General features: G+C 43.3%; 3 protein-coding genes across 3 annotated transcripts; 2 read left to right on the top strand and 1 right to left on the bottom strand.

Annotated features, from left to right (window-relative positions):
- Nucleotides 1-8,227: 8,227 nt before the first annotated feature.
- CCDC27 (coiled-coil domain containing 27) lies at nt 8,228-42,725 on the top strand. The gene is given in 15 exon segments (XM_043993856.1): nt 8,228-8,407; nt 8,974-9,038; nt 16,029-16,231; nt 19,561-19,683; nt 22,668-22,801; nt 24,928-25,101; nt 25,267-25,341; nt 27,769-28,008; nt 31,895-32,138; nt 33,951-34,081; nt 34,259-34,270; nt 34,272-34,337; nt 34,981-35,193; nt 40,747-40,851; nt 42,600-42,725. Coding segments are annotated over 15 exon segments (2,091 nt in total).
- Nucleotides 42,726-54,350: 11,625 nt separating this feature from the next.
- SMIM1 (small integral membrane protein 1 (Vel blood group)) lies at nt 54,351-71,744 on the top strand. Its single transcript, XM_043995919.1, has 3 exons — nt 54,351-54,689; nt 68,670-68,784; nt 70,232-71,744. The coding sequence occupies exons 2-3, from the start codon at nt 68,681-68,683 to the stop codon at nt 70,356-70,358; spliced, it is 231 nt and encodes a 76-aa protein (XP_043851854.1). The 5' UTR covers nt 54,351-54,689; nt 68,670-68,680; the 3' UTR covers nt 70,359-71,744.
- A 9,897-nt stretch (nt 71,745-81,641) lies between these two features.
- Nucleotides 81,642-97,422, bottom strand: LRRC47 (leucine rich repeat containing 47). Its single transcript, XM_043994396.1, is given in 10 exon segments — nt 81,642-84,419; nt 84,655-84,744; nt 85,108-85,210; nt 87,159-87,274; nt 89,001-89,117; nt 90,098-90,553; nt 96,738-96,965; nt 96,967-96,998; nt 97,001-97,036; nt 97,039-97,422. Coding segments are annotated over 10 exon segments (1,740 nt in total). The 5' UTR covers nt 97,358-97,422; the 3' UTR covers nt 81,642-84,176.
- Between the last annotated feature and the right edge of the window lie 16,683 nt (nt 97,423-114,105).

Here is a 114,105-nt window from a genome sequence, read left to right as displayed (position 1 = left end):
GCCTATAAACTTTTCATCATTCACAGGCTAGTCTAGCCCCCCGTCTAGACAAGGCTCCCTCTTCCACCAGAGCTCACCTCTTAAGGGTCTATGCCTCCTCCCAAAATGCCTCTGTATTTATTCTGAATAGAAGTTTGTACCTGTTGTCTCTTCCTAAAGAATGTAAGCTCTTTAGGGGCAAGAAATGTTTCATTTCCTCTTTGTATTCCCAGGGCCTAGCACAGTACTGAGCACATGATGGTGCCTGTAACTTGTCGGGGTCCTGAAAAGTCTGACAATAAACCAGACTCATCATAAGGACACCTGGGACTTGCCATCCGCCCCACCACTGCACCCACCTCATTAGAATGTGAGCCCTTAATAAAAAATAGAAAAAATAAAGAATTACAGGGGCAGCTAAGTGGCACAGTGGATAGAGCACTGGCCCTGGAGTCAGGAGGACCTGAGTTCAAATCCAGCCCCAGACACTTGACATTTACTAGCTGTGTGACCCTGGGCAAGTCACTTAACCCCAATTGCCTCACCAAAAATAAATAAATAAATAAAAATAAAGAATGTGAGCCCTTGAAGACAGAGACTGTCTCATGTTTCTATACGTATCCCAAAATGTTGAGCACACAGTAAGTGCTTAATAAATGCCTTTTCATTCCCAAATGTTTGGGCATCACGGAAGTAGAAAGGTAGGACACCATCCTTGCCCCTAGCCAACTCTGAGCCTGACTGGTAGCACAAGTCTAACATATATGAAATAGTTCTATATTTTCTTGTACTGTTTCCTCTTAATGTGTCGTAATGATCCATGATTTAGTTAAGCATCTGGATTGGGGATCTAGTCTCATAGCTTACTCCCTACTCCAGCCAGTCCAATAAAATATCTACTGAGTACCCACTGCATGCAGAATGCTATGAGAGGCACTGGGAGCAGGGGAGGTGGGAGAGAGCTGATTATCCCTGCCTTTTGCCAGGGCCCAGAACTTTGCATCTGGCGAAACAATCTGCAAACCATGGGGATGGACTAGAACAGATGCCAACCAGGGTACTTGTAAAGAATCACCCCATGCCTACAATCCCTGGGAGGCCTCCAGTACATGTGACTGGCCCCCAAACACCAGCCCAACCTCTCTGTCTCAGTGAGACCCACCAGAGACTGAGGGACAAAAGGAAGAATGGTTTTATGGACTGGTTTGTGAAGTGTTCCACTCTGGAAACCCACCAGGCTTTAGGAGGAAGGACATTAAAACTGGGCACAACCTGTAGTCAGACAACCTGGACTCAAGTCCAGGCTTTGTCTCTTGCTAGCTGGGTGACCTGGACAGGTCAGACATTTCATCTCTATGGACCTCAGTTTCCTCCACTGTGAAATGAGGGGGTTGGGCTGGGTGACTGCCTAAGGTCTCTTCCAGTTGGTCAACTTTATGCAAACAATTTCATGTCGGCTTCTTTGGTTTGAATGACTGTGACTTTGCCTCCCTGAAGGCAAGCATTGTCTGGATCTTGTACCCCAGCCAGGCTCAAAAGATGCTTTTCCATCTATTCAGTGCAACCCTGTGCTTTTCAGAAACTCCAGCCAATGGCAAGACAAGCCCTGCCTCTTACCTGAGCAGAAGGCATGTCTGAGGAAAAGACTGTACCTGGGAGGCTTTCTCCCAACAAGACTGACACTGTCCAGTTCATATGCAAGAGCATGATCAAAGATCCCACCTGGAAACAAAGAAAGTCACTACTGAGAGTTCCAGGAAATCTGGAAGCCCTGGAAGATTGTCCCTGCTCACATCTGCCTCCTGGGCTTCCTTGAAGATTTCTCTGCAACTCCCCAGCTGCTAGTATTCCCTCCATCCCTCCCATCATCTCTGTAGCCATCTTGCACATACCTCATTTGTCTCATGTTTGTGACCCCCACAACCCCCAAAACCCCCTTAGATCATGGGCTCCGGGAGAAGAAGGGACTGTTTTTGTCCTGTATCAGCATCACTTAGTACCTTGGCTGCTCCATAAGTAAATGCTTGTGAACTGAGAGATATCCAGAAAACAGCTGCATCTGTGATTGAGACTGCTCACGTCCGTGTAGCTCTTTGTTTTGCAGAGCTCTTTACATTCACAATCTCATGGGATTCTCATGACAACCCTGTAAAGCTGTTTCCACTGTACAGAGGAAGCTAGCAAACGTCTAAGGTGGGACTCAAACCTTCCTGGCACCAAACCCAATGCTCTCTCTACCAGGAATGAATCGTTAGCCTCATTTGAAAGGTGGAACGCTAATACATTATTGGTGGAGTTGTGAATAGATCCAACCATTCTGGAGAGCAATTTGGAACAATGCCCAAAGGGCTATGGGATTGTTCATAACCTTTGATCCAGCAATACTACTGCTGGGTTTATATCCCAAAGTGATCCCCAGAAAGAGAAAAAGACCTACTTGTACAAAAATATTGATAGTAGCTTTTTGTGGTGGCTGAGAATTGGAAATCAAAGGAATGCCCATCCATTGGGGAATGGCTAAACCAGCTGTGGTATATGATGATGATGGAATATTATTGTGCTATAAGAAATGATAAGCAGGATGATTTCAGAAAATCCTAGAAAGTATGAACTGATATATATTGAAGTGAGCAGAACCAGAACATTGTACACAGTGACAGCAATATTGTTCAATGAAGAACTGTGAATGACTCGACTATTCTCAGCAATACAATGATCCAATACAATCCCAAAGGAGCACTGATGAAGCATACTATCCACCTCCAAAGAAAGAACTGATATTGATGGAACACAGACTGAAGCAGGCTATTTCTCACTTTCTTTCATTTTTTTTAATTCAAGTTTTCTTGTACAAAATGACTAATATGGCAGTGTTTTACATAATTGCATATGTATAACCCATATCTCACTGGTTACTGCCTGGGGGGAGGAGGGAAGGAAGGAGGGATAAAATTTGGAACTCAAAACTATAAGTAAAAATGTTTATTATTATTATTATTTTTGCGGGGCAATGAGGGTTAAGTGACTTGCCCAGGGTCACACAGCTAGTGTCAAGTGTCTGAGGCTGGATTTGAACTCAGGTCCTCCTGTATCCAGGGCAGGTGCTTTATTCACTGTACTACCTAGCTGCCCCCTCATTCCATATTTTTTGAATTCTTCATATTCATCCTTTTTTATACTGCAATAATGTTCTATCACACTCATATAACACAATTTATTCAACCATTCTTCACTTGCTGGGCACATCATTTGTTTCCAGGTGTGTGTGTGTCTGTGTGTTAGACTGGAACAAACACTGCTTCTAAGACTATTTTTGTCCAGCAAAAATAGTTTTTCTTCCCTGTCAATAATTTACCACAGGCATAAACAAAGATGTAAGCTCTCTGGCTTAAATGGTAAAAGGATTTTAAAAGATAAATTATATTGCATAGTACCATGTTGCTTTCCAAAAAGAGAGAATCAACTTATAGATCCAACAACACTCTATTAGTGTGCCTCTTTTGCCACAGTCATGCCAGCAATGCATTTCACCTCTTATTATTGTGCTTTTAAAAAAATTTAATTGCTATTGCTACAGCTATAGACAACAGTTTTGGGTAAGCATACATTAATTTATTAATATTGTGCCAGTAAAGGATTGACCATGTTTATCTCCCTAACTTCTCGTGGTCTCAGGCCACATGGTGGAGAAAACAGGGAGAGAGCTTCAGCATGCCAGTTGGCATAAGCAGAAGAAAAGTCCCCAAAGACCCATGCTGTCTCACAGAAAGACAACATGTGGACTCAAGGAGACCCAAAAAAAGAGCTCAGAAGACCTAGAATACCCAGAAGACACCACCCCTCCAGCCATTATATATTAATCAGAGCTAATTGGTTATCATCATTCAACTCCATTGGTTGACATGACTTGAAGGTGGTCTACATTAAAATGAATTCTAGAGATGACATCAGGGAAAAGAATACAGAAGACCCTCATTCAACTTTCTTAAGGCAAAGTCCATTATCTAGGTATGGTTTAATTCTGTCAGTCCTTCATTAAGCTAAGACCAGGGGACTGAGTTAGCTCCAGGACCACCACCCTTCATTCTAGTCTCCCCCACCCCTTTGGAAGATAAGATTAGGTGTGGCTGCTCCCTTTGTGGCTTGAGGGGGAAGAGAGATGGCTTGAGATCCCAAGCTGCCCCTCTCCCAACTTCCCCCAGCCACCACCAGTGGGGGATGGTACTCCCCCAATAAGGGAACTTTCCAGTCAGATGATCACCTCAACCAACCACCATCAGTCCTCTATAAAAGTATGTGTCTGTCTCCTGCTTGAGGAGCTAGGTATCTCAGAAAGCCATGTCTCTGTGCCATGCCTTCTCCCCATGAGAAGTCCAAGGACTTCTCTCTTGGTTTCCTTTCTCTAGCAACTAAATAAACTATCATTTTACTCTAATTGGATTTGTGTGCAAGAGGGTATAATTCTTTAAAGAGGAATTCCTAAGAATCCCTACCCCAAACCCCATCCATTTCCCCCATAACACTCATCATCTTGGGTAAAGATTTACCTCCATGGTAAAGTTATAGGGGAACATTGTTGAGAGTCAATGGGATGGGCTAGGATGGATGGACCATGGTCTACCTCATTGAGGGGATAATTTATCTACATTGATATAAATTATCACAGAACCATTGGAGTATTAGAGATATACCCAGTTTTGCCAATTTTATGGGTATAAGATAATTTAGAGCTGATTTAATTTACTTTGCTCGGATCATTAGTGATTTTGAACCCTTTCAACTGATTGCTTATGGTTTGTTTCTTCCTAAAAGATCAAAGGATTAGGAATACACAGAACCTGGGTTCCTATCCTGCCTCTGAGAGCTTCCTACTCCCTCATCTGTCAAATGGGCATAAAAATACCTGTAGTACCCACCTCATGGAGTTGTTATGGGGCATCAAATGAGATGGCATATGTAAAATGCTTTGCAAACCTAAAAGCACAATAAACGTGTCAACTATTACTATAATTAAAAACTGTCTTATTATATCATTTTCCCCTCCATATTGGAGAATGGATCATTTAATAATCAGAAACAAACTGTGCACCCAACAAGTGGTGAATGGCTAAACAAATGAATGTGATGAGATATACCATAGAGAAAAATTGATATGAAGAATTCAAAGAAATATGAGGGAAATTTTGAAGTGATTCAGAGAGAACAAAGTAGGACCAGAAGAATTGACATAGTCCTACAACTAGGTATATGTGAACAACTTTAAATAGTAACAAAGCTCTCATCAAGAACATGTCCATTGTTGGTGGAGTTGTAAACTGATCCAGCCATTCTGAAGAGCAATTTGTAACTATGCCCAAAGGGCTATAAAACTGTGCATACCCTTTGACCCAGTAATACAGCTACTAGGCCTGTATCCCAAAGAGATTATAAAAAAGGGAAAAGGACCCACACAGGTACAAAAATATTTATAGCAGATCTCCATCAATTGGGGAATGGCTGAAAAAATTTTAGTATATGAATGGAATGGAATACTATTGTGCTATAAGAAATGATGAGCAGTGGAACACAAAGTTTTAAAAAATTGATGTCAAAATTTGTTTTTACATATATTTTGGAAAATAAAATTCTATTCAACCAAGAAAACTTTTTTTAAAAAAATGTATCAAAGAAAGAAAGAAAGAAATGATGAGCAGGCAGATTTCAGAAAAACCTGGAAGACTTAAGTAGACTAATGCTGAGTGAAGTGAGCAGAACCAGGAAAACATCGCACACAGTAACAGAAACATTGTGTTATGATCAACTGTGATAGACTTAACTCTTCTCAGCAATACAATGATCCAAGACAACTCCAAAGGACTCATGATGGAAAATGTTCTCCACATCCAGAAAAAAGAACCGTGGATTCTGAATGCAGATTGAACCATACTGTTTATACTTTTTTTTTTTAAGGTTTTCCCCTTTCATTCTGATTCTTCTTTCACAAGATGACAATTGCAGAAATTAAAAAAAAAAAAAGGAGCATTTCCAATTATTCTGTGACTGTTTCTGGTCCACATTTGAAAACTAGATCTGCAGAAGGAGGCTGACTACTGTATTTTAGAGGTTCCCTTCAGGGTTGGAGGTATTCTGTTACTGTTGTACACAAGCTCCCATTTTTGTGCTCCCCTTTGATTACTAGCCATCCAGAGATGATAAAATTTTAGAAAGGGTTATTTAAAATCATCACCCCAAATGTCTGGGACATGCTCTCCAATAAGTACATACAGACTCCAAAGGAAAGTGGGCTGAAACTTAGAAAATAAAGACCTTTTCACCTCATGAAATCTTTTTGGTACATGAAGGACCTTTCTTGGGACCCTTTGTACAGTAATGAAACTACATTTCTCTCCCTCCCAAAGAGATCATCCCACTTCCTAAAGCTGTTTTTCTTTAGCTGTCTCTTTAGTGACCCCATCAGCTCAAAGCTGGGTGCATTGTTTGTTACTATTCTGTTCTAGCTGATGATATTGTCATTGGTAGGGAGGAGAAATGTGATACTCCCTTCCCCTCCCTCCATTGCTTGAAGCCCTCTGGCTATAAATTTAGGGGTCTGGTTCCTCAAAGTACTCCCAAAGCTTAACTCTCCAAAAAAGATGCCAGAATGTTCCTGCTGGGACCTCCTCTGGTGTGTGAAGAGGTGTGTCCATTTCTTTCAACCATTCCCAATACAATCATACCATCTGATTTTGTCCAGTTCACTCTTTCCCAATTTGATTAAGTTGTTTGAACCTAGTTTTTGCATTTGAATCTGTAACTTGATCAAAGAGGCAGTCCCACTTGATAAAGGTATCCCACAGTGAAACTTCTTGGTTATGTTAATTTGGGTTGTGGAGGATGTAAGCATCTTTCCTAATCTTATCACATTTGCAGGTGAAAGATCTAGATATGACTCCTAATACTTGGAGAGACAGGGTCGGAATCAAAAAACCCCAAAAGACCATAACAATGGGATCAGACTCAAAGAGAAATGGGCAACTAAACTGGTACATAATGATCCCTGTGGGCTGCTGCATATTGACTTAAAAAAACACTTTAACATTGTCTGTGTCTTATTGTATTTGTATTTATTTTGTTAAATATTTCCCAATTACATTTCAATTTGGTTAGGGCCAATATCAGAATGTTGTGGGTCCTAGATGGCCTATAAATCTCATGTTTGACACCTCTGGGCCAGAACTTTAAGGCCAATCTAATTAGAGTAATGTAGCAAGGTTTACCAGCCTCCTTGCCCTAGGCATGAGTTAGAGACACAGACCTGTCCTAGTGAAATTTCTTTTCTTTTCTTTCTGTCTTCCTTTTCCTTTCTTTCTTTGTTTCTTTTTCTTTTTTTTTTTTTTTTGCAGGGCAATGAGGGTTAAGTGACTTGCCCAAGGTCACACAGCTAGTAAGTGTCAAGTGTCTGAGGCCAGGTTTGAACTCAGGACCTCCTAAATCCAGGGCTGGTGCTTTATCCACTGTGCCACCTAGCTGTCCCCCCCCCCCCCCGCCCTCCACCAGTGAAATTTAACAGGGATGAACTTAAAGTTTTATACTTGGACTCAAAAAATCATTTATGCAAATAAAAGATGGGGAAAACATCTGAAAAAGAGATATGATTTAGTGGCCTGCAAGCTTTTCCCCCTCACCACTGTAATTAATCTGCTTTCTCAAAAATTCAAAGGCAGTTATCACTCATTACAGAGTTGCCAAGCCACAGAATATGGAAAGGGGCCTTAGAAATAATCTAATCCAAATTGATTTTAACTTAAGAAAATGAGGCCTAGGGTTATTTGTCTAAAATCATGCAGCTAGTAAACAGCCATGGAGTCAGAAACAGGGTCATCTAGGTCCTGTGTCCTTTCATTGAGTTGTAATTTTTATCCTAAAATGTATAAAATCTTCATAATGGTGAGGTTGCTCATGCTCAGGGTTGCTATGGAAACAACTGTGATGACATCTGTCTAGCTCTTCTCAAAGTCCAACAAAAAAGGCTGCCTCATTGCTTCTGGTTCAACATAAAGAGATCTGGAAGCTGGCCTCCTGACTTAGGACAATTAAAAAACAAACCAAAACCCAGCACTATGCCAGGCCACATGAACATTTAAATCTTGAAGTACCATTTTTTTCCCTGAGAAAGTCCTGTTGTGAAACAGACGAGGCCAAACATTATCTACCCCCTGGGAAAGAGAGTCTCTCGGTGACAAGCTTTGGCTTTTACTCTAGGTTTCTGATGATTCCTGGAAAGGGAAAAGATGGGTCCAAGAAACAGGGAAGGAACTCCAATGCTGTGGCGAAGGGCTTCCATAACCTTTGGGATGTCACCATCCGGAATACAAAGACCTCATCCAGTCTAGCAAGTCCGTCCCTGCTTCCCAAATCCAGTCCTAGTTCCAGCTATTCCAAGAGCAAGGTATTGGGATAAAACTGAATTTTCATAGGTGGAATTTCTAGCCACACATATCCCCTCCACAACTCACTCACTTTTTCATTCATTCATTCACTTACTCATCCATCCATTCATTCATTCACTCATCCATCCATCCATCCATTCACTAACTCATCCATCCATCCACTCACTCATCCATCCATCCATCCATCCATCCATTCACTCATCCATGCATCCATCCATTCATTCATTCACTCATCCATCCATCCGTCCATTCACTAACTCATCCATCCACTCACTCATTCATCCATCCATCCATCCATCCATCCATCCATCCATCCATCCATCCATCCATTCACTCATCCATGCATCCATGCATCCATGCATCCATGCATCCATGCATCCATCCATCCATCCATCCATCCATCCATCCATTCATTCATTCATTCATTCATCCATTCAACAGGCATGTGTTAAGTGCCCATTGTGTACCAGACATTGTATTATATGTTGGAAATGCAAAGGAAAAATAATGAAAACAAACAACCTCCCTCCCCCACAAACCTCTAAAAGTCCCTACTCTCAAAAAGCTTACATTCTGGGTGGTGGGGCAGACGACAGCACTCACCCAGATTAAAGACAAAATATATGCAAAGTACAAAATAAACTTCTAAGGGGAAAAGGCATTAACAACTTGAGGGATCAGGAAAAATCTCAGGTAGATGGGGGGTATGTTAGTTAGACTGGAATTCTAGAAGCTAAAGATAAGTAGGAAGTGTGAAATAATCTTAAGAAATAGCAACTCACTCAGGGCCACAGGGCCTTGAGGAGCACTTATTGAATAAATGCATGAATGTCAGGTTTGGGGAAGCTAGGTGTCAAAGTAAGTAAAGCACTGGCTCTGGTTTCAGGAGGACCTGAGTTCAAATCCAGCCTCAGACACTTGGCATTAGCTGTGTGACCCTGGGCAAGTCACTTAACCCTCTTTGCCCACCCCCCCCAATATTGAGAATGTCAGAAGGTTGAGGGTTTTTTTCCAGTTAGTCAGGGAAAATGTCCAATCCCCTACCCCAGCTCCCCTCTCCAATTGTATTATTTTATAATCATTGATTTAGAGCCAATTTAGTCCAACCCTTCCATTTTACAGATAAGCAAATTAAGGCCCAGAGATGTGTGATTTGCACAAGAAGAAAAAGGTGGCAAAACCAGAGTTTCACTCCAAATCTATCCATTGCACCAGTATAGAGGCTCTTTATGAGAGAGAGAGAGAGAGAGAGAGAGAGAGAGAGAGAGAGAGAGAGAGAGAGAGAGAGAAAAGCCTTGCCTTCCTTTGTGGCTAGCTGGCCAGATGGTAGGGGCTGGAGACTACAGAATGTTGCCCCAGGATGGTGTCACAGTTCTAGAAGTGAAGCACTGTGGAGTGCTCGCTTCCTGACAGGGAGGGTCAATGATGCAACAGTGACCAAAAGCTAATGATCTACTAGGCTGCAGGGAGAATGGCAGACTATGAAGAAGTAGGGAGGGATTAGTCTTGCCATGCCTGAACCAGACCGCATCTGGAGGATAGTATTCAACTCCAGATGCCACATTTTAGGTAGGATGTGGATAAGTAGGAGAATGTCGAGAGAAGGGGGACTAGGATGGTGGAAGATCTTATTGTTAAGTCATTTTTCAGTCACATCTGACCTCTGTGTGACCCTCTTTGGGGTTCTCTTCTCAGAGACATTGGAATGATTTGCCATTTCTTTCTCCAGCTGATTTTACAGATGAAGAAACTAAGGCAAACAGGGTTAAGTGACCTGCCTAGGGTCACATAGCTAGTAAGTGTCTGAGGCCAGATTTGAACTCAGGATGTTGAATCTTCCTGTTTCCAAGCCCAGCACTCTATCCACTGTGCCACCTAGTTGCCCCAAAAGGTATCAGTATAATGCCAAATGAAGATCTGTTGAAAGAACTAGGAAATATGTACCCTAGAGAAGATTTAACATTAGGGTGTGGTGGGTTGAGATGGCTGTGTTCAAGTATTTAAAGAGCTGATAAATGGAAGAACTAATGTTTTCTTCTGCTTGGTCCCAGAGGACAGAAATAAAAACAGTGGAAGGAAACTGCTGCAAAGTTGACTTTGGATTGATACCAGGAAAAACTTTATAATAGTTTGAGAGAACTATCCAGAAGTGAAATGGACTGCCATGGGAAAGTAATGGATTCCCCTTCCCTAGAGGTCTTGTTGTAGAGGACATTTCCATTCCTGCATGGATGGATCTATCTAAAAAATCCTCTCTGGCTCTGAGATTCAGTGATGCTGAAAACTCACTCTAATTTTAAAGATGTGCTATCACAATGCTGTTCCTGCATCCCTGTTTCTACCCTGGCATTCATATAGCACAATTTATTCAGTCTTTCCCCCATTGATGCCCCACCATCCGCTTTTGTTTCCAGTTCTTTGCTGTCACAAAATGTGCTATCCTGAATATATTTTGTTATCTTTTGAATTTTCCCCTCTGCTCTTGACTTCTTTTTTTTTGTTTTTGTTTTTGTTTTTACGGGGCAATGAGGTTAAGTGACTTGCCCAGGGTCACACAGCTAGTAAGTGTCAAGTGTCTGAGGCCGGATTTGAACTCAGGAACTCCTGAATCCAGGGCCGGTGCTTTATCCACTGCACCACCTAGCCGCCCCTTGCTCTTGACTTCTTAGAGATGTATGCCTGGCAGTGGGATCATTTGGTCAGAAGGCCTGAACAGTTCTGTAACTGTTTGCGCATAATTTCAAATTGTTTAACGTGTTTCTTGGACCAACATTACAACTTCAGGAGAGATTTTTTTTTCTTTATTTATCTTTTTTGATTCAATTTCCAAGCAGTTGAGTTTCTTCCTGCAGATTAACAGCAGATGTTCTCAGACTGCTCTGTGCATAGGAGGAGACATTTGAACACAGAATAAGACATAATTCAATTTAGTCCTTTAAAGACGAGAATCACAGGTTCTGTGATATGCCTCAAAGCAACTCCCCTCTCTGCATATTTTCCTGCAGAGAACTAATCAATTGATGAATCAGCAAGCATTTATCAAGAGCTTACTTTGTGGCAAGAACATAGTCCCCTTTTCTCCATCTGATGCTTCTAGTTTTTCAGGACATTTAAAGACCTCCTAGCTGCAGACGAAACCTTTAGCTAGACAGCCTTGTGGCGTCTTGAGATGAAGTCTCCCTGAGAACCATCAACTTTTTCTTTCGTTCTGAGAAATGATAAAAAGTTTATTTACCTAGGCCTATTTAGAAAATCAGGCTGATTCTTTTCAAAGGAATCTATATTCCAGTTTTTTACTGAAAAACCCCATTTGGATGTGTACCTTTGATAGTTGTCTTTGATCATTTGGAGTTCTGCCAAATAGAAGAGAGAGTAACCTTGAATGAATGAATGAATGAAAAATCATTTATTAAGCACTTAATGTATGCCAAGAACTGTGCTATGGACTGAGTATACATATAAAATAAGTGAGACAATCTCAAGGGGCTCACACTTTTAATTGAGGGAGACAGCATATAAAAGAAAGTTTAGATACAGGACAAGAGCAAACAACTAAAGGTATTAAGGGTCTAGGGCATAATGGAAGGGTGAATGGCGAAGCCCAGAGGTCCTTAGGGTCATATCAGGTCATTTAACAGTTCCAGGGAGTCTAGAGGTCAGAGGCAAGTCAGATGGTAAGGCCTGGAGGCTCTTAAGAAGCAGTGACAGGGTAGGTGGTAAGGCCTGGTTCTCAAGAACCCAACCTCAAGCCTGCTGAGTAGCTCAGTAAGTGGACTCATTGTTCTGGATTTAGAAAATCCTATTCTTTGAATTCTCAGATTTGGAAATTGTAGGGCCAGGATTGTTTTTTCTGAATTAGACTCCTCCATTTTACTGGAAAGGATAGAGTTGGTACCTACTATCTTATCAAAAGCCAGTGAGCAATCAAGTAGTACAGATGAGTTTACGAGCCTTAGACAGGAGGAGGGGGCACAAATGGAAGGTAGGAGAGGAAGATCATTCCTACCGTAGTAGCTCTGACATACTCCTGGCTTTGGCCTTTTTTTTTTTTTTTAAACTCCACACAAAATGAGGAGCCATGGGTGAAAAGTTCAAAGAAAGAAATTATCTTGACATCAGGATAACCTTTTTTCCATTTTCTTTTTGTAAAAAAATTTAGAAAAAAATTTTAACATTTATTTTTTTAAATTTTGTCTTCCAAATTCTCTCCTTCCCTCTCTCTCTCTCCCTCTCCCCTCCTTGAAAAGGCATACAGTCTGATATAGAGTATACATGTGAAGTCATGCAAAACATATTCTCATATTAGCCACATTGCAAAAGAAAATACAGACTCCCCCCAGCCCCCCCCAAAAAAACAACCCATCCATAAGAAATAAATATTAGAGAATGCTCTGCATTCAGATTCCATCAGTTCTTTCTCTGGAGGAGGATAACATTTCTCATCATAAGTTCTTCACAATTATCTTGGATCATGGTATTGCTCAGAATAGCAAAGTTGTTCATTGTTGATCATCATACAATATTGCTTTTACTATGTATAATGTTCTGGTTCTACTCACTTCACTTTGCATCAGTTCATGAGTCAGGAAAAAAGCTTTTTTGAATATTTTATTTTTCCCAATTACATGTAAAATAACTTTTAACATTCATTTTGTAAAAACTTGACTTCCAAATTCTCTGTCTCCCTCCTTCTTCTGTTCCCTGGAAAAGTCAGCAATTTGATATAGTTTATATATGGGTAATCATACAAAACATACAGGAAAAATTTCTTAACAATGAGAGTAGTCCAAAAATGGAATGGACTGTTCAAGAAATCTAGTGGGGGACAGCTAGGTGGTGCAGTGGATAGAGCACTGGCCCTGGAGTCAGGAGTACCTGAGTTCAAATCCAGCCTCAGACACTTAACACATACTAGCTGTGTGACCCTGGGCAAGTCACTTAACCCCAATTGCCTCACTAAAAAAAAAAAAGAAGAAGAAGTCTAGTGGGTTTTCCCTCAAATAAAGGCTAGACAACTTGTTGGGAGATGGATTTTTATTCAGGGTCTGAGTTGTACATCATGGCCTCTGAGATTGCTTCCAACCAAGAGATTCTCTGATTCCAAGACTGAATTGTGAGAGATTTTAAGAGTTTTGCCTTCAAGGCTTAAGATCAGCCACAATTTTTGTTGTTCAGATGTTTTAGTCGTGTCTCACTCTTTGTGACCTCGTTTGGGGTTTTTTTGGCAATCATACTAAGGTGGTTTGCCATTTCCTCCTCCAGCTCATTTTACAGATGAGGAAACTGAAGCAAACAGGGTTAAATGACTTGCTCAGGGTCACACAGTTAGGAAATGTCTGAAGCCAGATTTGAACTCAGGGATATGAATCTTCCTGACTCCAGACCCAGTACTCTATTCTACTGTGACACCTGGTTGCCCCAATTTAGCCACAATTTACCATGAGAGATTAAGAAGCCCAACCTCAAGCCTGCTTAGTAACTCAGTAAATAGATTCATTGTTCTGGGTTTAGAAAATCTTAAATCTTCAAATTCCTGGATTGTGAAATGGTAGGGCCAGGACTGTTTTTCTTAATTAGCCCAGAATCATAGAATCTGAAAGTTGAGGGGTGAGTTCAGAAGTCATCTGGTCCTTCCCATGCCTGAGTTGGAATCCCCTTGACAACATCCTTGTCAAGTGGCCATCCAGCCCTGCTTGAAGACCTCTAGAAGCAGCATTACATTATCATAGATTTATAGCTAGAAAGGGATCTCAGACATCAAGGTCATTTACTCATGCCAGAGGAAGATTATTCAATTTGGAAGTAGCTCTAGCTGTTAAGAAGTGTTGCCTTATATTCAATCAGAATCAAAGTCTGCCTTTCCATAGCTTCCATAAGCAGCAAATGGCAGAAATAGCCTGGTGTTAGATTTGGAATCAAGGAAGACCAGAGTTCAACTCTTGCATCAGATATTTCTTGGCTGTGTAAATCTGGGCAAGTCCCATTTGAAATTTATCAAGCTATAGTCTTTCTTCAAGAAACTTGCTTTGGGTGCTTCTGGCTTATATCTTTGAGAAGGAAGATTTTGTTGTTGTTGTTGAGTTCTTTCAGTTACATCTGACTCTTCATGACCACATTTGGGATTTTCTCAGCAAAGATACTGGAGTGGTTTGTCATTTCCTTCTCCAGTTCATCTTTAGTCATATGGGGAAAAATGCTCTAAGTCACTATTGATTAGAGGAATAACTCTGAGGTATCACCTCACACTTATCAGATTGGCTAACATGACAGAAAGGAATATGACAAATGCTGGAGAGGTTGTGGAAAAGCAAAAACATTAATGCATGGTGGAATTGTGAACTGGTCCAACCATTCTGGAGAACAATCTATAATTGTGCATAGCCTTTGACCCAGCAATACTTGTATCAAGTCTGTATCTCAAAGATCAAAAGAGGAAAAGTACCAATATGTACAAAAAAATTGGAGCTGGGGGACATACCTGGGGTCGTACAGTGGCAAGTGGCATCTTAGCCTGCCATATAATTAAGATATGCATAGAGCCCAGGATTGGGGAAATGATACTCCTATTGTACTTTAATCTGGTCTGACAACTTATGGGATATTGCATTGTATTTATATTTAGGAAATTGGGCATTATATTTAGGAAAGATACTGACAAGTGGTTGAGCCAGAGAAGTAAGAGAAGTGCAAACAAGATAGTGACTGGTTTAAGATTACTCAACTCAAGTCAACAAATATGTATCAAGTGTCTCCTTTGTACAAAGCACTATGCTAGATGCCAAGGATACAAAGACAGGAAACAGTCCTTTGTCCTAAAGGAGTTTACATCCCACTGGGGGGAAGGGAGCTCAAGTTATAACATGTAAAGAGGTAAGTCTAAACAAAGTATCTAAACAACAATGCAGAATAATTTCATGAGGGATGGGAGAGATTGTTAATAACCAGGGAAAGTTCTCTCATAGGAACCTCATGCCATAGGAAAATTTACTTAAAGGAAATAAGCACGTTTAGCATGGAGAAGGGCAAGCTTGAGGGAAGATATGATGATTGAATTCAATATTTGAAAGGCTGTGATGGGAAAGATGGAATAGGTTTTTGTTTTGTTTTGTTTTGTTGTTTTTTTTTGCTTGACTACAGAGAACAAAACTAGAATCAATGAGTCAGATGACAGAGAGAGGGGGGCAGCTAGGTGGCACAGTGGATAAAGCACCGGCCCTGGATTCAGGAGGACCTGAGTTCAAATCCGGCTTCAGACACTTGACACTTACTAGCTGTAGGACCCTGGGCAAGTCACTTAACCCTCATTGCCACCACACACACACACACACACACACACACACACACACAAAAGATGATAGAGAGAGGTATATTTAAATTTCATGAAAGAAAAATCTTCACAAACAATTCTAGTTTTCACAAAATGGAATGCACTGCCTTGGGAGGTCATAGTAGGTTCACCATCACTGGGGGTCTTCAAGTGAAGTTGGAAAGTCACCTTACTGAGGAGGTGGCAAGTGGACGGGTAGGACAATATGGCCCTCTGAGGTCCCTGCCAACTCTGAGATTCTGTGGTTTCATCGTTTTGCTTATAGTGACTGTCCTGACTCTTTCATCTTTCAGGAGGATGGTGGCAAAGACAGTATCAACACCCCCTCTTAATACCAGCAGGATCAGTATTGACAAGAACAATGCTCTAGGTGTCAACTCTCTCATCACCTGTGGAACTGGCTATCTTCCACTAATGCAGGAGCTTCAGAGGGCCTTTTTCATGCGTGCTGAATGCCCCAGGTTTAGCAATAGATCAACATCAACATCACAGTGGGGTAAGTGATACAATTAAAAGTGGCTGGGTAGAAACATTCTACCTCGGCCCAACTAGGTAGGCCTTGTTCTCTCTTGAGAGTAGATTTGAGATTAGAGTAAAGTACACTGAATGGTTGTAGGATACCCCTGAGGAAATGCTCAGTATTCAACAGAAACAGAGCTGGGTAAGTACGGGAGGGAGGAAGGAAGGGAGGAAGGGAGAAAGGAAGGAAGGAAGGAAGGAAGGAAGGAAGGAAGGAAGGAAGGAAGGAAGGAAGGAAGGAAGGAAGGAAGGAAGGAAGGAAGGAAGGAAGGAAGGAAGGAAGGAAAGGAGGGAGAGGAAAGAAGGGAGAGAAAACAAACAAAAAGTACAAACTAGTGAGCCAATGCTCCTTTGGAGAAGAAACCATCTTGGACACCAGGGGTATAAAGAGAACACAAATTTTTAAATAAATAAAAACAAGAGTCTCAGCCCTTAGGTAGCTTACTTTCTACTTTCTATACTCAGATCTATAAATACAAAGCATGTACTGAATAATACAAAGTTATTTCAAGTAGAATGAGAATGAGAATGAGAATGAGGGGGATTTTCTCTTTTTGGAATGATAGTCCTGACCTCTGGAGTTATCTCTGCCTCTCAGCTCAGATAGTAGCCACACCTAACTGACTTTCCTGCTATAGAATTTTATCTCCCCTTACTTATTTTTTTTTACAGGGCAATAGGGGTTAAGTGACTTGCCCAAGGTCACACAGCTAGTAAGTATCAAGTGTCTGAAGCCGGATTTAAACTCAGGTACTCCTGAATCCAGGGCCAGTGCTTTATCCACTGCGCCACCTAGCTGCCCTCTCCCCTTACTTCTTAGGTGTGTCAGTCCTGATATCGAATTGGCCAAGCTCAACTTTAATAGTCTCTTGATTCCTTGATATCTCCTAAGCCCCATGTCACTATTAAACTGTAAGATTCTTAAAAATATATGGATCTCTACCTATGGAGACACACATGCAGAAATAAAGAAATACATTCAGTGGTTGTCTCTATAAAAAAAAATCTGTTGCTATCTTGCTCAAAGGAAGGGGGAAAATTAGTTTTGAAATGTTTGTTAAAACTAAGTTTTCAGGAAAGTAACCCAGGAACCAAAGATAAGAAAAAAATGTGTCATTTTGTGACTGATAATAGGTGTCTATAATACCCTGGGTAAAATGCAAAATTAAACTAAATTTCAAACTTGTAATCAACTCTGAGTCCTGATTGACCCTTGTTCAATCTATTAATCTATCAGTAAGCATTTGTTAAGTGCTTTCTAAGTGCCAGGAAATTTGCTAGGAGCGAATTTTACAAAGACCAAAAAAAAAAAAAAAAAGAAATAGTCCTGTCTTCAAGATGTTTACATTTTTTTTTTTTGAGAGACAACAAATACATTTAGCCCAAGTAGTTATCAGGTATCCTTATCTCAGCTCCTACAGCACTGACCAGTTGGGTTCCCAGGGGTATACTGGCTATATCTCTCCCTCAAGGTTCTGGAAATATCCTTGAAGGATTGGAGTTTATTTTCTCTAATACCATTGGCTTGGACCTCCACTGTATACATCCCCTCTCCCCAAGATTACCCCATTTTAGCAAGGGGAATTTATTAAGGTGGTACAATATAAACAGGTGGTACCAAAAATCCTCCCCTAAAAAGTTTGTGCACACTTTTTCATAAATACATGCAGAATACAGGGGGAAGTGGGCTCAAGCTGAGAAAGCATGCTTAGCAAAAGCGTTCAACTCATAGTTTCTAGTTACTTAGAAGTCTTTCTCTCCCATTTGTGAGAACATGTAGTTCCCTTTAGATATGGTGAAGTTATGCCCAACCTCCTAGACTCCTGATGTAGACACTGCTGTCCACTGATCTGGGGACAGCATTAGACACCAACAGGAAAATGGGAGCCAGTGGGAGGGCTAATATCCTTCAAACCCTTTGTAATGGAAAGGAGGGAAAAGGAGACCTGGCTAAGGGCAAGGTTGAGGTTTTCCCCTTCACCCCCACATGGTTCTTTCTTAGAGCGATTCAGCTAGAATTCCACACTCACTAAAAATTTGGGGGTCTTTTCCTTTTTCAACTTGATAATTTATAAATAATCTCTGGAGCCGTGACCAAGTTTGCCAGCCTATTGGAACAGACTTCCAATTTGCAATCATTTTACTTTACCCAATGGCTTTCAAAAATTTGTTTGAACTTAGTCTAAGATCTTTTGATTTATTGACTGATTGAGATTTGTTTTCTTTCTTTCTTTCTTTCTTTTTTTTGGCGAGGCAATTGGGGTTAAGTGACTTGCCCAGGGTCACACAGCTAGTAAGTGTCAAGGGTCTGAGGCCAGATTTGAACTCACGTAGGTCTTCCTGAATCCAGGGCTGGTACTCTATTCACTGAGCCACCTAGCCATGCCCCAAGATTTGTTTTCAATGGGATCTCATTCAATCTTAGGATCATAGATTTAGATCTTGAGAGCACCCCAGAGAGCCTCTAGTCTAATCCTTTCTGAGACCCACAGAGGTCAAGTCAGTTGACCAAAGTCATGTAGGAAACGAGGGGAAAAGCCAGTTCTTAGACCTACATCCCTGATTCTAAATCCAGCCCTCTTTCCACTGAAGCAAGTGAGCTACATATCGGGACTGATATTCAGGTGCTGATAGAATCGGATGAGTTCTGAGTTCCTTTCCATTTATGAGACTTTCATTATATTATTTATGACTCCATGCCTTGGCATTGGTTAACCTCAATGTCTGAAATGCTCTCTTTTCTCCCATTTGCTTTATAAAATCCTTTACTTCCTTCAAGGCTTAGCTCAACCCCTACCTTCAGCACTTAGCCTTTCCTGATCTTCCTAGCTGCCTGTTCCTCCAAACACCTTGTCCTGATTTTGCATTTATTCTGTAAATACTTTTATGTGTATGTGTTGGCCCCTTATCAAAAATAAGTTCCCAAGGGCAAGAACCATCCCATTTTGGTCTTTGTATCTCCAGCACTTAACGCAGTGACTGGCACATATAGGTGCTTAATAAATGCTTGATTGACTATTTGATTGACCAGAAATTATGATCATATCTGAATCTGCTGCAGTGTCCAGTAAAAAGCTGTATATGGGGGACAGCTAGGTGGTGCAGTGGATAAAGCACTGGCCCTGGATGCAGGAGGACCTGAGTTCAAATCTGACCTCAGACACTTGACACTAGCTGTGTGACCCTGGGCGAGTCACTTAACCCTCATTGCCCTGCCCCCCCTCCCCCAAAAAAGTCATATACAGTAGGTAATTAATCAAAGTACATTGAATTGAAATTAATTAGAAAATTTCTATAACTTCCCAGCACCAGGGTTGGTTACTGTGTCTGACCTGCCCAGTGGCACATACTTCAAAAACATCAACTATGAGAACTGGAAAATGACGGATGAGGCATCATTCTCTGACATTTTAAAGGCAACTCAAGCAGGTAAGAGGCTGAATAAGGTCCAGGCATAAAGACAGGGTTTGTCCCTGGTATTTTCCTCCCTCTCTGTATTCCAGAGCCCTCCCTTCCTACAAGTATGCATCCTGAGGTCCCTTTCCCAATTCAATGAGCTTGGCCAAGTTGTTAGCTGATTATGCTTAAGTTTCCCTGCCTGCAAAGGGGAATTTTAACTGGATTTTTTTTCTGTCACCATTGTTCTTCTCCTCTCTCACAGATATGCCTTCATTGATTTACGGTTTTGACCTGTTTGCGTCATTGATAAAACTGTAGTTGAAGATATAGTTTGCTGGTGGAAGCTAATTAGGGTTATCTTTGCATCTTGGGAATTGTACAGCTTTGCTTGTCCAAGAATGATCTGTGAATGTGAGGCATGTTATATCTAGCTACTCTTTTCGGAATGTTCTAGTATGACACCATAGAGAAAAGATTTGCAGAGGATTTGGTTTATGTAGATCCCTGTTTTATGTGTCTCTTAATATGGAGAGCACTTGTTCCAGGGTCTAAAATATGGAAAACAGGCTAACTGGGTGAATCACTTAGAAGCACAGGTCTCTGGACCTACCGGTAGCCTCTGCTGTATCCACAACACAAAAAGAATGACTTTACCTAAAGAAGCTTATTATTTCAGCCGGCAGGTCTCTGAGCACCATAGCTGTGTTTCTCCTTTTGCCCCCTGTCCACTGGATCACTGATAAGTAGAGTAAATTTATGTTGGTATATATATGCACACACATACATATAAATGTGCCTCCCTCTTTTCTTTGCTTGGGAGGACACAGAACCCTCTGTTGCCAATGTCCCTAAGTCTCATGGAAAAATTCCCATTTGATGAAGACTTCACCTTTGCAGATGGAGTCATAGGAACTTTTTTTTTTTCTGGAAAACAAAGACAACATAATCCCAATATCTTTCCATTTTTCTCTGGCTTCTAAGCCAAACTCAGTTGCCAACTGTGCAGATCAGACCCTCTCAGATGCCTGATGACATCTACTACTTCTGCTTCCATTAGATGGAATCTATTGGAACAGAGTGCATTCACTGGGGTCTCTAGCTATTTACCAGTTCAGAGTTACCTTTATACGACATTGATACTCATCATAGAAATTTGGAGATTCTCGATAAGATAAGGGTATTAGAACTATTGAGCCTAGGATTAGATCTGTATGACATGCTAGTTATAACAGTATAACAGTATAAATACAATTCCAAATATAAATAAATTACAATGACAAAGAAACACAAATACAATTCTGCAATATCACATACACACATATAAGACATTGTATATACTCACTCATATGTGATTTATGAAACATTTTTCTTTTTCTTTTTCTTTTTTTTTTTTTGGTGAGGCAATTGGGGTTAAGTGACTTGCCCAGGGTCACACAGCTAGTAAGTGTCAAGGGTCTGAGGCCGGATTTGAACTCAGGTACTCCTGATTCCAGGGCCGGTGCTCTATCCACTGCACCATCTAGCTGTCCCCATTTTTCTTTTTAATGCCATTCACTGTTATTTTTGAAATGTGTGGTTTTTAAAAATTGTTCATAAAATGTTGACATGTATGCTTTTATGTAAGTTCTTCACATAATGATTACATATCCATATGATTACACTGATTATATATATATATATACAAATATATATGTAACCTGTACTATTGATGTATCAGCATATGCATGATTTTATAAATGTCTTTAGACACTTATGATCTGTGTGACCCTGAGCAAGTCACTTAACCTCTTTGAGGGCCAAATTCTCTAATTTTTACCACACCTCAATCTTCCTCAGTTTCCTCAGCTAATGGGGATAATAATAGCACCTACCTCCCAGGGTTGCTGTGAGAATGAAATGATAGCATAATTGTAAACCATTTAGCTCACTACCTGCACGTGGTAAGCATTACATAAATGCTAACTATTATTATTACTATTGGGTCTCTTTAGAGAATAATCTGCAACATATGTTACTGGCTGGGCCAAACCACTTCTCTGCTGGCTAGCCCTTCCAGCTCTCCTACTGGGCAAAACCATTTCTTTGCTACTCTTGGACCACTGAAACAGTCAGAAACTCATCTACTACACAGGCACCCTGATAGGGTGCTGAAAAAAAGTGTTACACTCTTTAAATAACAAGTAGATTTCTTGAGCAAGAGAAATGCCAGTTTCCTCAGATTTGTTCTGGGGTTTCAGGCCTTTCTCTCTTTTAATCTGTAGGTAGTGGCTCAGTGGATAGAGTGCTGGGCCAGGAGTCAGGAAGACCTAAGTTCAAATTTATCCTCAGACACGTACTAGCTGTGTGACCCCAAGCAAGTCACATAACTTTGGTTTGACTCAGTTTCATCAGTTGTAAATTGGGGATAATAATAGCACCTACCTCCCAGGGTTGTCGAGGATCAAATGAGATAATCATTGTAAAGTACTTTGCCTAGTGTCTGGCACATAGTAACTCCTATGTAAATGCGGGTTGTTATCCTCATCATCAATGATAGGGCCTTTCCCCATACAGAACACGTCCTCTCATAACATTCACCTGTGGGGCAGTTTCTCTTATCTTAGAGGATGTTTCTTTTCTAGCTGTGTTTTTTTAAATCAATTTTTCTTATACAGATGTGGATATCCCCCTCCCCCCCTCCCCCCGCTTTTTGTCATTGTTATATATCTTTTTTTTTTTTTGATGAGGCAATTGGGGTTAAGTGACTTGCCCAGGGTCACACAGCTAGTAAATGTTAAGTATCTGAGGCCAGATTTGAACTCAGGTACTCCTGACTCCAGGGCCGGTGCTCTATCCACTGCGCCACCTAGCTGCCCCTATCTTTTGTTCTTAAAAAGGACCAATGACATCAGGAGGGTGAGGTCTTGATTTGCATATTCCCATGCAAAAAGGGGCAGTACTTTACATGATAAGGTATCTTAGAACACATTAAGGTGCTAGAAGAAATGGAGCACTGACTCTCCTTTTCTTTTTAGGGAAGAAACTCACATATAGCAAGAGTGCCTGTGAATTCCAATACTTAAGCCAAGAGGGTCCCAGTTCCGAGACCATAGTCAAGAGGGCCCCAAGCCAGAAGATTCCTTGGTATGCTACTGTGATTCAGGAGAAGGTGAGCCAGTCCAGGGCTCTGATTTCCATGGAGCATTCTGCCTATACACCCCAGGGCCCTTGGAGGAAAGGCCTGTGTAAACTGTAAAGAGCTTTACGTATAGGAGCCATTATAACTACAAACTGTATAGTGCTGTAGATTTAGAGGCCATTTTCAGTGTTAAGCAAAAAGCATTTATTGGGCTGCTGCAATGGGTCAAGCACTGTGCTAGGATCTGGGGAGACAAAGTCAAATATGAAACTATTCCTGCCCTCAAGGAGTTTCCATTCCATCAGAAGAGACAATATCGAAGACATATATGTACTCATTATCTCTCCCCCTAAACCCATCCATCTTTTGAACTTCTCTATTGGGGATACCATGGTCAACTGGGTCTGCAACCTCGATGTCACCCTAAACCCTGTAGACTCCCCTCACCCCACATATCTAATCAGCTTCCAGATCTTATCATTTTTTGGTCAACAATATTGCTTGGACACATCCCTTTCTCTCTAACCACACAGCAAATGCTCCAGTCCAGGTCCTCATTACCTTTTACCTGGACTATTGCAATCACCTTCCAATGGGTCACCCAGCCTCGAGCCTCCTCTTCTTCTAACCCACCCTCCATAGAATTGCCAAAATGATTTTCCCAAAGCACAGGCAAGCCCTTCCCCATTCCCCAATAAACTCCAGTGGTTTCAAGTCACCTTTAAAATCCAATATAAACGTGGGTATTTAAACCTCTTCACAAACTGGCTCCTTCTGATCTTTCCAGTTTTATTACCAATTACCGCCCCCCATCCCCAACTTCATTTCTCTGAGCCTTGGTTTCTTCATCTATAAAATGGTGATAAAGTTTTTATCTAGCACAGAGGCTGACACACAGTAGGGACTCAACGCTTTTTGCTTTTTTTCCTTTTCCTTTATGGAGATTAAGTCCCAGAAACTCTGGGCAGAAACGGGGTGGGGGGTTGGGGGGAAGGATGGTTTTGAAAGGCAAAGGTCAGACTTGAGAAATGATCGGCTATGTGGGGTAAGAGGAAAAGCAGGGGATCAAGGGGTATTCTGAGTTTGGACATCTGGGGTGACTGGAAGGAGAGCTATGCTCTTGACAGAATTCAGGAAGTTTTAAGAGGAACGGTGGGTTTCAGGGTGTGATGTTTAAAATCTAAATGTGTGGTTGCCTTAAATTAGAAGCTTTAGCACCAGTCTTTGGGCATTAAGCATTTATTAAATCTCACTAGGTATTAGAAAAAAAAAGAACATGCAGAGTTAAGAAAAGACCTATCTATCCTAGAGTTCTAGCCTGGTCTGGTTCTTCCTCAAGTCCTCCTCCATGAGCCTGCTTCAACCAGGAACTCCTCTCAAACTGAGTGTGGAAGCCTTTTATAGGTCTGGAGGAGAGGCGGCCCTTACACACTGCTTCAAGCTGATTGGTAGCCATCGTCCAAATCCATTGGTTCACTGGACCTGAGGGTGGTCTCCAAGTAGTGAGTCAAAAGTCCTTAGCCTTCGATAGAGAACAATACCTTCTTAAGGGCCTGCCAGGTGTGGTTACAATCTAATTAACTTGAAGTAGGCTAATCAACAAAGTCAATCCCTCTTACTTAATTCAATCAGTTTAGATTAATCTCCAGGTGAGCCTTTGAGTATCCGCCAAGTCCCATTATTTTCTCACAAGGGGAAGATCATGAGTTTTGATTTGGACTTGTTGGGTTTGAAATGCCTACAGGGCATCTGATTCTAGATACCATAGTGGCAGTTGGCAAAGTAGAACTTGCACTCAGAAGAGACTTGGATTTGTTCTGCTTAACTTTATCCACTGCACCACCTAGCTGCCCCTGTTCTGCTTAGCTTTAGAGAGAGATATGAAGACAGGCAAGTGGAAGGTATAATGGTATCAGGAGTAAATTCCAAACAGTGAGAGCTTTTCCCAAGAGGAAGGGGCTACTAGAGAGATGGTAGATGTCCTCTCCTTGAAGTTCTTAAAGCAGAGGCTAGATGACCCTATGGGGTCAGGTTTGTTGTAGAGATGGTGCCTGCCCTAGTATTGGTGGGGGAGGTGCTCAATGGCCACCGAGGTCCCTTTTGGAGATTCTGTGAAAAGTACCCATTTACTGAGGATGGTCTTGTTCTCTCCCCAGGATCGGCAGTTGCTCATGATGAGAGATGAGATCAGACGGCTTACAGCCTTAGAGGAGGATTGCCTGAAGAAAGATAATGAGCTTGCCCAACTCAAAGAGGAGGTGAAAGAATTGCGCAAACAACTGCAATTCCTAAGTGAAGTCCGAGGAATAGAAATGAGCCCCAAGAGAGAGGTGAGCAAGCTCCAGGAGGGGACGGCCCATGCTGGGAGTGGGCTGCATGGTCAGGCTGAGACTCTTTGTAAATGGGCTCTTCACTGTTTGGCAACTTCATGGGCCAGCTAGCAGGTCCCTCTTGGGTTTCTGGAAGCTGACCTTCTCCCATCTTTATTTGATTAGTTCTCAGACATGAGCAGAGGCAGCAGTGATATCCTGGACAGGAAGCAGATACAGGAGCTAGGTGAAGAGCAGCAGGTACATCTTTCCTTTGATCCTGTTTGTGCAATCTTGGGACTTATCTTACTCATCTAGGACTCTTGAGCAAGTCACTAACCCTCCAAGGATCCCCAGGCAACTCTGAGTTGCTGATCAACCTTGATTGAGAGGGCTTTCTTGCTAAGCCCTCCAAAACAGCTCCTGGCTCTCCCCCACCTCTGATCAATCAATTTATTAAGCACCTACTATGTGCTGGGGATGCAAAAAGAGGCAGAAGACAGTCCTTGTCCTCACAGAGTAATCCTACCCCAATACCTGGGGCTGCTGTGGGGAAAGCCCTTTATGACCTGTTATGAGGACTAATCAGGGATAGCATGGCATGGTGTGGGCGAAATGTAGTACTGAAAGTCAGAATGTTCAGGGTTCAAATCCTGGCCTTCCCATGCACTATGCACTATTCTCTATGACTATGTGGAAAGTCCTCTAACCTCTCTGAACTTCAAGCAATTATCTTGACATTTATCTTTTAAATTCTAAATGGGTGGTAATCTGCCTTGTGTGATTTCCCACAATTGTCCAATTGGAGAACTCACAAATCCTTCTAATGGTGCATGTTATTATATGGGTATTAATATGAATATTAACAGTCATAATTTATAATCTGTGTAATATATTGTAATTTCAGATTTTCTTTAGGATTTTTGTATCCATATTCATAAATTAAATTGGTCTATAATTCTCTTTCTCTGTTTTTATTCTTCCTGGTTTAGGTGTCAGTATCATATTCATTTCATAAAAGAAGTTTGGTAGGACCCTCTCTTTGCCTATTATTCCAAATAATTTATTTAATATTGAAATTAGTTGGTCTTTAAATGTTTAATAGAATTCACTTGTAAATTTATCTGGTCCTGGTGCTTTTTTCTTAGGAAACTCATTTATGGCCTGTTCAATTTCTTTTTTCTAAAATGGGTCTATTTAAATACTCTCTTTCCTCTTCCACTCTTTCCACTTCCACTAATTTAAATAGTCTTCTCATTTCAGCTTAAATTGTTTAAAACTATGGCATATAAGTGGGCAAAAGAACTTATAATTGCTTTGATTTCATCTTTGTTAGTGCTATGTTCACCCTTTTCATGTTTAGTGATTTGGTTTTCTTCACTCTTTTTAAAGATCACCCCCTGCAAAAAAAAATAAATAAAAATAAAAAACAATCACACCAAGCAATGGGCATATGAACAGACAAGGGTGAAATCAGAAGAGGTAGGAGGCAATATGGGAGTCGAAGGCCAGACTCAGGATAGGTAGAATGTAGTGCTGGATGATAAGATTCTGCCTTCTTAAAACAAGGGGATTGAATTCAGTGGGCTCTGAAGTCCCTTTCGCTGTTTAATGCTATTATCCTTTAAGTCAGCTCTCACTCCCCAGTGTACTGGCTGGCAGTACCTTCATCCATCTCCTTTCAGAAATAGAATCAGAATCACAGAAGGTCAAAGACAGAGGAGACCTTAGAGACCAAAGGAGGGCATTGATCCAAAGACCCCTGAGGTACTTTTTAGCTGTTATCTGATGATTTAATCCAATCACTTCATGTTAGAATGGGGGACACTGAGGCCAGACAAGGCTAGCCTTGCCCAGGGCCTCCAAGTCCAGCCCTTTTTACCCTAATGCCTCCGAGGCAAATGACTTGTCAGATAAATTTTTTCTTACAACCTGCTATTTCTTCAACCTGAGCATATTTCTGCTCTGAGTCCATGAGTTTAGCCTTACACTCAGGGCAGACCCCAGGCAAATAGGGAATAGCTCAGAACCATGTTTTCCACCAATCTATGGGGCAGTCAGGAAGCAACACCCGAACCGTGTTTAATTTCCTTGCCCACCATTGGGACACTTAGATAGGTGTGAAATGTCAAGGCATTCTGGGTAATAACATGCAAAAATAAGCAAGTCCAGTGTGGGTCCCTCTTACTTCTCCAAATGAGTGTGCTCATTACCACAGGGCAGCTTGCTGTGAAGGAGCGGAGGAGAGGACACCAGGGGCCAACCCCCATGCTGTGCCTGCCTCATTTGTATGCCATTACTCCAATATGGACTCCTTGACACTTATTTGGAAGTCAGTCATCCTGGGCTGTGAGCTGGGACTAAGAGATGAAAAGTTTGAGGTGTGGATGAAGGCTGACCTCTGTGTGCGTCCCCCTACTCCAAAGATTATTAACCAGGGGTCCACAAATTTAAAATACATATGTATATGTGTATAGATAGATTAGATAGATAGATAATTGATAGATAATTGGATTTCAATACAATTGTAATCCTATGTATTTTATTTTATGCATTAAAAAACATTTCCTGAGAAGGTAGATTGTCAAGGGGGTCCGGGACACAGAAAAAGGTTAAGAACTCTTGCCCTAGAGAAAAATCTCCAAATCCTTACCCACTTTTCACTTTGGGTTCAACTGAATCCCATAGCCAGAAGATACCCAGATCTCAACAGAGACTAAGCCAAGTAAGGAAACGAGCGTTCTTTCCACCTCAACTTATGAGGAGCCCGGAATTCAAGAAGAAAGTGCCATGGCTGAGGCGAAGGATGAAGGTTCCAAAATATGCATAGACATTTATGAGCCCCTCCCACCATATGAGTCAAGAGAAATCAGTGTCTCTGCGAGTATTACAAAAGATGAAGAAGAGCTACGAAAATCTTTAAAAGAGGTAGGATGGGGCAAGAGGGTGGAGATGGGCTTCTGATGGGGAGAGACATTTGTCCCCTCCTATACCTCATGAGCCTAGCCAATGGGGCATTTCTCAGCCCCTTCTCACTCAGCAATGCCCCTCTCCAAAGTGTCATCCTGTTATTGCCAAAGCAAGGCCAAGGACTGGGTAAATGGAGTTTTTTGGTGGGATGCCAAACTCTGAGACAGTTGCTATTTTATCATAGCAAAAAGAGACTCAGTGACTTACCCAGCTAGTAAGTGTTTAAGGCTGGACTTGAACTCAGGTCTTTCTGACTCCAGACCCTGTGCTCTATCCACTGAACAATGCTTCTTCTATATCATCTCTTTGATTTTTCATTGCCAGAGACTGCTTCCTTAACCCTAGCCAGTGGTCATACAGATCTGTGGTATTGGAAGTGTGGATGGGTTCAGTGTAAATCCACCCTGCCAAAGAAAAACATCAACTAGCAAGGCATGCCCTTCTTGGGGTAGGTCTGTAGCACCCTCTTCCAAAAAGAATGTGTGTGTTACCATGCCCATTGGGTGCTGATCCAATACTTTGCTGAGTTGTCCTATGTTGGACAAAGCTTAATGATGAATTGTATAGAGTCAAGAGGACCTGGATTAAAATCTTGCCTCTGATGATTACTAGCTATGTGACCAATGCACTTGACCTCTCTAAGAGGGTTTCTTCTGTAAAATGGGAATAAGCACAGAATTTCAGAGTTGAAGCAAACTTCAGCAGTCAAGTAATCCAACCCCTATCCTACCACTAAAACATCCTTAACCAATGATCAGCTAGCATTTGCTTGAAGTTACTGCCCACTCCACTTTTGGGTAGCTCTGATTGTTAGAAAGTTACTTTTTTTTTTTTAACCTACTGCCAAATATTGTCAAGATGTTCAAGATGTAAGATAATGCCTTAAAAATACTTTGCAATGCCATATAAATGTCAGTTATTGTTGTTATAAAGTAAGATTCTTTTTATTGGGGTGGGGCTTTCCTTGATTTTATTTGTAACATTTTGATTCCTGCAGCAATAAAAATAATTAAGCCTCATAAGGAGCTCTCTAAAGCATTACCTTCTTGGGTTGGATAAATCCACAAGAGATCTTATTAAAAGCCAATCCATTCTGAGTATATGGAGTGATTCTGAGGTTAAGGCCAGATTAAAACCAGCTTCCTTCTTCTAAGGCCTCAGAATAGGGACACAGGAGATTTCCACCTCACTGAACAGACTCCTCATTCAGTTCATCCATCCGACCATCCATTCATCCATCCTCCCAAAAATATTTATCCAGCATTTCTTTCATGCCTAGCACTGCACTTGGTACTATTTGAGATACAGCTTTTATATAAAACATGTTCTCTGCCCCCTCGTGAATCTCATGAACACCAAAAAAGATATGAGATAAAATATCACATAGACATTTTATCTACCTGATAAATGATGCCCCTTATAGAGGCACATCACACGTAGTAGGTGCTAAATTATTGTTGTAGTTTGTCCTTCATTCTTTTTTTTATAAAAGTATTTTATTATTTTCCAGTTACATGTAGAGATAGTTTTCAACATTTGTTTTTATAAGATTTCTACTTTCAAATTTTTCTCCCTCCCTTCCCTCTCTCCCCCCTCCCCAAGACAGCAAGAAATATGATGTAGGTTATATATGTACAATCACATTAAATATATTTCTGCATTAGTCATGCTGTGAAAGAAGAATCAGAGCAAAAAGGAAAAACCTCAAAAAAGAAAAACAACAAAAAAAAAGAAATAGTATTGTTCAATCTGCATTTAGATTCCATAGTTCTTTTTTTCTGGATTTGGAGAGCATTTTCCATCATGAGTCCTTTGGAACTATCTTGGACCATTGTATTGCTGAGAAGAGTCAAGTCTATCACAGTTGATCAACACCCAATGTTGTTGATACTGTGTACAATGTTCTCCTGGTTCTGCTCCTCTCATTCAGCATGAGTTCATGTAAGTCCTTCCAGGTTTTCTCTGAAGTCCACCTGCACATCCGTTTCTTGCAGCATAATAGTATTCCATTACATTCATATACCACAACTTGTTCAGCCATTCCCCAATTGATGGGCATTCCTCAGTTTCTAATTCCTTGCCACCACAAAAAGAGCTGTTATAAATATTTTTGTACATGTGAGTCCTTTTCCCTTTTTTATGATCTCTTTGGGGAAAAGACCTAATAGTGGTATTGCTGGGTCAAAGGGTATGCACAGCTTTATAGCTCTTGGGGCATAATTCCAAATTGCTCTCCAGAATGGTTGGATCAGTTCACAATTCCATGGAATAATGCATTAGTGTTCCAATTTTTCCACAGCTTCTCTAACAGTTATATTTTCCTTTTTTGTCACATTAGCCAATCTGATAAGTGTCAGGTGGTATCTCAGAGTTGGTTTAATTTGCCATTTCTCTAATCAATTAGTAATTTAGAGCATTTTTTTCATATGGCAATAGATAGCTTTGATTTCCTCATCAGAAAATTACCTGTTCATATCCTTTGACCATTTTTCAATTGGTGAATGACTTGGATTCTTATAAATTTGATTAAGTTCCCTATATATTTTAGAAATGAGGCTTTATCAGAATACTGGCCATAAAAATTGTTTCCCAGCTTTCTTTCCTGCCTCTTTCTAATTTTGGATGTATTGCTTTTGTTTATACAAAACCTTTTAAATTAATGTAATCAAAATCATCCATTTTGCATTTCATTAATATTCTCTATCTCTTGTATTGGTCATAACTGTTCTACTTTCCATAAATCTGAGAGGTAGACTATTCCTTTCTCTCCTAATTTACCTATGGTATCACCTTTTATGTCTAAGTCATGTACCCATTTTGACCTTATTTTAGTATAAGGTGTAAGATGTTGGTCTATGCCATACTATCTGCCATAGTTCTTGCCATACTATCTTCCAGTTTTTTCCAGCAGTTTTTGTCAAATACTGATTCCTATCGTAGAAGCTGGAGTCTTTGGGTTTATCCAACAGTACATCACTAAAGTCATTTACAACTATGTCTCCTGGTGCCTAACCTATTCCATTGATCTACACTCTATTTCTTAGCCAGTATTAAATAGTTTTGATTATTGCTGCTTTATAGTATAGTTTCAGATTTGGTATAACTAGCCCACCTTCCTGTGCATTTTTTTTTTCATTAGTTCCCTTGATTTTCTTGACCTTTCATTTTTCTGGATGAATTTTGTTACTATTTTTTCTAGCTCTATAAAATAATTTTTAGGTAGTCTGATTGCTATGGCACTGAATAAGTAAATTAATTCAAGTAGAATTGTCATTTTTATTATATTAGCTCAGCCTATCCATGAGCAATTGATATCTTTCCATTTATTTAGATCTGATTTGATTTGTGTGAAAAGTGTTTTGTAATTGTGTTCCATAGAGTTCCTGGGTTTGTCTTGGCAAGTAGACTCCCAAGTATTTTATGTTGTTTATCGTTACTTTAAACGGAATTTCTCTATCTCTTGCTGCTGGACTTTGTTGGTTATGTATAGAAATGCTTATGATTTATGTGGATTTATTTTATATCCTTCCTAACAATGGAAGACTCTCAAATAGGAGTGGGCTGATTTGGAAGGTAACAGGATCTCCCTTTCACTTGAGGTCTTGAAATAAAGAAAGGATGACTGCTTGTCAGAGATGCCATCAGAAGGGAATTCTTGTACGTGCAATTGATTCTGAAGCCCATTCTGACTTCTGAAATTCTCTGTGATTCTCTATAGCAAAATCACACCCCCTGATGCTCTTTGGCCTCCAAGAGGATGAAAAACAATTAAAAATAATAACAGCTACTGAAGAACTTTGACAAAATTGTTCCCTTTCCTTACCCCCACCCCTTCTCTTCTCAGACTTCTCATTTTTTTGGGAAAATCCGAAAGCCACCCCACCTCCCTGATGAGTGTCACAGTGAAATGGAAACCAAAATCATTGAGGAAGATGAGAAAGTGTCAGAAGAGGATGTTGAAGTAGTCGAGTATTTAGACAGGGAAATTGAGGAAGAGCTTATGGCCAGGATCAATGAGTATGAGCAGGTGAATGAAGAGCTCCAAGCTGAGCTGGAAATCACGAGAAATGAGTATTCAATCATCTCAGGTATGATGCCATGTTGGGTTGCAGAGCCCAAATGGGTAGAAGACTCACTTTGAGTGCTCTGGGAGGTGGGATACAGGGAATGGTCTGGGTGATCCCCTTTTCCTGTCACTTTCTGGACATCGTCCTCTAAATCTTTTTGCTCAAATGGACCAGGAGAATAGAAATGGCTGGAAGTGTTGTTCAGAGAGAGGGGAGGAAGGGCATGCATGATTTTTTTTTCTTTTTTTTGCGGGGCAATGGGGGTTAAGTGACTTGCCCAGAGTCACACAGCTAGCAAGTGTCAAGTGTCTGAGGCCCGGATTTGAACTCGGGAACTCCTGAATCCAAGGGCCGGTGCTTTATCCACTGCGCCACCTAGCTTGCCCCGGGCATGCATGATTGGTGGGCATGTATGATTGGGTTTTAGAATTGGATTAGGACTTTGCAGACTCTTGACCCAAAGGAAGGCAGCAATGGAGAGATAGTATGGGGAGACAATGAAAATGATGTCCCGGGATGGAAGTCAATGGGATCTTGTTGGGCAAGGGGGGACAGTTGGCATGGTATCTAAGAGAGCACATGATGGGCCTTTCTACTCCTTGCCTTTCCTCTTCCTCCTTCTCTTCTTCATCTTCTCTGTGTGTGTCTTATGTTTTTCCTTCACTGTCTTCTCTCCTTCTTTCTCTTGATTTCTCTTCTCTTTTTCTCCCTCTCCTTCTTTATTCCATTCTCTTCTGCTTCTCCTCTTCATTCTCTTTCTCACTACTCTTTTCTCTTTCTTCTCCTTGCCCCCTTCCTTCTCTTCATTCTCTCACTCTTGCTACTCTTATTTCTCTCCCTCCTCTCCCTTCTAACCCTCATTTTCTCTTGTTCCCTCATTTCCTTTTATCTTTCTCACTTTTCTTCTTCCTGTTCTTCTTTCCCTATCCCTTCTCTTTTTTCTCCCTTCCCTTTTCTGTTTCCTCTACCCTCTTCCTCTTTTTCCATCCCTTCATTCTTTTGCTCTTGCTACTTTACTCTTTTTCTTCTTCCTCTTCCCTGTCTTTTTTTCTCCTTCTTCCTATTCTTTCTCTTACTTTGCTTTTTCCTTTGGTACCTCTTCTCTTCTCTATTTTTTTCCTTCCTGTTCTTTTTCCTTCTCTCTTTCCATTCTTCCTAATGCTTTTTTCTCCTCTTTTCTCTTTTTTCCTTTTTTGGCCTTTCCCTCTTCTTCTTTCTTCTTCCCCTCCTTTTTTCTCCCTTTCCTCCTTCACCATATCCCTCTTCTCCTCTCCATTGTCTCCCTCTTGCTCTTTTGTTTTCTTTTTTCCTTTTCTTCCTTTCCCTCTTCTCCATTTCTTTGTTCATGTTCTCCTTTTCCTTTTCCATGTTTTTCTTTTCTTATCCATTTTCTTTTTCTCCCTCTCTTCTTTCTCCATTTCTCCTCTTCTTCTCTTTCTCCATTTCTCCTCTTCTTCATCTTTTCATTCTTTCTTTCCTTGTTTTCTCTTTCTCCTTTTCTCCCTCTCTTTCCTTTTTTATTCTCTTCCTTGTGTTAATGAGTTTTTCTCTCTCTCTTTTCCCTCCTCTCTTCTTCCTCTTTTTCTCCTTTGCTTTCCTTCTTATCCTCTTCTTCTTTGTCTTTCTGTCTCTATTCATTTCTCCCCTCTCCCACTCTCGTTCTTCCTCCTCACCCTCTTCCTGTTTTCCATCTTTCCTTCCTCTTTTGTCCCTTTTCCCTTCTTATCCTCACCCTCCTCTTTACTTTCTTCTCCTTGTTCTCTTCTTGCTCCTCTTTATTTTTTCCTTCTGGATATTCTTTCTTCTCCTTCTCTTTTACCTTTATTCTTTCAGGAACTATTCTGTCTTTACAAAGACAAGTGGATTTCCAGGAATCCCAACTGCAAAAAACCACACTGGAAAAGGAAACCCTGCAGAAGGAACTTCGAGAAAGGAAAGCTCAGCTTCAAGCCATGTCAGACAAGGTTCTAGTCCCCTCGGTCTTCGGGCCCAGGAAGCTGCTTCCTACTCATTCTGTTACCCAATGAGCACATGTCTACTTGGTTCCCATTGGGTTCAGCCCTGGACCAGGCCTGCTCTTGAGTCTTAGGACCCCAGGAAGCAGCTGCCACACTGAGCATCCTCCCTCCTTTGTCTTTTAGTTCGCCAGCCTTCCGAGAAGAACGAAAACATGAAGAAATGATGGGCATCATTGAGAAAGACAATCTTAACCTCAGACAGGTCCGAGTATTGTTAGATTAAAAATAACCATTGTCATTCTTACCACAGGCCAATGCTCTTACAACCAACAGCACTGAAGGATGAAAATCTCTCTGACCAAAAAAAAAATTCCGAAGCACCAATCACTGGTGCACTTATTTTAAGTAATTACAGATGCCATTTCTATGGTGCTTTATATTTTGCAAGATACTTTATATATATTCCCTCATTTGGCCCTCACAAAAGTCTTGGGAATTAGCTACTGCAGGTTTCATTACCCCCACTTTAGAGATGAGAAAACCAAGGCACAGGGAGATTAAATGATTTGTCCAGGATGGTACAGTTTATAAGTATTAGAGGTGAAATTTGAACCCACACTTTTCAGATTCCAAATCCAGGACTCTTATCTATTGGTGATTCATTATCACAACCATAGCACAATTTTTTAAAGAAGAAGAATATGGACAGTCTCTTGGAGTTTATTCTAATAGCCAAAGCAAATGAATGCTAGTGGGGACTGGCCAGCACTGTTGGGGGGGGGGGCATTGAATTTGATCAGTTTTTGAGCTATTTATACTTGACTTGACTCTCCCAGCCTGTCTTAAGCTTGGGGGGGGGGGATGGCTTGTCTGTCCTCCACTAATTTCTTAGTTCTTCCCCTTAGCATGTATCCGAGCTTGAGTTTGAACTAAGGAAGAAGGAAGAGGTCATCATAGAATATGATAACAAGATCAATCAGCTGGAGGCCCAGGTGAACGTAGATCAGAACCACATGCGGCAGCAGGAGCTGAACCAGGAGAACCTCCTGAACCGCTATGAGGAAATGCAGCAATCCGAACAGCAGTACCGTGTGCTTCTGGAGAGTTGCCAAGCCAGGGTAAAAGCTCTTTCCTCCTCCCCAGGACCTCACTTACACATGGGGAGATGGGGCTTCAGGTTCCCTAGAGTGCACTAGATTACAAGTAAAGGCGGATGACTATTAGAATTAGTGAGCCAGTCAATCAAGAATAATTTATTAAACATTTACTATGTGCCGGGCACCGAGCTAAGTGCCAAGAGATACAGAGAAAGGCAAAAGATAGTCTCCCAGCTGTCAAGGGGCTAACAGTTGCTATACACAGACAAAATATACACAGGAGAAATTGGAGCTAATCAACGTGAACAGGAAGGGGGGTTGGAAGAGGCTTCTTGGAGAAGGTGGGCTTTTAGCTGGGTCTTGAGGAAGCCTGGGATGGAGATGAGATAGGAGAGAATTCCAGGCATGGGACAACCAGTGAAAATGCTGAGTCTTGTGAGAAGGTTCAGTATCACTGGAGGGAGTAAGGTGTTAGGATAGAAAATCTTTAAAAACCTGGGAGGGGGGGTAAGGATTTTATATTTGGTCTTGGAGATAATAGGGAGCCACTGGGAGTGACTTGGTCTGGTTTGTGCTTTAGGAAGATCAATTTTGGCAGCTGAGTAGAGGTAAGACAGCAGTAGGGAGAGGCTTGGGGCAAGGAGACTAAATATTAGGAGAGGGAAATATGCTAGGCATGAGGTGAAAAGGAAATGGATTATGGATCTGGTTGTGTCAGAGGAGGAGAGGAAGCACACTGAGATTGTGCAAATAAAGATCAGTAACAGAATTGTAGGGTTTAGAGCTTGAGGGAATGCTGGGGTCTAGTTGGTCCAACTTCATTTTACATTGAAAATTTCCAACTACAGGTCAAACACCTGCTACACACACACACACACACCTCTTCCACTCTCAGATTCTGTGATACTGAACCTCAATGTGCATGAAGTAAACAAGGTGTCCTCCCCAACCTCCATTTACCATTCTCGCTCTCGCTCTCGCTCTCTCCTCCCAGCCTCCCCCAACTCTTCCTTGGTGCTCTCTGGAATGCCTGTTCCATAATTAACACACTTCTCTTCATTTTGGACTTCTTTTTTTTCACGTTCCATCTAATTTCTGACACTCATGGAGACCAGACATACAAGGGAGAGTCAGAATCCCATTTGCTACCCAATGTCACTTTATAACTCTTCCCTTGCCACTATCATCTCTTTCTTCTTTTGGCATTCATTCTATCCAAATTCAGGTTCAGGTGGTGATTATCTGCTGATCCCTTTCCCTTCCATCCTCCAGGTCATTCTCCCTTCTTTCTCAGGAAGTGGTTTGCCACCCAATTAGCAATCTTCCTCCCCATGCTTATGCTATGGAATTTCAACATATGTATTAATTTTTCCTCAAATACCTTGGCCTCCCAGTTCCCCAATCTCCCATGAATGGCTTACTGTTCCACTCTCCTTTAGCCAAACAGAGGGCTGGTCAGACCCCTGCTCTTAGCATCACCCACAAGAGTTTGACTTCCATGATTAAGCACTCTGAAATCCTTTGGGTGATTATAATCTATCACTTCATCCCTTTCTGTGCCTCACTGTCCCTAAATCTATTCTTCATATTCCCTAGATCTTCCAGTCTCCTCTAATCCTCAGTGCTTTCCCAGGTTATGTACTCCCTGCTCTGGCCTTGCTTTCTTCTCTGCCTAATCTTTTTTTCTTTTCTTTCTTTCTTTTTTTGGTGGGGTAATGGGGGTTAAGTGACTTACCCAGGGTCACACAGCTAGTAAGTGTCAAGTGTCTGAGGCCAGATTTGAACTCAGGTCCTCCTGAATCCAGGCCAGTGCTTTAACCACTACACCACCTGGCTGCCCCATTCTCTGCCTAATCTTAACCAGTTCAATATTGCACAGTTCTCTACACTAGAGCCTTTTGACCACTTCTGATATTGCTGCTTATGCCTAGTGTAACCCAGACATGGGTTACTCTCATAGTCCGCTTCCTCTCTTCCCCTTCACAAGCTTCTGAACAAAGCTGGGGGAAGTCATGTAATGGGGTTGCCCAGTTCCATTACAAATTCATGTCATTTCATTTCAACTGTGTCCTCATTACAGCAAAGCAATGCTCTTACACTTCCCTGATTGATTCTTTTTTTGGTGAGGCAATTCGGGTTAAGTGACTTGCCCAGGGTCACACAGCTGGTAAGTGTCAAGTGTCTGAGGCCGGATTTGAACTCGGGTCCTCCTGAATCCAGGGCCGGTGCTCTATCCACTGTGCCACCTAGCTGCCCCCCAACCCCAATTGGTTCTTTATGTCCTTCCCACAGTAGATGTTCCATTTCTCTATTCAAACCTCCCATACAGTCCCTTCTCCCTTTTCCCTGAACTGCTGAAGACTTTACCTCATATTTCCTTTTTTTTTTTTTTTTGGTGAGGCAGTTGGGGTTAAGTGACTTGCCCAGGGTCACACAGCTAGTAAGTGTTAAGTGACTGAAGTTGGATTTAAACTCGGGTACTCCTGAATTCAGTGCCAGTGCTCTATCCACTGTGCCATCTAGCTGCCCCCTACCTCATATTTTCTTGAGAAAATAGAAACCATTTCATATGTTCCTCCTTCTCACCTTCTTTATATCTCAAAAATCTTGGACACCATCCCCTTCTTATTGCTTCCTCTATCCTTGACTTTAATGATCCTTTTCCTCTCTAAGACCAAACCCTTGTACCATGTACCCTTCATCCCACACTCTCCTACCGTCTCCAGAAGATCAGTCCCACTGATCACTAATTACTCTCCAACTTCTCTAATGTTCAATCTTTCCCTACGAGTTCCTTCCCTATTTCCTACAAGGGGCAGCTAAGTGGTACAGTGGATAGAGCACTGCCCCTGGAGTCAGGAGGACCTGAGTTTAAATCTACTTCAGGCACTTACTTTCTATGTAACCTCAATTGCCTTAAAACGCATCCAGGGCCATCTTCAATCATCCTGATCTATATCTTGCCACTGGACCCAGATGGCTCTGGAGGAGAGAGTGAGGCTGCTGACTTTGCACAGCCCTCCCTCACTTCAATCCAATTTACTACAAGTCATGACATCACCCCTATGTCATGGTCCTTTTCGAGAACAAAGGACAAACAGCAACAACAATTTCCTACAAACATGCGGAAGTCTTCTTCAGCCTTAAAAAAAACCTTGGCGGGGGGGAGGGGGGAGGGGGTGCAGCTAGGTGGCACAGTGGATAAAGCACCAGCCCTGGATTCAGGAGGACCTGAATTCAAATTTAGCCTCAGACACTTAATTACTAGCTGTGTGACCCTAGGCAAGTCACTTAACCCCAATTGTCTCACAAAAAAGAAAGAAAGAAAGAAAGAAAGAAAGAAAGAAAGAAAGAAAGAAAGAAAGAAAGAAAGAAAGAAAGAAAGAAAGAAAGAAAGAAAGAAAGAAAGAAAGAAAGAAAGAAAAAACCTTGGGGAGATGTGATAACTGTCTTCAAATATTTACAGGATTGTCATGTGGAAGAAGGATTAGATTTGCTCTATGGGACCCTGCAGGGCAGAACAAGGAGCAATGAATGGGTCCCAAGTCCCAGTAGGACAAATTGAGGCTTGATATCAGGAAAATCTTTCCAATCATTAGAGCCATCTTAAAGTAGAAGGGACTACCTTGGGAGGTAGTGGGCTCACCATCCCTCAAGGTTTTTGAACAAAGGAAGGAAACAAGCATTTTTAAATACCTATTATGTGTCAGGCTCTCTGCTAAGCTCTTTACAAATATTATCTCATTTGAGCCTCACAACAACTCCGGGGAAGTAGGTGTCTCCATTTTACAGTTGGGGATACTGAGGCAGACAGGGATTAAGTGACTTGTTTGTGGTCAAACAGCTAGTTAAGTCTCTGAGTTCACATTTGAATTCCATTGTGCCACCTAGCTACTTCTAGGCTAGACGACCCTCTAAGGTCCCTTCCAGCCCTGAGATTCTGTGCTCTGTAGGTATGGATACACATAAAATAAAATAATCTATTTTATTATAAATGTAATAGCTCAAACAACGCTCTGGTGGCCCTGTGATCTCATCCATGTGGAGCTGCTCTCCAGCAAAGCAGATTGCAGCTCATCCACACTTGTCCCTTTATCTTTCCACACTCATCCTTGACTCCCCATAAGTTTGCAGAAGGTGTCCACCCAAGATGCTGGGCACCTTCCACAAATATAAGAAAACAAATCAACAGCACAGGGAAACAAACTGTGAAATTAGAGGCATCTGCCTTTAGATTTTTAAAAAGAAGGAAAAGAAAATAGGATAAATCAACTTCAGCAACATAACAGCAATAATCATTTTTGTGTCACCGCCTATTTCCCCATGTTATTTATCAAGTTCAATTGATGTTTTTCATCTTTTTTTTTTTTTTTACAAAATAGTAGGTACAGGCGATCCCTCCAATTTGGCCCCTTTTCCTTTGTATCTTTCCCTATTTATTCACATTCTTTAAAATTAAAAAGGCATTTTTTAAAAATCCATTTTGGTCCAAATCTATGATTTTGTCAGTTTAGGGAATTCCATTTTTTTGTTTTGTTTTGTTTTTTTCTTTTTGGGGCAATGAGGGTTAACTGACTTGCCCAGGATCATACAGCCAGTAAGTGTCAAGTGTCTGAGGCCAGGTCTGAACCCAGGTCCTCCTGAATCCAGGGTCAGTGTCCCCATCTACTGTGCCACCTAGTGGCCCCGGGAATTCCATTTTTTAAAAAATAGTATTTCAGTTTATTTTTTCCCCAATTACACATAAAAATAGTTCTCAACACTCATTTTTGTAAGATGTTGAGTTCCAAATTTTTCTCCTTCCCTGCTTCTCCTCCCCCTCCTGAAGCAAGCAAGCAATAGTGTAGGAAATTCCCGGTGGAGAAAGATCCCTCACCAACACAGGTCAGGAATCTAGTGTGATTTGAAGCCTTTGAGTATTGTTTGGGAAACAGAGGTTAAGTAACTCGGCCAGGGTCACACAGCCAGTCTGTGTCAAAAGCAAGATGTGAACATGGATCTTCCTAATTCCAAGGCTAGCCCTTATCTCCCATTTGTCCCATCCTCATAGTCTTTGGTTGGCTTGTTTTCAACAATAGTTTAGCCAAAAGTTAATTCTTTTCAAATTGACTGATTTTAGAATGTGATCATGAGTTGAAACTGAAAGCCAGCCTTGCTTCTTAGGGAGGACAAAGGGTTCCTTGAACTTGGGATTTTAATTCAAGGGGATCCCTTCCTGAGGCTTCTGTTCTGAGCCAAACCAAAGCTCCTCGTATGGTTAACCATTTTCTGGAAAGGCTTTTTTAGGTGTAGTATTGCTATGTGGGGTAACAGGCAGTGTATACTCCTCCATTCACACTTTCTTTCTTTCCTTCTTTCTTTTTCTTTTGTTTTGTTTTTTTGTGGGGCAATGAGAGTTAAGTGACTTGCCCAGGGTCACACAGCTAGTAAGTGTCAAGTGTCTGGGGCCGGATTTGAACTCAGGTCCTCCTGAATCCAGGGCTGGTGCCTTATCCACTGCATCATCTACCTGCCCCCACAAACACTGTCTGCTGCCCTTTAAGCATCTGGTTCTGGTTCCCTTTTTGTCCACAGCTTGAAAGGTTAAGAAGTAAAATCATGCAGGCTGCATTTAGCACAGCTGGAATCAAGTCTCCATCTACAGAAATTGCAGATGCTGACATCCTAGACGCTTTACAGGTATGTTCCTGACTTCTCACCTTGCTTCCTTGCTTATAGGCATAACTTCTCCCCATACTCAGCTTCAGCTGAGGGAGTGAGGTGGGATGGATGGGGAACAGAGACCCTGACTCACTATTGACTTGTAGTAGGGAAGGGAGGGAGGAAATAGGGGAGAAGCTCATCAGTGGTGGCTTCCTATTTTAACTATTCTTGTTAACTAAGCTGCTGTCAGTATAGCTTAAATTCAGTGCCCTAAGGGAAAGCTCTGTCTACCTTACCTTAGTTACAACTCAGGTTTCCTCTCACAAAAAACAGGCCAGACTAATTTGAAGACAGATGCTCCTAAGGGCATTATTGGCTCCAGAGCCACCTCCTTGAGGGACATTGCCTGTTCTAGAGAGGTGCCAAATTTAGCTGAGCAGGCTGCACTAGATGGTAAATACCTCTGGGGCATCAAATAAAAATGAGAAATCCTGTTCATCAAGTTCTTTCTTTGTCATCATCCCTATATAAAAACTATTGTAACCTGTAGGGAAGGAACTGTATGTGGTGATGACTAGATGGGGGAAGATAAATGACTTTCCTGACTGGGGATGAAACCCCTTGTTTGCAATTTTCAGAGAGTGAACAAGGGAAAACAGACTTGCAATGTGATGGAATTGATTTAGTTTTGACTTTAGGACTTCTCAAAGTTGAAGGATCAGGGAAAGGACCTGGAAACAGCTGTAACTAGGGTGGAGTGATCATGACTTTGTACCAGGGCACCAAATTTTAGAGGGTACCAAGAGTGCTTATAGTCCTTCAGCAACATAGTTGCCAACTAGTTAGCAAGAATAGAGTTAAAATGGGAAACTACCAAATGGAAGACTTTCTCCCTTCCTCTGACCCTCTCCCATTATGATTGTACCCCAGTTGGGGCCTTTCCCTTCTGGGTCCTGCCCTGCTCCCCCAAAGCCCAAAGGAAACTTCCCCAGCAATAGCCATGTGGTATCTTCTGTCTCCCTGTAACGAGGGACTCTACCCATCCTTCCTGAAAATGAATTTGTCTTTAAAAAAATCATTAGATGATGCTTGCCCCGATTACTAGTTATAACTTTGACTGGAAAAGAGGAAACTTGGGAGGAATATAGTACCTAATAATTCATCAGTTTTAAGGAACTCCTGGTGGGAAAACTTCCCAAAGGATTTGAAGGGATTCAGACTTGATCTGCTTGGCCCCAGAGGATAGAACTAGGAAGAATGTGAGGGACTTACAGGAAGATAGCTCTCAGATCAATATCAGAAAAAAAGAAAGAAAGAAAAAAAGACTGAGTTATCCCAGGATGGAAGAGGCTGCCTCGGAAAATAGTGTGCTCTTCCTCTTTAGGAAGAAATTGGCTGACCTCTTCTCAGAGACATCATAGAGAGGATCTCTGTTCAGGCAGAGTTTGGTCCAGGCTATGTAGATGTTCTCAGATATCTCTTCCAACTCTGGATCACCAAGGGAGGTGACCACATTCCTTCTCTAGACATTGCAGAGGACAAGGAACTGGGTTCCATCTGGTATCATTTAGGGGAGCCCCATACAAAAGGGGAAGGGAAAAGACAGAGACTGTGAGCTCCTTGAGGGTTTATTTTGCCTTTTTTTTTTTTTTTGCCTTTTTTTGTATCCCTAGCACTTAACACCATGCCTGACATGGATCTTAATCAGTGTTTCTCAATTGATTGATTATTGATTGAGAAGCCTGGAAAAGTCATTTTCCTCTTTGGATGTGTTTCATTTATAGAGAATCATTAATGAACGACTGGACTTTTATCAGCAGCTGAAACAGAAAGGGGTGAAAGTCCCCCCTCTCCACCAGACGGAGTTGGTGTCCACCATTGCCCCCAAGTCCAAGAAGGGTGGAAAGTAACATCCATTCTGGAAAAATCTCTTAGGATTTGTTCAGCCAAGCTAAGACAAAAGCTATTTTCTAGGAGGTCTATCCTTTCCTGGTGTCTTTGTTTTCTAACTTAGATTTCAGAGACCTTGGCTGGCATGGACCCAGAAGTATGCCTGGGATGTTCAAAGACTTCTCCTCATTCCAGCAGCTTCATTAGCCACCCCGCCTCCCCTCCCTCAACTTCTTCCAGGGATCTTCTTGGTGGATAATTGGTCATGTTTCCCTCTCTCCCACCGCATCCCTTGCTTCTCTCTTCCTACCATTCCCCCATGCTAGTCTTTCCATTCCCATTCTTCTCTGTCCCTCTGCTCTTTTCCTTTCTCTTTTCACATTAATGATTACCCAATTCAGTTTGAGCCACCCCCCCCCTTCCCCTCCTTCTATTTCTCTTCTGTCTCTGACCCTAAAGCCACAAAGATCAGGCAGTAAAGACCAAACACTCTGAGACCTTCTTCCTCACTTCTCACCTGAACCCCATCCTCTCTAGATATCACAGTGGATAAAGCACCTGGTCTGGAATCAGGAAGCCCTGAGTTCAAATCTAGCCTCAGACACATCCTAACTGTATGACCTTGGACAAGTCACTTTAACCTCTTTGCCTTGGTTTCCTCATCTATAAAATGAGCTGGAGAAGAAAATGGCAAACCACTCTGGTATATTTACCAAGAAATCCACAAATGGGGTCACAAAGGGTTGGACGTGACAAATGGTTGAACAACAACAAACAAAAATAGTGTCAGGAAGAAATTTTTAACTTTGTTGGTGTCATGGATTCCTTTGGAATTCTGGTGAAGCCATTGGACCTTTTCATAGAATCCTGTTTTTAATGCAGAAAATTAAAAAAAAAACAACTTGGCATTTCAAAAGAAACTAAAAATATTGAAATAGTTACAAAAATATTAAACAAAACAAGTTCACAGACCCCAGGTTAAGAGCCCCTGGTTTAATGAAAATAACACCCACTTGGGAGTCAGGAAGCTTGACTTCTTATTATAGTCCAGAATGGGTTGCATCCAGGTCCCACCTATTAAAGAGAGCCCATTGTTAAATTCTCAGTGTAAGGATTTATACCATGGGAAATCAGCAAATGCTACAAATCAGGGCTGAATTTATTGTTCTTTTGATTTCTACAATTACTTAAGTTTGACTTAAGAAAATGTTAATAATGCAAATTATTAATGCCTACTTAAAAGTTTGTTATAAGGACATTATATACCACCCTGCTTCTCCCCACCACCTTGTTGTTAAATATTTACTAACATATTGTTGTTGTTCAGTCCTATAGGACTCTTCAATGACCCCACTTGATACTGGAGTGGTTTGCCACTCATTTTACAGATGAAGAAATGGAGACAGGATTAAGTGACTTGCCCAGGGTCACAGAGCTAGTAAGTGACTGAAACTGGATTTGAACCCAGGAAGTTGAGTCTTCCTGACTCCAGTTCTAGTGCTCTAACCACTGTGCCACCTAGCTGCCCCATTCACTAGCATCGCACGGCTGAAAGACTTAGCTCTATTACCAAATGTTTGGCTTTGAGGGAGCCCCTCTTTCTCTTTGGGACTCAGCTTCCACTTCTATAAAATGAGGGGCTATGGAAGTGCATGACCACCCTGAGGTCTTTTCCATGTCTAAAATGTCATTAAAATTTGGTTGCCTGGAGGCAGCTAGGTGGCCAGTGTTCAAATCTGGCCTCAGACACTTGACACTTACTAACTGTGTGACCCTGGGCAAGTCACTTAACCCCCATTGCTCAGGTCCTCCTGAATCTAGGGCCAGTGCTTTATCCACTGTACCACCTAGCTGCCCCCTTATTTTGATTATTTACAATTAAAAAGCTTTTGCAAAGACAAAACCAATGCGACCAAAATTATAAGGGAAGCAGAAAAGTGGGAAATAATTTTTGCAACAAGTATCTCTTATAAAAGCCTCATTTCTCAAATATATAGAGAACTGAGTCAAATTTCTAAAAATACAAGTCATTCCCCAATTGATAAATGATCAAAGGATATGAACAGGCAGTTTTCAGACAAAGAAATCAATGCCATCTATAGTCATATGAAAAAAAAATTCTCTGTCACTATTGATCAGAGAAATGCAAATTAAAACAACTCTGAGATACCACCTCACACCTATCAGAGTGGCTATATAACAAAAAAAGGAAAATGTTGGATGTTGGAGGGGATATGGAGGAATTGGGATGCTAATCCACTGTTGGTGGAGTTGCGAACTTATCCAACCATTCTAGAGAACAATTTGGAACTATGCCCAAAGAGCTATCAATATTTTTATCCAGCAATACCACTGCTAGGTTTTTATCCCAAAGATATCCCCAAAAGAGAAAAAGACCTATTTGCACAAAAATATTTATAGCAGCTCTTTTCTTGGTGGCTAAGAATTGAAAAAAAAAAAAAGGAATGCCCATCAATTGGGGAATGGCTAAACAAACTGTGGTATATGATTGTAATGGAATATTATTGTGCTATAAGAAATGACAAGCAGGATGATTTCAGAAAAACCTGGAAAGACTTGTATGAACTGATGTATAGTGAAGTGAACAGAACCAAAAGAATGTTGTGCACAGAAACAGCAATGTTGTTTGATGAAGAACTATGAATGACATTATTCTCAGCAATATAAAGATCCAAGACAATCCCAAAGGACTAATGATGAAGCATACTATCCACTTCCAAAGAAAGAACTAATATTGATTGAATGCAGACTGAAGGATGTTATTTTCACTCATTGTTTCTTTTATAAAAGTTTCCTTATACAAAATTACTAATATGGAAATGTTTTATATGATTGCACATGTATAATCCATATCTGATTGCTTATCACCTTAGGGAGGGGGGAAGGAAGAGAAGGAAGGAAAGAAAGAATTTGGAACTCAAAACTTGAAATAAAAATGTTTATTAAAAAAAAAGTCTCTGGTTCTCCCTTCCTCGATGGTTAATTCTCTGACAGAGACATTCCTTGCCTCCTTCCTGCATAACCAGAAGTGGCTGGGGGAACCCATCTCAGCTCTGCTTATGCTTCAAGGAAGTGTGTTCTCACCAGAGTAGATTGTGAGAAAATAATTACAAGATAAGGGTGTTTCAATTGTGAGACATGGCAGTCAATGGCACAGGACTGCCAGCATGGCCTGCCTACATCAAAAAAGGTACTGTGTACTATGAGCAGCAGCTCAAAGGAAATGTGACATGAAGAAATTTAGAGACATTTCCACTCCAAATGTTCATATGTACTATTTGTGCCTGACCTATGGCAGAGCCTTCTGAGATTGTACTGCCCTGAGCAGTCCCAGTCAGATACACTATATCTTGACCCCAACATAATGATGTCATCTCAGTCCTCTTGAGAACTAAGGACAACATCTACCAAGATAGAGATGTGTATGATTCACCCCATTACACTAGGAATTTTAAAAAGCAGATCAGGGGCAGCTAGGTGGTGCAGTGGATAGAGCACTGGCCCTGGAGTCAGGAGTACCTGAGTTCAAATCCGGCCTCAGACACTTAACACGTACTAGCTAAGTGACCCTGGGCAAGTCACTTAACCCCAATTGCTTCACTAAAAAAAAAAAAAAAAAAAAAGGCAGTTCAGCAAAACTGACAGATGAACCAAGATTGACAGCGACTGCAACGCTCCAATAGTACCCAAACTCTGCAGAGAAGGTAGAGGTGAGGTTTTTTTCCTCTCTTCTTCTTGGTTCCTCTAAATATACAATGTTGGTTCTTGGATTTTTTGATGTTTCCATATACACTGTTTCAGTCATTGTCTCAATTGTTTTTTCTAGTTCTGTAATCCCTTCAGTTTCAGTCCCTATATCTTCCTAGGGTTCTCTGAATTCTTTATATCTGTAGTTTATTACAGCACAGTAATATTTCATTATGTTCAGGTACCACAGTTTGTTTAACTATAAACCACTTATAGGGCATCTATTTTGTTTCTTTGTTACTACAAAAAATGCTGCAATAAATCTTTTAGTGTATTTGAGAACTGTTACTCTTTTTGACCTCCTTGGGATATATGCCTAACAGTGGGATCTCATGGTCAAAGGGGATGGTCATTTAAATCACTTTCTTAGCAGAGTTCCAAATTCCTTTCCAGAAGGGTTGAACAAATTCACATCTCTACTGTCTATTAGTGTTCCTGCCCTTCCACATTCCTTCCAATATCGACTATTTCCAGCTTTTGCCATTTTTGCCAATATGCTGAAGGGTGAAGAGGATGGAGAGGTGAAACCTCAAAGTTGATTTATATTTCTCTTATTATTAGTGCCTTGGAGAAATCTAAGATACAGCTACTAATAGTTTGTAATTCTTGGTTGTGTGTGTGTGTGTGTGGGAGAACTATTTATACATAATCCATTGTTTCCTTCAAAATTTTATCTAAACACCACTGTGGAAATTTCCCTGATTTCTCCCAGCTACTAATGTCCTCCACCCCCTCCTCACCCCAGTCACCAAAATTATCTTGTCTTTATTGCATATTTTGTGTGTGCCTATTTATGTACATGTTGTCTCTCCCCACCCCACCCACCATGTAAGTTTCTTAAGGGCAGGGACATGATTAACAATCTCCTTTGATCCTTTTTCTCATTAATATAAAGGTTCTTGAGTTATTCTATAGGAAAAGACATTGGAAAGAGTAGTTGAATCTTGGAATTTTAGAGCTGGAGACCATGTTGAAAATTCTCTGATTCAACTCCATCACTTTGAAGATACAAAGAAGGGATGAGAGGCACATGTCATCTTTATTTAAATAAACTAGCCTAGTTCACATTTTCCATGTGTATCATTCTATCTCCTGTCTTCATGCCTTTGGAATTCACTCTTCTTGCTTCTGCTCCTCATCCTTAACTTCCTCTCAAGGCTCACTTCAAGTACGACCTCTTATGAGAGCCCTTTTCTGATTCCTCCTTTTTTTTTTAATGCTCCCCATGTTATCTGCAAAATAATTTTTTATTTAATTTCTATATATTTAATTTACTTATCTATATGCAGATGTGTGTGTCCTCCCATCCCTCTCTTATCTCCCCCCACTCCTTAAATATAAGTTCCCTGGGGGCAAGAACTGGTTCATTTTTTTCTTCATATCCCTAGTGCCTAGCACATAGTAAGTGCTTAATAAGCATTCATTGAAATTAATTACATTTATATTATTATTTTAAAGATTATTTTGGGGAGGGGGTTGTTTGTTTTTGTAGGGCAATGAGGGTTCAATGACTTGCCCAGGATCACACAGCTAGGAAGTGTCAAATGTCTGAGGCCAGATTTGAACTCAGGTTCTCCAGAATCCAGGGCCAGTGCTCTATCCACTGCACCACCTAGCTGCCCCCATTACATTTATATTATTAAGACCCCAATGTGCTTTTTGTATCTGAGGGCAGGTGGGCTTTTAGGGATCATTCACATTTCATTTTCCACTTATCTGAGCAGCTTAGCTAGGGACTCACACCTTCACTGATTCCCCCTTCTAATTACCTCTCTGCTTTGTACCATGGCTATGGACTGTTCCTCCAGATCCAGCCAGCTGTCTCCCAGATGTGTCCTTCAGGTCATGAGAAAGATCAGAAAAGAGAATGTCCATGGTTCAATAGAGCACATTCCCAGTAAGGGGGAAAGGATTGAAATGACATTTGTTCAGTCATTCATTCAATCACTCACTCATTGATAAACTTCTCAAATACCTATTATAAGAGTAACACATTTCTTTAGTAGGTACTCTGAAGTTTACTTCTAATATATCCACCCTTTAGTTTCTTTGGCTTCCTTCAAGATGGCTCCAATTCTTCTGCAGGAAGCCTTTCTAGGTCCTTCCTCTGCTAGTGTCATTCCTCTTGTATGTGCCTAGTTACTTACTTGTCTTTGCCCATTAGATTGTAAGCTTCTTGAGGGCAGGGACTATTTTTACCTTCTATTCCCAACACCACACAGTGGCTGGCACATAGTAAGTGATTAATAAATGCTTGTTGAGAACTGAGAAAATCTCATCATCTCTATTGGGGGGGGGCAATTGGGGTTAAGTGACTTGCCCAGGATCATACAGCCAGTAAGTGTCAAGTGTCTGAGGCCGGGTCTGAACTCAGGTACTCCTGAATCCAGGGCCGGTGCTTTATCCACTGCTCCACCTAGCTGCCCCTCATCATCTCTATTTTTGAAGAAACAAGCTCAGAGAGGTTAGATACCTTGCCCAAGGTCACAAGGCACTCTACCTGCCCTATCTACATTTGACACCTAACCATTTTATCCATAACTCAGACTCTATGGAAACAGCTTTGTTATTCCCAGGGAGGAGTCCCTTTATCTCCAACAGAAATGTCACCACTCTTCTGGATCTGATTTTTACCAGCAAGAAAAAATGTGTTTGCTGGAATGGATGGGATCTTTTACTTTTACATCTTAGCTTCTGTGATAAGAAAGCAGAGGTAAACTAGAAATAGCTTGATGTACAGTCTAAATTGGGTGAAAGCAAGTTTCAGAGGATTCAGAGAAAGGAGAAGTAGGATCTTATGCCCTAAACTTCTATGAGGGAAGTCAGTCCAGGAGAGATAGGAATTTCTCAAAAATGAAGTCCTAAAGACGTTAAGGGGTAAAATTCTTTTGAGGAGGAAAGGGGAGCTGTCCAAACAGGCCAATGTGGAAGCATAGGGAACTCTTCAATATAGATTTATAGAAGACATGTATGATCAGTCAGTGGGTCAGTCAATAAACATTTATTAAGCACCTTCTATCTGCCAGGCACTGGGTATATTAAAAAAAAAAAATAAAGGTAAAGCATAGTCCCTGCTCTCAAGGAGCTCACAGTCTAATTGGGGAGACAACATACAAGTAACTATGTCCAAACAAGCTAGATGTAGGATAAATTGGAAATTTTGTGTGGAAGATGGAAGCAAGAGCAGACAATGGAGGATGGGTTGGTGTAGTCCTGTAACAATAGTATCAAGAATGCTAAAGCTCAGGATTAAAGAAATCTGATGGGAAGAGCAAAAGATAACAAGGAAAAAGAGGGATTTGTTTTGTTTTTAGCTCTTTTGGGTGGTAGTGGGAGTATCAAAGAAAGTCTTGAACTAGACTACTTTTTTTTTGGTGAGGCAATTGGGGTTAAGTGACTTGCCTAGGGTCACACAGCTAGTAAGTGTTAAGTGTCTGAGGTCGGATTTGAAATCAGGTCCTCCTGACTCCAGGGCCAGTGCTCTATCCACTGCACCACCTAGCTGCCCCTAGACTACTTTTTGATAGGATCATGAGAATACTGTAGCTATAGTTATGTAAATTTTAGGCAAGTATATGGTAAAGTATCTTTGGTGGTATTGTGGAAAAGATTTCCATGTATAAAAGGTTCAAGAGATGTCATTTCTGGGCAATTAATCATTTTATTAATCCTGCTAGAATATAATAAAAAGGGATCAGTGGCAATCTCAAATGCCAAAGACCCTTCAAGGGACCCACTCCACACATATGTCCTTGGAAGAGTGGGTGTTCCTGAGGGTTGCAATGGACTCTGATTGATTAACAAGTAATAAGAGAATGAGAGGTGGATCTATTCTAATGAGGGGTTGGGGAACATCACTGATTATGTCACTCATTAACAAAGAGACTATCTCAAGCCAGAGAGGCAGCTAGGTGGTGCAGTGGATAGAGCACGGGCCCTCAAGTTGGGAAGATCTGAGTTCAAATCTCAGCTCAGACACTTACTAGCTGTATGACCTAGCAAGTCACTTAACCCCCAATTGCCTTAAACATTTGGGATCATCGCCAGTGTTCCTGATATATATCTTGCCACTGGACCCAGATGGTTCTGGAGGAGAGAATAAGGTTGGTAACCTTGCACAGCCCTCCCTCCCCTAAATCCAATTCATTTTGAATCATGACAATTGCCTCAATGTCATTGTCCTCTTCAAGAATGAAGGACAAACAACAAACAACAGTTGGATGGGATAACAATTCCAAGATCTCATCTCATCATCCACCCTTCCCTTCAGAGAATTAAGTTTTGATCTAATCACCAAATGAGTAAGGGAGAAAACCCTGTATCTTTGTAGTATTAACAATCAGTTATTTAATAATCATTTCTCTCATAATGGAGACACATTGGGTAGATATTAGGTAGATTCATAATTGGTTGACTGTCCATACCTAAAGAGTATCAACTAATGGTTTAATGTCAACTTTGAAAGAGATCTAAAGTGGAATTCTCCTGGGATCTTTGAAGTCTCCAGTGAAAGTTCCCTAGGGACCTGCTTTTGGAGGTTTATTGTTTGTTTTACCTTTTAATCAATGACTTGGATAAAACCATATATGGTCAGGTTTATCAGGTTTGCAAAATACACAAAGCTCAAGCTGGCATACTGAATAACGAACAACAACAACAACAATAATACCAATGTAGGCTTGGTATAAGGAAAAGCATCCTAATAATTAGAATTGTCCAAAAGTGGATTGGGATTGGGGGAGGGAAGGAGAGACAGAGACAGAGAGGGAAAAACAGAGACAGAGACAGAGAGACAGACAGAGACAGAGAGAGGAAAAACAGACAGAGACAGAGACAGAGAGAGGGAAAAACAGATAGACAGAGAGATAGAAACATGGAGAGAAAATGAGATGGAGAGAAAAAATGAGAGAAGAGAGAGAGGGAAAGAACATTATTTGTTGTGGATTTATTATATTTTTGGTCACTGTGCTAAGTACTAGGGTAACCTATATATACATGCAAACAAAACTATCCCAGTCCCTCCAAGGATTTTAAATGCTAATGAAGACACCATACAAAGGGGAGCTGGGAAGGGAGGAGTGGGGAGCATGCCTTGTTGGGAACTGAATGACCACTTGTTGAGTATCTTGTGGCTGAGATTCTCTGTCCCAGATGCATTTGACTTTAGTAGCTACTGAGATCCCTTCTGACTCCAAGATTCCATCACCCATTCTCTTCCTCTCTGTTGTGTCACTATTGATCTTAAAAAAATAATAATGAATAAAAGAGCCCATGCTTCTGCTTAGTTAAATGTTACTATGTTAAGCTCACGGAATGCTGCTCAAGGACATGGAGAACCCTTCCACCTTTGAGATTTTGTGATTCTGAGGAACAGGAATAAAAGGACAGAGCGTTTCCTCCTGCTTCAGCTCAGTGCTCCCAGGAAATTATCCACTCTCCCTACCACAATTTCTCCCTGGTTTTCCCTCTCACATCAGTCTTTCCTGCATTGGGACTGCTGCATTCTCAGCATAGGCAGCACACACACACACACACACACACACACACACACACACACACACACACACACACACACAGAGGTTTCTCTCTCTATATACACACACACACACACACACAGGTACACACAATGTATGCATGCATAAACTATCTGTTATTATTATTTTTTTTGCTTTAGGTTTTTTTTTTTTTGCAGGGCAATGAGAGTTAAGTGACTTGCCCAAGGTCACACAGCTAGTAAGTGTCAAGTGTCTGAGGCCAGATTTGAACTCAGGTCCTTCTGAATCCAGGGCCAGTGCTTTATCCACTGTGCCACCCAGCTGCCCTGTATGCATGCATAGAGACATAGATACACACAGAAGACACGTATGTGGGAGGGTAATTGGTCTCCTACCAACAAATGCTGTCACAGAAAACAAAGATAAGAGCCAATGAAGTATTCAGTTTTGCCTGTGTCCACTTGAAAAAAAAAATCTAATTAAATTTGAAGGGAAGTTTGAGATTGGAAGCCTGAAAATTGGTCAGTCCTGAAGGCAACTGATGCAGTTCGAGAGTTCCAGAGAATCTAAACTTAGAATAGCTTTGTGGTGAGTGACCCCTACCCTCATACCAGAGGGTGATGTTGTAGGTGAGTGACATAGGGAAAGCTTTGCTTTCTCCACCTTCCTAATAGGTTGTGTTGGTAGATGCTAGATAGATTCCTAATTGGTTGACTGTCTAGACTCAAAGACTATCAATTAATGGTTCAATGTCAACTTTGAAAGAGGTCTAAAGTGGAGGTCCCCAAGGATCTTTTTTTGTTTGTTTGTTTTTACAGACAATGGGGGTTAAGTGACTTACCCAGGGTCACACAGCTAGTAAGTGTCAAGTGTCTGAGGCCGGATTTGAATTCAGGTACTCCTGAATTCAGGGCCGGTGCTTTAACCACTGCGCCATCTAGCTGCGCCGCCCCCCCCCCCCCCAAGGATCTTTGAAGAAGGTCTTCAGTGAAGTTCCCACTTTGAAATGCTACTCAAAGAGCAAGAGACACCATCCAGCAGGAAGAAGAGACACGTTCTCCAGTGGTTTATGGACATAGAGGCAGATGCTCAGGCAGGAAGCAGGTTTTTTTGTTTGTTTGTTTTTAAGGAAGCTTGACCCTCTAGCAGCACAGAAGTGACAACTATCTATTCAAAGGATCACTAGTAATTAGCAGCCATGACTTGAGCTGGAGGGAGGAGCAGACTCTGGAAACCCTGTGGTATCCAGGGAAGCATGCTCTTTCTCCATCTCTGCAGTCCCCCTTTTTCCATTAATGAGTTCTTCCACAAGTCATAAGATCATAGAACTAGGGCTGGAAGAGACATGAGGCATAGACACAAAGACACAGACACATACACACACAGATGCACACAACTACAGATATATAGAGGAAAGACACACAAGCCGGACATCCCTAGACAAACACTGATAGGCATGCACATATATATATATATATATATATATATATATATATATATATATATATATATATATATATATATATATATATAATACACACAGACCCAACACACACAGATACAAACACACCGATAAGTTATAGGATATTAAAGGGCTAGGATTTTTTTCATTTTTTTCCTTTGTAACCCTGGAGCCTAAAGGTGGTTAATAATTGGCTGTGGATTGATTGGCTGATCCACCTGAATAAAACTCAAACATAGACATGCACACGCGCGAACACACACACACACACGAATATCTTCACGTCTCCTTTCCCACTTTAGGCTCCGGAGAAGTTGACAATACTGATTGAATCCAAGCAAGAAGGACTTGGAAGTATTTTTTTTCCTGAATAAGCAATGACTTTATTGAATCATCAATAATTTAAGATGGGTACAACCATCAATTTCATTCTCCGAAACACGGGCATGCGTGATCTCCAAGAGATCTTTGGCAAATCCCAAATCAAGCTTTCTAGAGCTGGCCTGAGACAGAAACCTATCCATTTGCCCCCTAACTAAGTCTTTCTCCCAGCCTCTTTCCTGATGGATTGATTCTCCCAAGAGCCCCTGGAGGCGACTCAGTGCAGCTGGCCAGCACCCCAGCTTGGTCAGTTCCCAGAGCCCCATCTCCAGCCCCTTTTGAGCGCTCCAGTAATCCTGGAAGCTGAGGCTTTGCTTCCCAGGAGCTTCCCTGGGAGACAGCCCTCCCCCTCTTAGCTAAGCACCCCAGGCCATGCAGCTGTGTTCCTTTTCTTCTTCCACGCACAGAAGAGTTTGGCTCCAGGCAGAGCTGGGAGGAGTCGAAGAAGGCGGCCAAGTTTTGCCCGGAGCGGCTTCCTCGTTAGCTGAGAAATGCCGAGTCAGCGCTGGCCACTGCTGTTCCCACTTCTGCTGCAAGGAGTCAGAGGGACAGCCCCCATCTCCTCCCCCCTCCCTCCTCGCACTCCTCCCTCTCCTCCTCAGCCTCCTAGGCTTCCACCCCACGCAGAACAGTCCAGCGAGCTGCATTAGTGGCCTTGCCCCCCGGCAACTCCTGCCAAAGGCCAGAGAGAAACAGAAGTCTTTCATCCAAGACACATCTTCGCCCAGAGCTGGGGGACAGGTAGGGAGCTGCAGGTGAGAGAGAGGGAGGGCAGCACCTCTTCACCCAACACCTTCTCCCAAGACTGAGAAGAACAAGCTTCCATTGGGGGACTTCATCTACCAGAGCAGCTCCTTGCCCTGCACTTGGAACTTAAGGTAAGGGACTTTGCCTGAGCTGGAGGAGGGAGCCGTGGCCCTGAGAGTGGGGAAGACTTTCCTGGGTAGAGTCAGCCCTCCCGCCGGGAGGAGCTTACCTTGGCCATGGGCCCAGTTTCTCTGTTATCTCCCGGGCCCCAATTATGAGCAGCCCCGGAGGACACCATAAAAACCTCTTCTGAGACCTGGGTCAGCCTCCGCGCTATCCTTCTGAACTGTGGTCTGGCTTCTTTTAGCGGGGGATGAAGTAAGGGAGAAATCTTTTTTTTTGGGGGGGGGCATTCATTTATTAAGCACATCAATATTAGCCCTTTTGATCCTCACAATAACCCTGGAAGGGAAGTACTATTATCTCCACTTTACAACTGAGTAAATTGAGACTGCGGGAGGTTTAAGTGACTTGCCCCAGGGTCACACAGTTAGGAAATATCTGAGTAGATTTCCTGACTCCTGGCTCGGTATTCTTATCCACCTCTCGGTCTAGCTTAAGTGGTGAATGCTTAAGGTACCCAGAGGGATTCAGACTCTAGAAATAAGTACCCAGCTGGCCCTTTGGCCGTAATTACAACAATAAAAACAATCGCTAGTATTTACAGAGCACTTTAAGGTTTGGGAATTTCTTTATCTGTGTTATCTCATGTGATCCCCTTCACAATCCTGTGAGATTATCTCCGTTTTATCGATGAGAGAATTGAGGCAAACAGCTGGGGTGGGGGGCGGGGTTCATACAACTACTAAGCATCTGAGGCAGGATTCAAACTCCTGACTTCATGTCCAACATTCTACCCAACGTATCACCCAGCTCCCCACCAACTACCAGTTCTTCAGAGCTCGAACAGACCCCAGAGGTCATTTAGTCCAACCAGTACCAGAACTAGACATCTCTGGTAGAAATACACCAGCTACCGACTCTTTTTTTTTTTTAAGATTCTCTTTTTTGGGGTTGTTTTTTGCAAGGCAGTGAGGGTTAAGTGACTTGCCCAGGGTCACACAGCTAGAAAGTGTCAAGTGTCCAAGGCCTGATTTGAACTCAGGTACTCCTGACTCCAGGGCTGGTGCTCTCTCCACTGCGCCATCTAGCTACCCCTCTTTGAGCCCTTTTAAGGGGGTTTTCTTAGATTCTGGAGTGGTTTGTCATTTCTTTCTCCAGCTTATTTTATAGATGAGGAAACTGAGGACTTGCCCAGACTCATACAGCTGGTAAGTGTCTGAGGCCAGATTTGAACTCCTGGTCTTCCTGAGTCCAGACCTGGAGTTCTGTGCACTGGACCATTTAGCTGTCCTGAGTATATGGCCTCTGCCCAGTTCTGCTCCTTCCTCTGGGCTGCCTTTAGGGTGGCCATGGATTGTTGGGCTTTATTTTTGCTTTTACCCTTGGAGCTAAATCCATCTTCCCAGTTCCAAAGTAACTAAAACAGAAAGATGTGCATAAAGTCCTCCCAGACCAGCTTCCTAGTCTCTCCCCTCCCAAGACATAGATTGTAGCACAAAATTTTTGAATTCTCTGAAGATCTGTCCGATCTTTCTGAAAATTTCTGAGGCGATATCACCTTGGCCAGAGGCACCTCATTTCTAGGCCTCCGTTTCTTCATCTATAAAGTGGGTATAAAATACTTTGGACAGCCTGCTTCACTGGGTTGTGGTGGGAAAAGTGTTTTGTCAGTCTTATATAAAAGGAAGGCAGCAAATGCATCCTGGATTTGTGGTTTGGAACAAGGAGCTCCACCACTTATTACCGGTGTGACCTTGGGCAAGTCTTGTAATTTCTGGGGCCTCTTTGCATTAGTGATAACAATAATAGCTAGTGGGGGTTGGGGGGATGGCAAGCAGGGAAGGAACTCAGTAAGCTCTGCAAAACCCCTCCCATTAGTACAGATTATGAAGCCCTCTTTCCTTGGCACAAGCAGATGAGCCCCCCTCTGTAAAAGAAAAATATTGGACCACAGGGAGCCTCATCTTTCTGGGACCAAGGCTGAACACACACCCCTGTCAGCACTCTCCCATTGGCCCTGTGTGTATAAGGAATGGTGTTATCTACCGGGAAAACTTGCTACCAAAGCCCTATCCCAGTAATGTGGCCCAAAGCCACTTCCCCATTAGTCCAGGCTTATGGGTCCTCCTGCTGATCTGGTCTAAGGAATGTCTACCCATCCCTAGGCTGCCACGTGTTCTTTCTTGGGCCAGGTAAAGGAGGCGAGCCTGCCTGATTGGCACAGATTGTGTTTTCAACCAACCATACACATACCTAAGGAGGGAAATAGTGCATTTGGGCAGTTTGGGTTGGAGGGAAGTCCTGAGCATGACCAAGGATTAAAGGCTGAACCCCTAGGGGGGGAGGGGAAGGAAAGAGAAGGGAGGAATGGGAAGAAAGGAGAAGAGAAGGGAAGAAGGGTGAGGAGGAAGGGGGAAGGGAAGGGAAGGGAGGAGAGGAAAGATAAGATTGATTTAAATAATCTGGAGCCAGAGAGTTTGTATTTTACCCTAGGGACTTGAGCTTGGTCTAGGCCCTAGCATTTTTTTTTTTTTTTGCTGGGCAATGGGGGTTAAATGACTTGCCCAGGGTCACACAGCTAGTAAGTGTCAAGTGTGTGAGGCTGATTGTGTAACTGATTAATTTGTATGTGGAGGGGTGAGGGAAAGGGGAGACTGGAGGTCATGAATCCTAAAGTGTTTGGAAGGATGGTCATTCCCCCAGTAAACAGAAAAGTTTGCAGGGGAGAGATCATTTAGTTTTATTTTGAACATGTTAAATTTGCGATAACAATGGCTTGATTATACAAGCAGAAATGTCTAGCAGGCAATTATTGATCCAGGACTGGAGTTTGGGAGAGAGGTTAGGGCTGGATCTTTAGATTTGGGGAATGTAGAGATGATTATTAAGTATGATGGGAGCTGATGAGATCACCACAAGAGAGACTGACTATACAAGAAAACAAGAGCCAGGCTAGAGACTATGGGGTATTTTAGCTCGTAGGAGGAGGCAAAAGGTGGATGACAGATCAGCCAAGGAGACTGAGCCACGGCTAGAGAAGTAGGAGAACCAGGAGAGAAAATATTTAAAAGCCAAAGAGGGACAAAGTGGTCAGGAAGATGGGATGGTCAACAATGACACAGGGTCATAGATTGAAAGCTGGAAAGGATGTCAGGTCATTTGGTTCAACCCTCAGATTTTATAGATGGCACAGTAGGGAGCCAAGAGAGGTAAAAAATAAAATTACTTGTCCAGGGTAACACGGGTAGAGGCAGTTTTCAAACTCAGGTCCTTGGACTTTGAAGGCAGTACTGTTTCCATTCTGACATGCTTCCTCTCCTCAGATACCGAGAGGCCAAATTGGGAGAAAATGACATTGTATTAGCAGTTAAGCAATTATTGGGTGAGAAAGGAGGGTGGCATAGATAAAAAGCTGGCCTCAGAGTTATGGGTTCAAATCCTGCTTCTGACAAGTACTGGCTAAGTGACCTAAACTTAATGCCCAGGCAACTCTATAATACTCTGATTGTTGTGCCCATATGGTAGAAGGAGTTTTTATGGTCAATTAAACCAAACATTGATTAAGGGCTTACTATGTACCTGACACTTTGCTAAAAACTTTATCTTAACCCTGGGAAGAAGATGCTGTTATGATTCTCATTTTTTGTTTTGTTTTGTTTTGGCGGGGCAATGAGGGTTAAGTGACTTGCCCAGGGTCATGCAGGTAGTAATCGCCAAGTGTCTGGGGTTGGATTTGAACTCAGGTCTTCCTGAATCCAGGACCTGTACTCTATCCACTGCACCACCTAGCTACCCCCATGGTTCTCATTTTGCAGATGAGGAAACAGGCAGAGAGGGTAAATGATTTGCCCAGGGTCACACAACTTAAGTGTCTGAGGCTGGATTTGAAGGCGGTTGTCATGATTCCAAGTACAGGGCTCTATTCACTAAACCACCTGCCTCTTTCAAGGTAGGATATCAGGCATTCCTATATCAATGAAGTCACAGGCTGGGTATAAAAAAAATTACACAGAAGAAAAGAGAAAGATTACTGGTAACTTGAGAAAGCAGTTTTAGCAGAAAGATGGCGTAAAAACCCTAGATTTCTCCTAAGCAAAGAAAAACTTGGCTAACAATGAGAGTTGTCAGAATAAACTGAGGCAGAGGTTCCCAAACTTTCTTGGTTCACAACAGTGCCTGTAGTGTTTTAGTCATTTTTTTCGGCTCCCCTCAGCCAAAAGAAATACCCACCGATTCTGTTTTCTACATAGTAGGGTCCGAACAACTAAATGTCCTAACTACTTGAAAAATAGAACTCGTTAGTTGAAAGAAAACAATTTTATTCCATAACACAATTACTAAAGGGGTGTGGGCACTACACAGCTTCTCAACCCTTGGAATCAGAGGAGACATCGCCATACTCACTGATTTTTCTCAGGGCACTTGCCTCTTTACACTGCAGCTGCTAAAACCTAGCTTTGCAAAGATAGGACATAAGAAACAAGAAAGTCTAGGAATTTACTTGTGTGGACAAAAGTATAAGAAAATGAAAATATATTGAAGACATTTGAGGACTTACTCTAGCATAAGTGTCTGAGGCCAGATTTGAACTCCTGACTCCAGGACTGGTGCCCAACAGATGTTGAGTATCACTGTTTCTCTTGAAAATGTAAAATATTTCAGGGCACGATGGGATTATGGAATTGGTAGGTTCTCCATCCCTAGAGATCTTTAAATCCAGGATGGACGACCACTTTTTAGGGTCCAGGATCCCCTTTGCATAGATGTTTGCACAGTGTGTTCCTCATTAAGACTATAAGATCCCTGAGAGCAGGAACATTTTTCATCTTTCTTTGCATTGCCAGGGCTTAACATAGTGCCTGCCACATAGTAACCAATTAAAATCTTGGGACAGCCAATGTCTCCATAGTGCACAGGGCTAGGCCTGGGGTCAGGAAGACTCATCTCTCTGAGTTCAAATCTGATTTCTTACGCGCTGTGTGGCCCTGGGCAAGTCCCTTAACCCTGTTTGCCTCAGTTTCCTTGTCTGTAAAATGACCTGGAGAAAGAAATGGCAAACCACTCCTGTATCTTTGACAAGAAACCTCCAAATGGGGTCAGGAAGTCAGGACACAACTGAAAAATGACTGAACAACAACACAAAATCTTGACCTTCATTCGGGTGCAGGATAGGCAAAATGGACATGGGGTCACTCTTAGCTTTGAGATTCTGTGAATGTAATGGAATAGAGCAAATGGGATTTCAAAAAGCAGCCACAATTCCTCTCCTCACTATCTGGACTGCTATAGCAGGCAAATAAAAGAATATTCCTCTAGGAAGAACTAGAACCTGCATGTGATCAAGGTGGGGCTTTGAATAATGCTCAGTGAATCTGCCTTCTGAGTTATCCATCCCACTTGGGAGATTTTCCCAAGTTCTCCTGGGTCTGTGCCTTTGGTTATTGGTTATGTTACTGATGAAGGCTGGGGCTTGGATCCAGTCTCTGGAGTTTGACCCAGAGAGCGTCTCCTTGGCTCCGGTCTCAGCCAGCTGGCTCTCTATGGTACTTGGTACAAGGGAGACCTCTCGAGGGTGTATGAATGTTACAAAGCATCTCTCTGCGGGGCAAATAGTTAATTGAACTGATCCTGCCAATGGTTGTCAGAGGCACCTTCCTCACTTTTACGTTTCACAAAAATAAAATGCCCTATTGGGGGGCATTTTGTATGGTATTCAGTGGAGGGGGGATAGTGTGTAGCTTATCTCCTTTCTTTATTGGAGGCAATCTGGGTTAAGTGACTTGCTCAGGGTCACACAGCTAGTAAGTGTCTGAGGCCAGATTTGAACTCCTGACTCTATCCACTGTGCCACATAGCTGTACATGAGAGCTTTCTTGATTTCCCCGGCAGCTAGGTGGCTCAATGAAGCTTGGGTCTGGAGTCAGGAAGATCTGAGTTTACATCCTAGCTCATGTGTCTCTGGACCAGTCTTCTCCACTTTCTGCCTCAGTTTCCTCATCTGTCAAATGGGGATAACAATAAAACCCACCTCCCAGGCTTGTCCTACTAATATTTATTTAGTGCTTAGCAAACCTTGCTATGTTAATGCAATTATTATTCCCCCACCCTAGCTGCTAGTGCCCCTCCCTGCATTATCTTTTTTGTGAGTTTTGTATTGATTTATATTTTGTCTTCCAGTTGAAGGTAAGATCTAAGGGTCTGGATTGGCTCATTTCTTTTTTTTTTTTTGTCTTTGTAGCCTGACTTAATCCTTGTTTATTTGAAACTAAATTCCAGACTAAGGAGAAGGGATAGACTTTACACTCCACCTTGCTTCCCACCCCCACCCCCACCCCCACCCCAAGTTCTCTGAGGGCTGGGACTATTTTTCTTCTTTTGTCTTTGTCTTTGTATTTTAAGATCCTTTGAGGGCTTGGTGTTTTTTGTTTTTGTCTTTGTAGTCCCTGTTCTTAAGTCCTTTTGATTAAGGATGAATCAATTAATGATTTAAGATCCTTGCTTTGTTGACTTGATTTGACCTTTCCTTTACCACCCAATTCTTCTCCCTCTAAACACAAAGAAAATACCAAGAAAATAAAAAGTCATTTAGAAGGATGACAGAAGTGGCAGAGAGAGCACGCACTGGAAGGGCCTAATGAAGAAGGTGGGGGGGCGGGCCTAGTTTTCAAGAGTGCCACGGATTCCAAGAAGATCCGGAATCCCACTTGTCAGTGACATCATGCCCTTGTTTCTGTGAAGTCACCAACTGGTTTTTTTGGTCACACAGCTAATGTCAAGTGTCTGAGGCCAAATTTGAACTCAGGTCTTCCTGACTCCAAGGCCGGTGCTCTATCTACTGTGCCACCTAGCTGCCCCTCAAAGTCACTGACTGTTACTAAAAACAAATGGTTTCCCCGCCCCTTCTCTCTTCTCCTTGAAAGCTCCTTGGGTGCTCCAGGTGCCACTTGTATGCTAAGTTGGCCCTCCCAGTTAGGGAGACCACTGGCCTAGGCCCCAGAGCGGAGAAGTTTTTATAACTTTTGAGTAGAGGATTCTCACTGTACTACGTAAAGTCAGGACTGCAAGGGACCTTAAGGGAGCCTGGTGCAATCTCCCCATTTTGCATCTAAGGAAACTCAGGCCCAGAGAGGATAGTTACTTAGCAGCAGAGCCCAGGACTGAACCCTGGTTCTCCCTGACTCCACCATCTGCTATTCCTTAGCCTCCCAGGTTAGGCTCCTGGTTAGGCTGGAGACAGAGCAATGACTAAAGTCATCTGGGCTCCAGGCTGTGTTTACTTCACATATTTATTAGTGCATAGATGATCTCACCTATTAGAAGGTAAGATGGGAGGCGGTAGCATGGTACAGTGGAAAGGGCATTGAATCTCGAGTGAGAGGACCTTGTGTCAAATCCTAAATTCTTTTTTTTTGGGGGGGGGGTGCAGTGACTTGCCCAGGGTCACACAGCTAGTATCAAGTGTCTGAGGCTGTATTCGAACTCGGGTCCTCCTGAATCCAGTGCTTTATCCACTGCAGCCCTTCTTGTTAAGACATTTTAGTCATGCCCAACTCTTCATTGACCCCATGTGGGGTTTTCTTGGCAGAGATCCTGGAGTAGTTTGCCATTTCCTTCTCTGTTCATTTTACAGATGAGGAAACTGAGGCAAACAGGGTTAAGTGACTTGCCCAGGATCACTCAACTAGGAAGTGAGGCTCGATTTGAACTCAGGTCTTTCTGATTCCAGCCCCAGAATTCTATGCACTGTGGCACAACCTTAGCTGTCCAACATTAGTCAAGTGTTTATTTAGGATATTTTAAAGGCCCTTAACTTTCATTCAATCTATTTCTCTCCTCTTTATTTCCTTCATCCCTCTGCCACCATGCATATCCATGACTTAGTATAATAAAAATGATTGAACATGAAACTTATGTACAACTTGCTATTCTTTTATTTTCTTTAAATTTTTTTTTTTAGTGAGGCAATTGGGGTTAAGTGACTTGCCCAGGGTCACACAGCTAGTAAGTGTTCAGTGTCTGAGGTCGGATTTGAACTCAGGTCCTCCTGACTCCAGGGCCAGTGCTCTATCCACTGCGCCATCTAGTTGCCCCTTGCTATTTTAAAATATATAACTGCTATGTATATTTCTTTTTTCTTCCCTCTTCCCCTAGAGATGACTACCATTAGACACAAAGAGGTATATAAATGTAAAATTATTCTATACATACTTCTCTTTATCAGTTCTTTCTCTGGATATAGATAATATCTTTATGATTTGTGGAAGGAAAGAAGCCAAAGGGGGGGAGAAAGTCCTATCTCTGAAGCAAATACCACCCCCCCTGCCAAAAAATATGCAATTGAGTACTAGGTGAGGGTCAGGGTGAGGTTGTGGTTGTTGTAAAGCATTATCTCATCACTCTTATCTCCAAAGCCTCTTTAGTAATTGCAGAGATAGGGAAGTGACCTTTGATCTCCTTAATTATAGGGATCTGCCTGGTGAGGACACACCTCTCTATCACTTGGGGTAGACAACATCTCTTTAACTTGCCTAGGTAGAGCAGTGGGTAGAGCACTGGCTCTGGAGTCAAGAGGACCTGAGTTCAAATTTTACCTTAGACACTCACTAGCTGTCTTTGATGTCAAGATTCCTCTCATTAAAAAAGTTTCTATTCTAAGTATTACCAAGCAATCAGGGGCAGCATCTTCCTTTGATCCTTATTTGGTCCAGGATTTGAGCCCAGGTCTTTCTGACTCAGTCCAGTGCTCTTTCTATTACTAATAACTGGCATTTGTAGAGCAGCATTTAAGGTTTTCAAAACCTTTATGTTAATTTATGTGATCCTCACAACAACCCCGGGAGGCAGGGACTATTATTAGCTTCATTTTACAGGTGAGAAAACCAAGCCCAGAGAGTGTTAGTAACCTGCTGAAATTTATGTAACTAGTAAATGTTTGAGGCATTATTTGAACTCAGGACTGTCTTGACTCCAAGTCTTGTACCTCACCCATACCATGTTACTTCTCTTTATTATAAATCAAATCTGGCCTCTGATACTTAACATTTACTAACTGTGTGACCCTGGGCAAGTCACTTAACCCCCATTGCCCTGCAAAAAATTAAAAAAAAAATACCTTTCTCCTGTCTCCAGTTTGTCTGGGAGAAACAAACCCCAAGCCCAAATACATAATACCCCCTTGAACCTGACTGGGTAGGGCTTTCCCTGTTGGCTTCTCTCTGTACAGTACAGTAAGTTGTATCTATGTACTTCTGCCCCCAAAGGCCCCTCTCATTACTAACACTTGTTCAAAGATGGATATTTTCTTGTCAAATTCATTATTTCCCTGGAATCCTGGTTTGGATACCGGCCCTTGCTATGATGGAGGGGCCCACTGGTAATGATAAAGTAGGGATTACTTAAGTGTGGCCCCTCCTGGGTTTGCTCACTGACCCCAGGAAGAAATCTGCCTAAGGCACTCCCTGAAACCAAGGCTGGAGGGAGAGATAAAGGCCTGTCAGGTGTTTGGGAAGGAGATTACTATATTAGGCACTAGTAAGAGCCATCAGGTGTACTTAGTATGACAATGTGCCTACTGTCACACTGCTAAGGAATCATGGTATTGTGGATAAAGCACTAGACTTGGATTCGGTAGTGACCAGGGTTCAAATTTGATCTCATATCACTCTTTAAGCCTCAGTTTTCTCATCTGTGAAACAAACATGATGATGCCTGTACCCATCTCTTAGGATTACTTGGAGGCTCAAAAAGTAATACCATTGGTTTTGCCAACCTTAGAAAATGCTCTATAGAAGGTTATCTTGAAGAGGCAACATGGTGTTCTGAACAGACCAATGGTCTTAGACGGAAAGGACAGGAATAAACATTTATATAGCACCTATTATATGCCAGGCACTGTGTAGGAGCTTGATAAAATGTTCACTCATTTGATCCTTAGAACAACCCTGTGAGATAGACGCTGTTACTTTTGCCATTTTAGAGTTAAGGACACTGAGGCAGGCTGAGGTTAAGTGACTTGCCCAGGGGTACAATGCTAGTAAGTTTGAGACTGGATTTGAACTCAGGTCTTCCTGACTTTAGGCCCAGTACTTTACCCACTGCGACACCTAGTGGCCTCTAGAACCAGCAAAATTTCCATTGCAGGGAGTGGATAGGACGGATGATAGATGTAGATACCTCTCTACATACATATATAGATGACAGATATAGATACATCAATACATAGATAGATGACATACAGAGAGATATAGATGGATACAAGGATAGAGAGGGAGATGTTTGGATGGATGGGTGGCACATTCCTAAGGGGTGGGTGGGACAAATACTATATGTGATGAACCTACAGAGGGGCAGGATCAGTTTTGGTGGAAGGAAGAACCATTCTGTGTCTGGGACACCTTGACCATAAGAATAATAATAGCTGGCATTTAAATGGCACTGTAAGGTAGGTATTAAGTATATAACTAAATACATACTTTAAATATACAATGTACACACACACATTACTTGTTAGACATTGATATATTGTGTGATCCCATAGACTCTGAAGTTATTATCATTTTGTTATTTTTATTCAGTGGTTTTAGTCATGTCCAAGCCTTTGTGACCCCATTTAGGGTTTTCTTGGTAAGGAGCCAGGAGTGGTTTGCCATTTCCTTCTCCAGCTCAGTTTACAGTTAAGGAAACTGAGGCAAACCGGATGAAGTGACTTGCCCAGGGTCACACACAGTAAAATTCTGAGGTCAGATTGGAATTCATCTTCCTGAGTGCCAGTCTGACTTTCTATCCCTATCTCACGTCCTCTGGTTAGAAGTCTTCAAACAAAGGTTGGATAATCATTTGTTGGGTAGGTTATTGGGGGTACAGGTTAGACCTTTCAGGTTTCTTCCAGCTCTAGAGATTTAGCATCCCATTTTGCATATGGGAAACTTGAGGTGAAGGAACTTGCCCAGGATGATTGTTGTTGTCAGTTCTGGAAAAGGACCATGACATGGGGAGGTGATGTCATGAGTTGCAGTGAATTGGATTTAAGTGAGGCGGGGCTGTGCAAGGTCACCAACCTCACTCTCTCCTCCAGAGCCATCTGGGTCCAGTGGTAAGATATACATCAGGACGACTGGAGATGGCCCCAGATGTTTAAGGAGATTGGGGTTAAGTGACTTGCCCAGGGTCACACAGTTAGTGTCTGAGGTGAGATTTGAATTCGGGTCCTCCCTACTTCAGGGACACTGTTCTATCCACTTTGCCACCTAGCCATTCTAGGGCCAGGATGTTAGCTGCTGTGATAGTAACATCAGAGAGAAGATTAGAACCTCTCTGGATCCCAGATCCACTACTCTGGCCGCTATACCCCATGGCCTTTCTTACTTTTTTCTCCCACAGGGACTCTTCCTGCAACAAAACTGGTTGACCCCTTATTCTAGTTTCTCACTCATTTCACTGGCCCTGGATTCCAATCTCAACTCTACCACTTAGGACCTGTGTGACCTTCGGCAAGCTATCCCCCCCCCCAGTGCCTCAGTTTCCTCATCTGTAAGATGAAGTCCCTCCCAGCCCTCCTGTAGAACTATCATCTTTATCCTGCCCTTTTGTCTTTTGGGGTGTCCTCTCACGCTCTGCTAAGTCCCCTCTGTGCTTCAAAACTTTCCATATCTTGCAGGGAGCCTCTCCCAACTCCTGGTGCCCTGGAGACTCCTGAGTTCCTCCTGTAGGACCTTAGACTACCTTCTATTGTTAATGACTTAGGTCTGTCAATCAGCGAGTATTCATTAAACACCTATGTGCCAGGGACTGCTAAGCCGGCAGGGACTATCTTAGTATCCCCAGTGCCTTCACAGAGGGTGTTTCATAACTTAATTCAGTTCAGCAAAAATCAGTTGAGCACCCACTAAGAAAAGTGAGCCATTAAGTGTTTGTTGATTGGCTGATAGGTGTTTTTTTTCCTCCTGTATTTTCTTTGCTGCCTTCTGGGACATCAAGGTGAATGAAAGAAGGGACTTTGCCTTTAAATGGGTGGGAGGGAAGAAGAGTATTGCGACTGACTTCTTCCCAGGGCCCTAGGCCAGTGGGATTGGCCTGTACCGGTCTCCACCTGGCATCTTGTACCTTTAGTTATAATTCTGATGGTACTGGGCCCTGACTTTCCCATCTCCCGGGAGAGGCAGGCGCAGCAGACTTATCAAGCAGGAATGTACTTATCAGGGGTTGGCAGCAGCCTTGCCCCCTCCAGGGCTTCCCCTGTGCAGGCTGACAATATTCCACTTGTCAAAGATTAGCACCAGCTTCTCTCTGGCCCGATAAGCCAGTGGTGGACAAGGGAGTGCTCAAAGGGGGGCAGGGTGTGGGGAGGAGAGAGGGAAAAGTCCATTTCAAAGAGCTTTGAGGCTTAGACTTCCCTAGAGTCATTGTGCTCTCTAAAGTTCCAGCCAACTTTGCTTTACTCAAAACATTCTTTTTTTTTTTTAGTGAGGCAATTGGGGTTAAGTGACTTGCCCAGGGTCACACAGCTAGTAAGTGTTAAGTGTCTGAGGCCGGATTTGAACTCAGGTCCTCCTGACTCCAGGGCCAGTACTCTATCCACTGAGCCACCTAGCTGCCCCTACTCAATATTCTACTGATTCCTCAGTTTCATCCAAGAGGGCATTCCTTCTATCTGGGAAGATCACCACCCATTCGCTTGCTTATCACATATCACTCTCGGCCCTGGCTTCTCAGGAGTTGAGTACAAGGGGTCCATATGTGCTGGGGACCTTTGATTTCTCCCTGGAGCACATCCAACATGTATGCCCTCACTCATCTCTCAGACATTTCTTTGCTGATGTCTTTAAACCAGTGCTTCCTTGTTTGTTTGTTTTTTTGTTGTTGTTGTTGTTGTTTTGGTTTTGGTTTTGGTGAGGCAATTGGGGTTAAGTGACTTGCCCAGGGTCACACAGCTAGTGAGTGTTAAGTGTCTGAGGCTGGATTTGAACTCAGGTACTCCTGACTCCAGGGCCAGTGCTCTATCCACTGTGCCACCTAGCTGCCCCTGCTTCCTTGTTTTTAATGTAAAGTGAGGGTGGGATGGCTGGGTGGATGAAGTCCATCCTCACTTTGTGGAAGAAGAGAAAGGAAAAGAGGAAGAAATAAAGAGGGGAGGGGAAGGAAGGAAGGAACAAAACTAAATGCTTGAGGGGCAGCTAGGTGATGCCGTGGATGGAACACCGGGCTTGGAGTCAGGAAGATCCGAGTTTGAATCTGGCCTTAGACCTTAGTTTATGACCCTAGGCAAGTCATTTAACTTCTGTCTGCTTCGGTTTCCTCAACTGTCAAAATAGCACCTACCTGCCAGGTATGATATGAGGATCAAATGAGATAATTGTAAAAGTGCTCAGCACACAGTAGAAGCCATATAAAGGTTTGCTATTATTAATTGAGATGATAATTTTATTATCAAATAACCATTGTAAAGTGTTATAAAGTGTGTGTGACACATAGTAGGTGCTATGTAAAAATGTTAGCTGTTACTGCCATTATGGCTAGTATCTGAACATACTCTAAATCCTAGGGAAGAAGCCAGAACCCTGGGGGGATAATGAAGGTATGAGGTTAAGGTGGAGAAAGAATGCAGATATCTTGACTTCTACTCCACATTCTTTATTTTTTGCTGGGCAATTCGGATTAAGTGACTTGCCCAGGGTCACACAGCCAATAAGTGTTAAGTGTCTGAGGCCGAATTTGAACTCAGGTCCTCCTGATTCCAGGGCCAGTGCTCTAGTCACTGAGCCACCTAGCTGCCCCTACTCCCACATTCTTTCATCTAGCTAGGTGCTGGCTGCTTGGACAATGAGAGACAGTGTGGCCTAGTGAGAAGTGCAGGACTGGATAGCTAACGACGACCAGTTCCTCTCAGGCCGGGCCAGTGAATCCCCCTCTACAAGCTTGGTTTTTCCATCTGTGAAATGGAGTCCCCCGTGCCCAGAAGGTTATAATCCACTGACCGCTCCCTCTTCAAGGTCACCTCAAAATGATGGAACCCCAGGAGAGCGGTGTCCAGTACAGCAGGTGGAGCAACAGCCAGGATGAGGTCAGCATGAACATGCAGGCCTCTGAGAGCTCCGGCTGTGAGCGGTAAGCAGCCCCAGGACTCCGAGGGGTGGGGGCGGGGGTAGGGGAGGGGTGGGGAAGCCTCGGCCAAGTTCTCCAGTTCCCAACCTGGGGCCAGACTGTATCCATAACTCCATATTGGCACCTCAGTGTGCCAAGAATCGTCACTAGCTCTTTTTTTTTTTTTTGTGGGGCAGTGGGGGTTAAGTGACTTGCCTAGGATCACACAGCTAAAAAGTATCAAGTGTCACTAGCTCTTTTTTGATGAGGCAGTCAGGCTTAGGTGACTTGCCCAGGGTCACATAGCTAGTGTCGAGTGTGCTGAGGCTAGATTTGAACTCAGGCCCTCCCGACTCCATGGCTGGTGCTCTATCCACTGTGCCACCTAGCTGTCCCACTAGCTTATTCTCAAGACTCAGCTCAAGTCCCAACTTTTTCAGGAAGCCTTTCTTGGTATCCCAGCTGCTAGTCGTCTCTGATAGTTATTTATATGTTGTCCTTCTCATTTGAATGTTGTTGTGAATGAGTGTCCAGGCCGACCCTCCCATCCTAGGCAGGAAGCGAGCAAGCTCATGAAGGTCAGAGGGCCATGTCTTGTCCATCGTCTTCATTTCTCCAATGCCTAGCAGAGAATGAGTTCATTAGAAACCCTCATGAGCATTTATTACAGACCTTACTGTGTGCTCAGAGCTAGAGATGCAAAGGCAAAAATGAAACACCCCTACCCTGCTGTGGGAAACTTGGAGACAGTAGGACCTGAGTCTAATCTCAGTTCTGGTGCTGAATACCTTTAGCAAGTATTTAAAAGCAAGTCACTGTAAAATGGACTAGAAGTTTACATTCTCCTGAATTAAATCCATGTTAGAAGTGTCAGTATTTGTGGCTCCTGGGCCCCTGACTCTGCCACTTATGAGCTGCACAACACTAGAGAAGTGGCTTCCCCTTTCTGAGCCTCAGTTTCTTCATCTGTAAAATGGGAATAATTTGGAAGGCTGAATTTGCATCCTAGCTCTGCTACCTTTGTGACCATTGGGCGTGTTCCAACATGCCCATGATCCATCTCTGGATCTAGGATCCCATGTTCTTTTTCTACCTACCTCATAGGATTGCACTTAGGAAATCACTTTGCTAAGCATAAAAGATCATAAGAGATGTGAATGGGGATCAGAGATGCCAGAGAGTTGGGAGAAATCTTAGCGGTCATTCATTTGACAGATAGGGAAACTGAGGCTCAGAGAGAGGGGCTGTCACTCGATTAGCCCATTCACCAGGCTCTTATTGTCTTCAGGCATGGCTCCTGCCCCCAGTGCCTTATCCCCGAATCTGCAGGGAAGATCCTTCTTCCACTCTAGTCAGGTCCAATCCAAGTAGCTGCTATGAGTCACCGAGGGGATGAATTTCTATCTGCGTCTCTCTGATTCAGTTGCTCTCTTTGGGGGTGGGGGGGTGGGGGTTTATCTCTTCATACCAGGATCTACACCAAACTATGCACCGGGAAGCTGGGCATCGCCATGAAGGTGGCAGGCGGGATCATTGTATTCTGGATCATCTTCATCATCGGCTACATCACCGGCTACTATGTCCACAAGTGCAAGTAGCGCTTGTCTGAATCTGCTGGACACCTTTCCAGGAGCCCTCCACCTACCCAGAGACCTCTTACTTTCCTGCTCAGACCACCGGGCCAGGGCCCTGGGGCACACACACCTATAGATATAGATACACACGCACACATACACACACACACACACACACACACACACACAGAGGCAGGGACAGTCTTTTTCTTTTTTCAGGGAGAGAGCCACATACCTGGACTGACAGACACTCGGGCACTGTACAGAAGAGACATAGACACAGAAAAAGACATACACTAATGCACATACTTCTCCCCTGCCCCAGGATAGAATTCCAGATGAAGCTGTCCACATCCCAGCCTTCCCCTGCCACATTCCACCCACAGGGAGAGTTACTGAAGCCCAGGACTGCATCTCTCTCCCACCCAGCCCCTCCTTGGTTGCCCTGATCAGATGACCTCTCCTGGATCTGTGGCTTGACAGCCAAAGGTCCGAGAAAGGTGGGAGAGGCCAGGGCCCAGTTCACTCATCACTGCAGCTTCTAGGGTTCCATTTCCACCCATCCCTGCTCCAGTCACAGGTGGTGGGGGTAAAATCTACCTCCCGTAGGCTGTGGCCTCTCCTCCCCACTCCCTGCCCTGCCCTGCCCCTGGCCATGAACTCTGATTTCAACAGAAGTTTGTTGAGGGAGAGAAAGGCAGTGGCCCACTTATTTCCAGCAAAATTTTTTTAAAAGAAGCATCATGTATGGGAAAGAGGTACTTGACTAAAATCCTGACATTTATGTTGTGTAAGCATGGGAAAGTTGGGAAAGTCACCATCTCTGGGCTCAGTTCCCTCAACTCTAAAATGAGACCAGATTTTGAAAGGTCTCTAAATCCGTGCTTCTATGACAATGGTTCAACATGGAATCCTAGCAAAGCCCAAAATTTCCCATGGTCCCTGTGGGTCAGCAGGGAAATTCATAGCCTTAACCCCCAGGGCCCAGGGTCTTCCCCAGACTCACAGGCCCACAGCTGTGTCCCCTTTATGTGTGTGAGGGGGGGTCTCAGACCTTCAGCTCTGGAGCTACTCTCAGAGGTATCCCCTTTAAAGTTAGTCCTTTGCCCCCTCCCCTGGGTTTGCCCTCAATTGCTGCAATAAGTCCTAGGGAATTATATCCCCTGGCCTACCCTGAAGGAAGAAAGCCCCAGTGAATCTGCATTGGGGCCCTGATATTTTCCAATGACTCCTGGACACAGGTGCCACAAAGACTCTTAGAGTCAGGAGAAAGCAGCCTTCCCTCCTGATCCGTGACCTCGCCAAAGGGGCAGAGGCTGAGCCATGAAGGACTGGGGTGTTCTGGGGGTTGAGCCCCAGCCTCTATGCCCCACCCCCCTTCTCGTGCCTTTCCAGAGAGGCAGAATAATATGAAGGAAAAAAAGTCTTAGACTGGAAGGATTCAAATAAACAGCCACTTGTGTGACCTTGGCATGGTTCTCTCAGTCTTTAAAGGACAGGGTGGTTCCGAGGGTGGAATCCCATGGATCTTGGCACAAGTGGCTATGATGGGGTTAGTGTGGGGGCTGAGTTGGCTCGCCTGGGATACGGCTGCTGGTGGGATGCCACAGAGTCTCTTAGCTTACTGAGGTGGGGAGGATGATGTGGCCTTGGGATTGCTGCTGCTGTCACTGGGCTGGGCTCAGGAAGGGGAGGAAGTATGCCCAGGGATGGCACAGTTGGCCACCCCCTTCATTTCCCACTTCAGAGCAGGGTTCCAGTCACCCGCCCTGGCTGTGTCATTGTGCTGAGGTCCTTATTAGTCTGGAGGTTCCACAAGTTTATTATTATAGAGACAGCTTTGTTCCCTTTCATCCCTAATGGTGCCTTGTTAGCCTGAGGTTACCAGAAGTAGTTTTAATGCACAAAACTGGGAATCTGACAATATGGGGGGGGGGGTCCTTACCTCACAGGGCTGTTGTGGGGATCAAGCCTTGGAAAGGACAAAGCTGGATGTCTAAGTGGGGGTGCTGGTGTTATTCATCCTTGGGCAATGAGGATTAAGTGACTTGCCCAACTAGTGCCAAGTGTCTGAGGCTAGATTTGAACTCAGGTCCTTCTGAATCCAGGGCCAGTGCTTTATCCACTGAACCACCTAGCTGACCCTGATACTTCATTTTTTGAAGAAGACTGTTGATGTCAGGAGTGAATTGGATGGAAGTGAAACAGTTGCACAAAATCATTAGCCTCTCTCCCAAGAGTCCAGGGGCAAGACCAAAGTCTAGCTGACTCGCGATGGCCCCAGAATACAGCCGATGATGTGGCATCTTTGACGTCTGACCAAGCTCTGACTGTTCTATGGGGCCTGTTTCAGCAGCCTTCATGGCCATTGGAACAAATTGTTCTCATCTGCTCATTCTGCGGGAAAGTCTTCACATGCCTGGGGCAGACATCCCCTAACTCAGTCTCGTTACTCTCCATGTGGTTGGCCCACCTGCTCACTTGTCCCCTGCTTCACCCATGAGGGGAAGTGTCCCATAGACATGGGTTGTATCACCATGTAACCTGAAGAGAAGACAAAGGGGACTGATCCAGTGGAAGTGATCAGACTTTCTGCATGGCCCCAGGGGTGATGAGCAGAGACTTCAAAGAAGCCGGTTTAAGCTGGAGGTCTCCAAAGAGGAACGGTTTACTACCTCCTTAGAGACCTTCAAGCCGAGGCTGGATGATCACTTCCTGGGGATGTCATAGGGAGGACAGGTTGGCCACCTCTATTGGGATGATTTTTAAAGATACTTTACATGTGCCAGTTACATGTCAAGCCAATTATTTTTAACTTAAAAATAATTTTTTTTATGGGGCAGCTAGGTGGTACAGTAGATAGAGCACCGGCCCTGGATTCAGGAGGACCTGAGTTCAAATCCAGCCTCAGACACTTTGACACCCATTAGCTGTGTGATCCTGGGTAAGTCACTTAACCCCAATTGCCTCACCAAAAAATTAAATAAAAATGTTTAAAAACATTTTTTTCTTTTAAGTTTTGAGTTTCAAATTCTATTCCTCCCTCCTTCCCCTTCCTCCTCTCTGAGGCAGTAAGCAATCGATATAGGCTATACATGTGCAATCATTAACATTCTTTTAAAATTTTCTTTGAGTTCCAAGTTTTCTCCCTTAGACAGTGAGCCATTTGTGGGATAATTGTAGAGGCCTTTCCGTGATTCTGAGGGCTGCTACAGGCCCCTTAGCTCAAGCACTTCGAAGTGGGAGTTAATTTTTGACAAACTGTTCCCATGTTCTGGCCAATTCTTCCCCTACTTCCCTTCCTCCACTCTCTCCCTCAGGGGTTGAGTGTTGGACTGTTGGAAGCTCCAGGATTTGGAAGGGGACAGAAGGAGAGATGTGCCTAAGGTGTACCTGCTTCCCTGTGGTGAGAAAGGAATTGGTCGCACAGGGACCCCTTTGGGGCTAAATCAAACTGGTCTTTGCTTAGGCCCAGAGGGTAGAGTCAGGCACCAAGAGATGGGGTGGTGGCATCTTAGAGGTGTGGCAGATTCCAGTCTGGCTGAGGGGTCTCCCTGGGCCCTTGCGGAACTAACGCCCCCCAAAATGAGCAACCAGTTTGACTCCAGGTCCTAGGGAAAGTTTTGGTGACAGCTGGGAAGGAAGGGGCAAGGTTTATCATCCACAGACGCTGCTCCTGCCACCATACAAAGACAGTAGCTGCCTTCAAGAAACTTACCTTCTATTTGGGGGGGAGGAGGTAGAGGATGATAGACTTGGGTTGGAATTTTTGGGTGATCTCTGACAGCTTTTGTAGCTTGGAAACCTATGAACTCCTCCCCTTTGGCTCAGTTCCCTAGGAATGTGCCTCCTGTCCACCCCCCCCCCCCCATCCCCAACTGGGCTAGGAAGCAAAACAAGTGACTTCCAGCGGCCAGAGGAGAGGGCGTGTCTGGGCCCTGTGCCCAGTACACAGAGGCCTTTGTGGTCAGACCAACTGGCCCTGGGTCTGGCCTCCACAGCCTCTCTCCTTAGCCTCCCCCTTGACGAGGATGCTGGCTGCTGGCCCCCAACACCCAGACTCTTCTTGTTTCTCATCCCCACACTTCAAACTGCCCTGCCTCCAGAGCTCTCCCTCCCCCCACAGACATCTGTGGAGAGTTGGAGGAGACAGAGCAGCCTGGCTGGGCGGGTGGGGAGAGATCCCAGCTGGGACTCGGAGGGAGTCTGTTCCATGACGCAGGATCTGCCCCAAACCATAACTGGAGTCACTTAATTTCAGCAGGAGGCCAGCTGTTCACTCCAAACGAAACCCAGAGTCTCAGGGGAAGAAGAGAGGGACAGACTAAGGGAGGAGAAAGGGAAGCCCCAGCCATGCCAACCTGGAGGTATCAACCTACCATCTCATAGCAGGAAGGGACATTCAGGCCAACTTGGAACTGACCAAGAATTTCAACAAGTCCTCCAGCCTCTTGGAGACCTTCAGAGATGGGGAGCATCTCCTGACACAGCCTATTCCAATTCACGACACCTCTGATATTTAGGAAGGGCAGCTAGGCAGGGCAGTGAATAAAGCACCTCCCAGCCTGGAGTCAGAAGACTCAGCTTCCTGAGTTTAAATTCAGCCTCGGATACTTCCTAGCTGTGTGACCCTGGGCAAGTCACTTCACCCTGTTTGCAGCTATAAAATGAGCTGGAGAAGGAAATGGCAGACCACTCCAGCATTTCTGCCCAAATCCCAAATGGAGTCACAGAGTCAGACACGACTGAAATTACTGAACAATTGTTAGGATGCTTTTCCTACCATTCTACATCTTCCACCCACTGATCCCAGTTTTGCTCTTCTGGGCTAAGCAGACCCAGGCTAATCCCTCTGTCCGCATACATGACAGCCCTTCAAGACTTTGGAGTATAATACTCCCCCACACCTCAAATTCCCTTCCTCAGGTCAAATAGCCCCAGTTTCAACTGGTCTTCACATGACATGTCCTCCAGTCTTGCCTTTTGTCATCCTGATTGTGTAGCTCTGAATGGGCCCGGGCATGACAAGGTCTGTCTTAAAATGTGAGGTTCAGGTCAACCCATGATATAATAATGGCTCTCATTTGCCTAGCCCTTTAAGGTTTGAAAAGCACCTTCCATACCTTATCTCCTTCCGCCCCCCAGCAATCCTCTGAGGTCGGTGTTATGTCCATTTTACGATGAGGAAACTGAGGCAAACAAGTTCAGTGACTTATAGAGATAGTAAGTTGTCTGAACCTGGATCTGAATTCATGATTTCCTGATTCCAAGACCAGTGGATTGTACTGACCCAAAAAGCTTTCTGGCCAAAGAACAGGAGAGCCAAAAGTTTCAGTACCTTGTTCAGTGAGAGAAATCACTCACTGGTTTAGTCCCCATAGCCCCAAAGAGAGAAGCCACCAGCCCCCAATCACCCGTTGTGATGAAATCAATGCCAAGCAGTGCCCCACCCCATTCTTTCTTTGATCTGATTGAATTTGTGCCTGCTAAAGCTGAGGGTGTGTGATAAAATCTGAGCAGTGAAGAATAATGGAGAGAGGCCTGGATTTAGAGTCAGAAATCTGAGGGAATTTGCAATTTACTTGGTCAAGTAGCTGTCCCAGTCAGAGACGTGACTTTCTTCAGGTGTAAAAAAAGGATGTTTAGACTGGATGTCTGGAGTTCTATGTCCTTTAAATACAATGTTTCCCTTGTTTTTAATTTTTTATGGATTTCTAAAAAAAATAGACACCTTGGTATTTTACATCATCATAATTCCCAGTAACATTCCTCTCTCCCTTACCCAGAGGGAACCCAAGCAGTCTTGTAACAGAAAGGGGAGGGAGAAGAAACCCAAACTCTCCCACTTCTTCAAAGAAAGGTCAGCCTCAAAGCCACATGCAACAGCTGATACGATCAGGTTTCACAGCATCCAAAGGGACAGTAACGAACAAATCCAAGAGAGAGAATTTTTATTTTACTTTGATGTCATCTGGAGAAGCAGCATTGTCCAGCAGGCTCTAGAGGTGAAGGTCTTGGTTCAAATCCTGACTCTGCGACTTTGGGGAATTACCTTTATCTGTCTGGGACTCAGTTTCCTCAACTGTAAACAAGATGGCTTCTACAGCCTCTTCTGGCTCTTCGAGCTATGGGCTCCAGACAAGAAAGGCAGCATGAATGACCAAGCCAGTGAAAAAATGAGCCAATGGGAAATGACTTTAAGGTGTAAGGTCTTACTCATAGGGTTTTCTTGGCTAGAGTTTCTCCCCATGGGATTGTGGTCCCTTTGAGTGCAGTGGAACAGGAGTTGGGGCATGGTCTGAATTCACCTGAAGGTCAGCAAAGCTTGCTCTGAAGGAAGGAGGAACATCCTTTCCCAGTTGGCCAATCATACTCAAGATGCAAGAGGCACGAGTCCAATTGCATGTATTGGGACTTGCCATCCTTCTCCCCCTCTGTAACTTTTCTTCCTTTCCTTCTTTCAAAGTGCATACAGGGAAACTTCTGTTTCCCCCAATCCAGTAGCCAGGATTAGAGAGCTACATGGTACAGTGCATAGTACACTATGATTTGGAGTCAAGAAGACCTGAGTTCAAATCCTGTTTCAGATAGCTTACTAGCTGTGTGACCTTGGGCAAGTCACTTAACCTTGTGATAATAAATAGTGCCTATGTCCCATTGTTATGAGATCAAATGAGATAATACCCACCCTGATGTTAACATCTGATGAGATTATAGAGAACTCCTACACCACCAGGAAAGCAGATTAATTCAAAGTTAAAACATTCTCCCCGGCCTAAGCACCTGACAGGCCTTCCCTATTACTCAACCACACCAATAAGGAAAGGGGCAAAGCCTCACATGATAGGCACCTTTTGCCATCTGCCCCAAGGCCATGTAAAAGTTTGCATATATGTGTATCTTCCTCTTTTCCTCTTTTCCATGGAGTTGCTGGCTCATTTGACTGGCAGCTGCCCATTAGTTGATAATACCCTTTTTTTTTTTTAATGAGGCAATTGGGGTTAAGTGACTTGCCCAGGGTCACACAGCTAGTAAGTGTTAAGTGTCCGAGGCCGGATTTGAACTCAGGTACTCCTGACTCCGGGGCCGGTGCTCTATCCACTGCGCCACCTAGCTGCCCCCGATAATACCTTTTTAAGTTTCTAGCTTTGCCTCTTGGCTTACTGATCTTTTTTTTTTTTTTTTTGGTGAGGCAATTGGGGTTAAGTGACTTGCCCAAGGTCACACAGCTAGTCAAGTGTCTGAGACTGGATTTGAACTCAGGTCCTCCTGACTACAGGGCCAGTGCTCTATCCACTGCACCACCTAGCTGCCCCGATCATTTTTTTTTTTATGACCAATTTGGGGTTAAGTGACTTGTCCAGGGTCACACAGCTAGTAAGTGTTAAGTGTCTGAGGCTGGATTTGAACTCAGGTACTCCTGACTCCAGGGCTGGTGCTCTATCTACTGCGCCATCTAGCTGCCCCTTCGCTTACTGATCAAATGGATGATGGCAGGAGGAATTACTCCCTAGGTGAATCTTAGGATATTTCTGGGTTGAGAAATTCTCCAGTACACCGCCTCTCCTCCCCCTCTCCCCCAACCCCTCAGTGCAAAACAAAGCAGGTTTCCTACTCACTCCTGGTATCCCAAGAGTAGTCCAAAAACTTCTCTCTTCCTCTCTTCTCTCTTCATTTTGCTGAGCAGAGGTTTGAGGTCTTGGCAGCTGAGGGGCTTCTCAAACCCAGTTCCCCAGTGGATAGAATTCTCTCTGCTCTAAGCCTCTGGAGCCTGTCTCATATGACCCTGTGTCATAGGTGTTACAGATGCAGACTTCCAGAGCTAGGAGACCCTGGTACCTTCCCTTGGTGGGGATGGATGGTCACCCAGCAATGGCTGTGGTCAATAACCCTGGTGGCCCTAGGAGGTAGCCAGTTCAAAAATAGCCACATCAGCATGGAGGAGCTGAGAGGTCTCATTTGGTGGCTAATAGCTGAGTCCACTGCCCAAGCTTGGGGGTCTGGAGAGGAGATGGACCTGCATGAGGGTGGGGATCAATTTCATCCCAAGTTTTAAATGTCAATAACTCCTGTTGATTAGGACTGGGGGGGAAGGTAAAGAGCTAGGTGGGATCTAATTGTCTCCACCACCTAGGCAGAGCGCCATCCCATTGACTGGAGGACTTTGTTCAGAACTGTTGATTGTAAACCTCAGGTTACAAGAACTCAGGTTCAGGACCATTGTGAACTCCAAGGTACAGGCACAGACTAGAATTGAGGAAAGGCTTTCTGATTACACAATGGTTAAGGCTAGGTAGGTCCCAGTTCTTTCCAGCCACGGGGAGAAGGAGGAGACCACAGATTCAGCGCACATCTAGAAGGACTTCAAGCATCGCAGAAGGTCAAAAAATAGTTTGCTAATGGAGATTTCCTTAGCATGGAAATAAAAGATGGGATACAAAACTGGACTAGGCTATAAGAAGCCAGTCTTAGAAGGAAGGGCTTGGCTCTGCCAGTGCCACTACCTCCATCCAGGCTGTGGGATCATGTGAAAGCTGCTTGGCGTGCTACAGAAAATTCCCACCTAAGCAATCCCCAAACCGGGCACTAAGGCAGGCCCTGAATTTCCCTGCATCTTCAGGCCATTCCTACCCCTAATCCCAATGTCTCCCCGAAAGCCCTGCTCCTTCCTAGCAGTAAAGGGAAAGGGGTGTCTGTGCAAGAGTCCCCCCACCTTGCTTCCTGACACTGTTAGCCTGCTTTGCAATAGAAAAAGGTCAACAAGTGCTCCATACCCCGGGTTGAAGGCGGGGCCCGGTTAGATGTCAATAGAAGGATCGATGGCTTGTGTTCTGACTGCCACCAAGGGCTGTGGGACCCTCTCTGGGCCTCAGTTTCCCTTCGGTCAAATGAGGGCGTTGCACTTCTCCCCTTCCGGCTCTGACCTGCTCGGATTTCAGCATTGGGGAGTGGGAGGCTCCCGGTGTCCTGGTGCACCATTCGGATGGACTTGTCCTGTTCCAGAGGACCTGGGACCCCCGAGGGGGCGAAGAGGCTGTGGTTCACCTGGCTGATCCACTCTCGGATGCGCTTCTCGCTGTAACAGCCGGACCCTGGAGACCCCCCTCGAAGATTGTTGTTTCCCAAGGGCCCAGCCCACCCAGGCTGAGTCGCGGGGGGCGGCCGCAGCAGCAGCAGTGACAGCTTGGCTCGCTGGGCTGGGACCCGTCTAGGCTGTCGGGGCTGAGGGCTACGGGGCGGCGTCGCGCGGCGGGGAGACGCTCGGGGGTCCGAGCGCTGCAGCAGCCGGGCAGCGCCCAGCTCCCAGACGCGCGCCGCCGTCGAGGCAGACGCCGCCGCCGGGGAGCTGGCCAGGGGAGGCAGGAAGGGGCCCTGGCCCGGCGGTGGCAGGCAGACACGAGTCAGGGGCGCCATCGGGGCGGCCAGAGAGCGCGGACCGGGCAGGGGGCTGCGCTCGGGAGCTCGGGCGCCCGGGTTGGACACCTCTGCCGCGGGGTAGGCGGGCCGCCGCCTATCGTCCCCGGCGCGCCGTCGGGACTGCAGGCCGCCCCCCAGGGCCATGGTCCTGGCCCCCAGCCCCCAGCTCTGGCCGCCTCCAGGGCCGGCCGACTCTGCGATGAGAGCTAGTGCAACGAAACTCCCGTCCGCTGTACCCTAGGCTGCCCCGCTCCATGGAGAGGGTGGGTGCGCCTGGCCCCACCTGCCTGGAAAGGCTCGGGTAACAGGAAGCAGAGCCGAAGGTTTCAAAGCCGGGAGCCAGGGAGGGGGAGGAGGATGGGAATGGGAGTGGAGGGAGGGAGGAGCGGGTGGTGGACACGTTGGAAGGGCCTTCCTTTGCCTGCCCGGCCTCCCCTCCCGCCACTTAAACGCGTCCCCTGCGCCCGGACTACTTTCTGTCCTTCCTAGAAGTTGGAATGGTGCGGGCTGGTGGTAGTAGCCGGGAGGTGTGCGCTCTCCTCTGGATGCTTCGGGGCCCAGTTAGCCCCAGGGAAGCTCCCTCCGCAAACTGGCTGCATCTGTGCCCTGGGGCAGAACTAGACCTGCCTCAGGGTGCAAGCAGCCTGGGATGAAGTTGGGGGGAAAGGGTTCCCTCCCATCAGGTATTGAAATAGCTGCGGAGGTGGCTAGGGCCCGGAAGTTTGGGAAAGTGGCCAAGGAGGCTCCAGAGAAACTCGCTTCATCTCAGTAAGAGCTGGAAGGGGCCTTGGCGGTCATCTAGCCCAAGCTTCCTTCATAGACTGAGGCCAGGTTTGTGTTGTGAGGGGGATTTTTTTTTTTTTGGGGGGGGAAGGTATTTATTATCCTCTCCCCTATTGAAAAAACAAACCCTTGTAACTTATGCTTCTTCAAGAAAAACAAATTCCCACAAGGCTGTGTCAAAAAATGTATGCATTGTTCCGCATCTTCAGACCCCACCCATCCCGTCAGGTAGAAGTGGTTGGCCAGCATCATCATTAGGCTGTTTGTCACTTGCCTGAGGTCACAATAGTTGAGTTCTGACTTGAACCCAGGTCCCCTGCCTTCTCTCCTTAGCTCCCCATTACTTGGGGGAAAATTCTGTATTCAAAACAGGCCATACCCAGGAGGCAGAGTTGGCACAATGTCAGCACTGGATCTGGAGCCAGGAAGAGCTGGGTTCAAATCAGCCTCTGACACTTGGCTGTGTGACTGAGAGTCGTTTTGACCCTTCCTGTTCGCTTCCTCTTTGCCAAATGAGAGGGTTGATATAAATGGTCTCCTTTCATCTCTTGATCTCTGATCCTGTGGCCTAAGCTCATCTAGGAGACATTCTGGCTCTTCCAGGGGCACTACCAGGAAGGACACCAGATCCTTGGCAATGCCCAACGTCCCGAGGCTGCTGCCAACTCAAGCTGGTCCCTCTTGCTTCTAAGGAGAAAACAAACTCCTCAAGCAGGTGTCAGGCCTTTCTCAGCCTGGGTCAGCTCTCCTTCACAAACTTTGTGTTCTAGCCAAACTAAAGCTATTGTTCCTCACACTTGACATTCCACCCCAACCCTGGCCTTCTCCTAGGCCAAACCACCACTTCCATCCTGGCCTCCAGTCCTTCCCCTTTTTCTGATGTTCATATCACGGAAGCTCCCTAGTTGTCAGGGCCTTCCACAGTGCCCATTTTTCCCTTATTATTCACGATTACTGCATTCCGTATTCTAACGCCTGGGCAGAATCGCAAACGCCTGATTCATCTCCTTACCCACCCTGGGCAACAAGCTGACCCCGCACAGAGTGGGTCTTGGGTTTCTGTCCCAGAACCAAAGGAACATGCCAATAAAGAAAAGATCCAGTTTGTTAAGGATTTTTATTGAATCCTTTTGATACAGAGAAGCCAAGTAGGGTCCTTTCCCCTCCCTCAGACCACCCGTCCAGGCTCTCAAAACAGGGCCAATGTTGGCCAATCACTTTGACATAGCAGCTGATAGGCTGTTGATTCCCACACTCAGAATGCTGAGAAAGGCATCTGGTGGCTCCTAAGTGGTTTTTTCCCTCCCATCCTTTTGGTGGGTCTTGCATCTAAAAATACTTTCTAAAGAGTCAACAGTACTCATTAGCAGCCTTTGTCTCCCACAGAAAGCTGAACAGTGATATCAGGGGGTAAACCATCATTTACATCAGCAGAGCTTGAAGCAAAAACAGGATACAGAGGGAGAAACTGTAATCCGGATTAGCATGGAACAATTCAGCAATTATGAATCTTATTTTCTCAGCCTTCTACCTAGAGCCCAAGTCTGGGACCAGGAGTCAGAATGCGATCATGAACCACTTCTATTTACAGTATGAATAGCTAATCTATGACCAGGGAGGCTCAAGAGCAGGAGACTTGCAGATGACATCAATAGTTAAGTTAATATTATACCAAGGGCAGGCAACATGGGTCCCTTGTTAGAAAATGGTTATTTGTACTGCTGGTCACTAGGCTTGTCAACAAACCCCAGGATTTTGGACACTGGGTTCATTAATGGTCTATGGCACAAATAATCCTAACTTCCCCCAATTTCAATGGAGAATAACACAAAGGATCCTCATTGATGCCTTATTTCTTTTTTTTATTGAAGGCACCCAGTTTGCTAATCAACACTAATTTTAAGGCAGCAAGCTTGACTTCCTTTCACATATCCTGTTCTGGAGTAAATCAAATCTCCAATTATTCTAAAACTCACAGATTTTGGGGCATGCACAGACAAATATGCTCTGCCAAGCTCCCTCTCTGAAGGTGGCATGTGACCCTGGGCCTAAAACCTGTGTCAGCTGAGCACAAGCCTCAGCAGGGAGGCCTGATCCCAAGCTAGAGAAGCTTCAAATGCTGGGCCAATGACAGACTGTGTGTCTGTTATATGAGAAGCAGGCTCATCATCACAATTGCTGGCCACTAAGAGAGTCCATTTTCTTTTTTGGCCACAGTAACTTACAAGGATTATGTCTGGGAGAAGCAACCAGCATCAGTTGTGGGGGTAGGAGGGCATACCCACACCAATGAATCGCGGCTCTTTTGGATGAAGTACCTACACATACCTATGACTAAAGTGGAGAACTGCTAAAATGTAAGAGCTGTTCAGCTTTTGGCATGCAGGCTTCATTGATGGTTCCCGGCTTTGTGATACTTTTTAGACAACGTTTTCTCTATCACTACCTAAGGGAAATAACTGCCTAACTTCTGGCTTTAAAGAAAAGGAGAACGCAGCACCACTAAGTGTGTGAAGAGACAAAGGGATGTAGGAGGGTGCCAGAGTCTAAGGGGAGTCAGTTCTGATCACTTTTCAACATTAAAATCTTCCTCCGGTTCTTTCCTTTCAATGGGCCCCACAGGGCTCCTTGGGGCATGCCACTATCCATAACCACGAACTGCTCACAAAACCTCTAACCAGACAACGTGCACACGCCCCTTTTAAATATGGAGACATCAGCCTGGGTCAAACACAAGTGGGCACCTGCCTGAATAAATTAGGACCACACCCACCCACATCATTTGGTGACTGACCCAGGGTTCTGATAATTCCCAGCCCACAGGTCTCAGGTTGCGTATTTCTGTAGTCACAGAAAGAGCACCTTCATATGTCAGTGTTTTGAGGCTAACTATACTGTTTGGCTACAGTTTTCATAATTTAACAGGGAAAAATTTGACATTTTTAACAGAAATATTAGTTAGAGTAATTAGGTAAAATGTAACTCAGCTTTCCTTATTCCTTCCTTACAAAAATTATGACTTACTCAAAGGCATTGTCATAGTAGGAAATTAAAGTTTAACTCAATATTTTTAAGTTCTACTACAGTTATGTCAGTCAGACTTTTAAACAAAGATGATCTCTAACAAAAGAATAATTTTATATTTCTCAAAAACTTCCCGATTTTAAACCTAATGTTCCAGTCCAACTCAAGTCCCCCCCTCCCAAAACACTGCCTCCCCCCTTTTTAAAGTGACTCTTGGGTTGTGAAGTCATGATACCAGACACAGATTTTGCTCAGTTAATTCCATAATCCATTTAAATTTCATGAAAAGGATGAATGAAACCAGCTCTTTGGTGATGTAAAACCAAAACAACCATTAACACTGAATTTTACATATCTAGAATTAGACTAGACGACAGCCTCTGAGATTCTGTGATTTTTCACTTTTGGCATCAAGAAGAGACAGCTTCACTGTCACAGGAGGAACTGAACACATAGCTTTGGAAACTGAACTAATATTACCTATCTTCTTTTAAAAAATTCTGGGGTGGAAAATGTAGTGAATAATTTAATTATACCATATACAAACTCCTGTAAAATATGCCAAAATGACAACAAAATATTTTACAAACAGCTTGCTGAAAGCTGTGGTCATTTCCATCAACGGATGATCGTTATATGAGAAGCAGTTATGTCCAGATCTGTTTTAGAAGGATACAAAACCTTTAAGTTCCCTTCCATGTCCACAACCCGAACTTGCTCCACAATTAATGGAGAGCTGCCATCTTTTTCAGCATTCTGATTAGATTTGAAATTGAATGGGCCAGAAACACCATCGGCTTCTGTATCGAGCGACTGTTCCTCTTTATTTTCTAAAGTGAATTTGTTGAGCTCCGCCATTTTCTGCAAAAGAAGTATTATTTTAACTGAAAAAAATGGAGTGACCTCTTAAGTCCCTTCTGGCTCTATGATCCCAAGGGCTTGAGGCAGTTAACATTTCTCTATAAACCAACGTAGGTGGCAAACATGCCAAATGTAAAGACTAAGAAAGCCAGAGGACAAAATTCCCATCACATCTAAATCTATTCCCAATTTTCAGACAGTTAATGTACTTGGATTTTAGTACTAGGCTGCTTACCAAAATGAGGGTGTCCATGATATCTTTACAGATTTGCAGACTGGTAGCACTTGTCACTTCCAGAAATAAATCAGAGGTTGTTGTTTTAATCTAAAGAAGTTGCAAAAGATTTCAGAAAAATAACAATTGTCAAAAATGGGTGTTAACATCTATAATTTTTAATCTGAAAGAATATACAGAATGTAATTCTAGAAGCACCCAAAGGTGCTCTCCTAAAGGAATATATACTCATGTGGAATTGCACATTTTTTTGTTACTCATCACCGACAGCTTCTTAACACAGGACAAAGCTTTTGTGCCTCAGTTTACTACTAAATACAGTTGTGGACTTTTAAGATTTTTTTTAAAGAATATTTTAATCATGAAGTATTAATAATTAAGTAGATGCGTTCACCTGTCCAAGACATAAGAACACAAGACATTTACAATACATGTTTATGATGTCACACATACCTTTGTCTTCTCACTGTTTGTTATTGGTGGGAAAGAAATAACCACATTATCTGCATCCACTAGACAAGGGTAGTTTTCTTTTCCATCCAATAAGTGAAGGTATCTGCCAAAGAAGGAAAAAAATAGGGACATGACTGGAAAGCACACGTAATCATTTAATCACACGGACCTCAATCACTGACATGTTGTAGTAAAAGGCCTGAGCTGAGATTGATGAGACCCAATTCTAACTCCACGATCTGATAATCCAGGGCTTCTTACACTTTTCCCACTTGGGACCCTGGCTGTATAAGTATGGAAAATAAGTATACAAATCAAACATTTACTGCCAAATTTTTCTCAACCCCCACAGTCACTGGATCCCATTTGGGGTCGTGACCCAGTTTAAGAAGCTTTGCTATCACCTAACTGAGAAAAGAACCACTGAACAAATTAAGAGCATGAAGGAAGACAAGGAGGGAGCTTCTGATACAACACAGAGAATAGCTGAGACACGTGTATATGGATGCAAGAGAGACAGTGTGGTCTAGTGGATAAGGAGTGGGCCTCAAAGTCAGGGAGATGTAGGTGGGTTCAAGTCTGGCCTCTGACACATAATGGCTTCTGCATTCTGGGCAGGCAACTCTCTAATATTCCAAGCTACAGAGAAGTTGCCAACCTCTGCTCGTGGAGGGAATGTCCTCACCTGGGAGCTCTCCATACCAATGAAACTACAAGGTCCAATCCCTATCCTATTTACATATAAATCAGATGCTAATTATAATTAACACATCTTATTCTTTAAGCAGGTGCAAGGAGACTGACTTGGCTTAGACATCCTGACCAAAACAAGGGGTCTGTGGAAAAAGGACCAACGCTGCCCAGCATTGTGGTACCTGCTAGGCCTGTACAAGATCACCAGTTTATGGTTTAGTTTTAGGTTTTTTCCATCCACACAATTTTAGAATTTTTCTGATTCTTGTCAAAGACATTTCCTAATCATTTGGATGGGTGTCCGCTGAAAGAAAACATCTTCTCTTAGTATTTAATACTCCAAGATGATTATTATTCATTACCACACCCCTACCCCCAGAACGCATCTCTTGCCCATTTCCCTGGTAGTCAGGAGAAAACACCTCCTTTAGTTTCCACGAAGTTTCTAATGTTGGGAGGAGAGTATGACAACAGCCCCTCATAGGAATAGGCCATTTAATATTGCCTGCAAATTCCAAATTATCCAGGCTTCAGGGTCTAATGAGAGATAGTTTTTAAATGGGTGTACGAGAACCAACATCTACTATCATAGTACCTTCAGATATTTACCTTCTAACTTACAAGCCAGTTGGTTTCAGTTCAGAAAGTAAAAGAGAGGAAGCCTGTTATGGAAGATAGTTTGTTCTGGAAGCCAGGAAGGTTTGAGTTCTGGGCTGCCTCTAACTTGATTTTCTTTTAATATGGCTAATATGGATATGTTTCACATGATTTCACATGTATAACTGCTATCATACTGCTTGCCTTCTCAGTGGGTGCAGGAGGAGAGACAATTTTGAATTCAAAAATGTTAAAAAGAATGCTTCAACCAACCAACCAATAAATAATTGCCACATAAAACATACATAATATGAAACACTGCTAACCTCCTGAGAGAGGTAAAGGTGCAAAGGAGTCAGTAGGGCCAAAGCAGACATACACAGACACACATATTTTTGTATCTCCCGTTTGGATAGCGGTCAATGCGAGCATTTGTTCTGCGTGACCGTACGTGTGTTGTAATGGGGGTTTTGTTTTCTTTTGCTCTTGACTGGGGAAGGAGAAGGTGAGAAGGAAGGATTTTTACCATAAGAAAATAAAACAACTTAAAAAATAAATAAAAGCCAGGACTGGACCATCATTCTTAGAGTATGTGCAATGTCTATACTAAGAACACTCTCTGAGGCCCAGCTTCTCCTAGGTTGTCTCTTACTCTCTTCTTTCTCTTTCTCTTCTCTCTCCCTCCCTACTCCTTCCCTACCCCTCCCCCCCTGCCCCCACCCAAGCATTCAGTGAGTGTGGGGGAGGAAGCAAGGACCAACCTGTGCAAACCTGAGACATTTTGCCTTTTCTTTTGCTTCCTCTGCTCCTCAGCTTCCTGTTGTAATTGTCGGACAAGGTCTTTTGCTTTGATCTCCTTCCGTCCTAAGGGGACAATCTACCGAATGGGAAAGAAACAAAATGACCAAGAGTTGATACTGCCACTTTGGGAAGTCAGCTGATGACGCTACAAAAACAGATGCTGGATCCCCTCTCGTCTTTCAGTCTCTCTAAACCTTACTCGGTTTTTTAAGGTGATGGGAGGCATCCCTCTGAGCTGACAATCACTAAAAGCCTCAGGCTTCCCTTTCCTTAGAAGGCAGTGCAGTGAAATGGAGAGGGCACTGGAAATGGAGTCAGGTGGACCGGAGTTCAGATTCCAACTCATCAACTGTGTGCAACCCAGAGCAAGCCATTCAACCTCTGTGCCTCAGTTTCTTTGTATATAAAACCAGAGGGGTAGAGTCTCTGGCCTAAGGTCCCCTTCAGGTTCTAATCTATAATACCACAATCCACAATGTTCAATTCTTTAATATGTCCCATGTTACAAAGATATTCCTATATGTAAGGCTTTACTCCTGTTATTTCGCCCAACACTCTAGGATACATGGAACTCTCTAATACCAGATAATTTTCTGTTAACTAATAGCTCGAAAAATCTTATTCATTCTTAGAACTAGTTTCCAAAGAAAATCAACTAGTACAAAAGCCATTATTTTCAAAACATTCTAAATGTTAAGATAAAACAGAGCATTCAACTTGCCAAGTAAGAATCATAGGGAAACCCATGAGTGCCTTAGGGAAAAACCCTAAGCTCTATCTGCTAGAAAATCATAAACTAGGTACAGTAATCTAATGGAAAGAAAATGCCAGAAGCCTGCGACCAGACCTCGGAGACAACCTGCCCACGGGGCTGTCTTTGAAATGCTTGGCAGGCACACGGGGCCTCTAATTTTCCAGGCTTCCTTTCTGGAGACTCTCAATTTCCAAACACTGTGACTAATGTACAAGAAAGAGGTGAGTTGGAGATGGATACCTTTCAAACTAACCTTAACCTGGAGGTGAGCATGTTAATGAATTCTCGAAGGTTATCAGATCTGAGGAAGTAGGACCAAAGGAAAGAAGGCACAGCATAGACTGAGCCGGTCAAGTTAGGTGAAGTATGCCCAGGAGAAACAATTTCCCTGCCAGAGCCCCAGTATCCTCAGGTGACCCTGACTCTATGTTACGGAAGAATTTAGAAGAACAAGAGGCAGGTTAACAGAGGTATGGAGTGTACCAATGAGAGGACTGTGAACTTCAGATAAATACCAAACACCTCTGAGTCCTTCCTTGTTTCAAAATGAACAAAAATGTGCAAGATCATAAAAAAGGAAACCATACTATGATCTGGAATCTGATAGTTTAAGTGACTGATCTAAAAGTCATTTCTAAACACAGCCTGGTGGGATTTGGGGGCAGTGGAAAAGGAGAGAAAAGAGCAACTCTCACACACACACACACACACACACACACACACACACACACACACACACACACACACACACACACACACTCTCCCCCTCCCAGGAGGATTCAGATGAAAATATTTAGGTTTATCCAGGAATACATGAAGAACAGGAAATGCAGAGGGGACAGAGTACTGTCTGGAACTGAGCCTCAGGCAACTCTAAAACTTGAAGTGATAAAGGAGCTGCAATCTGCACTGGAGGAGGGAATTTCCATGCCAACAAAACCCTAGGCTCTTTCCCCTCAGGTTTACAGTGTCACACAAACACAGCCCACCCTAACCTTTGCTGGAAACATCACATGCCAACAGGAAAAGCAGCAACGCAATTGGGCACCTTTAGTTCTTGAGGAGACTGGGCTCCGTAGACCAGAGGGCCTTTGATCAGCTTAAGGTCATGAGTTGCTATTGTGGCCGCCGTTCTTTTTTCACAGATGTCTTCATGGAGTTTGGTCTGAAACACAAGTTCAAGGGGATCGTCAAGACAGAAAGGTTTCTCTAAAAGTCAAATGAGGGGCAAAATAATCTTTAAGTCTGAAGGGTGTGCATCAACAAGTCAGTGATTGGACACTGGTAACCGCAGTGTCCAACACCCTGCATTAGGATGGCCCTTGTCTACAACAATGAATGACTTGTCTTGCTCAGAAAAAAAAAAAAGTGAATGCAATTATCAAAATTAGTTAATTAACATCAACAGCAAAAGATCACATTGTTCACATTCCCCCGCATCACCATTATCTAAACTAGAAAACAGTACTTGAGTTCTCAAAGGGCCAACATGAACTCTGATTTATGGTCAAACCAAACCAAACAGGCCTAAAAACAATGAATAGTTCGAAAGCAGTTCTTTCCCTAAATATTTATGCTCTCAAAAGCAAAGTTTCTGACAGCCTGTTTTATGATCAGTGCTGATCCAACCATGGTAAACATAGATTTATGCCCTATTTTGTAAAACCATTCTGGCCGCCTAGAGGAAAGATTGGGCAAAAACATGTTAAGATTTTGGTTGAAAGAATGGCAGATTCCTTTAAAAGCCACGTATTTCTTATGCTTAAAGATGTAACTTTAAGTTTTGGGAGAAGAGAGGTCAAAAGGAACAAGAGAAATCAGGTCAGCTGAAGTCCTGACAATTTTACAACGTTCACCCTAAGGCTCTACAGCTAAAACTGAAGCCTAGAACAGAAAGTCAGATCATCCACAAAAATGCTCCAAACTTCAGGGGAAGTTTCGCTCCATTAAATTCACCTGACAGTTTAAGGAACAGGTTTTATGTGGGGGAAATTGACTAACAAAAGGGGCCTTCCCAATCTTTGAGGGAACTCTAACACTTCCCAGAGGGAATCTGAGATTCACTGGTTCCCACCATCTCACTTTTCCTAAGCTCCCTGCTCTAACCCAGCCTGGAGTAATGGGGCCAAACTCCCAGGGTACAACCTGCATCGAGAGGAATCGCTTCAGAGCGTTTCCTGGCCTGAAGTCCATTCCTTTGACGACAGCGCACACGATGTAAGGACGGACATCCTTCACCACGGGGTTCACTTTGACAGTCACCGACGTGGGATTTTCAGAGACGTGCAGAATCCTGAGGAGCAGCTTGCTCACTTCCTCTACTTCTTCCTCCTCGCCCTCGGCGCTCTCCTTTTTCTGCTTCCGCTCCCTCTTTTTCTTTCTGCTTTCTTCTTTTTCAGAGCCGTCAGTCTTGCCTCTCCCTTTGCCCCGTCCCCCAACTCGCAGATACTCCAGAATGGATTTCGGCTGGCAGCCGTTCACCATCTTCTCCAGGCGTTTATCTTTCAATTTGTTCCCTTTGAAATTGATCTCCTTGAGCTTTGGACAGTCAGCAAGTTCCCCCGGAATTTCACTTAACTGGTTATTAGCGAGATCCAAAGTCTGAGGAAGCAAAACAAGTGAGATTAAGTGGAGATCGAGGAAGACCTAAGCTTATGGGGTCACCATCTAGAGCTGGAAGGGAACCCAGGGGTCATCTCACTCCACTTCTCATCTGACTCCGCCCTCCGCCCCGTCCTGCCTGTCTCGAGCCTCTCCCCACTCCAGTCCATCTTTCCATCAGCCACCAAAGGGGTTTTCCTAAAAGCAAAGGTCTGATCACGTTGCCTTCTCCTCAGCTCCCCCGGCTTCCCCTCACCTCCAGGAGTGTTTGGCATTCAGAGCCCTTCACAACTTGATCTTCCCAGTCCTCTCGTACTGTACTCCCTGACACATTCTCTTCCACCCAGAAATGCCAGCCTCCCCCCATGCCTGGAATGCTCTCCCTCCCCAGGCCCCTTACCCCTGCTGACCAGCTACTTCAATTTATCCTGTCTACATCATGCTGGTACATAGTTGCTTGTATGTTGTCTCCCCCAATAGAGTGGGAGCTCCTTGAGAGCAGGGGCCGTGTTTTGCTTTTCTGTCTCTAGCTCTTAGGATGGAGCTTGACACACAGTAGATACTTAACAAATGCTGACTAATCCAACCCCCTCATTTTACAGATGAAGAAAGTGGAGTACAGGGTCAGTCAATAAACATTAAGCACCTACTGTGGGTCAGGCACTGTGTTAATGGCTGGCTACATAAAAAGAGGGAAAAGGTCACACGGACAACAAATTCCAGGGGCAAAGATTCGAACTCGGGCTCACTGTTTTCAGAGCCATTGCCCATTTATGTTGCCTGTTATCTTAACTCCTCTTTTTACCAACTGGCTCCATCCTTCAGTAGATAGATTATGAAGAGAAAGGCCAATTCAACATTGATTTTTATGGATTCTCCTCCCATTTCACAGATTAAGAAACTGAGGCATGGGGAGGTGAAAATGACCTATCAACAAGTCAATGAGCAACAAATGCAGAGCTAAGATTAAAACACACCATAGTGGCTATTTATATTTGTCTCTAGACGCTTTGGGCAGGTAGGTGTCACAGCGAATGGAAGAGTGCCAGGACCTGCAGTCAGAAGGACCTGAGTTCAAATGGTAACCTCAGATTCTTACCTAGCAGTGTAACTCAGGACAAATCACTTCACCCTGCCTTGCCTCAGTTTCCTCATCTGCAAAATGAGTTGGAGAAGGAAATGGCAAGCACTCCTGTATCTTTGCAAGAAAAAACCCCAATGGGGTCACAGCGAGTAAGAAACTACTGAAACTACTCCTCTTTTGATTGTGTAAAAATCAAATGTTGCTTTTTTAAACTGTTGGCAGACTTGCAGAAAACAAGTGAAAAGTGGTTTTTAAAAGTATTCTACATGATCACTGAATTTGGGGAAAATGTTTAATTATGTCAACAGTAGAGGACCATCTCCTTCCAAGCTGACTTGGAAACTATCAAACGACTACTCTTTGGTTGAAATTTATCATCATTCCACATACTTAAATGCATTAATGAAATCCAATGTCTAATCCATCTCTTTCCACCTTTTGCAAAAACAAACACTGCTAAAATCTAGGTAAACGGAATCTATATTCTTTGTTGGACCAGTCTAAAGGCAACACGAAGGCGGTTCAGCATGACCTGTTCCTTATGAAGCTAAGCTAGTTCTAAGTTATCATCACTCACTTTTCTATGTTTACCAACCAATTCTCTAATTGTCTGCCAACGTGCTGGTTGGGTTTTCCCTCCTATTTCTTTGTTACAAGGGCTGACTCTAGTTCTCAATAAAAACAATAAAGAGGAAATACAGTCTAAAATTTTCTGGCTTCTCTTTCATTTCATTGATAGAATTTCTCTACAGTGTGAATTGTCATCATTAAAGTCCTACTCTGATGTCTCACTGTGCCGTGAGCTGCTTCTGAATCATATTTGCCATGGGGCAGACTCTGAAAGGTTCAACCCCAATGCCCCATTTCCCACCATGGGGGGAGGAGGAAATGACACACCAAGGAAATAGTGACACGCACATTTGCACAAGGCATTTGAATCCAGAACCTAATTTCAGTCCAGGGTTCATTATACTTAGGCAAAAAAGACTGCCAGGCCGAACACCATGATTATCTATAGCCCCAACTATATACATCAGTATAAACAATTACCAAGTGCCAAAGGTTGAACTCTAGGCCTTCTTGCTCCAAGAGGCAAAACAAGGGAGAGACTTTGCAGATGCAGATTTAAACTCCAAGTCAGGGAAAACCTCTGAACAATCTGAGTTGTCACCAAGCGAACTAGCTGCCACGGACACCAAGGAATTCGTTTCTCCCTTAATAGAGGGAAAAGAATATTTGCCTATAACAGTGAGGGGATTCTTGTGCCAATGTGGGCAGGATCAAAGCACTTGGGTGATCCCTTCCAACTCTGAAATGTTATCATTTGGGGTGTTGTGAAAAGAGCACTGACTTTAGAATCAGAAGATGCATTCATCAGGTCTGTATCATAAGCAGGTCCTTTCCCCACCATGGGCCTCAGTCTGTCCACTCTACAAGGTGAGATGCATCATGGAGTAATCAATTAGCAATTATTAAGCAGAGGAGATACCAAGGAGATGGAGGGTAATCTTGGCAGGGGTGGGGGGGGGGGTGGGGAGGCACTAGCAGTTGCTAGGGAAGGGAAGTAAGAGATTCCTTCAAGAGGCTGAAATGAAGAGGGAGAGAATTCCTGGTATGGGGGTCAGATGATGCAAAGGCATGGAGACAGAAGGTGGGACCTCCTACATAAGAAGCAAGATGACTAGCCTGGGTAGATGACAGATTAGTGTGTGGAGGGGAGCACTATATAATAAGGCAGGACAGGTAAGAAGGGGCCAGGCTGGGAAGAGTTTTAAATGATAAACATAGGAGTATTTATTTGATCCTCCAAATACTAGGGAGCTCCTGAAACCTACTGAGTAGAAAGGAGGCATGGTCAAGCCTCTGCTCTAGGAAAAGCCTTCTGGCAGGTCTGTGGGGAGGAGGGATCAAACTAGGGAGAGCAGTCAGTAGAGTACTGGAAGAGGTGATAAGGGCCTGGGAGCTGGGAGATGAGACACAGATCTGGCAACTACCTGGATATGTGGGCTGCAGGAGAGGTGAGCTAAGGATGCTGCCAGCCTGGGAAGATGGGTGACTGTTAGGACAGGAGTACACTTTCCTCACAAGTTCAGTGGAGAGGTGGGTCTTTCAAAAGATAATGAGCTGGGGGGCAGCTAGGTGGCGCAGTGGATAGAGCACCGGCCCTGGATTCAGGAGTACCTGAGTTCAGATCCGGCCTCAGACACTTGACTCACTAGCTGTGTGACCCTGGGCAAGTCACTTAACCCCCATTGCCCAGCAAAAAAAAAAAAAAAAGATAATGAGCTGGGGGCAGCTAGATGGTGCAGTGGATAAAGCACTGGCCCAGGATTCAGGAAGACCTGAGTTCAAATCTGGTCTCAGACACTTGACACTTACTAGTTGTGTGACCCTAGGCAAGTCACTTAACTCCCATTGCCTGCCCCCCTCCACCCAATAATACCAGTGTCAAAAGATATAATGAGCTGTTTTGGACAACTGAGTTTAACATTCCTATAGCATATGTTTGAAGCATCTGATACAGGCATGAATTCAGGAAAGGAAACGGGGCTGGAAGTCTCAAAAAGAGATCACTAGACTCATAGGAGATGAGGATACCAAGTGGGAGAAAAATAAAGGAGTTCTCAGGGTACACCCACAGTCAGGGCATGACACAGAATGACCCCATGAAGAGGACTGAGCCGGAGTGGCCGGCCAGCCAGGGAGGCGAAGCTGGAGAAAAGCACTGCCACAAAAGGCCAGAGAGAATGTGTGTCTGTCAGATGGCCGGCAGCAGTAAAAAAACCAGCAGTCTAAAAGGGAGAACTAGGACAAGGCACTTCATTTGATCGGGCAGTTAAGCAGTCACTGATAACTCTGCAGAGGGTGGTTCAGGTGAATGACTGGAGGCCACACTGCAAGAGTACAGAAGAGTGAAAAAAGGCAAGGCAATGAGGTGGTGACTCGAGAAAGGAAGGAGACAGAAGATAGCAGGTGGCTACGATGGGCAAGACTTGAGTGTGTTTGTGGGTAAAGTCAAGTGGTTTGCCCAGGGACACACAGCTGGTAAAGTGTCTGAGGGCAGATATGAACTTGGGTCTTCCTGACTCCTGATCCAGCCCTCTATCCACTATACCACCATCTGTCAAAAGATTACAAGATAAGAACATGGGGAAAGAAGAGGAAGCTCATGGCAAAGTGGCCTCCATTTTATTGGTTAAAATATGAGAAGAGATCTCCAGAAAAGATAGGAAAGGATGAGGGGTCTGAGCAGTATTGAGGTTCGCAGCAGTCTGGGGAAAGAGGTTTAGAACAGACTAGGAAAGAATCCCAAGATGGCCTGGACATAGCAGAGGCCCAACTGAAATGAGAAAACACATCCAAAGTGGACCCAGGGGCAGCTAGGTGGCACAGTGGATAGAGCACTGGCCCTGGAGTCAGGAGTTCAAATCCGGCCTCAGACATTTGACACTAACTAGCTGTGTGACCCTTGGCAAGTCACTTAACCCCAATTGCCTCACCAAAACAATAAAAACAAAGTGGACCCAGTCAGAAGGGCTGGGGCCTTCCAGGTCTTTCAGTAGCACCGTAGGAGCTGGGAAGGCAGATACATGGTGGGAGTGACTCAGGGATGGGGATGGCACTGCACAGGCTGCCTAGGAAGGATATGAGAACAGAAGAAAGTATAGGGGCAGCTAGGTGACACCATGGATAAAGCACCAGCCCTGGATTCAGGAGGACCTGAGTTCAAATCCAGCCTCAGACACTTGACACTTACTAGCTGTGTGATTCTGGGCAAGTCATTTAACCCTCATTGCCCAGCCCCACTCCCACCCAAAAAAAATATAGAAGGTTTGCTGGTTGAGGGTTGGGACTGGGAAGGGAGCAGAGTGAATAGGGACCCAGCCACTCAAGATGAACTGGGCTCAAGACCTGCATCTAATACAGCCTCACATAAGGACCACAGGCAAGCCTTGAACTTCATTGCCTCAGCCAACACTCTAAGGCTCCAAGTTAGACTAATGTGCTGAATGTGGAAGGCACTGCTCTGGGTTTTGATAAAAAGCCCCAAACAGTCACTTACATGAAGGGGATTAACTTAGAGAAATGATTCTTGATTTTTTTTCCCCTCACAGCACAGCATGCTCTGTAAAAAGAATCCTAGGATTTCAGATTTAGAGATGGCAGGGACATTAAAGGTCATCTAGTCCAGGAAACTTATCTGTAGTTCCCCCCCCCCCCCCACATACAATTTGATAAATTGTATTTTAACAGAATCAATTTCCTTTGTAACCTTACTCATGCTATCTTATACATTTTAAAACATTAGTCTGATAAGGGCTCTGTAGACCTCACCAGATCCTGCCTGAGATTCATGACATAAAAATGGTTAAGAATATAGTCCCCCTTGTTGATGATGCAGAAAAAGAAAGGGGGCCTAAGAGTTAATGACCTGCCCAAAGTCATGTACTGGAGGCAGGAGATGAACGGGGTCCCTGACTCCAGAAATGATGCTTTCTACTGTACCATGAGCCACAACAAAGGATTCCTGGGCAGTAGAGCCTCCACTCCAGTCCCAGGCCTTGGGATGCTTCATCTCCTCCTTTTCCCATTCCCTGGCATCTGATGCTATTTTGTACCTCTTCAGAAAAAGCCAAATAAAGCCTTGGTGGGCGACCCCTAGGAGGCACACAGCACACCCTTGGAGAACCTCTGCAAACAGAGCCCCTCGAAGGCCTTTCCAGATCTAAACCTGACCCCAAGCCTCAGCTTCGGCACGTACTTACAAGTTTCCTGACTATGGTGGCCTCAGTTTCATCAGTCAAGACTGGGGACCAGAGTTACAAAGACACAGTCGCCTGGAGGAACATACTTTCTTGCAGGAGGCAGGATGGGAGTCATAAATAAGGGGGCGGGACCTGCAAGCTGTAACACCTTTCTCTTTAAAAGGGAGGGGGCTGGGCTCCCCCCACAGCCTAGTCCTCGTCAATTTCATGTCCACACACTGGCACAAGGGCTGCACTGAGCCTCGAGAACTCCCCCCCCCCGTAAATTCTAAGATCCATAGTCTAAGGCGGGTGACCCTGGGGGCGTCCCCCTACCCCCCCGGGCGGCGGGCACCTTGAGCGCGGGAAGCTCCGCCAACGGCCGGCTGAGCTCCTGCAGCTCGTTGTCGGCCGCGGCCAGCTCGCTCAGTAGCTGCAGCGCGAAGAGTTCGGCCGGGAGCGCGCGCAGGCGGTTGCGCGCCACGTTGAGGGTCTGCAGGCGCGGTGCGCAGCGCGCCAACTCGGCCGGGAGCGCGCGCAGGCGGTTGGCGCTCAGGTTGAGGCTCTGCAGCTGCGGCAGCGCGTGGCGGCTCAGCAGGGCCGAGGCCGCTGCCAGCGGCAACTCCTCCAGCGCGTTCCCGGACAGGTCGAGCGACGCGCAGCGCGGGGCAGCGGGCCCAGCTCCGGGCTGAGCGCGGGCCCGAGCGCGTTGCCCCGCAGCACGAGGCTGCGCAGGCGCGGGAGGCCGCGCGCCAGCCCCGGGCCCGGCTCGCGCAGGCTCGCGCAGCCGCACACCTCGAGGGAGTGCAGCAGCGGCAGCGAGAACACGCGCGGCGGCAGCCGGCCGCCCGCCGCCCGCACGCGCTCCTCCAGCGCCGGGCCGGTCAGCAGCAGCTCCCGACGCTGCTCGCGCTCCACCAGGTCCACCTCCGGCCACGGCTCTGGCGCTTCGGCTACCACCGCCGCCGCCGCCATGACGCCCGTCCGCCTCAACCGCAGGCCGCCTCCCACCAGCACTTCCGGGGCGCCGCTCCCGCCCCTTCCTTTTTTCGTCACTTCCGTGGGAAAAGCTAGCGAGAAACGCTGGAGGCCAGAGAGTCGTTTCGTGAGCCCTAAAGAATAACTAGAGCGTCACCACGGGGAGGCGGGGTCTCCGGAAGGTGGCCCATCGGCCCATAAAGGAACAATAGAGTTCCAAAATACAGGTGCATGACCATAGAGAAAACTAAGGGTGGCTAGAGAGTCCGCGCATGGCTGGAGGGCGGGGGAAGAGAGGGCTAGAGAGCCACTATTCAGTTGGTGCTAAGATCTCCCCACCATGACCAGTGGTACAACACAAGGCTTTAACACAGACAACTTCAGGAGGCTGGAGAGTCTCCTTCAGGCCATAAAACGGTTCTGCGGCGCACGTGATGCTAAGCGACCTTAAACTAAATAGCTCTGGCCCCAGGAGGGGAAGGGACCCCTCCGCCCCCCACTACCCAAGGGTCATCCGTCTAATGGATTGAAAGAAGTCTCCCCAAGGCCCCCGGAATGCTCCACCATAGAGTGCGCTTGGGGATGCTAGATAGGAGCACCATCACCCACCGGAAGCTATGGCCCCATCAAAAGCCAAAACTGGAACTTATCTCCATGGAGAGCTCCAGGAAAAACTAGAGAGTCCCCTTTGACCGTTGGAAAGGAGAAGCTTTGATGTCAAAGGGAACTCAGAGTGTGGCTAAAATGAATGAGGAATTTGCGCTTCCTATTAATAATTTCAAGATTGATTAGAGAGCCATCCCCTGAACCAAGACTAGTAGAGGGGCCATAGAGCAACTCCAAGAGAGGCTAGAGAGGTATTCTTTGCACTACAAATAAAGGCTGGGCGTTTGCCATAGAGAATGAAGGGGAAGGCTAGAGAGTCATACCGTTACCCATGAACTACTGGAAGAGCTATTGAACATAGAGACCTCAAGTGGGGCTAGAGAGTCACACCACTCCCCTCAGCCCCGCCCCCAAAGGAAGGTGTAGTTACCATGGAGAGCTCCTGAGGAAAATTGAGTTTGGTGGTGGTGTGTTGCCTGAGGGGTTTCCCAGCTGGCACCCCGGGGTTTGTGGCTGTTGCCACCCCAATACAAAATGATGCTAACAATCATAATCATAATCTCATCTCTGTGGTCCTTTGATTTTTTTACGCGCTCTTCCAACACGCCCCCCTACATAGCTATTACTGTGCCATTTTACATGTGGGGAAACTGAGGAAGGGACTTTCCAATAGTCACATAGCAAGTGAGTAGCAGAGGCTGGACTCATGAGTTCAACAGTCCATCATGCTAGATACACAAAATGTGTGCCTTCTGTTGTAGGTGATTTTTGAGAGAATTAGTAACCAGCTCCATTCTGTGCTGCATTTACTGTTATCATTCACATGTACTGAATGTCTCCTGTACTTCCCTTCCCCCAGTCACTTTATTAGTTACAAAGGAAAACTCCCTGGAATTTAGGGGCTTATTTTTATTCTCTGTAATAAATCAGGAAGTAAGAGCCTAACAAATATTAATGTTAATTACTTGACTGATAAAGGAGATACTGTTTTCTTTAGTCTGATGTAAATGGATACGCTAAAGGCCTTTGTAACAGTTTATCCATCCTTCTTCTTTTGCTAACAATGTACCTTTTCCTGCCTATGTGCCCTACTGGATCTTACCCCAAACTGCTTTCTAGGTCTACCTAAATGACCTACCTCTGGGTCACATAGCAGGGTTATTCATGCAGAGGAGAACAAGGACTCTGGAAATTCTTGCAACACTTTTCTCAACACTACATTTTTTTGTTGTTGGGCTTTTGGTTCTGGATAATGTTCTGAAATGTCTCCCTTATCCTGACATCTTTGTGAAGAAGGGATATGTGTCGTCTTTCCTGTTTCACGTAAGGAGAGATCTGAGGCATACAGGCAGCAAGTGATTTATTCGAGACTTCACGGTATAAAAAAAGGTCACCTCTCTACCAGTCTTGCACTCTTTCATGGGATCTCACAGATGCTCCCCAAGACATTCCCATCCAACTGAACTGGCTCTCAGCCTTATATGGGAAGTAACTTTGGGGCTTGGCAGGTGTCTTTGATGAAAGGATCAGACTTTGTGGATCTGGAATCTAGTCAACCTTCCCCCCTCTTCCTCCCCCCCCTCCATTTGCCTTTCATAGCACAGAAAGAAACATATTATTTACAAGATGATCCCAGGCCCTCTGTTAAGACAGCCCTATTTTGGGAAGGAGAACAGCAAATCTACATAGACTTTACTTTGGGGCCTCCATATGCCTTTTCCTAGGAAAATGGTCTCTAAACTTCTTTGATTAGATGATTTTATCAATAAAAAATTTTGAATATGTATTCTTTTTTTTCTTCTTTTTGTTGTTTCTTTTTTGCAGGGCAATGAGGGTTAAGTGACTTGCCCAGGGCCACGCAGCTAGTTAAGTGTCAAGTGTCTGAGGCCGGATTTGAACTCAGGTACTCCTGAATTCAGGGCCAGTGCTTTATCCACTATGCCACCTAGCTGCCCCCACTCTTTTTTTTTTTTTAGTGAGGCAATTGGGGTTAAGTGACTTGCCCAGGGTCACACAGCTAGTAAGTGTTAAGTGTCTGAGGCTGGATTTGAACTCAGGTCCTCCTGACTCCAGGGCCAGTTCTCTATCCACTGCGCCACCTAGCCGCCCCTTGACACCTAGCCGCCCCAAAAGGAAGTGTTTACTATTTCTGCTTTTCTGTATCTGGTTGTAAGGCTTTTATGTCCTAATACATGGTCAATTTTTATGTAGGTCCCATGTACTCTTTTTTTGTGTGTGTGTGAGGCAATTGGGGTTAAGAGACTTGCCCAGGGTCACACAGCTAGTGTCAAGTGGCTGAGGCCAGATTTGAACTCAGGTCCTCCTGACTCCAGACCCGGTGCTCTATCCACTGCACCACCTAGCTGCTCCCCAAATAAAGATGTCATTTTTTCTTTTTTTTTTTTTGGTGAGGCAATTGGGGTTAAGTGACTTGCCCAGAGTCACACAGCTAGTAAGTGTGTAAAGTGTCTGAGGCCGTATTTGAACTCAGGTCCTCCTCAATCCAGGGTTGGTGCTCTATCCACTGCGCCACCTAGCTGCCCCCCCCTCTTAAAAATATTTATATTAATTAATTAATTGTATATGAGAGCCTTGTGTAGATAGAGAATTGGCTTTGGAGCCATGAAGATCTAAGTTTACATTGCATCTCTGATATATACTGGCTGTGTGACTTTGGCCAAGTCACAAACTTTCAATGCCCTAAGACTGTAAGCTACAGAGAAGGTACAGACCCACATTGGCAGAAGTATTTTCCTCATCCAGGTGTTTACTGTACTGATTACATCACAGATCTAATATCTATTCCTATAAATTATATGTGTGTACTACCATACAAATAATTACATATATTATAGGACTTATACCAAAAAGAGAATTTAATGGGATGAGATAAAGATGAAATAATACTTTGAAAATAATATTTTAAGAGTATAACATATTTTTTACTGAGAGTAATGTGATTGAATATGCTTCATGCTTTAAAAATTTTATTTAAAATGTTTTGATATAGAACTTTAAAAGTCTGGTTCTATATTCTATTCATTTTGATATTTGATTTAAAGGCTGTCATAGCTGAAAAAGATTCATCAATATATGTAGATCCAAGTAGATGAAAATGTTTCATTGGCTATACTTAACAAATCACAATGCTGATTTTTCAATGCCATCTACCACTTATGTAAAGGTTTTTGTTGAAATTTGGCTAGTTTATTCCCACTTTCTCTGTAGTCAATCAGTTGTTGTTTTCTTTAAACTAATAGGCTTTTGCATTATTTATATTTTTAATATCATTTTGAAAACCATTGCCCTAGCAAATAAGGTCAGGAGAGACAGAAGGTGAGAAAGTTAGGAAGAGAGGCAAATAGGGGAAGAGGGAGAGATGGAGATGGGCAAGGAAGAGAGGGAGGAGGAAAATAAAGAGGAGGAGGAGGAAGAAAGGAGGAGAATTATATGGAGTTGGGGCATATTAAGGAATTTGGGACTATTAAAGTTTAAACTGGCCAGCTAAACTAAAGGACAGACACACCTTGAGAAGTAAGGGAGATAAGCCCATTAGGCATGGCTACTGCCTGATCAGAGCCAAGGCACAGAGATCCAGAAGTCAGAATCACCACCCCTCACTCAAACTTTCCCTACCCCCAAAGGGAACTTTCCATTGCCAGGTGGTCACCCCATCTACCATCTATAAAAGCTTTTGCTTTTCTTCTGTTTGAGGAGATAGGTATCTCAGAGAATCATGTCTCTGAACCATTTCTCCTCGAGGAAAGTCTTTGATTTCTCTTTTGGTTCTTTTTTCTAGCACCTGTAAAAAACATTATTAACTCCTATCCAATCTGTGAATTTATAACTGTAAGCTATCTGGAAAATTATAACTAGCTGAAAAATTACAACTGGCCGTAAGTCCTGCTGCAGTTGCCATTCATGTAAAAATTATATTAATTGGGTCTTAATCTGTGAACTCCTGGCTGGCTATCTGACTGCTATTAATTTAATATGGGAAGATCCAATTGGGAGATTCCCCCTCCCCCACTGCCTCTCCCAGCCTGATTAGAAAAAGAGTAGGAAGCCGCTTTCATTTTAAACAAATACCAGGGTTTATTGAGGTGAATAAACTTAAAAAGACAAAGAAAAACACGACTTGACTTCGTTTTAACTTTCTCCCTGCCACCTGTGTGTCTCTGGGTAGCTCCCTCTCTGTGGGTGTGGCTGCCATTGCAGAGATGCAATACAATCCTGAGCCGATTCTCCTTTCTCAGTCCTCTAACTGTCCTTTCACTACCTCACTCTCATTCTTCCTCTCCTTGTCTCTGTAGTGATCCGCTCTCTCCCGATGGTTCCTGTAGCCTCTCCCTCACCTCTAGCCTCTGAATAATAAACCCTTCTTTCTCACCTGAAACTCAGGTATCATGCCCAGGGCTCAAGGGAGCCATACCCCCCCCATCCCCCCCCTTGCCCCAGGGCCTCTGCACAGGCCAGGGGTTTTCAAAGCAGAAATGGAGGGGGAGGGGCAGCTCCAGCCCAGCTCACACAGAGAAAAACCCTGAGGGCCTAAGACTTTTTAATCTTTTTTTTTTTTTTTTTTTTTTAGTGAGGCAATCGGGGTTAAGTGACTTGCCCAGGGTCACACAGCTGGTAAGTGTTAAGTGTCTGAGGCCGGATTTGAACTCAGGTACTCCTGAATCCAGGGCCAGTGCTCTATCCACTGCACCACCTAGCTGCCCAAGACTTTTTAATCTTAACCCAAAGGCGGGTCCCCAAATCACAATAAATTCTTACACACCCAAATAAAAGACTATTTTATTCTAACCAAATTGCATGTGAGAGGGTATTTTTTTTTAGGGGACAATGAGGGTGAAGTGACTTGCTCAGGGTCACACAGCTAGTAAGTGTCAAGTGTCTGAGACTGGATTTGAACTCAGGCGCTCCTCAATCCAGGGCTGGTGCTTTATCTACTGTGCCACCTAGCTGCCCCTCTCTTCCTTGTCACAGGGAAATAGGTGGTGGTCCTTAGATATTCCTCTTAAAGAGGAATTAAATACTTTAATTTGACAACTTTCCAAACCCCAATTTTTCTTTTTTACTAAACATAAACCAAAGTATGGATGTGAATTTTGGGACACCATGATCTCTGAAGATTGAAAATTGCGCTTCATCCCAGAGGGACAGAGAAATTCATGGTGGGAACTGATGTAGGAATGGATAGTGAGGTGTCCCAAAGAATTACACAACTCAGTGGTTCTGTTTCTAAGCTTTATTAAAAGACTGTGAGGCCACAGGGAGAACACCAAGGAGAAAGGTGTCTCCATTAGGGAGATGAAAATGGTTATATTTATAGTGAAAAATATTGGTTATTTCCTCATTATCTTATTCTCCTCCTTGTGGGAGGTTCATATCCTATTTTGGAATTCTCAGGGTCCTAAGACATTCCCTAAGGCAGGTACCTTTTTCCCTAGGGGTGTGTTTTTGGGGTTCAAACATCATAAGGTGAACTTAAAGACACATTCGGTCCTTCTGAGAATGTTCTTAAAACATGTTTAAACTTGTCAGATCCCAAGGGTCTCTCTTTTGAGAATATCTCTTTGTTTTAAGGTCTCATTTCTAGGTACAATTTCTATTTCCTGTCATACAGGATTATTAATGGCTATTAATGGTTAATGGTTCCTGGCTACTGTTTCCTTAGACTTCTGTTGATAAGAACTCAGGTCTTAGTTCCTCTGTTAACCCTTCTGACCACCTCCATCAGGCACAAGTAAGTTAAAACATGTAAACAGCAATGATTTGCACAAAAGAAGTAGTGTAACATACACCACCAGTAATAACCATGACAATACTAATGTTGCCCAACAAAGGTCAATGTGGCTGCCTCAGAGTGTGACCTTTTCAAAGTCTTTTCAACTCCCCCTTATTCTAGAGATAAGTGGAGAAATAGAGGAAACCCGCCCCCCCCAAGAATCCCTGCCACAAAGTGACCAGGCTACTTGGAGATGAAGTGTTTTAATTGACAGAGAAGGTCTCAGTTCTATTTGCTTTCCTTCTTCTGAAAAACTTTTTAAAAATCCACCTTTAAAATGGACATTGTTAATATAATTTTTAAAACTTATTTTTATTTATTTTTATTTTTACAGGGCAATGAGGGTTAAGTGACTTGCGCAGGGTCACACAGCTAGTAAGTGTCAAGTGTCTGAGGCCAGATTTGAACTCAGGTACTCCTGAATCCAAGACCAATGCTTTATCCACTGCACCACCTAGCTGCCCCCTTAATATAATTTTTTTTTTTTTTTTAGTGAGGCAATTGGGGTTAAGTGACTTGCCCATGGTCACACAGCTAGTAAGTGTTAAATGTCTGAGGCTGGATTTGAACTCAGGTACTCCTGACTCCAAGGCCAGTGCTCTATCCACTGCACCACCTAGCTGCCCCCCACCTTAATATAATTTAAAAGATACTTTGATCCTCCACACAATCTGTTGATTGTCAAGCTGGATGGAGGTCTCCCAGTGACTTGAATTTTGCCTAATCAACTATCCACTGGTTTTCCTTTCCTCTCCCCCCACTTCCTATGGTAAAACACACACTAAAATTATCTTTTTCAAACCAATGTTTAGAAAAAGTAAATAACTAGGATACAAACTTAAATGCCAAAGCAACCCCTAAGTTTTTGACCTTGTCTTAACTAAATCTATTGCTTTGGGCAAGAACACAAAATGAAGAAACTGGGAACAGAGTCAATTTAGCATTATTCCATAGTTTCTCCAAGAAAATAGAATTTAGTCACTCTGTGCTGAGTTTTCTTAATCTTCTAAGAAACCAGGGTTCAGCAATAAACCAGAAAAAGGAAAAGGATCTAAATGCAAAGAAATTTTTCTTTCTCTTAGACCTCAAAGCTTCTCCACCTCCTCTGTGCTGGGCAAATCATGCTTCACCAGCCTACGTCTCTGCCTTAAGTAGTTTTTGAGGGGACCAAACATGCCTTAATTGGATGCTAGTCCTTCTTCCCATCTCTTCTCTCCTTTCCATCAACACACATGGTGCCCTGTCCCATTTCCTCTATTCTTCAATTCTCTGACCTGGCTATTGTAAGGGGCTAAAATTCTAGCTATCCTATCTAAAATCTAATGAGTGGTCGCCAATAAATTATAAGCTTTAGCAAGAGTATTTAAGTGTTTATTTATTAAAGAGCATAAGGATCAGAGAGAAAGGTAAAAATCTAACTATTTCTAAGAGACCCCATCATCCGACCCACCATAGAGAAGTCAGGAACCAAAAGAGACAGAACCCCTCTGCCTGCGACTGCTTCCTACTTTGTGTCCTCCTCCCAGAAATGGGAGGCTCCTCAAGTTGATTGGCCGGTAGCCTTGATTGACAGTACCCACGAGCAAATGTCACTTCTTGACACCAAGGACCTTGACCACATGGCTTGCCCTCAGATGCCTTCTCCTCATGGCGGAGCTTTCCTACAGTAGCTCTCCAGCAGGTGACATCATTCCAATCGTTACACTATAGATAGCATTGCCACATTGGTGCTATTGCAGCCTGAGATGATGTTTGTGGTTTGTAGTTTGTAGCTTGAATTCCCATAGTATTGGAAAGAAGGAGGGAATATGGGGTGTGGGGTTGTATTTTGTTGTAAACCTGTGGGTCAGCTCAATTAGTGCAGCCTTGTCAGGAAGTATGGTTGGTCAGGGAGAGGGTATTGGCAATGCATGTTAGGCAATAGTTCATGGAGTTTTTAAAAAACTTTCTTTTGGGTCTAGACCATGGAGGCAGCTGAAGTTGCTTTATGTGTGGCACATACTTTCAGTTTGGGGGAGATTTCAGTAATCTTGAGCATTAGAGGAAATGTCTAGTTTTGTTGTTCATGTGACTCAGTGGTCTTTCTCTTCCCTCTCAACAGTTATTTTAAACTCCTGTTTTACCCAAAGCTCTGATCTCACTACGAGTCCTCTCTTCAATACTCAGAAGATCTAAAACTTTCAAGTCTTTAGTGACTTACACCTCCTTGTAGGCAATTAGTCCAGCCTTGCCAGAAAAACTGTCACATTAAGAATAAGAACACATTCAGAGAAATTAATGCCTTTGCAACACTAATCTTAACATAAGATGGGTGGAGAGTGAATTGAAGAAATATCCAAACAGCAACTCATGTAAGTAATATTAACAAAACATAGGCTGGCCACCCTAAGGCAGCTACAGAAAGATTAACATGCCATAATGAAAAAGGAAGAAGAGATGGTCTCAGAATGCAGGACAAGTAAGTTAAAAATATACAGAAATAATTCTTTTTTTTTTTTTTTTAAGTGAGGCGTTGGGGTTAAGTGACTTGCCCCAGGGGTCACACAGCTAGTTAAGTGTTTAAGTGTCTGAGCAGGATTTGAACTCAGGTACTCCTGACTCCAGGGCCGGTGTTCTATCCACTGCACCACCTAGCTGCCCCCAGAAATAATTCTTGAATAAACAGATACCACTGCTCGGAGGGATGGTAAAAGCAGATAATAGAAATGTGTAACTTCTGTTAGTCATATAGAGGAAGTAGACTGTGAGTTTGGGGGATGCATGTCCCTTAGAAATCAAAAGAACAGAGCTTTAGGGTTGTATAAATAGAGCCCCTAATTCTGTCAAGGTCATAATGAACCTTACTGATGCCCAAGAGGCTTACACTATTTTAGAGATCTCTTGCCCCACTAGAATATTCTGATGTGATTAACCACAAAGAAAATATATTCACTAGAACAAATCTGATCTTTGGAAACTCCAAAACCCCAAGGTTAACAGTTCCAACCCAAATGTTAACACATTCTCTCGAAAATCACCCACCATCCTTTCCCTATTACTCAGCCTCCCAAATAAGGAAAGTGGCCAGGCAGCCTTGCCAAAGGGCTCCTTTTGTTGTATGTAATGTCAGCCCCAAGAGTCCCTCTCCAATGTCACATCTAAGGCTGTATAAATCCCCATATGAGTGTGTACATCCCTATGTTGAACCTTTGTTATCTGCCTGACAATTGGTATTCAGCTGATGTTAATTAATTTTTTATCTTTGAGCTTTGCCTCCTGATTTATTGGCCTCCAGTCAAGTGGACCAGGGGAAAGAATTACTCTCTGGGAGGACCTTCGGCTCTCTGGGTTGAGGAATTCTCCAGTAAGTCACTACCAAATGGATCCTATGTAATGGTTAAGATCCAGAAGAACCAAACAAACCAAAAGAACTTGAAGGGACAGCATCTACACAAACTCAAATGATAACATGCCTGGAAAAAAAATGCATTAAACCAATAGCTTAGTCAAGCGAATTTGTTTACAGAGATGGAGGAGTTCAGGTTTGCATTGTTAGATTAGGTGGCACAGTGGATGGAGACAAAAAATCCTCAAAGCACTATGGAATTTTTTTGGGGGGGGGGACTTGCGACCTGGATAGGGAGGCTATCAAGGCCTGCTCTATGATTACTGGGTGCTGTGGAGGAGTTGATAGCTTGGTGCCCTTGGCGGTGCATAACAGGCTGGGCAGGTTCATGGCCTCAAGTAGGTCCAGAATCTCCTTTCCAGGAGAATTCTTTGAGATCAATAGTCCTCTTTCTTTCCAAAAGGAAAACATGAAAATTCTCCTAGTCACCATCCTCCCTCTCATCAAAATGTGTTTGCAATGGGGAGGCATTTCAGTTTTTTCTAAACCAAAAAGGAAGATACTCAATTCATCTAGCCTTATCATAATACCACATAAGCATTAGCAGGCAGATGGCAAACCTGAGTATAAATGTACCAAGTTGTTTGGCATGTTGAGTGACCACATGTTTACTGAAAACAGTAAGATCTTACATATTTGCATTGTGCTCATCTCTTCTACCGACTACTTGCTCTGATTTTAGAAATCTGTTATAAAAGAAAAAAGCAGCGACATGATTATCATGTCAGTAGGATAAAACATCCTTAGCTCTGTTTGATTTCAGGTAAGAGTCATAAGCCTCAACCAATAGCCAGATAGATTCAGGAATATCCAGGTGGGAAACATTTCCTGTTCAGCAGGAGCACAGTGGGGAAGCTGAGTCAGAAGGACCCTACCTCAGATGAAACCAAGATCGTCCTCTTGGCTTTTTCCCAGATACCTCCACCTACATATAGCAGCCTCTGAGTAACCTGTGGCATTCTCTTGAGTGGTGGATTACTGACTTAATGATCCATCAGACAATTATGCCTGAATTCAAAACTCAAAACAGTATCAATTACAGTCCCAAAATAGTTTATCTTCAATAAGAAATCTCTATTCTCATGGAGTTGCAATGAGCAAAAAAAGTTTACCAGGAGACAAACACATGTAAGAGGTTTCCCATAACATATTTCACTTGGTTTTCTCTTTTCTTCTTGATTTTAAACTTATCCTGGTGTAAAGATCAATCATTAGAAATTACTTCTATATATTAAGCAACCTTATAAATTCTCAGTAAGACTCTTCCTTGTCTAGGAATTTCACAACCCATAACAAGCTCTTTACTGGCAAGTTTACAAATTAAGGGGCATCTAGAAAGTCTTTTTCTGTGCCTTTCCCCATACAATAATTTACCAACTTAATAATAATAATCTACCCTTACTTCCAAAATTCTTTCAGTGCTTTCCTCTGTCATAGAGAGGAAACAAAACAATAGTCTTAACAAAAACAGATAGGAGTCTCATAATTTATAATTTTTCCTAATTTTCACATATATACACATATACACGACAATTTAAAAATCACTTTAAATTGACCAATACTTTAGTTTGAAAGACTGTAAATACACACCTAGCTGTTCCAATCAAACTTAATTGCTTTTTGGTTCTTCCGGATTCATGGACCTTTAAATTGCAGGCAAGCACTTAAAGTGACAGTACATTTTTTTCCCTTCAAAAGTTTACAAACTGTTTCCACTGACAGCGCAAACAGGGTACAACTTTCTTTTTGCTTTTTACCAATCATATAAAGTTCTCTGGACTTATTTTCTCTCTCCCCCTTTCCCCTCTCCCCCATACTGCTGCAGTCAGCATCAGGGAGTCAGGGAGGGAAAGAGGGAGAGAAAGAAAGAAAAAGAGAAAAAGACTGTTTCCCTTTTTAAAAACTATCTATGGGGGACAGCTAGGTGGCGCAGTGGATAAAGCACCGGCCCTGGATTCATGAGTACCTGAGTTCAAATCCAGCCTCACACACTTGACACTTACTAGCTGTGTGACCCTGGGCAAGTCACTTAACCCTCATTGCCCCACAAAACAAAAAAATAAACTATCTATGTACCTCCAAATAGTTTAGTTAATAGTATAAGTTCTTAATCATAGTATTTCAGAAAATGTGGTCAGCTGGCCAACAGGTTCCTAACCCATTCATTCTCTTTTTAACAGTAGCCAAATTATACACTATAAGAAAACTTAGAATCATAGTACCTTAAAACAATATTTGGAGCAATATTAGGAATTTTTAAAACTTGAAACAAAACCAATTAATTACCAATCAGGTGTTCTTAATTCAGTTGCATGTACTTTTTTTTTTTTTTTTTGGTGAGGCAATGCTGGTTAAGTGACTTGCCTAGGGTCACACAGAAAGTGAGTGTTAAGTGTCTGAGGCCGGATTCAAACTCAGGTCCTCCTGACTTCAGGTCAGGTGCTCTATCCACTGCGCCACCTAGCTGCCCAGTTGCATGTACTTCTGCTCTATATTTTACACTGAAAATTTATCATTATGGCTTGAGACAGTAAATGGAACATTTTAACTTTCTAAGGCCTGATACTTTTAGCACTTTAAAAGAAAAAGACTATTATCCATAAATTCACATAGTACATTTGATAACATGGTGAGTTTCCCAGGTATGTTTAAAATTTCTTTACTCCTTTTCTTTAAAGAGCTGAGACATCCTCCCATACCTTAGAAACTTGTCAGATAATGAGTTAGCCACTTTTTTTTCCCCCAGAGACTTTTTTTGTCAAGGCTTTTGTGGCCAGCAGATTTTTAGCAGAGCTGACAGGGTGTGGTCCATTTACCAGAGTTAAATGAAAGCTGGTCTTAGGGAAGTATGGTTCAATGGTTAGAGACTTAAAAAAAATCTTTTTCTTTGCAACTTTTATACATTACAAATAATTCCTAATTTTCAACTATTCCACTACAAAAGATTTCCAAAGTGGCAGTATTTTAATTTTATTTTTTTGATAAAAGTATTTTATTATCCAGTTACATGTAGAGATAGTTTTCAACATGTAGAGATAGTTTTCAACATTTGTTTATATAAGATTTCCAATTTCAAAATTTTTCTCCCCTCCCTCCCCTCCCTCTCCATCCTCCCGTAGACAGGTTATATATATAATATTAAACATATTTCTGCATTAGTCATGTTATAAGAGAAGAATCAGAGCAAAAAAGGAAAAACCTCTAAAAAGAAAAACAACAGCACCAAAACCAAAAGAAATAGTATGGTTCAATCAGCATCCATATTCCACAGTTCTTTTTTTTTTTTCCCTCTGGATTTGGAGAGGCTTTTCCATCATGATCCCTTTGGAACTTTTTTGCACCGTTGTATTGGTGAGAAGAATCTAATCTATCACAGTTGATCAACACATAATGTTGATGATACTGTGTATAATGTTCTTCTGGTTCTGTGGCAGTATTTTTTTTTATTTCATTTTAAGGAAAGCTCCATTTATTCTTTTTTTTTCTTTTATTATTTTCTAGTTACATGTAGAGATAGTTTTCAACATTTGTTTTTGCTTTTGTGTTGTTTTTTTCTTTTTGCAGGGCAATGAGGGTTAAGTGACTTGCCCAGGGTCACACAGCTAGTTAAGTGTCAAGTGTCTGAGGCTGGATTTGAACTCAGGTCCTCCCGAATCCAAGGCCAGTGCTTTATCCACTGCGCCACCTAGCTGCCCCAGCTCCATTTATTCTTATGAACTCTAGTGTGGTTTTTTTGGGTGAGGCAATTGAGGTCACACAGCTAGTAATTGTTTCAGCAACAAACATTTATTTTATTTTCCAATTACATGTAAGGGTAGTTTTCAACATTCATTTTCATAAGATTGAGAGTTCCAAATTTTTCTCCTTCCCTCCCTCCCTCCTTTTCCTTCCCCCTCCACAAGATCGCAACCAGGTTATATATGTACAATTGTGGCAGTATTTTTTAAACCAGCTTTTACAATGTTCATGTAAGGCTATGAATGCCAGCAGAGAATTTACATTCCAATGCCAAATTCAAACTCTGGGTAGTTTACAATGTTAAGATTTCTAGAAGTCAGAGACTACCCTTTCCCCACCTTCAGAGCCTGACCACAGCCCAGGAAGGCAACGGGGTTTAGAATCAGTTTTATCAGTATCAACCAAAAATTTCTGTAGATTGTACACACAAGTGCAACATTTGACAGACACATAAATGCACGTAAGACAACAAGCAAAGGAAAAGCTGTGAGATGTTACTTCTTCCTGTCTAGCCCATTGTGGGTGTGGTAGGGGCTAATCAGGATGCCTATTACCTTTAATTCTCCTCTCTTCCTGCAATATCGGTCCATTTGTGTTACAATAGAAAATCATCATTTCTTTTCACCTAGTCCAATTTTTTAAGGGTATTACGCTTGGAGGGGTGGGGGGCACACAGAATGCTTTACTCCTTGTCCCCTTCTTAGGTGGGGTAGGCCTAGACTGCACTGAAAGGATGGAACCCAAGTGGATGCTGACAAAAACCAGAGGAGCAATACTCTAGGGCATCTCCGAGATTTAATTGGAAGTAGCCTGGCTATTCTGCCCCTCAGACCTTGGGGGTCCACCCAACTCAACTGAGGCTCCTGACAGAGGAGAGAAACACAGTGCATACAACACACCAGGGAATCCTAGAACCCAATGAGTAGCCTGACAACTTTTCTTGGGTTTCAGCACCAGAAATGTTTGGGGGGGGGGACTTGCGACCTGGTTGGGGGGAGGCCAGCTCACGCAAAGAATTGGAGGCTCATCGTGAATCTTGTAAAATAGAAAGAGATTTATTAGGAGAGGAATATGTCACCTTGGTGACTGTCCTGCTGAAGTAAGAGAAGACATGGTCTTTTGTATCTTTATAAAACAAAGGAAGGGAAGAAAATTACAAGGCAAGGGAAAATGCAAAGATTGGGGCTGGATAACTAGGAGAGGATATTTGATAATGGGGTATCATAGGATATGCACCATTCACCCATATCCTGCATATCCTTTTTTTTTTTTTTTTTGGTGGGGCAATGAGGTTTAAGTGACTTGCCCAGGGTCACATAGGAGATAAATGTCAAGTGTCTGAGGCTGGATTTGAACTCAGGTCCTCCTGAATCCAGGGCCAGTGCTTTATCCACTGTGCCAACTAGATGACCCCTCCTACATATCCTCTTGTAGACCTTAGTATTGCTTTTCAGCATATTGGAGTCATATCCTGCCACACCTCATACCTGAAGTGGGAGAGAGAGCTGCTTTTCCCTTGGTCTTGGGCGTTGGGATCTTTGGGTTTCTTGGAAGCTCTGTAAACAAATCTCCACCAGAGAATTACAAATACATAATCAAGGGGTCAAAACTATACACCAGAGGCTCATGATTCTTCCCCATACTTCAAATAGAAATTCCAAAGCATCTTTGAGAATTCAACAAATAAACTATGTTGGAATAGGGCACTGTCTTAGATAAAACCAACCACCCAGATGTAACATTGACCTATAGGAATTTAAGAAGACCTTTTTTTTTTTTTTTAATTTTAGTGAGGCAGTTGGGATTAAGTGACTTGCCCAGGGTCACACAGCTAGTAAGTGTTAAGTGTCCGAGGCCGGATTTGAACTCAGGTACTCCTGACTCCAGGGCCGGCGTTTTAACCACTGCTCCACCTAGCTGCCCAAGAAGACCTTTTAAAATAGATTTTACCATTGTGAATTCTAGTAATTTCAAAAACAGCACAGAATGGGAAGCTCTTAAAATATAGAAACGTCAGAAAACAACAAAACCACATGACAACTGGAAGAAATTCCTAAGAACCCAAGTTTCACCATCTACTATTGGATTTGTCCTAGAGATGCTTTCAGTGAATCTATAGATGAGCTTACATTCTAAGAGAAATTAATATTTTACTATTATAACAATAACCAATGATTAAATTAAGATCTAGGCTTTTCTCCTTTATTTCTTCATTGAAGGCCCAGCCCCTGCAAAAAGTCAGTCTCTGAAGGACATGACGATTTGATAAGATTGCTCAGTCCCCAAGAAAGCAGGCTCTTTAATCTTGGGCAAGACCCCTCCCAACTAGTAGATCTAACTATTTAGAGTATAAACAGAATCCAGTCTAGGTGAGTTCGTACCCCAGCAAAGGAGCCCTGTCTTTGTACTCCTCCATTAGAGTTTAGGGTGACCCAACTCATGAAGTAGAAAACCAACCAGAGTGGTCTGGATAGAGATGGATTCCCCTGTCCAGACTGCTGAGTCTCATGATCAAGCCACATTCTTGGCAGGAGGAGCTAATGACTTCTAGCCCAACTCCCCATTAAATGTCCCCTAATCAGGGTTGATTTTCACCTGTCAGGGAAATTCCCTTTTACAAAGGTATTCAAGGCATTCGATGTCCCCTTGGGTTTGTCTTTAGTTACTGAAAGAAACCGCTGACCATCAATTTATTGATTGCTCTGGCTAGCTTAATTAATGCATTGATTATTAATCACCCAGAAACTCTTGTTGTTTTTTTTTTAAATTTGTTATGGTCCCAATACTTTTATTTAAAAATTTACAAATAATTAAAAAATAATTTTATTTAAAAATTATTTATATATATTTTAAAGTAACCATTTAATTTAAAATTATTTAAATTATTTAAAAAATCAACCATTTGTCACCTATACAATAATTTGATGAATGTTTAGCATGGAAGAAGAATATCAGTATAGTGAGCTTTTATTCTGGGGCTATTTCTGAGTTCCATAAAATATAAAGATGAAAAGAAACAACAATAACAACTAATGTTTATACAGTATTTTAAAGTTTGCAAACACTTTGCATATAATATCTTAAAATTTCACCTCTTCCTAAATTTCTTATTCCTGATGATAAAGGTACTAGAAGAAAATAATAATTAATAACAATTATTAATTTTATCATTAATTATTAATAATTGTTTTCCTCATACTTTTTTTTTTTTTGCAGGGCAATTGG

This window comes from Dromiciops gliroides, chromosome 3 (assembly GCF_019393635.1).
Source record: "Dromiciops gliroides isolate mDroGli1 chromosome 3, mDroGli1.pri, whole genome shotgun sequence".
Lineage (NCBI taxonomy): Eukaryota > Metazoa > Chordata > Mammalia > Microbiotheria > Microbiotheriidae > Dromiciops > Dromiciops gliroides.
Note: the sequence above shows the minus strand (reverse complement) of the source record. Positions and strands in the feature narration are given on the sequence as shown.

Bases quoted from the DNA above. Each gene is read 5' to 3' on its own strand.
- SMIM1 (XM_043995919.1), top strand. From the start codon at position 68,681: ATGATGGAACCCCAGGAGAGCGGTGTCCAGTACAGCAGGTGGAGCAAC. The intron at 68,785-70,231 runs GTAAGCAGCCCC...TCTTCATACCAG, and splicing joins GAGAGCTCCGGCTGTGAGCG to GATCTACACCAAACTATGCA.